Below are 122,726 nucleotides of genomic sequence, written 5' to 3'. Positions count from 1 at the left end.
ACTGAAATTATGCTTATGTTTCTCCACATACCTGAAGTTTTGGAAAGGCCATTTGTTTTTGTATTTAAAATATCCATTAACTCTACCCATTTCTTTTTTCTATGCTCTATACTAAATGTGCTATCCAGATTACTGCTTAACAGTAGTAGATGTTTTCGAAACATTTCACGATTTACTCGAACTGGTTGGTTTTTCTTTTGGCTACCGCCATCCTTAGCTATAAGCACGTGCGAAACACTACTTTTGAAAACAAACTACCCCCTTTCCCAGAGTCTCCAGCCTTCATTTTGCGAGGACGGAATTTGAAGGAGTCAGACTCGCTCTCCTGTCTGATGTCGAGTAAAAAGAGAATCTCTACTGGTTTTCCGATATCTATCTCGACCGGTGTCCAGACTAGACCCTTTAATAAATAATAGAATCTCCACTGGTATTATTACGATGTTCCTTACAACTCAAGACTGGAATAATGAAAATTCATAACATTAGTACAGTAAGAAAATATGTCCCAAAATATTAGCAGGATTTAGTAGTTTCTAGCAAATTCTATAATTGATTCCTAAAATCTCTGTAATTTGACCAACCAGTTGTTGAAACTGAGTTATTTATTTAGGCTCTAATGAATCTCTTTATAGTAGCTAATGTTATTTAATTATGCATCGAACTAATTCTAAAATTTTTATATCTCACAGCTTATGCAATTATTGCACTGCAACTCAGCATCGCAGTTTTCAGAAATAAATTTAAAAAAAAAGGATTTTTGAGGGGCTATAGGAGGATTTGCAGTGTATCCAAAATACGGGGCCTAGGTTCATGCCTTATGGGTCTAAGTGATAAATTAAGTTGGTATTTCAGTTAACTTCCTATGTATACATATACAGAGAGATTTAGAATTTGACGACGTATCAACAAACAAGGTTTATGAATTGCTTCTTGCATAACAGATGTTTATAATCGCGCCGAGTACTCGGTTTTTGTTAGGCTTTACTTTACTTTCCAGACTTGACATTATTATTATTAGCTGAAGCATTATATAAGTATCCGTATTATGCAAAATTCATACGATATGGATTACTTTTGAAATGCTATAGTTTTGAGATTTATTATACGCAGTTACCATTTTTAGGGTGGAAAACAGATATAAATTAAAAAAGCAAATAAAAATAGAATATTTATTTACATTTTTTCCCTCGCACAAATACACTTATATCTATGCACGTGCGTCCGACAAAAAGCACAGTAACGTTACACGGGAAATAAGAAGCAAAATGGCGTTAGTATGGTTTCGATGTACCACTTCCTTCAAGAAAGATGTGATTTAAAAATTTCATAATGTCACTTTCAATAAGCTGAATGAAACACAGTCATGATGTAAAATGGCCCTATATTGTGCCAGCCTGACTAAGACTTTTAGAGGTACTAAGTTTTAGAGGTCTAAGACAGTACAGGTCCTAAGTATTTAAGTTATTGGTGCCCTCATTTAAGTTTACTTCACTTCTTGGACGCAAAGAAGTTTGTGAGGGCCTTTTCGAGGTCTGGCCGATTGTTGAAAGATTTCCTACGAAGATTGTTTTCCATGGAATGGAAAAGGTGGTAGTCTACTGGAGGTCAAGAGAGTATGGTGGATGGGGTAGTATCTTCCAGCCCAGGTGTCCCTGGCTGTCCTGGATGGTTTCTCTGGCTTCCCGAACCACATGCGGCCTCGCATTGTCAAGGAGGAGGAGTACACCATTAGCACAGACCAATGCTGGCTCTTTATGCATTAGTGCCTGATGTACACATTCCAACTGCTGCGAGTACAGGTCTGCCGTAATGGTTTGGCCCACTGGCAGGAGCTCATAGTGCATCACTTGGCAACTAGTCCACCAGAGCATGATCTTGAGTGGGTAGAGAGAAGGTCTCACAGTGTGAAGCACAGGGTCCCATGGTGATGGTGTGTGGTGTATTTAATTATGGCAAAGCACACTAGGGCTACCTGCCTAAGGGGAGGGATGCCTTTCGTGGAGGACTTTCTAAGGGAAACTGGCTCATATACACGTTACACATGGGGAAAACCACGAAAACGCCCATGCAGCCAGCCCGTTCGCGGGATTCGAACCTCGGACCGAACTACCAGTGTTCAGCGACTTTACCGCTCGGCCGCTGGTGGGCTTGTCCCGTGGTGACAACTAATGTCTGGAACACTTGGGTGTGTCATACTGGACCCACTTTTGATCGCTGGTGAGTATTCGATCAAATATGGTTGCATTGTGGTGCTGAGTAAACCATGACAAACAGGTAGCGACATGCTGTTCCTTGTTTGCATCGGACAGTCAGTGGATGGGGGGTACCCACTTGCTCAGCTTGTATGCCTTTTGATGTAATTGGTCTAATCATCAGATATCTGGAAACGTGGCAGCAAACTCACAACATGTTTAGCTACTGTCTTTCTGTATAGCTGCTCTCAGAGTTCATCGTCCAGCGCTTGAGTCTAACCGTTGTGTGTTGCATCACTTAGAGGCATATCCCACGACCTGAACTTCTGAAACCGTTGTCTAGCGGTTCGTTCGTTAACGACATCATCCTCAAAGGCCTGGCAAATTCGCCGACTTGATTCCGCTGCTGACAAGCCCACTTTAAAATCATAAAGCAAACAACCCTGAACGAGCACCTTTGATGCATCCATTTCAATCAGTTGCTGTGCGAGTTATGTTTGAAGCATGGTATGAATTACAGTGATGACAAGTATTCGACCTGACATGTTTAAAGTACTGATGCAACGCGCTTTTATGCTCTTGGTCAAAGTCTAGACTCCCATCCTAACCACTTCATCGCCAGGTTTGGCGAGTATTTTTATATTGGGGTTCACTCTTCCAATGTCATATCAGAAACGGCAAGAACGTTTTGGTTACCTTGTACTTTTTTGTGGTGTCCTCTTTGCTTGATGAATTAAGCACACAATTTTCCTTAACCCCTTAACTGCCACGGGCGTATATATACGCCTTGCTCAGCCGATGCGTTAACTGCCCCAGGCGTATATATACGTCCTTCCAAACTGCTATCATTTGCTTTGCGCTGCTACACCTAAAATTATTCGCAAAGTTAACGCATCGGCTGCGCATCTGGGGCAGTTAACGCATCGGCTGAGCAAGGCGTATATATACGCCCGCGGCAGTTAAGGGGTTAACGGTCAATACAGCTCTGATGCTTGGTAATGTCAACATTATCAGATATGCGAGAGAAACTGCACACATACGAGGAGCGAACAGTTGAAAGAATGCGACTCATGTGAAATGCATTTGTGTCGATTATGCACATAGCACAAAATCTTCAAGTTATCCTGAAAATTTTCCTCACAGATTTATCACACATCCTCAGGTCATCCTGAAATATCTCTAACTTCAATAACTAATTCTCGTGTTAGGTCCCCTCTACAGTACACAGGATGTTGTGACGATTGGATTCAAGTCCATATTCTGATATGCGAATCTTTCGACTTTTTAAAATATGCCCAGATTTATGGGATACATTGTGTATCTAAATGATAAAATTCATCAATATTTGAAACAGGGTTGCCACTCAAACAGGAGAATGAAATTCCTTGACTTTTCGAGGTATGTTTTGAGAGAATTCCAGTCTATCCGTGTAATGTACGTTGGCTGTGCTAAGAGGTAAATTAATTATGGTATTACTTGTACTGTGTAGCAAATTCACTTAATTATTCAATAAATCCCAGAGAACATTTATTCTTAATTATTCTTGGTACACTTTGTTTGATAATTTTGTTTACTTTTCCGCTTAAAAAACTTAATAAAATTTAAGATATATACATTGGATAACAACTGTACGTTTTATTTAATTATTACTAATGATCATCCCCACTTCAACACGAGGCTAATCCGGTCCTTATAAATCACAACGCAATGCTAAAAGTTAGGTTAGATTTTAGGTAAATTTAATTTGTGTGAGGTGTATTCTTAAAAGGCACCTTAACACTTGAAAACACAAATATAATAGGAGTTGTTTTCTCCACTGAAGATTGAGATTAGAATCTGCCCAATCTGGAATAAAATAAGGCTTTTTTGGCAGACATTCTGCAGCTAAACGAAAGAAAGAAATTTATTTAATGATTTTTTTTTTTTTACTAAATTGAGGTATTTTATATTTATTTTGCAGCATACCTAAGGAAAAAATATGTGCATTAAATTTTGTGATATCATCATACTGCTAGAATTAATTTCAGGATTATGCCAGAGAAAATTTCCTGAAATTTGAAAATATTATTTACTAATGACAAATAAATTTAGAGGGAAGAAGCAACATTAAATGATATGAATAACATAATTACTTAAAAATTGAATTAGAATAATCAACGATATTTTAGCGAATATAGTTATATTACATGGTTATCCTAGATGATTGGTTGCTATTTTTTTATTTTACTGCAAAATGACAAGGTATTTATTAAAAAGAAAAGAAAAAAAAAAAGATTTTGCGGTAAAATCCTAGTATACAATACGGCCTTCGCATGATTTTGAAAATTGTCGCCAAGTACAAAATGACCCGTTTACTGCTCATCATCATATCGCCAAATCCCGCTGTACCATACATGGAGATTATTCTAACCAAAGAACGTCTATATGTAAAAAGCGGAGGGAAAATTTGCCAAGGGATTTGGCGACGGAACCTGGTGGCCAGAATTTCCCTCTCCGCCATGTGTACAGGAAATTGAGAAACAGGTGTTAAGAAGAAACGTTTTGACAAAAAAGAAAACTACGAAAATCCGTTTTTAAATTATTGCGAAAAATCCAAGAAGAAACATTTTATCAAAGAACGTTTCTTCTTGGATTTTTCGCAATAATTTTAAAAACAGATTTTCGTAGATTCCCCCCCCTCAAAATAACTAATCCATGAATTAATTTACTTGCGACAAAAAATATTTTCTTTTCCTTTAGAGTTTAAAGAAATTTTAAACGATATTCATTTGATGAACTCTTGATAACGTGACCTTCGAACTTCCAACACCGGTTTCGAGCTTTGGCGACAGATATATCGCGCATGCACAGCTGTTTCCTGCTATGATGGAACGGAGCCACGTCTGTTGCAGAGAGGTTTTTCTTCTTTACAATACATATTTTTTTTTATTCTAATCTTCATGGTACCGTATACTAGGATTAAACCCATTTTGTTTTATATGAGAACAGGTACTTTCTTTAGTTCATGCACTGCACATGCGATTCTCGAGGTTACTGGAAACCAAAAGTTGCGGGAAAACTTGCTTTGCCTTTCTAAGAAGACAATCAAATTGGAGCTGCGAAAATTGGTTCTATGCCAGCTGCCTGAATGACACTCACGTGATACACAATTCGCCAAAAAAGTGATCTCTTCCGATGTCGGCGCAAAACTCGCCTTTTTTGGCGGGATCATTGTATGAAATTCCGACTTTTCCAGATTTTGACTGAAACACTTAAACTCCCTGACTTCTCCCTGAATTTTTTGGTCAATTTACGAATTCCCCGACTTTTTCCGGTTTTCCAGGTAGCGTGGCAACCCTGTTGAAACATTTCTTTAAATGCTCCCCCCCAAATCAATATGTGATACAGCAGAATCGTATTTTTCAAATTTAAGATTAATATTGTTACAAATTTTGTGCATAGATAGACGATTTTAGTGAAATTGTATTTTGCTGCATTCTTTTGTATAATGCAACATGGAAATCTAAGAGACATGCCTGAAAAGTAAGAATACAAGGGCAAGTCCATTTAACATTCAGTAAATGGGTATTTCGGCAATTTGGCGAGATATCGTCAATCTGACAACGGTTTTGGCTACTTATTTTGTCACCAAACTTGCCAGTATTTTTGTCCGGTCCCTATACCACCGGAATAGGTATTGTAATTGGAGATATGTAATTGATCACTGTATTAGTTGCAACCGTAATTCGACCCTCATATTGCATTCCAGTAATTTCAAAAAGCAGAAAGTACTAGAAAAATATCGGCAGCCTGTTGAAAATTGTACATGGCCAGAGAGAGCATCTGCTCTCAGTTACTATTGTTAATTCAGCGTGAACTGAGAAATCTTGTTAGCTTTCTCTTTAGATGCAATTTACAATGCGCTGCTTAACGTTCTTAGTAGTTTAAAGTGTAACTGCTGTGATACTGTGAACACCTGTATGAGTATTTCTGCGGAAAATTTCAGAACTTTGAAGTGTTTCATTTGATAAAAATAAATTTTACTAACCTACTATCCGACCTGTGTGCATTCATTCTATTATGAACCCATTTGCATGCAACAACATGAAGGGTTAATGTTAATCCAATTACCATATTATTTTGACTGCTTTCTTCAACTCCGACCAGAATGATTCTTAAGTACAAAGAAGTTCACAGTTCTTGAGTTTGATGAACAGCTTTTGCTGATATGTATTCTGTTATGCTTCTCTATTATATTATATTGTTTTACTGTTTTTAGGTTTAATAAGCCAGTCTGCTTAGCAAATACTTATGCTCTGAACCAGTGCATATATAAGCATGTTTTAATTTGTATTTTATATTAATTTGACTTCAACATTAAATCTGCACTTTCTGTAAGCTGAGAAGATAGTTTGTTATATTTCTTAGGCTTTTAAACCTTCACTCCGATTTTTTATCCCTGTAGTTAAAAAGCAGGCAAGATAATCATGCTAGATGACTGTCTTTATGGCTCCGGTAGCTTTGGACTTTAACACGTTGACGCTGGCTCGGATATTCGCAGTCCGTTCCGTGCAGCAGTGCTTCGACTAGTGTTCCGCCCCCAAAGCACCAAATTATACTGTTTAATGCTTGCGCCCTAATATCCACTAGCCGATTCGAATAGACCGAGTTTCCAAAATTCTCACGTGGTCTGGCCTGCCGATAGAACCCACGGTGGCCAGTCGCATGAATTGAGAAAAACCCTAATTCTTTTTTTATGGCCACAAGCCCGGTCGACGGGCAAACGATGCATGTGGTCAACGTCATACTAGGAAAAAGAAATAGTCATGCGTTTGTCGTAAATTATGTTGAGTGTGAGCGGCAATTTCGTTGAACCTACGACTGCCGATTTCCAGACGGCCAGGCACTCGAGTCCCCAATAGTATTTGGTTTCCTGGGCCGCTGACAAAAGACATATATTGCCAAGCTAAGTGGTTTTTCTGTCGCGTGGTTTTCCAGAGATTGGTTTGTTTTTCCTTTGGAAAATCGCGGACCTCGGAGGGGGCTTTAGTTGGCCGAATATTGACCTGCCTCTGAATCTTCAGTGGCCCGATTAGAAGTACAAAACCGCCCACAACGCGTAGTGGAGAAAATTTTTGACTTTTTTGGAAATGAATACGCCCCAATTTACCGGGTAGATATAGGTGAAATATCGCGCAGGCGCGATGCGTCCAGCTCATGAAGCAATGCCCAATGGGCACACGACGTTAAATTTTCTTGACAATTTGGCAAAGTCAAAAGGGTGGTAAGAAGGGGGTGACCGTGCAATCACTTAGAAAAGCCAGAATACAAGACGAGCTGATCAAGGAGCTGTGAGGATTACTGTGGTGCATATCTGTGTTGTTGCAATAAATAACAGAGCTAAATCAGACAATTGATAAAAGAACATAAATATAAGTATAATGAAAAGTAAAATATAAAATACAAGGCTAAATTCAGAAATTGATACTATGTACATAAAAATATACAATAAATTATATACAAATACAATAAAGATGGGGTACAATATGAGATGCAGAAAACAATACTACAGTCAAAAGTCGTTAATTCGGACACCCATAATCCGGACCTCAAAGCTAAACTCTTTCTGCGCATGCGCCGCCTTGACGCATGCGCGCAAGACCTTTACGACTGCGCAAGCGCAGAATATGTTTTCGCGTGCGCGTTTAACGTATAACGGACGGTATAAGCTAAAATTATCTAATTATCTATTTCACTTAATGTTGATGATTGCCTTGTTCCATAATCTTCGAATAGGAACCGGTTTATTATTTTTTGAAGACTGTAAGAGCAATTCTATAAAAGTAAGCTTGAACTTTCGATTATGTCAAATAGAATTCTCCGATGCTGGAGCTCCCAAAGGATCTACAAAACGAAAGTATGTTTCGATGTCCATCAAACAAAAAGTGGAATTGCTACAAAAAATGGATAAAGACATATCCTTTGTTTATCTAACCATTTCGAAATCTGTTTATCAATTTCACGCTGCTCCGCGTGGGGGGGGGGGATGTCGCGGTGCGCAATGAACTGGAAGTTGATCTGTCAGCACTAGCCTTATCTTCAGGGCAGATGTTTTTATTTTATTCGGCTTATAATTTCTTACTAAATGTAGTATTTTATCTCAATGTACTCCGTCTTTGATACGATTTAAATCAAATTAATCGTTATTATAAATATCACGAATACAAATCAAATAGTTTTCTGGTTGCAATTTTTTAATTTCGGCTATGCGTAATGTATCCTTTACGCATGCACGCGTTGAAAGAAATGTTTAATAAAGTAAACAAATAAATATTAAGCTTTTTTTTTTTTTTGTAAATTTTGATACCCTTTAGATCGTAATTGCTCATTATTTTATAAATTACGGTTTCATATTTTTAATTTTATAATTTCTGCATGCCATCTTACCAGATTTAAACTGATGATCTATAATTTGGGAAAATCGATAATCCGGAATTGCCGAAGTCCCGACGAGTCCGGATTAGACTTTTGACTGTATAAGGTGCATATCAGAGAAAAAGTTACGTAGGGAAATTCAAGTCCCGAGTGAGGTGGGCCGCAAGTGGTCTGAAGATAATGTCCTCCTCGAGTACAACATAATTTAATACCTTTAGTGCATTCATATGACTACAGTCCTGTGCATTTTTAAAGAATTTCATGTTGGCTTTATGAAGATATTCTTCAACTGTGTCGAGCTGTAGATCGTGATGGAGGGTCTGGTTAGAGGCAAAATAATGTGCTCTGGTCATCATTCCGAGTAGCTTGTTTTGCATGGCCTGTAACTTGTTCAGCTCTCTCTTATGGACCGAAGTGTAGGCAAATATAGGCCTGATAATCGAGACACAGATGTGTCTTTTGCGTCGTAAGTCTAGTTTTGAGCCTAGAGAAAGCAGTGCAGTGAGGCACTGAATTACCCCTGCCATTTTACTTCTGATGTAATTTATATGTTCTTTCCATTGAAAATTCAAGCTGTACTTGACGCCTAGGTACGTGGCCTTCTTTACAATAGGCATGACAGTCCTGAACAGTCTCAGTTTCGTGTTCAAAGGGATGCTCATTCTCTTTTTCCTGATGATAAGGAGGGTGGACTTGTCAGCATTTATGGCTATTCTCCACTTCGAGCACCAAAGCTCAAGCTGTGGCATGAGATTTTGAAGTCTATAAATTGCAAAGTTGGGTTATGCAGACTTTACAGCAAGAGCTGTGTTGTCTGCATAACATCCCAGGAAATACTTTTCGTCTATGTTGTCAGTAGGTAGGTCTGCCACATAAAACAGATAGAAAACGGGCCCTAAGATTGATCCTCGAGGGACGCCGGCCCTCACTCTTCTATTATCAGATGAGTCTTTTCCTATGTGGACGTAAACTTTGAAATGTTGTTGATAAAATTCTTCATACATTCAAAGATGCAGTAAAACTATAGTAATTGATGAAAGCATGGTTCCGTGGAAAGGACGCCTCAGTTTTCGTCAATATATATCAGGTAAGCGGCTTAAGTATGGAATAAAACTGGACAATAGTGTTACATTTTGCTGCTGATATGACAGATTTGGAGTAAGAATAATAAATTTTTCTGCTGCAGAACATGCAATTAGAAAAGCAACTGCAAAGTGAGTGTTAAGAACAATGTGATGAATAAAGAAAAATCAGTGGTCAGAAAAAATATACTACTGGATGCAGTATAGTTAGAGAAAAAGGAATTACCCCAGATGGACATAGAATTGTATTGAGGACAAAATTGATAACATCTGTGGATAAACTACTTTTTGTTATGAAAATGGAAGAATTTCAAAGGAAAGATATTCAGGAATTAGATAAGAAGTAACTTGCATAAAACCTGCACCAAGCAAAATCTATACTATGATAAAAGGAATAAGGAGAATTTTCAGGTCAAAGATTAAAGTGTTGAAATTTAAGCATAATTTCTTTCTGCACTCTTATCCATGGCAAATTTTAAGACTTGTATATCATAGAGCAAGGAACAACTGCAGTAATTTATATGAAAGGGAAGAATGGTGCCAAATACATGACAAATATTGACCCAGATGGTTTTATGGAATGTGCAGATACGTCTTGAACACGGGAAGCTTAATTACAGCCCCTCTAAGAAGTCAACAAGGCCAACACAGGCTCTACTTCTGATCTAAATTCATTAAAAAAAATTTGATGTCCTGATGAGTAGTGATTTATTTTCTTAACATATATAATGTTTAATAAACTTTTAAAACTAGAACTTACAGACTTGGAGAGAGGAGTATTTCAGAAGTGAAAATAAACACCCACCAATCTTGAAGACTTATGGCTTAGGATTAAAATAACAATATATAACACTGGAGGTGTATTTTGGGTACACAGCTTGAGGGAAGAATAGAGTCTGTTTTGATGAAGGTTGTACGTTCGCAAATAAACAAATCCTTGTCAAATACAAAAGAACATTGCAACATGGTACTAGAAGAATGGCAGAGGAATACTGTGAGGCACAGAAAAATGATAAGAAGATTCTTAAGGAGCTAAGAAAACAGTTTTTGAGGAAAGTAGATTTAAGGATGTTGAACTCCTGAAGAATATCAACGAGTGTCGAGCATTCTGCCAAAATTGATTCTGGCCTTAAAGTTTCTTCAACAGTAGGTCAGCTACTGTTAAAGAAACTTTAAGGCCAGAATCAATTTTTGTAGAAATAAAACAGGCAATATTCTTAGTGAAAACTCTCAAATTTTGGAATGATGAGTTGAGCATTTTGAGGACATATTAAAGGACAGTGAAAATTACAATTCTTTTGACATTACACAGGAAGAAATCTAGACCGATTCCAGAGAAGTGGCACCACCAAGTATGCAGCAAACAGCACCTGCTGTCAAGGAGCTTAAAACCTACAAAGCCCCTGGAATCAATGTCATACAGGCAGAGCTTCTAAAGTATGGTAAATCAAGAGCTATGGAGTTTTTCCACAGAATGTTTGGTGGAGTGAGAAAATGCAAGATGATTAGATCATAAGTGTTGTATGCCCAATCTACAAAAAAGGAGATTCTTTGGTTTGTGAAAACTATAGAGGGATAAGTTTACTGCTCACTTGCTATGAAGCTTTCTCCAAATTACTGTAGGAGAGATTTGCTCCTTATGTAAATAGAATTGTTGGTGATTATCAATGTGGATCTTCGGCCTTAGACAAATTAAGAAAAAATCCCATTAATTTAATACTGACCTGCATCTCTTGTTCATTATCTACAAATCAACGACTGCAATGAATTTAAGAAAAATGCATGATTTTGGTGTTAATTTAAAACTGTAAAATTGGTAAAAATAACTCTTAGTATGACTTTTTGCAAGGTCCTGCAAGATACCCCCTTCCAAATATTCAAAATTTGTACACACTGAATTAGTTCCATTGGATTTCAATATTAAACTGAAATTTTACTGTAACATTCTCGAACATCTAGGGATACACTCAGTACAAATGTCCTGAAATGTGATGACATGTATGATTCATAACAACATATCCATTCACACAGCATTAAACATGAAAACTTTAGGCATTACAATACAATCATTTCTCTTTTCTTTCTATTTATAAGATTAGCTTTGTGCATTTTTCCCCCTCTTCCCCCTCTCTTCTTCAAATTGAAGTTCAACTTGAAAGCTCAGTATTTTAATAAACAGATCCAATTTCTGATGCTATTTGATATACTAGAGAAAAAGAAATTCTAGAAAGCATTCAAATAATGGTACAAGTGCTAGAAACACTGTTTTGTAACACAAAACTGATTTAAGAAAGCTTATATCAAATTTAAATCAAGTAATTTTTTTTTTCGATATGCCCAATTTTCGAATTATTTTGTAATACCCGTATTTAAATTTCATACTGCACCTAATTTTAGTAATTACAAAAAGGTTAATACTATTCCTGAATATGAAACCAAGTTCCAAAATCAAAGAATTATATATATTATGTAAAGCAGTCATTTAATTAAAAATTTAAAGTTCTTAGTGTATTACATACTTAAAATGAAACTGCATTATTTATAAATATTAGATGCAGATAAAAAGCATAAGAAAATTTATTTACACAAACATCAACAAGTTTCACTGCTATTCAATTAAAAAAAAAATAAAATTTAAGGTGATGCAAAAAAATATGATTAAATACTCAACAGATCTTTTTCGTAAAATGCACTGGAATAAAAAATACAAGTATCAAGTATTCTCAGAATAAGAACTTGCTATTAATGGAATTTTCTATCAGCACTGTTTCAAACTGTATTACTTTAAAAGCTAGCCACTCATAACCATGCGAACAAAATCTGAAAGGAAACAAAGAAAAATACTGAATAAAGAACAATATAAAAATACATAAAATGAAAATTTAAATAAATAGGAATGGCAAAAATTCTGTGGCATTACATCATGAGAAAGTGGTGATTTATCTTTAGCCTGATACAAGCCAAACAACCTAATAATTTTAGTTGCCATCATAGACATTGAAACCATTTCTCACTATTCTCCATGTGGATTTCTAACACTAATGTTTGATTATTTTATCAGCATTTCAGTACATTCAATTACAAAATGAGAATTTGGAACTTACCTAAAACAGATGAACAAGACTATTTTTCTTTTTTTTTTAAAAAAAAAAGTGGCTTTTGCCTACCAATGCAATTTGTGCAAAAAAAATTCGAAAATGAAGGTGTATTTTAAGATGGTACTAACTTTTCTATTTACTGCAAGAAAAACAGTATTTATACAGGGATATGGTCCGAATAATCAAGACTGAATTTTATGTTATCCGATTCCTTTATATTTGAAATGAATATTAAATGATATTTAAAGTTTTTGGCCCCCTAACTAAAGAAAGAAAAACTGCAGCCTTTTTTATTTCTGCTTGCACTGCTTTATGTTTAAATTAAATGCTCTCAGCTTTAACTAGGAAACGTCTTCTATATATAGCATAATTTTTCATTAAAACAGTTTCTACTTTTTTTGTGTATATGTTTCAAACATAATAAATTTTTGAATTGGTTATTTCTGATACTGATATAAGTATTTCAGTACTTAAACTAACGATGGCATAGTATACCATCTCCAAAATGAAAAAAAAATCTGCTGTTGACAATATTTGCACCCAGCTCAGAGATATATATACATATATATCTCCAAAGTCAATTAAATTTTACTAGAAATTTACAAATTAAAACTTTACATGATTTGTTTAAGACAACACAGGTTTACCTAAATGTACAGTTACAAATTAGGTGCATGAGAAAACTAGTCACATACACACACAATATACATATATATTTATTTGAAGTCAAAAATTATCAGACCATTTCAAAACTGAATGCATGCAATATAAACAATAGTAAACAAATCTCATGTATTATAAAAACATGAAATATAAAAATCATTTGCATCCCTTTTTTAAGGCTTATTGTCATCTGAATTTAAAGCACTTGCAATCAAAGCTTTAATAATTAAAAAAAGATATAATTACTATCACAGTTTTAAAAATTTACATATTCTTGCATATTCGCTTATAAAATAAACTTCCTGTTAAATATTACCTTCATAATTAACATTTCCTTGGGAATCTTCTTGTCCAGCTAATAATTGTTCTACTTCATCATCATTTAATTTTTCACCTATAAAAAGTAAATAGCTGTCACAGAAAAATTCTATCAGTTTTAAAGTTTTCATGCATTTTTTCAAATAATTTCGAAGATATAAAATACTTTCAAGATGAAAATAAACAAACCTGTTAATCGGTACTTTGATTATCTGCACCTCCACCCCCATTGAAAAGTCAAGAGAAAAGTATTTATGAGGCAAAATATTTATGTGGTAAAATTTATGATGTCTCAAAAAGCTTTTATACAGCATTATGTAGCAAATGTCTGTTTTCACTGATACACAGTGCCAAAGTTGTGGAACACCAAGTTTGTGCAATTCTCTGATAATTTTTTGCAGCAAAAATAAATTGCTATGCACATGGGGAGAATAGTGGGGGGGAAAAAATTTCTCAAAAAGAGGAAAGAGTTACTACTGATGTTTCTTTCTTTATACATTTTATTTAATGACTCCTCTTGTATAAAATTCTTAGTGCAATGTCATTTGAAAATTACTGTTAAGTTGGTGAAAAATTAGTCATTAATGAGTTTGAAATTTTTTGGTTCAGGAGAGTATAATCATAAAATTCCAACAGATTTCTACACAGTTTAGGAGTAAATTATACTCCCAGGCTCCAAAAGACTGAGGTCAGAAAGCAAAAACTAAAAGAAAATTATGATTCTAACTTAAAATTTGTACATGCAAAAATAGGCACGAAATTCATTTCCTTAATTTAAATATTAAACAATTTTAAAATGTGTGTACAATATTATATTTCCATTTGAAATTTCCTGCGCTGGATTATTTTAATTGCAGCAAAGCTAGCAAGGAGTATTTACATATGAAATTTCATTGAAATTAATCATAAAATTTCTCAAGCTATGCTAAGTTTTCATAAAACATAATTTATATTGAATATATGAATCTATCTAGCTATATCTGTATACATATATATAATTACAAAACAATTTTTCAAATCTTAAACTCTATATTCTTTTAAATTATACATCATATATGGATTTAAGACGAATCAAACAAACATTTAAAAGTTCATGACCCGGAATCACTGGAACTTCAATTCTGGATTTTAAATCATCAGTTTAAATCTAGTAAGATGACATTAAAAAAAAAAAAGGAGGGGGGCTCAACATTTGCTTATTAAACATTTCCTTCAATATAATTTACTCATACTGCTTCATTTTTTGCACAAATATATTCTCTTTAATTTTATCGGCAGACAATTTCTCAGTTACAAATTTCTGTTGTTCAAATCCTGTAACTGCCATGGTGAGCATTCTCTCTAAAATGCCAATCTAACTCTTTTCATTTTCAACAACCTCTTTACCACTTTTTTCATGATCAGTAGTAATATTTTTTGGAATTAAAGCCATACAACAGATTTTACTGTATATTAGTTGATTGATGAATGAAGCATTAGGGTGTTTTTCCCGTTTGCACTTTGCAGTCATTCACAAACTGTAATATGAATATTGTTACTTTTGCCATGTTCTATCAAAGTTGTGAAGGTGAATTCTGCTACTTCATTACATATACACAGACAGATGCTTCCTTTTTTACAAACTTTCACCGATATGAACAAACTTGTTCTCAAAAAGTAAAATTTGTCCTTCCTTTTTTAGAGAATCAAGGTCCAAATTCTGAGAATTTTGTTAAAATGAAGTCTGCTGAGCACAATGCCATACAGTGCTATTGTCTTATTTATGACAAAAGAAACCTGTTGAGACACTTCAGAAATTGCCATTGGTGGCCCACTCAACATGATAACTCCTTCTACATCTCATACAGCATCTTCATCACAAACATTTCCTTGACTTGTCAATGAGTTTTTAAATGATGAGTCATATGCTGTTCACCCCCATCCATGTGAAGAACTGCAAGCTTGATTTCGGTATGCCTCCAACATAAAAATCCAAGATTTAGCAGAGTTATTCTTTATTAATTTACAATATTGCATTTATAACATCCGGCATTTAAAATGTATCAGTTATTTGTTTTTAATTGTTTGTATGGCAGTATTTGTATCTCTAATCTTATAAACATCATTAAAAGATATGCAAGGCAAACCTAGAAACATTTGATGAACAAAGTCAGGATATAAACGGTCATTCAGAATGTAACTCATTCATACGAGCTTTGACAGATATGAACAAACTCATTCTTAAACAGTAAAATTTGTTCTCAAGACCAAAGTTTAATGGAAATGCATCTCTCTGTGTGTATATATATATTTAAAAAATCTATATTGATTTTTTCAAGGAAAAATGATGAATTCTTTAAAATTAAATAGGATATAAGATGACTGCTTTTGAAAAATGAATAAAATCAATATTCCTAATTAAATGATTCCATTTCACTTTTACATAAATAAACGGAAAAAAAATTACCAAGAGTAGTCAGAAGATGGCGCAGTTCAGCAGAACTGATAAATCCATTTCCATCCTTATCAAAATGACGGAGACCTTCAATGAAATCTTCGGCTGTATCAGTGCTGCGTTTTGTACTTATAGTTTGTAAAATTGGCAGAAAAACCTCAAAACTAATCCTTTCATCTGCAAGAAAGTACATATATTAACTATGAAAATTTTCAATAAATACAGAAATCTTATTTTTGATATCCATATTTTTTACCCAATAAACACAAAGGTTATTAAAATGACTTAAGCATAAAATATCAACAGTTAATTGATATTATAAAGTCGTTCACATATTATTCAATTTTGAAAGGTATTTTTTTAATCTTAGCATACACCAAAGATCATGAAATGGGGGAAAATGCCAAAATGTTTCTCGTCAAGAATCAGAAATTTCATACACAATTTTAATTATTTGCAAATATTTCATACTTATAAAAATGTACTTAGATTAACTGGAACATTTCTATTGCTGGAATTTTGCTATGATTTTTTATTATAAAAAAATGTTACATAAATGAAATAAACTAAACACTGACTTTTGATCGCTTCAATTTCCAGTGAAGTTCTTCACATAGAAAGATTTTATGGAGCTAAATTTGATAACTGTAATCGTGCAAAAAAAGCTGCCAGTGAAGGCTCTGTGTATATCTTAATATATAAAGAAGAATTTAATTTTCATCTTCAAAGAAGAAAGAAACTTTTATTGCTCTCATTTTCAACAATTTTTTTTTATTGTTACGATTACAGAAATTGGTACTGTTCTGTTATTGGGATTGGAGTTGCTGCGAAATATTTTACCAAACTCGCCATTAGATTGCTTCATATGAAGTCACCAATGTTCACTTCTAAAGTAATTAGAATGTTAACTTTTTTCAAAACTGTCAACGAGAATGTAAATTCCAAAGATGTAATGGTCATTTGTGTTATTACCATTGTATTTACCAGGGATCTGAAAATTTAGACTTGCCTAATGATGAAATATCTTCCATACAATTTCCTCAGGAATGAGGAATTATTCAGCCTGAAACAAGTGCATCAAAAACCATCATAAAATGATCCCTTCTGCTTTCTTTAACAAATTGTTTAATTTACATTAAAAATTTCTAATTTTACGAATATTTGTTATTTTTTGCCTTGAATTTTTCTTGAACTTAACCAGACTGTATTTTATTTATTGTAATTTAAATTATTTGTGGATTATTTCTTTGCTTCAAAATTTTCACAAGATCGTCAGCTTTTGGCAATATCTGAATCTGGTTCCAATAACAGAATAGTACTTAGACACTGAACCCCTTCATCATTACGTATACACATATGCAAGATAAAAAGCATGTAAAGCAACATTCTAGTCTTAATTAGTAGTAGTCCTTTAACTTTTCAGTTTTAACTTAGATATTTCCCCCTTCTGTTCTAAAAATACTAACTGCTCATAACAAACTTTTCTAAATTGAACATTTAACTGCATTATCACCCAGTAATAAAGACGTAGTGGCAAGATTTCAGTCGCATAGTTTAGATTGTGTGGAAAGTAAATTTAGTATTAAAAGGTACAATGTTGGAGTTGTTAACGAGTCTTTTGTTCACGGGTATGTTTTTGCAGATAGAAGTGCATTTTTGAATTTCTGTGGAAGTCAGGAATTTTAAAACTGAGTTTGGCATTCCAAAATGCAGAGCTGATATGAGAAGTCAGAGGAAGAATGGTGTTTCTGATAGACTTGTGTGGGTTTGCAGTCAAATGGTTGCTGCTAATATGTGGTTGTCAGCGGAGTTTAAGATTTGGATTGTGGTTTTCATGTAGTAAGTTAACTTTGGGGGAAGATTTTATCGTTTCTTTCGAAACTTTGAATCACAGAAAGACATGTGATATAGCAAAATCGTGGCACTTTTGTTGACAGATGTGCGACTGGCAAAATTTTATGCACGTATGTATTATGGTAAGTGCATTCTATTTTATTGTTTATATTTTGTATAATGTTATGCTCATTGTTTTTTTACTATGAATTTCTGTTGTTATTTGAATTGTTTGTAATTTATTTTAGTTGATTTTGTTGATTTGTGCGCAATGCCTAGATTGTGCAACTCGTAGATGTTTTTTAAAGTTTAAACAGAATGCTGTATACATGGTATTCTTTGAAATTTATTGTTTTTATGTTAATTTATTTAAGCGAGGTGTGCGTAGTTCATAAATTTGTTCACTGCCTAGATTGTGTTTTTTTTAAGTTAGAACACATCGCTATGTACATGGATTCTTGTCAAATATTTTTTATTAGAAACTTTACGTTTGTGTGTTCAAAATGAGTCAACATAAAAATCCACGTTTTTGGAGACATTTTAGGCTTAAAGTTTGAAATGAAAACAAAAAATTTAGATAGTAATATGGCACCATGGAGTTTCTCACCAAAAATGTTTGCCAAGAAATTTGGCAACCTGAGAGTGCATATAAGAGTAGTTCCAAACATTTCTTTCAAAGTTGGTTAAGTTGCTTCATTTTTTGTGCTAATAATTTCTCTTTAATTCTATAGACAAACATAATTTCTTATTCAGTTACAAAGTTCCATTGTTGAAGCTCTGTAATTGCTGTGTCTTGAATTTCGACTGACTTGTCAATCGAAATTTTTTCTCTTTCAGTAACCTCTTTGTCACTTTCTTCACTATCAGTAGCAGTATTTTCTGGATCTAGAACCATACTACAGATTTTGCAACCTGTTCATTGATTGATGATCATTGTCATCACAATGAAAAACTTCTTTTATATCATCTTCATTTATAACCGCTTCTCCACATTTCTTTACAAAATCCGTTAATTAGAAAATTTCACCTTTGGTTTGTGATATCCGAAAACCTTCAGAGTCATGGCTATCATCATAATATTTAGCCATCATTCACTATACATATTTGGCTATGTATCACGAGACTGGCGACTAAAGACAAGTTGTTTTGCTCAATTTTATCTTGCTTCCTATTGTGCCCACTGAGATAATTAAGCCTAAATTGTATTAATTTAGTTATTTATTATACTTAACGCTTATTCCTTGCACATGCTTAAGGCTTACCCAAGTCCTGAATAAATAAATTTCCACATATACTTAAAGCTTTCTGTGGGTCCTAAATTCTCGCTATCAAGCGCCTCCATTTGTCTTCCCTAAATTCTGTCGCTCGGAGCGGCCATATGTGCTTTGGCGCTGGTTCTGGGTTTATGTGAATAACGAGTCAGTTGTTCTTAATTTAAATTGCACTAAATGTAATCTTTTGGCTTATAAGTATCATTAACAAAATTTATTTTTAGCATATATAAAGAAATTGTTAAATTTTTCCTGTCAACATTTCTTAGCGCATTAAACTTAAATCGGTAATCATCGCCAAGTGCAATGTCAACATAAATGGTTACCATACTCTTTGTTATTCAATTATTAATACAAAAAAAAAAATTGTTTAGGCATTGCTACATGAGTTGTGAAGTGTTGATAAACATAAAGTGATGAAAGCAAAATATAATAAATAATGATTCACCAGGTTGGCGCCATGGATATAAAATATTAGTAGGTGTAAAATCAATGATGTCTACGTAGAATGTTTTGGTTCGAGATGTATGCTAAGGAGATACGCAGTTACGGAGCGAAATTATTCATCGTACAAATTTATGCTAAAATTATTATTTCTTTAATAACGAGATATTTTATTTAGTGCTGAAGTGAAATTAATAATCGGGACTCTCCACATACGCATGTGTAAAGCACACAAAAAAATTAAAAAGTTGATGGTGACTCTGATGTCCGGATTTTAGGTCATTCCGGATACTAGATATCTGGATATCTGACTTTGTACTGTATTATGTTCTCTTAAAATATTGTCATAACAGCATATATATGCAGCCTTCTATAAATGATCACATACAGCAGTTTATGAAATATTTAGACTATATGCCAGTTCTTGAACACTGTATAGAGGTTTTCATCAGTAACTTCTTTCAAATTTGGAGACAAAGGGCATCTAAATCAAACATCATCCCTAGTATGTTCTCCATTCAAATTGGGATGGATCTTTCCTTTTCTTATATGTTGTCTTCTAGGCAATGGTCTTGATGAGTGATACATGTGTATTGGCCATTTCTGACAAATGCATTAAGGTTAAAGTGTCCAGCCATTTGAAATAATAAAACATTAACTATAAAAATAATTAAATACATGAATTAAAAATTGGTTTCTCAATTCATTTATAAAATCTTAAATTTTAATGAACATTTTCTTATTGAGCCAACATGTTTGACAAAAAAAATTCAATGAAATATATCAGCAAATGAATAAGAATTCCATCACATTTTTCACTGAACTTTGGGCACACTATTTGATTAGCGACAATTTTTTTTTTTTTAAATTTTGATGATGAAACTCACTTTTGGTTACCATGATAGTTTTAATTGAGTTTTAGCTTCCTGATTTTATTTAAATGAAAATAGATTTATGTGTACATGGGCAAATTTAAGGCAGTGCGCAATGCCTAGTTTGTGCAATTCTAGGGTTTTTTTTTTTTTTTGTTTTTTTTTTGTTTTGTTTGTTTGTTTTTTAAGTGAAAACATATTGATGTGTACATGGACACAGAGTTTGTGGAATTCTTTGACTTCTTATTTTGGTTTTTGTGTAGCGGCCATCTTGAAATTGTGCCTTCCTGGCGCCGATCTTGACGTCGAAAAAGAATCGCCAAAAAACAAGGGGCATCCAATTGTAAACATTTACCTATTTATTTTTGTATAAATTAAATAGTTATTAGAAATTTACCACCTCTAAGAATTCATCATTGTTCATGTCTTCCAGTTTCTTCAAGAAAAAAAAAACCAACCCCGAGTACCTATTAATCGTAAAAATAAACATTTTTTTCCATATCACAAAGTTTGCAACAAATTGGCAATTTTTCATTGGAATGTGCATAATCATAAAGTACTGAAATTAAAAACTGCTGAATATTTGTATATAGAGTATAAAAGGAGTAGTTGAAAAAGCACTAAATGTTCTAGAAGAGGTGATTCCGCAGAAAATATCATTTAATATTTAATTTCACATAAAAAAATTTGCCATTAATAATACCTCCATTAGAAACCATAAAAAACCTTCATTTAAAGTATAAGAAATTATTTCAAAACATTGCAATATGACATAACTCATATTTTGCATTCAACCATAACAGCTTGGATGAAGTTTTTTAGGGCATAAATGATCACTAATTAAAAGTTTTACAGTTATTTGGATCTTTGAAGGAAATAAGTTTATTAAAACAGTAATTTCACAAGTATGTATACAGAGCAGAAGTATGATCTATAACTCAATTAAAAGCCATAGTAATATTAGATCAATACTCATCAAAGTGTTGATAGCTATTTGGTAGTGAAACATAAAATATGCATCGAAAGGACACAAACATATCTAAATAGCTAAGTTGAACATTTTTTTATCAACTACCGCTGATCCAAGATATAAAAATACTGCATTCTCATTAAAGAGAAATTGGGTTTTCATCCGCAGAGAACCCGTTGGCGCCGTTGCATTCTTACTCGCCAAGCTCGCGGTTCATCGACGATGAGCCAAGCCGTAAATGTGATATTTTGTAAACATGATTTTTAGTGCATGTAAATTCAAGTTAGCAGATGAAACAATATATTAAGCATATGGTAGTAAAAATTCACAGATAATATGCATGTAGATGTAAAACTAAAGGGTTAAACATGATATACGAAAATAAATTTGTATTAAATTCAAGTTAGCACAGAAAAGAATATATTATTAAGCATAAGACAATATATAAGCATTTATAACGAAAATAAAAATTCATTAAAAAAATATAAATTAGTATTAATATATTGAAATTAACCGGTTAAACGTAATATATGAAAATAATTTGTCTTAAATTCCAGTTAACACAGAAAACTGCCCAGAAAACAATATATTCCTTACAACAGCAATGGTTTGCTAATTTTAAGGCCATGGTGATGCATCAAACTATTCTGTTATCTTAGATAATCAATAATATTTTTTATTTCAATTTAATCATCTATTTATGTCACACCTACCATCCTTTGAAAGGTTATTGTTAGAAAAGCATTAACAATATATTATCTTGTTAAAATTTTACGCCATAAAAATTGATTTATTCTCATAATTTTATATGACAATAACCAATAATAAAAATAAAAGCATTACTTAATTATTTAAAATACACATGCACATTTTTGTGGCCTACGGAAACAAAGTATTTTAGAGGTTGGAAACCTCGTGGTTCTTAGAGCTGTTAATAATTAAGAGCACAACGTGAACAGCCGTGTTACAAATTGACATTCACCCCTCCCGCCGTATTTTCTTCCTTTCATCCCGAACCGAGAACCGGTATCTATCTACGAAAATATTTCTATCTATTCGATGTTAAAAAATTCAGAAAAAATAATAATAAATAAGAGAAGAAGAATATAAATCTGCAAATGCGAACAACGACAGTCTTAATTCAACAAAATAAACGCAAGAGGAATGGTTGCAAACTTCGAACAAGCGAATGGAATAAATCTGAAGGGTTACCAAGTTAGAACTATTATCGCCAAAGTTGGCGATGTTTACATTTACCGGGTTCTCTGCGGAAGTGCTTCCGAGAAATTTATAGTCAAAATTCCATCAAAGAAAATGCAGTTCAATAATGGAATTAAAAATCTTAAAACAATCAGAATTCTGCTAAAAAGATACAAAAAAAAAAATTTTTTTTTAAATTTTTCTTTATTTATTTTTACAAAACTAGCTCATAGTTTCAACACATAGGATATACAAGCAACCAATTTTTATTTACAAGTTAAAATCTTTATGAACCAGTTATGGATTAGAATTACTTTTTGAAAAATGAATGCAGCTAATTACTTAAAATTTATATAAAAAATGGGTACTTTTCCGTTTCGCCGGCGCAAATCTCGCCAAGCAGAATTTATTGGTGACAATGTACAGTATACACATAAAAAATATTTAAAAAATTTTAGTTCTAAGAATTCTTGGCTAATCTTTGGAATATGGTAACAGGTAGTTTGGCGACATTTTGGTAAGGCGATAAAGATTACTAGCTAGGACTTTAGCAGTGTACATGGATAAAGTCAAGAGTGTGCGCAATGCCATTTTTGTGCAATTCTGGGATGTTTTTTTAGGTGAAAAATAGGTCGACGTGTACATGGATGATACCGTGTATGTGCAATTCTTAAAAACGCGGCAAGCAGTGGACGGTTCTGCACTTTCTCCCGATTTCGCACCTAATCTTCGTCATGATTAAGCACTTTTGTTCCATAAAAGTTCTAGCATAAGCGTAATTCGGCTAGCAGATTGTTGGAAAAAAAATGTTGAGTAAAAAAAAAAAGTAAAAAAAAAAAAAAAATGCCTTTACTTCGTGAAAACAAAATGGCGTCCAAACAAAAACTAGCAGGTTGCTGTAGCAGGGTTGGTCGCCAAATTTTCGCCAAAAAATCGCCAAGTTACCATAATCCAAAGATTAACCGAATTCTTTTTTTGAAGGCATAAACATTTTAATATCGCTCAAAATTTTATAAAAAGCCAATAAATAAAGACAATAAATTTGTAAAAAGACATAAATTTAAGAAAGTTCTGAATGTGCCCTTTTGATTACTTAATTTTTTGCTTAAATTTATTTAATTAAATACAACAAGATAAAAGTTAAGCAACTATAACAAAGATACTATATATAATATTCATGAAACAAATTTACCTGGCTTCAGTTGATGGCAACATTTCTTCACTTCAGCTTCAGTTGGATTCTGACCCAAAGCCCGTAAAACATCACCCAACTGAGATATACTAATTTTACCATCTCCTCGACTATCAAATAATGAGAAAGCATCCTGAAATTCTGGAGATAAAATAATAACTTTCAATTTAATTTGCTTTTAATCTCTATTACCATATACTAAAATTCAATCAATCAAAAGTAAAGAAAGCAAGTTTGAATTAAAGTACTAAATAAAAATTCATGTTAATAACACTTATCTAATAAAATACAATAAAATATGCATATTTGCAAATCCTCATTTAAAGTTATTTTTTCCTTTTTTCAATCCTTAATGATTGCTGCAAGCTTTTATGCTCATTCCTGATGAGTGTGTAAACTAACTGATAGGTAAAAAGGTAACATAGTTTAAATAAGGAAAACTGACAACTGTAATTTACAAATACGAATTACGCCCTGTTAAAGACCATAAAAATTTAGTTAGCACTTGGATACTTTTATTTTCCCCCACTGTCGTAAGGCCTGACTGTTGGTATATCTAGTGTGTATGGGAGGGTATTATGGCAAAGCCTCGAGGGCTATCTGGCTAAGAGGAAAGATGCCTTCGTGGAGGACTTTCTAAGGGAAACTGGCTCGTATACACATTACACATGGGGATAACCATGAAAACTCCCATGCAGCCAGCCCGTTCGCGGCATTCGAACCTCGGACTGAACTACCAGTGTTCAGCGACTTTACCACTGGGCCGCTGGTGAGCCTGGTATATTTAGTGAGTGAAACCTTCAATTTATTTGTCGTAATTAGAATTAGTGCTTTCTTAATATACCAAAAAGATCTGTTGCTATTAAGAAGGCTTTACATCTAAATTCTTTCAAACAGCGAGAGTTTCATTTTATGAATGCATTTATAATATTAGTTGCTAAGTTATTTTAAACAATCATTTTCAGTTGAAAGAATATAGCCTCAGGTAACAGGCAACAGGATGAATGAAACTATGTGACATTTCAGTTAAAAGGATATACATTAAGTATGAGAAATATTTCAATGGATAATATCCAAGAACAATTAAAAGTCAAGAAATTCCAATTTTAAATTCTAAAAAAATGACATGCATAAAATCCCACAATTCTAATGGAGAACTAGTCAACATATATTCATTTTATTCTTTCAACAGCAGAAATACCAAATTTACTTGTGTATCCCCCTTTAACTAATTTTGCCTCTTGAAAATTAAGAGAGCAATATTATAAAATGTAAATTATTTCTAAAGGAAAGCTTTACTGAAAAACAAAAGCATACTGAAGAGACACTAGGGTATTATTGTATTCTGTTTTATGGAAATTATTCATTTTGATGTTTAACTTACACAACATATTATCCTATCTGTGTCGTCCATGTTTTATTATAAATAAGAAGTTTCTAAATTATACTCTGAAAAAACGGGAAGATATACAAATAAGGCAAATATGTCATTAAATAAAATATTATATAAAAATATTAATGTAAATAGTGCAACAAAAAATTAGTAAAAATATTCAAGTTTTTTTAATTGTTTCTTAAAAAAATATGTTAAAACATTTTAAATCAAATTAAAAATGTAGAATATCACACACTCAGTATTACTTGCTCTAAATTAAATACGAATTACAATGCCCTTTATCTTTTATAATGCTTTTAGAATACTTTTAACAGCCATAATACAGATGCTTACGGAGATGATTACGTACTCAAGAAAATTGCACGAGTGCAAGTTATTTCATATTTAAAGATTCTACAAAGGAAATAAGGTGTAGCCTCTATCATTCGGTGATCACATCTGACTATGGCTTAATGAATGCAATGAAAATGAACTTAGCCTCTTTTAAACACTGAATTACTGACATTTATTCTAAATTCTATTGCACTCTCTTCTGTATGCACCTAAATATATTCTACTGAAGCCAAACCAAAATTTAACAACCTTTTGAATAAATATTGATTGCTTTTATCTTCCAAAATATGCTGCTAGTTGCTAAATAGCCAGCATTTCCATATCTGAACAATATTCAGAAAGGAGAAGAAAAAAAGGAAGAAAGAAAAGCATAGTTAAACAATTTTAAATGATAGCAAGTAGGGGAAAGTACAGAATCGCCCACTGCTAGGCACGTTTTTAAGAATTGCAAAAACTCAATACCACGTACACATCAACCTATTTCCACTTAAAAAAAAATACCGGAATTGCTTTGCTTCTTGAAAATTAAGAGAGCAATATTATAAAATGTAAATCATTTCTAAAGGTACAAACCAAACAAATAAGTGGGGCAATTCTGCATTTCACCCGCAAATATTACTAAAATTTCCTTATCAAAATAATCTATAAAATATCACATAATTTTGGAAATAAACAAAAATTCTAACCAACGGTGACTTATTGAATATATAAACACGTTTTATAACATTTAATAAATTTTTTATGGATCAAAAGACTATCATTGTGAGGTAAAGTATGAATTCACAGAAAGGTATTTTAAAGATGTGGGTGGCAAGGAGTCTATATAAAAACCAATGAAAATTAAAAACTGTCAATATTAAATTTTATTTTTAACTTCTCAAAATACAAAAAAATATATATATAGCAATTACAAGCTGTACACGAGCTTCATTTCTAATTCCCGTTTTGATATGGCAATTCTTTTATGCTGTAAGATTCGTCGGAGAAAATCGCACGACTATGAAAATAAATAGAAAACGAAAAACGAATATGAAGCCTATAAAATATTTTGCAAAAGTTATGATTTTATAATACCTACTAAGAAAAATTGACATTAACTTTGTTAAAACTATCGTTCTGTTTATGGCCGCAATGTAAGTGACCGCGAAGAAATGTTGCCTTGTAAGGTAATGAATGATAATTGGGTGTGCCCATTTACCACATAAGGACACAACACGTTTTCTGAAACAAATACATATATGTTAGAGAACTCTCAACTACATAACTATTTATAATATTATTATATTTTACTTAATCGTAATAAACATCCCTACGTACAATGAAGAGAATTTCAAGAAATACACTCACCCGTTAACTGATCATCACTGAATCCGGCCTGAAACAGTTAAAAACAAATAAGTTTCTGAAAATAACAAAATTAAAATGCTAACATTACTATTAACATAAAACAGTGTAAAATATACCATTTTTGATACAAAAATACTAGCAAAATAAGATTAAATAAACGCAAGATGTCGATAAAACAATCTGTCAAGCACTTAACAGACGACACAACTTTCCACCTAAAGCCTGCAAATCCAATGTGCAAGAATGCAACCGCGAACGAATCACTGAAAACCACTGAAAACTTCAGATCGGCTACGAAATAGGACAGAGGATTCTAGTAAACAATTGGACAGTTTTATCACGTGATAATTCCCGTCCACTTTCGGCAAAAAATTTCGAAGTTCACAATTCAGTTTTCAATGCTAAATACGTATGGTATTAAACTTCCAAAAATAGTAATGAAATTGGAAAAATGTAACTATTAAGGAGAAACACACCAGAATCAAGGAAGTATAAGTTGGGAAAAAAATAGATCTTTAAGTAAATTTTGATTCTACCATCTTCAAGGAAAGTAATATTTTTCTTAAGAAACACGCCGTAGTGCTTAAAATTTCAGAAGACTGTAGGGATATTTGTTTTCTGTTTCATAAGTAAAATGTTACCATTATATAATATAAAAGTATACATAATTTGGATAATTAAAAAAAGGATTAAAGTATTTTTTAATATATATAAATAAAAGGTGACTTAAAATTTTTCTGCAGCTATCAAGGAGATGGCATTGTAATTTTTTATTTTTTTCTCTGGTTTTCTGGATTTCTACAGCAGAAGACGCTGTAGAATTACTTCCAAGAAAAGCTACTGGAAGAAAGGATTATTCAATTGCAAGCCAAATCAATAATTAATACTTTTTTTCATATTGATCAGGATAAGATGAGTAAAACAGTTGTTTGGATCTTATCCTGATGATGAGTAAAACAGTTGTTCATGTATCGTGATTATACATATAGTTGCACAAACTCATGACTACTCGCATTGCTTTCTTGAGAGAAAGATAGTTTACGCAGTAATATATTTTGGCTATTTGTAGTTTGGCAGCATCGTGATGTTATTGATTGGGTTTCAGTTTCAATTACAAGTTTGTTCGATAAACGACTGTTGACTCAATTTTAAAATTTTCTACATATTTCGTATAACTTTAATATGATTTTACAGTTTACCGATTGAACCATTAATGAACATGAATAATTCCAGTGATTCGTAAGACATTTTTCTTTTCAATATTTTTATTCCTGCTCATTTATTATTAAAATTTATTTAAGTTGACGAGAACGCTTACAGTAATTTTATGATTTTTACAGTGATGTGTCTCTGGAACAAAATGAAATTAGTCAGACTGAGCTGAACGGAAATTTGCCGGAAAATTCTGCGTAAGTATATTAACGAAGTTCACCTTTCTATTTATTTATATTTTTTTTAAACAATAACTGATTTTCCATTTATAATATCTCTCTTCCAGTGAATATGCGTCATCGTTAGAATTATTATTCTGTTACCTGCGTTTTCGATGGTATTGTAGCATACAGCTTTGTAAATATTTACTGTATGGTAAATAATAAATATGAACCATGTGATGTACAGCATTTAAAATTATGATGTCCCATATACTTTATTCCCTAATTTATTTATTTTAATTAATTTATTTTTAAAAATTTATTTAATTTTATGACGCGTTTTTAAGAATTGCTCGTACTCGGTATCCATGTATACATCGACCTATTTTCGCTTAAAAAAAAATCCCAGAATTGCACAAAAATGGCACTGCGCACATCCTTGACTTTATCTATGTACACATCAACCTATTTTCACTTAAAAAGTAAAAGAAAATTGACAAAAATCCAATTGTTTTTACCCTTGTAAAAAGCAGCAAACAAATAAGTGGGATATTCTGCACTTTACTGAGAATTTTTTCAAAGAAAAGGCATCATTCATTATAGAAAATTATGTTTGAAAACAAGAAAACCAACAAGATGAAACTATGCTTTAGCGATAACTCGGTAGCAAAATAGCGATGCAGGCATCCGCATCCATTCAGTTATGTTTAGCAATTTTTATATAAATTATAATAATGATCTGAAATAGTTATTTACTCTTATGCTTCCATTCAGTCATGTTTAGCCTTTTTTATATAAATTATAATAATAAAAATGTATTATATGAAATTAAAGCATCAATCTTAGATAGTTATTTACTATTATACTTCCTTTCTTGTGTTAGGGTTGCCGCAATTATATTTCTCAGCACTGGCATCAACGATAGTTTGGTGATTTTTTTACGGCTTTCAAAACCGAATACTACCAGCCTCTTAAACAACCTTTTATTTTTCAGTTTCCTAGCAAAAAATATCCATTTTTTGGAACTACTCTTATATTTGCCCTCAAGTCGCCAAACATTTTTGGTGAGAAACTCCACGCTGCCATATTACTATCTAAATTTTTTGTCTACATTTCAAACTTTAAGCCTAAGCAAAAACCACGTTTTGAACACACAGTTTAAGTTAAAATCTGAAACAAAAACAAAAAAATTTAGATAGCAAAAACATGAAGTTTCTAACCAAAAATATTTGACAAGAATCCATGTACACAGCGATTTGTTTTAATGTAAAAATACATCTATGAATTGCACAATCTAGGCAACAAACGAATCTATGAACTATGCACACCTCGCTTTAATAAATTAACATAACAATACATTTCAAAGAATACTATGTACACAGCATCCTGTTTAAACTTAAAAAAACATCTACAAATTGCACAATCAAGGCAACGAATGAATCTACAAACACCTTGCTTTAATAAATTAACAACGATAAATTTCAAAGAATGCCATGTACACAGCGTTCTGTTTCTTAAAAGACATCTATGAATTGCACAATATAGGCACTATGCACTAATCATTAAATAAAATAAAATAAATTTCAAACAGTTCAAAAAACAACAATAATGACAGAAATTCCTATTAAAAAAACAATGAACATAACATTCTACAAAATAAGAACAAGAATAAAATAATCAGCATGAATGAATGTTTTTTCGAACAGCAGAAATACCAAGTTCATACCGCCTTTAACATGCCGCCAGGCAATCATTATCATATTTATACGACAGCCAGACACACTATCCAGAAAATTCATACTATGGTTCACAAATAAATTTTCAAAACCTTCTTTTTCTAAATCCGAGTAAGATTTTTCCATCCATCCGAAAAGATAGTTGTACCAGGCTCAATCCACTCTTTAATACACTGCATCAGCATTTTTCTACTTCTATCATGCACAGCCACTAAAAATAATCTCCCAAACCCTCTTTTCACACCTCCAAATATCCACTGCCCCTGAACAGGATACCCACGATGATACTGTTACAAAATGTACAGGCGAGGTGAGATGGCTCCCCTCAAAGCAGTTTTAGGGTTGCCGTAAAATGGCAAGGGAAGACAGGGTTGTCACATTTTGCAAGAAATCACCCATTTGGCGACAAAATTGGCGATATGCCATGGACAGATGGAGAACCTTCTGGAATGAATTCTTAACGATTTAGCCCAGAATGTGCTCGAACACAAGCCAAAGGCTATATAAACCTTGCTGGTACGCGGAGAGATAGTCTGTCTCATGTAGTTAGTCCATGTGGAGTCGATCGAGTTGGCAGCCAGGCGTCGAGTGGGTCATCGAGTGCATCGAAAGAGTCTGTTAGTGTATTGCGGTTAGTGCATCGTCGACAGAGGGTGTTGAGCTCTGGGAACGACTGAACCAAAGAGTCGGGAGCTGTGCTCTGTGTGTCGTCGAGTGCATCGCGAGTTGTAGCGTGGAGTTCCGAGAACGACCGATCAGAGTCAGGAGCTGTACTCCAGTGCTTTGCAGTGAAGCTGTCTCTACTGTTATTGCTTGATAATGTGAAGGCTGTGTTGCTAATTGTTCTAGCGTGTTTATAGTGGATCTTCGACGACTGTAAAAGTGTTTTGGAGCTGCCCAGATTAATATTGGTAAATAGTGTTTCGATATTCCATCAAGTGCTGTCATTGTTATTCACTCCAAATCCATATGAACCCCGTACAAAATGGTATCAGAAGAAAAAACAAAACAATATTTCCTTTTGCTGAACTTCGATTGATCAACTTCCACCACTTTATCTTTGCCCCCTATCTTCTCAGACACAGAGCAGATTCGTTAACAACTCCAACATTGTACCTTTTAATACTAGATTTCCTTTGCTTACAATCTAAAATATGCGACTGAAATCTTGCCACCACTGAAATCTGGCAACATAAGACCATTCCAAAACACTCACGACGCGAACCAACGAGCAATTAAACCCCTCCAGAAAAAGATTTTTCAATGTCAATAGGGTTGCCATACAACACACAATCGTGCCAAAAATCAGCGCAGAACACGTATCACCAAGGTGATATTAAGCCGCATATAAGAGTAGAGCCTGTTTTTTTTACTATGCATTTTTAATTAGTGCTATAAGATATGGTACTACTCTACTACTCTTATACCTTCAGGTCGCCAAATGTGGCAATATCTATTCTGCGCTGGTTTTTGACACGATTGCGTATTCTGCGATGGTTTTGGGGGTGATGTTTGTATGGCAACTTTTTTTATGCTGAAACTTGATTTTGCTGTAGTTTTTTTATTCGCTGCTTGGTTCGTTTGGTGGGGTTTCAAAATGGTTTATGTTGCAATGAAAAACATGGTGGCAAAATTTCAGTCGTGTGCCTGGTACAACTATTTTTTCAGACGGCTAGAAATTCTACACAGATTTAGGAAAAGAAAGTTTTGAACATTTATTTGTGAATCATAGTGTAAATTTTGTGGATAGTGAGTCTGGCTGTCATATAAATACAATAGAGAGTACGTGGCGGCATGTTAAAGCTACATTGCCTACTTATAATCGGAATTGCGATTTTGAGTTTTATTTAGTGCTTTATATGTTTTTCTATTACTGTTCTGAAACAGAAAAAGATCCTTTCAAGAAATTTGTAGAAATTGTAAGAACTGTTGAATGGTTTAAATTGAATATTTGTTTGTAGAATATTTGATGAAAATGTTTGTGTTTTTTGTTTTGCTGATGTTTGAAATTGATACTTCCGCTGTTTGAAGAAGCACTCACAATGGTAAGTGCATTTTATTTTATTGTTGTTCTTATTTTGTAGAATGTTATGTTCATTGCTTTTTTCTATGGATTTCTGTCGTTATTGTTGTGTTTTGAATTGTTTGTAATTTATTTTAGTTTATTTTGTTGATTTGTGTGCAATGCCTAGATTGTGCAATTCGCTGATTTTTTTTAAGTTAAAACAGAATTATATGGTATTGTTTGAAATTTATTGTTGTTATTGTTGTAAAACATTTTTATAGCCTCAGTTTCACAAAAAGTAGAGAGTAAAATATTTCTTCTTACCTTGTATCCATCGCAGTTTCGAGTGAGATCATGGCTAATTAACTTGTAATCCAAAAAAAGGTTGTAGACGGAAATTATAAGATTGCAAAACACATTTTTATTAACACATAAAAATATATTAAGATTTGTTAGTACAGTCAAAAGTCGTTAATCCGGACTCGTCGGGACTTCGGCGATTCCGGATTATAGATCATCAGTTTAAATCTCGTAAGATGGCATGCAGAAATTCTAAAATTAAAAATATGAAACCGTAATTTATGAAATAAAGAACAATTATGATCTAAAGGGTATCAAAATTTACAAAAAAAAAAAAAAAAAAGCTTAATATTTATTTGTTTACTTTATTAAACATTTCTCTCAATGTAAGTTGTTTAAGTTGCTTCGTTTTATCTGATAATACTTTCTCTTTAATTCTATAAACAGACATAATTTCTTGTTCAGTTACAAAGTTCCACTGTTCAAGTCCTGTTAATTGTTGTGTCGAGAATACCGACTAACTTGTCAATCGAAATTTTTTTGTCTTCACTAACCTCTCTGTCACATTCTTCATGTCTTTATCCATTTTTTGCAGCAATTCCACTTTTTGTTTGATGGACATCGAAACATACTTTCGTTTTGTACGATCCTTTGGGAGCTCCAAAATCGGAAATTGTATTTGACATAATCGAAAGTTCAAGTTTACTTTTATAATATTGCTCTTACAGTCTTCAAAAAATAATAAGCCAGATCCAATTAGAAGATTAAGGAAGAACGCTATCATCAACATTAACTGAAATAGATAATTAGCTAATTTTAGCTTATACCGTCCGTTATACATAAAACGTGCACGCGAAAACGTATTCTGCGCTTGCGCACTCACATATGCGCAGTCGTAAAAGGTCTTATGCGCACGCATAAACGCCTATGCGCATGTGTAGAAAGTTTTTAGCTTTGAGGTCCGGACTATAGATCATTCCGGATTATGGGTTTCCGAATTAACGACTTTTGACTGTATCACAAATACATATCGAAAGGGAGTTATGTAATAGAGAGTGTCATATCACTGTCCTTTCCTGAAGGAGCGAGAAGCGTTTAAAAGCAAGCGAGTTACACAATTAACTCCTTTGCAGGGTTTCCAGTTCATACAGTTTATTGCGCTGTTGGCGACAGACCATCACTATTTTCATATTAACAGTTATGTTAGTTTATTTTAGCTAGGTGCGAGTAATTCCTAGATTCCTTTGCTGCATAGATTGTGCAATTCTCCGATTTGTTTGGAAGTTAAAACAAATTGCTGTGTACATGGATTCTTATTTTTGGTTAGAAACTTTATGTTTTTGCTATCTAAACTTTTTGTTTTCATTTCGGATTTTTGGTGTAAATTGTTCGTATGTGCGAAAACCATGTTTTTGCAGACATCTTACGCTTAAAGTTAGAAAAAATGTAGGCAAAAAATTTAGATGGTAATATGGTGCCGTGGAGTTTCTCACCAAAAATGTTTGGCTAGAAATTTGTCGCCAACCAAGGGCATATACAAGAGTAGTTCCCAAGATATAAGAGGTTCAAATATTTCTCCAAAATTTTTGTATTTTTTAATATTTTTATAATGCAAAGTAAATGGTAAATCATTATCCTGAGTTAACTTATTAGTGTATTTTTGTTAAAAATGAGCACAAAAAATAATTTTGAATTGGAATAATCATGAATTTAATCTATATAGAGAAAATGTGAAAGAAAGATTAAAATACATATATATATGAAAAATATGCAATTATTTTAGTTCAAATTAGAAACAATGTGGTATTCCTTAAGGCATGGCACTTGGGTTAAAAAAAAATGGAATATTAAAGAAATAGCAGTTTTTTACATGGAGGAATGGAGTAAATGCATAAGATTTTTATACAAAATGCTAAAAGAACGAATTTATAAACTATAATATGCATATTTCCCACCTTATTGCAAAATAGGTTGAGTTACTTTCCCTCCCCTCCAGTGGCGGATACAAGTCATCATAGACGTTGGTCGCTAGTAAGGCCAGAGGCAGCGGTCAACTGCCTTTGCCTTCGATGAAGGGATGGACAATTGCAGCCATGCCTTCTCTGGGATTTGAACTTGTGCCCTTTGTATCGTAGTCAGCTCCCTGAACCACTATGCCATCTGGGCAGTTAGGCTGAGTTATGATTGTAATGCATTTGAAAGAGGTAAATATAGCCTCACGTAAAGGCTTATAGATGCTTGGATGCTGATTTGAAAGAGGTATGTTATAAAACTCGCATATTCTTATAACAAAACTATCATGAACCTTTTTGACAAATTTTTGGTGACTGAGTTAATTTGGAATAACGAAGTAACTAAAGATGATGATAACAAGTGTGAAATTTGTAGTTTTTGTGATCGATAATGCAGCAAATATGGCAAAAATTAGAAAAAAATTTCAGCTTACACATTTAGTTGTTCAGCACATATATATCATTTATTAGTCAAATATTTAAAGGTACATTTCTGTTTTCAAAACCAGATTCAGAAATGTCTACATCCACTCAAAAAAATGGAATTTTTTTTTTTTTGACGATTTGTGTTTTTCGTGTCTGAAAAGCTCAACTTAGGATTATATTAAATTTATATGTAGCATTGTTCTAACGTAGGCATTTTGACATAAAATCTTAACTTTCTGAAATAACATACTGATTTTTTCAATATTTCGATCCTGTGTCTCAAATTATACTAGAGTGCCAAGTTTTGTAAAGTTTACACAAGTAGCTTTTAAAAAATAAGCTCTCAAAATTTTAGTGCCTAGTTGAATATTTATTAATCTCCCTCTCTCTCTCTCTTTTTTTAATTCAACCAACTAGATTATGTCTTGCTTCTTCCTTTCACAATTCAAAATTTAGGTTCAATCTAAAAAAAATTCACACATTTTTCTGATTTATTTTTTTAATTTGAATTTTTTAGTAATTTTTTATAAATTTTCCCAAAACAAAATTTGTGGGGAATTATAAGCAATAAAATTTTTAGCATCATTTTAAGGTATAAATATTTCTAGGCATTTCCTGAAAAAATTCAAAATTTAACTCAAAATTTTCTAAGATTTATAGGAATTTATAGATTGGCATGTTTTGAAGTTTGCATTCTTGTTTTAAGCAATTATAATGCCAAATGTGCTTTACAGATTCTGTTACATCTTCAATGAATTGTCAAATTTATTTTAAACCTTAAATGTCCTTACAGTTTTTCAGAGAATAAATCATATAGAATTTCTCTTCTCAATTTTATTGATAATGCAAAATAAATAGCAGTAATATATGGAAAGCAATTTTTTAAAAAAATTTATAAGGAATATTAATCAAATTTTAACTTTTTTCCTTTTCTTTCTTTCTTTTTTTTTTTATATTTCTTAAAGAAAATTTTTACCATTGCTATTTTATCATCTGATATTTTTAATTTAATTTAATTTAATTTAAATTTTCTAAAATTGAGAAAATTGTGATGATAGAATTTTAAAAATTAAATGACTAATAATAAATATGATTCAGTTTTTTTTTTAAATATAAAATTTGCTGTACCAAAAGTATACTAACTCAAAATTTTATTATTTTATGTACTAAAATTCTATTCATTAATGATAAGTGAATTAAACTTGTTTAGTTATGTAATTAATTTAAAAGCTTTATTATGTAATTAAAATACAATTTAAAAATAAGTAGGGTTGGTCTATATTTTAGGGTACTCCTTGAATTGTCATCAAGTTTTTTCATTTATCGTAACCTGAGTAGTTGCATGTTATGGAAACCCTATTATGACGTGATTGGTTGTACAGTCAAAAGTCGTTAATCCAGACTCGTCGGGACTTCGGCGATTCCGGATTATAGATCATCAGTTTAAATCTGGTAAGATGGCATGCAGAAATTGTAAAATTAAAAATATGAAACCGTAATTTATGAAATAAAGAACAATTATGATCTAAAGGGTATCAAAATTTACAAAAAAAAAAAAAAAAAGCTTAATATTTATTTGTTTACTTTATTAAACATTTCTTTCAAAGTAAGTTGTTTAAGTTGCTTCGTTTTTTATGTGATAATACATTCTCTTTAATTCTATAAACAGACATAATTTCTTGTTCAGTTACAAAGTTCTGATGTTCAAGTCCTATAATTGCTGTGTCGAGAATGCCGACTAATTTGTCAATCGAAATTTTTTCGTTTTCAATAACCTCTGTCACTTTCTTCGCTGTCGGAAGCGAATTATAATGACGAGGAATTTGATTTAAATCATATCAAAGACAGAGTACATCGAGATGAAATACTACATTTAGTGAGGAATTATAAGCCAAATAAAATAAAAACATCTGCCCTGAAGATAAGGATCATGCTGACAGATCAACTTCCAATTCATTGCGCGGCGCGCACTTAAAGATAAACAAAGGATATGAATTATCCATTTTTTGCAGCAATTCCAGTTTTTGTTTAATGGACTTCGAAACATACTTTTGCTTTGCGGATCCTTTACACATTAGTAAATATGTATTAGAAATTCTATTTGACGTAATCGAAAGTTCAAGCTTACTTTTATAAAATTGCTCTAACAGTCTGCAAAAAATAATAAGCCGAATCCAATTCGAAGATTAAGGAACAACGCAATCTGCAACATTAACTGATATGCATTAATAAATATATATTAGAAATTCTATTTGACATAATCGAAAGTTCAAGCTTACTTTTATAAAATTGCTCTAACAGTCTGCAAAAAATAATAAGCCGAATCCAATTCGAAGATTAAGGAACAACACAATCTGCAACATTAACTGAATTAGATAATTTTAGCTTAGCTTATACCGTCCGTTATACATTAAATGTGCATTTGTAAACGTATTTGGCACACGCGTATTCACAGCCGTAAAGGTCTTACGCACCGCAGAAAGTTCGTAGCTTTGAGGTCCGGATTATAGATCATTCCGGATTATAGGTGTCCGAATTAATGACTTTTGACTGTAATATGTGATTGCTGTGATTTTGACTGTTGGGAAAATATTTGTAAATATTTGAAAAAATTTTTTATTTACAAATATTCCAGTAAAAAGGTTCTATATTAACAAAAATTCATAATAAATAACATCCTGGGTAAATCCAAAAGGCAAATGTTTTTCACTGAAGTGCTGTTTAAATATAACTTACGTCATAGAATGTTATATCATATCCAAAAACATCTTAGGAATTTGTTAAAGATTTAAGAATTTATCCAAAAAAGTATGTGGATATAAGCTAAAAATGTTTTCAGTGTTAATGATTTCATCAACGTCTTTCATCTCATGCCGTCAAAATGCATCACCTATAAATACATTCAATGTGATAGTAAAAGTACCTTCTCTATTTTATATGACCAAATTCTAATGAAATAGATGGGAATACTTTACTGAGATGAATGTTGAAAATGCTAAGATGTTTTAAAAATGTTTGTGGTATACAGTGAAAAAGAAAAGATGGATGATTTGTAATATAATTTCAGAATGCCTGAAGAAAAACAATATAAAGGAAATAATTTTTTTGCATGAAAAATTTTATGCAGTCTGATTCTTGCAGTTTTAAAAATAAAATATTTGACTAAAATATGAATAATATTTTAAGCAACTAAAAGTAGGATGATAAAATTGTGTAAATCAATGGCATGATGATAAAATTGTGTAAAGTAATGTATGCAACTGATTCTAAATTAAAAAGTCAGTTATCCATCTTTCTCATTTATGTGTTTTTTTGGTACTTTTCCGTTTCGCCGGCGCAAATCTCGCCAAGCAGACTTTATTGGCGACAACAAACAATATACACATAAAAAATATTTAAAAAATTTTAGTTCTAAGAATTCTCTTTTTGAAGGCATAAACATTTTAATATCGTTTAAAACTTTATAAAAAGCCAATAAATTTGTAAAAAGACATTAATTTAAGAATTTACTATGCTTTTATGGTTCAACATACTAATTCGCAGGTTCATATCACGTGACACCAAGCGATCTCATCACACGTAAACTACTCAAGAAAAATCTAATGCTCTCAGTAATTATCTACATTAATTTCAAGTTAAATCTTAATTTGGAACACAAGTTTAAATGCAAGAAATATTTCAATGCGTACGAATAGCTTACTCAGAAATTATGTTAAACTGCAGTGCTTAACTTCACTAATGCATTCTCATTAGAATTGATGAACCCTTGACTTTCCTTTTCTATATATTCGGCTTCGGGTAAGCGTTGTGATTGCATCCCAATTGACTTAATTACCAAAAATGGCCTTAGACATAAAACTGAACTATCTGATAAAAATTCTATGTAATAATATGCCAGCATTGAAAGAAACAATCAATCTGATAAGAAAAAGCTGCGACTTGTTTTGAAAATGAGGCGTAAAAGGTTACCAGCGAGAATATTCAGTTTGGCATCGGTTGAACCATTATTGGCGACTTTATCGCTTGCGCCGGCAAAACGGAAAAGTACCGGTTTTTTTTTTAATGGCACATTGACCAGGTGTGTTAACTGTACTTTACTGTATTTTCTTTCAATATATATAGTTTTCAAGTTCATTGTATTTTAGTCATAAATTATTCTTTTGAAAAAAATTCAATTCAATTAAATAAAATCAAATTCTTGAAAATTTATATTCATAGATATACTTAAAATATACAATATTATGAATACTATATAAAATTCATAGAAATACTTAAAGTATACAAAAGAATAAATAGAAAATTTCAAAATAAGTAATTGAAGAAATTTAATTTAACCATGCCACTTAAACAATTAAAATGAAATTCTAAAAAAGAAAAATTATCTAAAAAGGACAACTATGATTAAAAAATATTTGGAAGAATAAACGATGCACTTTTTCCCCGGTCATGCACAATGAAAGGGAAAGGGAAAGTGAAATAACTTACCATAAAGTAAGTATTTCATCAAGTGAATTATTCTTGGCACAAATTGAAAAAACTGTACTAAGATAAATTATCGAATTTCTCCATATAAGTTTCTCATCAAATTTTACAAAATTTGGTATTTAGGTATAGTTTGAGTTGCAGAATTGAAATAAGAAAAAAAAATTCACATTTCATTTCAGAAAAAGGCTTATTTTGTGTCAAAATACGTAAGTTAGAACAATGCTATGTATAAATCTAATATATATCCAAAGTAGCTCTTTCGAGACATGAAAAACACAAGCTGAATTTCATCATTGGAGTGGGTATGCATGCATACATGCATACATTTCCAAATCCGATCCTGATAACAGAAAAGTATATTGATCTAAATATATCAAATGTTTCTGAGCAACACATTGTTGCGTGCCTATGGGTTCATAATACAGTCAAAAGTCGTTAATCCGGACACCCATAATTCGGAATGATCTATAATCCGGACCTCGAAGCTACAAACTTTCTGCACATGCGTCAACATATTAATGCGTTGACTGCATGCACGTAATACCTTTATACATGCGCATAATATGTTTGCGTATGCACATTTAATGTATAAAGGATGGTATAAGCTAAGCTAAAATTATCTAATTCAGTTAATGTTGCAGATAGCATTGTTCCTTAATCTTCAAATTGGATCCGGCTTATTATTTTTTGAAGACTGTTAGAGCAATTTTATAAAAGTAAGTTGGAACTTTCGATTATGACAAATAGAATTTCTGATGCTGGATCTACAAAGAGAAAGCATGTTTCGATGTCCATCAAACAAAAAGTGGAATTGCTGCAAAAAATGGATAAAGGCTTCTTTGTTTCTCTAACAATTCCGAAATCTGTTTATCAATTTCATACTGCTCTGCGTGGGGGGGGGGTGATTTAAATGTTCTATGGCTTTAATTATGGCGAGGAACTCTTTCCTTGTGACACAGTCATTCTTCTCTGGTTTAAATAGGCACTTGCTCCAGTAGCCCATGACATGCTGGGTGCTGTTTATTTCTTGGGATTTGTCCTTTGGATTAGAAATGCAGCACCGATACTTTCATTGCTCGCATCTGTGTCGAGAATAAATGGTTTGCCGAATTGAGGATATGTCAGGACTGGAGCAGATGTGAAACTTCCTTCAGGTTGTTACATGTATGCTTGCATTCTTTTGTTCACAAAAACCTTATCTTGCTGTCTATCAGCTTGTGAAGATGTCTTGCGACGGAAGAAAAGTCACTCACTATAGGAGATTCTATAGTAAGTGTAAAGCCCTAGGAAGCTTCTCAGCTGATGGGCATTTTGTTGGGGGGGGTGTCTCCAATCGTTTACTGCCGACACTTTTTCAGGATCTGTACCCACACCTCTCATGCTTCTCAGTTCTTAGGTGTGCTGTATTTCTCTGAACTCCACTCACACCAGTATAACTAGTACTGTAACTTTAAAAATATTCCATTGCTTGCTGTTCTGCAAAAAGTAGGTTGCAGTTTTTAATATTTTTTCTCAAAATGCTAGAGGAAAACAGAGAAATACAGTTAAACCTTTTTTACAAAAACTAACAGGCTGATTGAAGATCAGAGTTACATAAAAACCAAAACAAAGATATTAGAAATGTATTGTGATGTCACACTTGTCCATTATTGGCACTAAATTGTAGTCTTTGGCAACAGTTTTCATTTGTCAGAAATGGTCAACAGCAAACTATATAAGAACTGATTATATTTTGGAATCTTATGTTTCACAATAAATTATTGAATTAAAAATGAAAATTTTAAAACTTGCTGCATATTTTAAACATACATTTTACTGCATGTTTTATACACTATTTCTGTATATATATTTGTGTTTTTATTATAATCTTTCTCACTCCTTAAGGTTACTTATATAACTAAATACCTCTGCTACACTCTTTTGAAAACTGTTATGAGAAGTTACCTTCTTTTTCCTTCCCCCTTTTTTATTATACTCCTGTTGCTTCATAAAAGTATTATTAAGTGGGTTTGCTAGTAGCATTTTGTTGATTTTTCTTTTTTATCAAATAGTTTGTTCAAGACTAGTGAACTGAGCTCCACATTATCCAAGTATAATTTAAATGAAGATGCATATTCTGATGATGAATCTTATAGTGCTCCTGTTGAAATTTTAGCTGAGGTAAAGTTATTGAAATACAGTTGTATGCAATTATTTTTTTTTTTTTTTTTTTTTTTTTTTTTTTGTTTGTTTGTGTTAAGATAAGTTATCTTCACTGTGTAAAACTATATATATATCTAGACTTATATAAAATTTACTATTTGAAAGCAATGAAAATGAAATGTCCAATAAGAATGAAGTGATGATAATGTATATGAAGTGTCTGATATTTTTTTTTTCCAATTTTATTTTAAAATATTTATTGTATGCTGTTATTTTAGTTTTTGTCAACGCTTATGTCTCGTGACTATAAAAGTGCCTTATATTATTGCAAGCTAAGTAAGTGTCACATTTTATATGAAATTTTCATTTTCTAGTTTATTACTTTAATATGTATGATGTTTAATTTTTATATGTACTGGACATACTAATGGCAACATATATAAAAAATCAGTACTTTTCCGTTTTGCCAGCGCAAATCTCGCCAAGCAGACTTTATTGGCGACAACATACAGTATACACATAAAAAATGTTAACAAATGTTTTAGTTCTAAGAATTTTTAATTTTGAAGGCATAAACATTTCAATATTGTTTAAAATTTTGTAAAAAGCCAATAAATAAAGATAATAAATTTGTAAAATAACATTAGTTTAAGAATTTACTATGCCTAGTTCAACATCCTGATTTGCCGTTTCGTATCTCGTGCCCCAAGCGATCTCATCTCATGTAAACTACGCTACAAAAATCTAATTCTCTCAGTAGTTATCTACATCAGTTTCAAGTTAAATCTCAATTTGGAATACAAGTTTAAATGCAAGAATTACTTCAATTCATACGAATAACTTATGTAAAACCGCAGTGCTTTATTTCACTAGTGCATTCTCATTAGAATTGAGGAATTTAACCCTTGACTTTGCCTTTTCTATATTTTCGCTTCCAGGTGAGCGGTGTGATGACATCTTAATTGACTTAATTACCGCAAGTGGGCTTAGGGCATAAAATTGAACTATCTGGTAAAAATTCTATGTAATTGTATGCCGGTATTGAAAGAAACAATCAATCTGATAAAAAATGGCTGCAATTTGTTTTAAAAATGAGGTGCAAAAGGTTACCAGCAAGAATATTCCGTTTAGCATCAGTTGTACTATTATTGGTGACTTTATTGCCTGCGCCGGCAAAACGGAAAAGTATCAAATAATCTGATGTGTACACCACACGACTTCCTTGCATAGAATATTAAATTATATGCATTTTTTCTTGCATTTCATTTAAAATTGGATTGAATTAAATCTACATCATCGATAGCGCATAAACCACAATAGAATAAATGCACTTTTTAAAATTCACTATATGTGTTTGCCATAGCGACACTGGCGCTAGGTTCACTTAACAGCATTACATTTCGTCCATATTATAACTCAATGCATATAAATTTATATCATTTTAAGAATTATCTAATCGTTGCCACATGTTCTATTCAAATACTATAATAAATCTAAAACAATGTATAAAAGAAATTAAGCAAATAAAATAAAAAAGAAACAGTTTTTCACAGACGATTCAGTATTTCTCATTCAATTAATTCAGTTCTCACTTCTTGACAAGGCAAAAATACATAAAAACTCAATATATCTATATTAAAAATCATGAAGTAAATCTGAAACACTTATTTCCTCGAATAAATTCCAGAATGAATTAAGGATGATTTAATTCGCAATAATAAAAGAAGGCATTATCTTTGTTTTTGCGAAGCTTAGTTTCTCTAGATTGGCAACAAATCTGCTATTTTGCCAAGTTTGAAATGTAAACAAACATGTCCGCCATCGCAAAATTCATTAGACTTAGCTGCACTTAAACAACTTTTAAATTGTGGATAACTCCACAAATATTGTATGCAAATTTACTATAGGTATAAAAACCTTAATTGGAAAATAAGAACAACATAATTCAATCATTTTTAAAGCAAAAAATGCACAATTTACACACATAAGAATAAAGAAACTGAGCTCAGCCGAGTAACAGAGTGGATATATATATATATACATATATTTATATACTTTTGGTGTGACCGATTGCAACCAAAATACGAGGTGCGCATCTACACGTTATAGCAGTCTTACATACAAAATTTCAACATTCTGAGCCTATTCGTTTTTGTGTTATGCGAGGTACGTACGTACATACGTACGCACAGACACCACGAAAAATTCTCTTCAGAATTCATTTTAAATGAGTTTTATAATTTTTGGGGGGTAAAAGAGTCCTTTATTCTGTCCATACTTGCGAATGTCACACAAAAACATCATTAAATTGCATTGGATAGCGGTCAAGTCAATATTTTCGTTGAAATATGATACCCGAAATTTTTCGCAGTGACATTACTTTCTTTTTGCTTCGTACAGGGAAGTAAAAAAGGACAATAATTTTAATTAACCAAATCAATTAATGAGGTCCTGGTGCTTTGCATGTCACATAGTCAACTTAGCAATATTTCTGAATGTACGGAAGAGTACCAAGTGGCACAGCAAAATTAGCTTTTATGGATTCCTTAACACTCCCCTCCTAAAAATTTTATAAAAATGACCACAATTTCACCATACAAAATGAATTCGAATCCAAGGATGCTAACTTGAACTGTCATAAACCAAATCAAAGAAAGAATGCCATTTTTGATTGCCTTTAGAGCACAAAGTACAAATAGGAATGCAGAAAGTGCTTATTACATCTTTTACTTTAACTAGAAAATAGAGTATCATGAATAAAAAACTAGAAAAATCGAGAATAAGGTATTTATCTTTTTAATTCATTAAGTAAGGGGCAGGTAAAATCTTTTAACTGCAGGCCCGAAGTGTCTTTTTTAGTGCATCATGCAGGGAAGGACATGGCAATATTTCATGGTGCTCATATTGTTTCTAAGACATGCTGGGGGGGGGGGGAGGAAAGCAGAAAAATGACAAATGGGCAAAAAATGGGATTTGTTCTTATTTGATCATCATGTAACTGACAGGTATACTGTTTCATTTTTAAGTAAAAGTTTAGGGGTGAAATGTTAATGTTCTTGGCCCAAGCTCCTTTTTATCTCAACAATATTCATATTTCATCATTTTTTGTTTTCTAAATTAAAGCTGCTAAAAAGGACAGGATTATATTCTTTGGCAGTTGCACATGCTTTCTAACGTTCTCTATTAGGTTGAGTGCTGGTATAGTCATGCATATATGCACTGTAATATATTATACACATGATTCTAATTTCAATGTTTGCACACAGAATTGGTAGAAGAGATGAAAATGTCATTGCTCGGGCTTTTATAATGTACCAGATAAAGCAATTCAGTCTCATTTGGCTAGTGAGCTGACTTTTGTCCCCTCTTTTGCTATAAAAATTAATATATTACAAATAAAGATCTTATTTGGAAACATTAATGCACAAAAGGAGGAATTTGTAGTATTTACAATGCTTTATCTTCCATCATCCATGTCGGCAAATAAAGCCAATTCAAATGTGTAAGCTAAAAATTAGGCATATAAAGGCAAAAATATGAAGGTGGGTAGTGAAATTGTTTAAAATAATTACTTTTTGAACCATTAAGGAAAACTTTTAAGATTTTAAGACAACGGCTTGAACTAAAATATCTTAAAAATGTATATTGTTCCTTGTGTTTTAATATTTTTTCATAATAGTATATTTATTTATATTCACTATATATATATATCTAATATTAATTTTTCTTCCTTTATCAGTTTTGCAGTATGAACCAGATAATAAAACCGTACAAGATTTCTATCCACTGATACTGAAAAGAATCAATTTTGGTAAATTTTGTTAGCATTATTTTTTAGTTATATTTTGCTATAAAAGCTTCTTATTATTACTTAAGTCTGCACTGATTAATATTGTACATTTTTCTTTATCAGTATGTTTCTTCATATCTAATGATCTTTTATTTGTGAATAAAAGATGTTTCTAGAAGTATTTGAAAAAATGCTCTTATAATTACAGTGTTTCATAATTTTAAAGGATAAGAAAAAAAAAAAAAAAAACTACTGTAAATTTTTTTTAAATTTTCAAATATAGTCAAAAGTCGTTAATTCGGACACCCATAATCCGGACCTCAAAGCTACAAGCTTTCTGCGCATGCGTCGCGTTCACGCATGCGCACAGGCGTTTACGAGAGCGCGTAAGACCCTTACAGCTGCGAATATGTTTGTGCGCATGCGCGTTTAATGTGTAACGAAGTTATACGCTAAGCTAAAGTTATCTAATTCGGTTAATGTTGCAGATTGCGTTGTTCCTTAATCTTCGAATTGGATCCGGCTTATTATTTTTTGCAGACTGTTAGAGCAATTTTATAAAAGTAAGCTTGAACTTTCGATTATGTCAAATAGAATTTCCGATATATATTTACTACAAAGCGAAAGTATGTTTTGAAATCCGAAATCTGTTCGTCAATTTCACGCTGCTCTGCGGCAGAGGGGGGGGGCAGAAATGTCATTATTAGATTATGATAGATTAGAAAGATTATGTCAAATAGAATTTCCGATATATATTTACTAATATGTAATTTGTATCTACAAAGCGAAAGTATGTTTTAAAATCCGAAATCTGTTTATCAATTTCACACCGCGAATTGAAAGTTAATCTGTCAGCACTATCCTTATCTTCAGAGCAGATGTTTTTATTTTATTTGGTTTATAATTCCGTACTAAGTGTAGTATTTCATCTCGATGTACTCCGTCTTTGATATGATTTGTCTTTGATATGATTTAAATCAAGTTCCTCGTCATTATAATTCGCTTCCAATAGTGAAGAAAGTGACCCAGAGGTTATTGAAAACGAAAACATTTCGATTGACAAATTAGTCGGTATTCTCAACACAGCAATTATAGGACCTTGAGCAGCGAAACTTTGTAACTAAACAAGAAATTATGTCTGTTTAATAGAATTAAAGAGAAAGTATTATCACATGAAACGAAGCAACTTACATTGAAGGAAATGTTTAATAAAGTAAACAAATAAATATTAAGCTTTTTCTTTTTGTAAATTTTGATACCCTTTAGATCATAATTGTTCTTTATTTCATAAATTACGGTTTCATATTTTTAATTTTGTAATTTCTGCATGCCATCTTTCCAGATTTAAACTGATGATCTATAATCCGGAATCGCCGAAGTCCCGAGGAGTCCGGATTAACGACTTTTGACTGTAACAACATTTTATGTGTAGGATGTGTTACATTACAATGGAATGATCATGGAATGTGATATTGAATAGAGATATATGTGATATTGAATAGAGATATGAACATTATGTACACTTCAAAATAAGGGGGGGACAGTTTTATATCTCCCGTTCTACTGAATTCTATTCAAATAAAATTCACAAAATAGGACATTTTCTGAAATAAAATACCAGTTTTTTTTCCATATTTCGATTATATGACTTAAATTATGCCTAAATATAAAATTTTGTAAAACTTGGTGTGACATTTACGGAGAAATTAAAAAAATTATCTTGGCATACTTTTTTCAGTTTGTGCCATGAATAATTCACTTGAAGAACTTCTTAATTTATGGGAACCTATTTTCCTTCCCCTTTTTATATTGTGTATGAGAAGAAATAAAGTCACACCATTCGTACTTTCAAATAATTTTTAACAAAGTGTGTAAAACACATTAGGTGTTATTATTGCTTTCAACGAATATGCCAAATTTCAAAACGCACCAATATATAAATTCATGTATATATTCGAAAATTTTAAATAAAAAGCTCTAATTTTTTTGCAGGTATTATAAGAAATACATCTATTTTAAGATGATGGTAAAAATTGTATAGATTATAATTCAAGATTTTTTTGAAAAATTTATAAAAATTATTTAAAAATAAATCATAAAAAAGGGGTGAATTTTATTTGGAATGAACCTGAATTTCTGAATGGGAAAGGAAGAATCAAATAAGTTAAAAAAATACAAATTTTAAAAATAAATCATAAAAAATGGGTGAATTTTATTTGGAATGAGCCTGAATTTATAGATGGGAAAGGAAGAATCAAATACGCATAATAAAAAAAGAGATATTAATAAATACTTACCAAATTAACACCGAGGATCTAAAATGTTGAGATCTAATTTTTTAAAAACTACCTTGTGCGATTTTTATAAAACTTGGTAGTTTGTTTAATTTGAGTCGTAGAATCGAAATATGGAAATAAATTGGTATGTCATTTCAGAAAAAGTCCGATTTTGTGTCAAAATACTTATATTAGAACAATGCTACATATAAATCTAAAAGATATCGTAAGTCGCGCTTTCGAGTCTTGAAAAACGCAATTTAAATTTCGTCAATTGGCCCATTAGAACAGGAGATATAGCACTTTTTAGTCCAAAGGGGCTTTCTCCTTGAAGGACTATCGTTTTCGTTTTGTGGTTTTGTGTTGGTTCACTATAAATGTCCGTTTCACTTTTCAAATTGTTGCCACCAAATGTTAGAGTCCTGCATTATGTTTGAAAAAATTAAATAATGAAAAATCTGCATAAATGTATGCATATTTCTCGCATTGTGATAAAACAACAGTATATAGAGCCATCGAATTTTGAACGACGTAATCGTACTGTAAATATGGGCATGTGGGAGCCCAAATTTGAAATTTGGAATTTGTTTTATTATCAATTTCATATTTTGTAAAATGTTAATGAATTTTTGATTAGCAAACTCAAGGATTTCCAAGCAATGGCAACGTTGTACAGGAAAAACATTTTTATCTCCAGCGCGTGAGACTGCGTATCGGAAGATATGCTCAATTTAAAACTATTTTGCAAAATTGCTCTTGAACTGAATTTTATGCTTTAAGTGTGAAGAATGGGATATTAAATAAATAAAGGTAACAGACAAAATGTTAAAGAAACACTCCTTTAGATGTAATTTAAAATCTGAACCCTTTCAAAAAAATTTTTGACGCAGCGTACATTTTTTTTTTTTTTTTTTTTTTTTTTTTTTTTTTTTAAGAGTTAGAAGGGAGGTTGTGTAAAATTTGATGCTGTATTATGGTAGACAAAATAAAGTTAATAGAAAAGGGATTCAAATATCTTCTTATTTATGCAATACTGATTATGGTGGAAGATACCTTTATTGGTCATGTGTTTGTTCTGATTTGTATGTTCTAAATATAAGGGTCAACAATGGTAGCTTGGATTTTGCTATCTGAGAGAGAATTCCTAACTGGTGTTAGTTTAAGAGATTTTAATTCACTATAATGAAAATTAGTACAATATTAATAAAAAGGTAATTGGAGTAGTTTTTTATGAATGAAAAATTAAATTTATCAGGAGATTACTGATATAATAAATACCAGCAAGGTAATAAAAGTTAATGAATGAAGTAATCTATTTGAGGTATTTTGTCACCAGTTTCGAAATCAGGGAGTTGAAAATATATCTCTATATATTGTATGCATATAAAATATGAACATGAATACTTTATTCACAAGACTTTTTAATTACAGATAATATGCTTAATAACTTACTCGGTTAATTTCTTAAATATATATAATCTCAAATACTCATGCTCTTTAGTGGTGTAATTAACATTTTGCTCTCATTATTAACTCAAATCATTAATCTGAATAAGAATTACTTATCTGCTTTTTAAAATTCACTAAGAACAACAATAACAGAACTCTAATGTTGCCAAATACAAGCTACAAAATTTAATTTTTAAAATAGTTTACAAAAAGGAGAAAGTGTAGAAATTCTTAATATACTTCCACCTAAGTTAACATATGTCTTGACAAGTTAACTTATATATACTCTGTCGATTCACTTGAAGAACTTCTTAATTTCTAATTAATAATAATTAATAATATAATCAATATATATATATATATATATATATATATATATATATATATTGTGTGTGCATATATATATATATGAAGAAATTGAATCACATTCACAAGACTCACCAGGAATGCAAACTGGTAAAAAATATTTAAATTTCGAGGCCAATGAGACAAGGGTAAGTGTGTCTTGTGCATATGACATGCAGAGCTGGAAGAGTTTAAAAGCATGATTGCTCATGCCGTATGGCTATTTAAATGAATCTATCGACTTGGATGGTCAGTATTGTTACTAGAGCTGCCTCTGAGATGTAACCGATGGCAATATGAATAGTTGCTGGACTTTGAGAAGGGGCATATAGTAGGCATCAGAGAAGCAGGTTGGTACCTTAGTTGGAGCAATATGGTAGTTGCCTGAAGCTGGCAACAGTGGGTCACAAAAAGGGATAATCTACCATCGAGGAGGGTCAGAGAGTTCCAGGAACACAAATGAGCGTAATGAACATAAATGATTTTGTAATCATTTGTATATTTCCTCTTGCACTACTTACTTGTTAAGTTGCGTGATAGTAGTTTGTTTCTTTTCGAGTGTATATATATTTTTTGTGACGGAGTGTAATTACCTACAATAATTCTAAAAAAAAAATTTTTTTTAAATGAATATACAATACATTAAATGTAAAAAAATATTCATACTAAATTAAACAATATGTATCACATAGAATATATAATTTCCTATAAAATAATATTATATTTGCAAGTTAAAAAAATCACAAATCAAGTTTCTAAGGACACTTTAACTGTGCATCTTGCTCATGTCTCTTTAACTTGTGGTTGGAAATTCGTAGGAAACTTATCATTTTAAATAATTCCTGAAGTCATACATCCCACCTTTTTTTTTAGGAACTTTTCTACACCAGTATCGCTGATAGATATTTCTAGTTGATAAAGATGTTGCACTTCTCTCAATATTTGTCCATTAATAGGTTTCATAAGTCATATGATTCCTTCTTTTCCAGGAAGAATTTCACTTTACACAATAGTCAATTAAACTATTTGGTGTTATCACTTCCTATTAAAATGATATCTGCAATAGCTACTTTCATGGAATTTTTACTTCCTCTTCTTTGAATAAGAGCTCCAAGATATTCTGATGGAATCTCTGTCTTAAATCCTTTCGTCAGGATTTTATATCCTGTAACATTCAGACCAGAAATGCCAGATGTTTGGAGGTCCTGAAGAAATAAAGCAGGACTTAGAGATATTAAAAAAAAACATCATACTCATCTACATTAAGTTAGTGGATGAGAGTTGACTATTAATTTACAGTTACATCACACAATTTACAGTCACATTGTCATCTTTTTATATGTCAATGAAGTATGTCATAATACTTGTCTTAGCAATTTCTTGAGAACTCCTATTAACCTCTCCCACCAACTTCCTTACCAGGAAGCAGTGGGTAGATTAAACTTGCACTGAATGTAAGTTACACCAGTAATGATTCTTACCAAACTTCAGAGTAAATTTGAAGATCCAACAAAAATAGTTCCATTATCACAATCTAGAGGCGATAGCTGCAAGCAGTTCTTGTAATGGTAATTCCTGGATTTCCTGTTGGAGACACTCCTGGTTTGCATAAGATGAATTTAAATGGCATCAGAAGTGTCTGTTCTGATGAGTGCAGTCACTGCATAAACCTGCTTGCTGGTGAAAAAAAATGGATCGAAATATTTTCATTAGTATTTACAAGACCAAAATATCCGAGGGAGTAGATTTCTTCAAGTTAAATAATATATAATCCATTTCAAAAATTTATTTACTTCTTCATCCCAAGTTATCTTCATCATCTAAATTTCTTGAAGTAATAATTTTGGTATATGGATAACTGAACAAATTACTCCAAGAGGATCGAACAATCTGCGAGTGGTGGTAAAAAGGGTTCTTTTGGTAATCTTTTCAAATCGTAAATCTTTTTAAGATTCTGTATGTATGCACAGATTGTCAGAGTTCCTATTCCATACGAAACCCAACACTTTTGTTTTAGTATGAGTTTCAGCCTGAGGATTGGTATATTCCATCCGAGATCAAATTTTCCTTCTGCTGTTATCTTGGATGACACTTTAATGAAGGCATGAAGCTTTTGTTTGCTGTTAATGCCATTGACACAAATGTGAACATAAAAAAACTGTTCATGAGCTTCTGAATGATATTTTTAGAATATGATATATGTCTCACACATATGAATTTTCTCTAAAACAGATCTGAAGTGATACTGAATGGTCTAATTTAACGCAAGTGGACCAAAAACTACTGGACTGTGCCTGTATTCTTTTAATCATTCATCATTATCAGTCCATAAAAACTTCAGATAATTCCTGTTTGAACATGAAGGACATAAAAATGCTTTCCTTATTTCAGCAATGACGGCTATATTTTCTTTTTGAAATCTTGTCAAACAATCTTGAATATATTGGAGTAGATTTGGTCACTTTTCTAAACAACCATTAAGATTAGGATGTCATTTTACTTTACTAGCAGATATGTCAAACACTGATCTTATCATTGTAGTGCTATTCTCTTTTACAACTGCTCTATGCCAAAGGTAAAGGCCTTCTGGTGGATTTTTGTTTTTTTCAACCTCCTCAATTATTCCATCTTTAAGCCATTTCAGGAAAACATTTTCATAATCTTCATAAAGGGACTCTGACCTAAAGCATTTAAATGTTAGTACAGTACACTCCCGATTATCCACGGAATCGGGTGGCGCGGCCGCCCCAGATAACAAAAATCGTGGATAATCCGAAAAAAAGCTAAAAACAGGTATAGCAAAAGAAAAAACAGTCACTCCAACTTTGAAAATCCATTTTATATACAATAAAACGTAAAATAAACAACAGAAAATGTTTAACTAACGCTTAATATTTTAGTATATCACTCAAAACTAACCTAAAATGCATTTTGTTATTGAAAACAGAAAAGTGCTTTGTATACTTACTAGAGGCATCAAGGATACACAGAAAAATTAATACATATGTACTGTTTTAATACTGTAATGTACTATGTAATTACAAAAGCATAACTGTAAAACTACACCTTTTTGAAGAAATCAGTCATTTGTGTTTGCTTCTTGCTTTGGAAGCATTTTCTCTTGATCCAAGATTGCATTTTTTGTAGCATAAGTTTCTCGGCCAACTTTGCGTCATCTTGTTCTTCCAAATAGCTCAGCAATCCGTCGACTTGTTGCAAAGCCGCTTCGTGAGTCTTTCGCATCTGCACAATGGGCTCTTCTTCACCTTCACTTCGCTGTCCTTCATTCTCGGTCTCTCACCTTGCTTTCTTCACAATTTCGTCATCTGTCAAGCATTCGAAGCCAGGTTCGTTCACGTCACACTCCAATTACTCGTTAATGTTTTCAGCATCAACGTTCTCGCCACCCGGAACTGTTTTCACCATATCGGCAAGAGTTGCCGTGGGCGTGTCTACATCTTTATTCTCTTCTTCACAACTCATAGGGGTTAGGTTGCTGTTGGCTTCAACATTAGGCATGAGTTTTCTCCATGATTTTATGAGGGTTGACAGTTTCACTGAGTTCCATGCAGATGCAATATCATAGATGCTGTCTAAGATTGTGTAGTGTTTCCAAAACTCTTTCAGATCATAACCTTCTTCAATTTTGGTCATTAGCAGCTTGATTCCATATGTTCTTTTCATTGTTGCAACGAATCTTTGTTCCATGGGTTGGATTAGCGCAGTAACGTTTGGGGGCAGAAACTTTGCAAAAATTTGTCCATCAGAAGACTTTATCACGCTTGTTGCTGGGTGAAAAGGTGCGTTGTCGATCAGTAGCACAGCTTTTTCAGGCAGGTTTTTTTATTTAAGATGTTTATGCACTTGAAGAACAAAGATGTTTTCGAACCATTCTTGGAAAATGTTTCAATTCATCCATCCTTTTTTTCTTGGTTAAAATAATCAACGGGCAAATTTTCTATCCTTTTGCCTTTGAAAGATCTCGGTTTGACTTTCCAATGATAACAAGTCTAAGTTTATGTCCACCGGTAGCGTTGCTGCAAGACATGATAGTGATCCTTTCCTTGCTGCTTTTATGACCCGCCGCTTTACTTTCATTTTCAAATGCTAAAGTGCGAGTGGGAAGACATTTCCACAAAAGTCCCGATTCCTCGGCATTGTAAATTTGTTCGAAAGATAGCTATTCTTTTAAAAAAAATTCTTCAAATTCATAGTGGAAATCGTCGGCTGCTTGTTGGTCACCACTAAGTTTCTTTCCATGAATTCCAATTTCTCGAATTCCATGTCGCTGCTTAAAACGAGTCAACCAGCCAGAAGATGCATCAAAATATCCTTTCAGGCCTAACAACTCAAAAAAGGTTTTTGCCTTAGCCGCAATGATATTACTATTTACAGGAGTACTCTTTTCTCGAACTTGAGCTAACCACTCTGTCAATGCCGTGCCTAGCTCATCAAAGGTAGTGCGGAAGCACTGTCCGACATTAATGCAAAGTTCACCAGTTTGTCTTTTTGCTTTAGAATGTCACACACTGTTGTTTCCGCGATTCCGTAATCCAATTCCATCTGCTGCCTTGTAGCGCTGTTTGCTGCTTTGGAAATTAATTCTAGTTTTTGCGCAATCGTCAACACAACCTTCTTTCATTTTCCTGACATTTTAAATCAGTAACGAAAAACACAAAACCAAAAAGCACAAGCACTGAACACAATAAAAGATAAGAAATTAAGTCAGACCGGTTTGCAAAACACTATTAGGCTTAAACTAATATTAACAGTGATGAATGGGAGGAAGTGGACGTGTCAGTAAGATTAAGGTGAGAAAGGGTGGTGAAGTAGGCACTGCAAGGGTGAGTAAGAAATCACTTACTCATCAGAGGGACCAAGGGGAAGGTTCCGAGAAGGACTGGGATATTTTTGCCATAAATAAGCATGATATTAGCAAATTTAACGTTTCACTCAGTTTTGTGAACATTTTTATTTTCTTTGCTTTACGCTTGTAAAAAAAAAAACTTGTGCGGCAGGTGCGGATAATCCACTCCGCGGATAATCGAGAGTCTACTGTATTTTGTCTCTTCAGTGGTAAGAATGGCTTAATCTATGACTCATAATAATCTGGAAGCTGGGAATGATTTTCCAGCCATGGCAAATTTACTATAAAATGTTCATTATCAACATGCAGTGTACTTATAATACGAGGGCCATCCAGGAAGTAGATTACGTTTCCGTCTGTGTCCGCTAGGGGCGGGGCTAGCGCGGCCATCTTGGGGTCAGAGCGTTGCGCAGCTCAGTCTGCATCTAGCCGTGCTAGTGAGAGGTTCGTGCTGTGCTCCGTTCAGATACTGTGACGGTTTGAAATGTCTGCGTTAATTGAAAATCCCGCGAGCTGCGAGGTGCGCTCAGTAATAAGGTTTCTGACTGCAAAAAACTGTAAACCGATAGAAATCTATCGGCAGCTTCGTGAAGTGTATGGGGACAACATTATCACTGAAGGTGGAGTGCGTCAGTGGGTCATAAGATTTCAAAATGGCCGAACCAATGTTCACGACGAAGATCGAAGTGGGAGACCCAGCATAGTGACCGCCGAACTTCTCGAAAAAGTCGATGCTAAAGTCCGTGAAAATCGAAATTTCACAATAACGGAACTTGAGTTTTCCACAAATTTTGCGAAGTTTGTTGCACGAAATCATCAGCGAAAAGCTTGGTTACCACAAGTTTTGTGCAAGATGGATTCCAAAAATCTTGACAGAGGACCACAAAAATCAGCGAATGGCTGCAGCGTTGAACTTTTTGGACGCTTACCATAAGGATGGTGACTCTTTACTCGATCGCATCGTTATTGGTGACGAAACATGGGTGAAACATGTGAACTGTGAAACGAAATTGCAATCAATGCAGTGGGGGCACACAAGTTCTCCCCAAAAACCCAAGAAATGCATGCAAACAATGTCGGCAAGGAAGATGATGGCGACTGTTTTTTGGGACAGAAAAGGTGTAATTTTGGTGGACTTCCTGGAAAGAGGCACTACAATAAACTCTCAAAGGTATTGCCAAACTCTCCAAAAACTCAGAAGAGCAATTCAAAACAAGCGCAGAGGAATGTTGAGCTCTAAGATCTTGTTGATTCACGACAACGCCCGGCCCCACACGGCAAATGTCACTCGTAAAGTTCTTGAATCTTTTAAGTGGGAGTTGTTTCCTCATCCGCCGTACAGTCCCGACCTGGCACCGAGCGACTTCCACCTATTCCCAGCAATGAAGAAGTGGCTGGCTATGCAGCGTTTTGATGACGACGCACAGCTGCAAGAAGAGGTAACGAAGTGGTTGAAGGCGCAGGCGGCCGAATTTTTCGACGAAGGAATTTCCAAGCTCGTACATCGCTACGATAAATGCCTTAATTTGTATGGTGACTATGTAGAAAAGTAGTATTTGAGTGTGGCTTTCATCTGTATATAATAAAATTTGTTTCCTATACTTTGTTTATTTTTTTATTCCAAAACGTAATCTACTTTCTGGATAGCCCTCGTATGTTGTAAAGCAGCTTCTTGCAACCCAGTTTGATTTTTTTTTTAACTGATGAGTCAATAATATCAAGTGTGTCTTAAGTTTACAAATCTGTTATTGAGTTCATCGTGGATAACATGGTTATCGTTAATAAGGATGAACTGTTTTCTCCTAAGATATCATTCGTTCATCTCATAATAGACCATTCAAGCATCATTTCAGTGGCCACAAGATCACAAGACGGTTGTTGAAGCCCACCTGTCATAAGTTTTCCTGCGACATCTGCTTCAGTTAAGATTTCAACTGGGCCTTTATTGCTATCTATAACATTTATGTTAAACACTGCTAATTCTTTCAAATAAAGCTTGTTAGAAACTGATAGTATAGATTCACAAATAACTTGCAGGCGAAGAACTTTTAAATTGCAATTATAATTTCCTCAGATACTAGACAAATATAAAGTAAATACTTCTTGTTTACATACACTTGTATTTTATTCTCCGAACAAGGAATGTTGAAGATATTCCTAGCCCTGAGGTTTATAACTCATTTCTGTAGCTGTCTCTCTCAGTAAATATGATCTCTGCGGAGCGGTAAAAATAATAGCTCTAGGAGCACGTTTTTTGCCATTGCCTCTTATCACTTTCAATCACTTTGAACTGAGCTTATTCTCTAATTGATCAAATAATTTTCTTAAACGATGTTTAAGAGTTTTGCCTATGAAGAACTAAAACTAATCTCTAACATATATACTTGAATTGGTATTTTTCTGTTATCAGGACCAGATTCAGAAATGTATGTATGTATGTATGAATCGATGGATGTGTTCATATAAGCATGTATTTATGTAGATATGTATGTATACACACTATATATACGTACATGAATCTGTCCCGATAACAGAAGAGTACTATTGAATTAATAATTCTCTACCAGAATGCATTTTTACTTGTTATAGAGCTTTTTCATAACTATTACTACTAGGTGGAAAGCTTTTAATTAACATCTCGGCAGGACTACCTTTTCCCAAAGCTTGAGGGATAGGTATGAAAATTTATCATGTGAATCAAGATTAGTTTCCTCATGTATTTTTTGAATTGCCCTCCAAAATCTAGCCAGTTCCTAATATTACCATCATTTGTCATCAACTTTATTTTAGGGTAATTCGATGGCAATGATCAATCCTTCAATAAGCGTTCTAGTTCCTGTTCAAAAGATAGCCAATGATCAATGTACATCTCAGATTCATGAACTTCTTTTTCAGTCTCTGTATCAGAAACTTCCTCAGTATAAATTAATTGCTAATTTTTTCACATTCAGTCATCAATAAAGCTTTCTTTTCAAGAACTTTAAGCTTTGAAATTTTCTCAGTAATACTGAGCTGACTTTCTTCAAATTCGTTACATGCTCAAGTAAATAGCCATAGAAGTTGTTTTCTATCTCTTTTTAAAAGCTGCATCATTTTTAAATATTTAAATATATTTTCAAAGTAAATTTCAACTTACTCAAAGCAGCTGTGTCCTATCACAGATGCTAGATGATGATTTTTGGCTCTTCTGGTACTAGTTTTGAAATCAGAAGGTTTAAAATATGTCTCTGAAAATTTTATGAAAATAAAATATGAACTTGGGTACCTTATTCACAAAACTATATACATTACAGCTTTACTTTGAAGAATTGACGTACTTTGAAAAATGTGTTAAATATATAATCTCAAACACTCATGTCCTTAAGTCCTTAAGTGTATTTAACATTTTTCTCCAGTTATTAACTCAAATTATTAATCTCAATAATATAAAAATTAATTGAAGAATAACAACAACAAAACTGTAATGTTGATAAGATACAAATCCCGCGTTTTAAAACATTTTACAAAGAGTAGAGAAAGAGGAGAAATTCTTAGCACTACTAGTTTTTTTCTTTGCTACAGAGATTTTGTAGTTACTGTAATATGTGTATAATAATTTGGTTATGTTGCAGATAGATGATGGATTGTAGTTGTATAGTAGAAGAAAAAAATTTCAGTCATGCCGGTTTAAGTATTCTATTTATTCTCATTTGTGGCCCAGATAACTTGGCACATTAATTCTGCCTGACCCAGAACTTTTATAATTTTTAAGAGAGCAGTTGTTAATGGGTCTAGCTAGTAAGAGAAACAGAAAGCAAGTGTGATGTATTTCAGATTGAATTAGTTTCGATTTCAGTATCATTTGATTGACTAATTAATAACTCTCTAAATTTATTACTAGCTGTTTGAGTTGCGGTTCACAAAACCGTCCATGTCATGGATGTTATGTTCAAGTCATGTGTTAGCTATTAATTTTCAAATTATGCAACTTAGGGAGGTTTATTACAAGCAATGACGGTTTTTAGTACAGAAAGGGGAAATACTCAGATTAAAAATGAATTGTTAAAGACTATTGCAAATTAAAGTTAGTGTTTTGATTTACATATTTTTTGTGTTACATGCTGCATATCATAATCAAAAGATGAATTGCTTTTTTCAGTTGTCTGTCTATGTTAATTTTTAGTTTCACCAAATGATTTTTGCCTTTACCATTTTCACTGTACACAGACTAAATGTTACGTGACATATAAATGTGCTCATATTTGTATCAAAATTGGTTCTTTAATCATCAGCCTTCCTGTGCTAGTGATTGCTTTTAAATGCTAAATATGATACACGTAAAAGCTATCAAAGAAGAATAATTGTAAATATTTCCACTGCTTGTCTAGCATGTAAAATAAAAATTAAAAATATTGAGGTGTACTCGGTAATATAGAACAATTTTTCTGCATGTGTGATACTCTATGAGAATTTTCTGCATTCTTCATTAGATTTTAACATTGAGAAACATAATTTTTCTTTGTTCTGATAGCTTGTTTTGTACTGTGTAGTGTAATTATGAATATAATGTACAGATATTCTCATAGGTAGAAATTGCTGCTTATATGGTCAGGTTAAGGATGTGGTAAAAGTTTCCAGTTCAAATTATCTGGAACTTCATCAGTTCTGTGAGCAGTATCTTAATCTTGAATTTTTTTGTAAAGCAAGCATATAGCTTTATATGTTATACTCAGACACGTTCTTGCTGTAAAACACAACAAAATTAATTGAAATAATCTGTGCTATATTCCTATTAGGAGATAATCCATTTAATTTTGTTCCAAAACAAGCTGAAAGTCTATCATTATCGATACCATATAAAGAAAATAGAGTATATAAACTGTAAATGGAAGCCTTTCTTCTATTTTCCATTTTCTAATTATCTTAATCCAATCATGCTTTTCAATTCACCTTGTCCTATATTTAAACTGACTGCTAAGCTTTAAGTATGAAATCCATGGCTATCTGATATTACCAATAACAACAACATAATGCTGTAGCTTATGTAATTAATAGTATATTTTAACTGTTCAGCGTATACTTTGTTTCAAACAAGCTGAATTCCTGTTCACTTCTAAATAATCACACTAAATTTCATTAACTTGTGTCAGTCATTATATGTGTGCTGTAGCAATATGTGTATAGTTCAAGAGCAGTATTTCATCCGTCTTTTGCTAAATACTTTCCTGTAGTCTTCTGTAGTATCTGTGGCAGTCTTCTGTGTTTGTAATGTTTTAGGACTGTTGGCCAGATTAAAATTGACAACTAAGCCATCGATACTGAAATTTTAATTCTGCTAATTCATTAAATACTTCTCTTGGTGCTTACATTTAGTTGGAACCTACCTTAGTGTTGCTGTGATTTTTTTTACAGTTTTTGAAAATCACTGTAATTCTAGAGTGTGCTGGATTTTGTTCAGTCATTATTGATGACATGTGAACTCTAGAATGAATATGAGTATTTTTTGCTCAGCAGAATTTTGTGTTACATGATGTTTAAAGGTTTACTTGAAAAAAATTAACAAAATTCATAATGCTTTGAGAATATACCTTGTGTGCGTTGCAATTCATCTAAATAAATAACTTGTACATTTGTAAAAATTCACTTTCATCATATCATTTTTTAAAAGAATTCCTTGAAATATTTAAATCCAGAAAGCACCAGATTTTGTTGAAATTCACAGATTTTATTCAGGCAGATTCACCAGATTTTTTTCAGATGTGAATAGGTAGAATAAATAGTTTATATTTAGCAAGAATTTTAAAGAATTCCTTGAAATGCTTCTAGTTGAAATCCAAATTTAAACAGTGTTTTTTGAATAAACTCGCAGCTTAAGATCTAGTAAAGTAATAAGTAGATTAAATCTAGTAAACATTTGTACATTTAGATCTAACAAATTTAATAATTTTTTGTATCTGTGGGGTGAAATGTTTTGCAGTAAAAATTTTTATTTGTAAGTATGACAAAAGCAGATTTTTTTTATGAAGTATTTCAATAATAAATGGCTTTAATAAACTGAAATTCTAAATAAATTATTTATTAAATTTGATATATATTTTCTGTAATTTTATTTAATTTATCATCATTATATTTTTTACATTTTATTTAATTATACATTATTTATTAAAAAATTTTTTATTTATTCCTGAATCCAGTGTAATTTTTCCTTTCACAGGACTCACATTTTTTAGAAAATAGAATAAGCTGTTTTTTTTCCTTGTAATTATTGAATGTTATTATGACTTTATGTCCAATAGTATAAATGTTGTCTCTTGATGATCTTAAGCATCTTTCATCAGTACAGTATTAGTCTATAGTAAAGAAATCTTTCACCTAAACACATAGGTATACTGGATAATTGTTGTTAGGTTTCATTTTGAACTGATCTGTATTGAAAATATAATTAGTGTTAATCAGATAAATGTCAGTAGTTTATTTAGTCAGTGTTTGATAGCAGTACTTTATTTGCATATGTTATTTCATAATGCACTTCTTAGAAATTTTAAGATACCTCAGGGATTACACCTTCTTTGGATAACTGATCTATTATGATTATTCATTCATGTTCAGTGTCCAGTTAGTTCATAATATTGTATCAAATTATGAACTAACTGCTACATCGGGATGTATGCAACTTTTTTTGCTTTGATATTTAAAAGTCTTTTTTTTCTTTTATGTTTAGTTGATAATTCTGAATCTGAGGAAGGAAGCTGTTACACATCCAAATCAGAAAACTCAACAGAATATTTTTCTAGTACTTCTTTTGGTACTGAGAATATGTCTGCATGTTCTTCTTTTAGTAGGTAAATAAATATATAGGTCATCTTGTAGAATAAATGCTATTGAATTTTGCTAGTATAAGTAATTATAATTTCATTTGTGTTTTTGTGAAAGTTTCATGAAAATCAAAATATTTATTTTTATTGTAAGGACTGTGTAGCTGTGATGTATTGCATAATATTATGGTAATGATGTGGTATGCAATCTACCATTTTTAGTTAGTTATTTCTTAGATGGTACCACTAAAATGTTATTTTTAAATTTGAACATCTAATAAAATGGCAGAAAAAGAAATGATTAAGATAACAGTTTTAGTCTCACCATCTAAAAAATAAATAATTAGCTAAAAATGGTAGATCACATATTACATCACTACCAGCAATTTTACTGATGTGTCATAATTCTGTAGCTGTATTATTGTTAGGAAGTCATTTTACTGTTGTTATATTTATTATTTTTTAATACAATTTTTACTAGGTTATGTAAATTGCAGTAGGAAGTTGCATTTATTGCCCCCCCTTTTTTTTTTTTTTTTTTTTTTTTTTTTGGCCTACACATCTCAGTGTGATATTTGTTAAATTATGTGTGCCAGGTAACAAAATTCGAATTCATTTCAAAGATGTTCATTCAAAATAAGGTCAGGGTTTTGGGTAAGGTAAATTTTTCAACTTGTCTTGAAATTATGAAGCTAGAAACCTTTATGACTTTTACAAACTGCATGATGTGGAAAATGTGTTAATATCTAAATGTCCAAAGCAATAAAAATGCATGATACTTAAATACTATCTGTATTGAAAAATGAATCATAGAAATTGAAAAATGAGTATGAAATCATGATCATTATTGTAATTATAGAACGTAATTGAAATAATTATATTGTAATTGTAATGACATTATGCAATTACTAAGTAATTACAATTACAAGTTAATTACAATTACAATTTATGCAATTTCATTTAAATTACAATTATGCTGTATTTTGGAAAAATCTAACTTCATATTCAAATGCAACTGCAATTACACTGTAATTTCATAATTGATTTCTTTATAGATTTTATTTTACAATGAATTACAAAAAATCTGCCAAAATGACCGATGCTAAAAATGTGTTCATTATTTTGATAATGTATTAATTCTCACTTACATGTAACTTTCAATAGGAATTAGGTATTTTGAAACTCTTATAAATTTCGAGTTAGTGTAAAACCTTGATAGCTTGAATCAAAAGCAGATAATTAGTTAAACTACACTGTTTAACTAGTTTGTAAAATTTTATTACTGTGATGTGCATATCTATACGAATTAAATTGAAACCTTTTTTAGTATTCCACTTATATTTGCACTGCATTAATATTCATTTTTGAAGAACTTAGTTATTATGTATTTTCAACAAATTAGCATTCTCTAAACATACATTAAAGTACCAAAACGCAATAAAAATCAATAACATTTTTACTTGATAAGCAATTAAAATCAGAAATAAGCACAAAATTAGTAGCAAGGTAATCGGTACCACATTTTTCTGTGTTTGGATTTCCAGAAAAAATACCTTTTTCGTTTATCCAAAGCATGGAGATAGAACTTGTTCCTTTCTCCGTACCCATCTGTTTTATTGCCTCTATCATGGTTCGTATGGTCCTTAAGAGTCCTTAAAAGTCCTTTAATTTTTTGGAATTGATTTTTGGTCCTTAAAAGTCCTTAATTTTGGCCAAAATCAGTAGAAGGTCCTTAATTTTAATCATGTGAAATTTCTGCCTGTTTTTATGACTGCCATTTAGAGTGTGAATTAGCATTTTGGAGGAATATTTTTGGTGATTCACTGACGTATATGGTTATTTTTTGAATGGGTTCATGGGTTATAATTTGTTTCTATTTTTAATATAAATGACGGGATACTCTAGTTTCTAAGCAAGAAGTGAAACATAAGCATTTCGAAATTCATTTTTTGTAATAAAGAACTCTTAAACAATTTTCGCTTTTAGGAATGTGAATTCTTTTATTAAACGGTTCTAAATTTGGCGACTTGTCAACATTTTGGCGATTTTAAGACCAGTTTCTATAGAAAATTTTTAATTTTGAAATCAGAATTTTTCAGTGATTTTTTTTTAAAAAACATCATAACTTTGATAAATTTCATTAAAATAATAGTAATATATTGGAATTATATTTAAAAAATAACATTAAAATAAAACATTTTTATTTTCCGCTGTCATATTATAAAGTTTTATTTTGGCAACTTATTATACAATATTTTGAATCTGAAAAATAAACAAGGTATAATGCTATAAAGCAGAATTTTCCCTCTCCTAGCGAAAAATCTCTTTAGGGTAGTAATTAATGCTTCCGAAGATAAGTCTGAGACAATTTCTAAGTGAATTGCTTTTGTAGCAAGGCACCCAAATACTGCAACATACATTTTTTGAAAAACTCCTTTGATTTTTTTGCCTTTATAAGAAACGGACCACAAAAATCGAGTCCACATTTGTTAAAGGTTGGTTCAACTGGCACTCGTTCAGCAGGCAGATCACCCATTATCTGATCTATTGGTACAGGTCTGTGCAGAGTCGTAGCTAGGGTTTTCAGCGCCCAGGGACAACTGAAGATTTCGCGCCCCCTACTGCTTGCCAAGGAAGGAAAACATTTAATTCTAAAATGTCGTAACATCAGTTTGGCGCCCCTTGGATTCTGCGCCCGGGGACAGATGCCCCCCTTGCCCCCCCCTAGCTACGCCAATGGGTCTGTGTTTGAAACACTGTATGCATTCATGTACTATTTTTCTAGCAAGATTCCTGCTGCTGATGTTCCAAAACTTAAGAGTCCATGGAGCACTATGTGATCTTCCTGGAATGCAAATCTAGGAATCTTAAGATTAGTTCAGAGAGCGTGGATACGAAATTAATCCACTCCTTGGCCATAGAATCTGGCAATGTGTCATTCCAATCGAGTTTAGCAAGCCAGAGCTTTTGCATGATTATTTTGGCCTTTGTGACCACTGGCCCAATTAAACCAAGTGGATCGAACATTTTCGAAATTAGTGACAGAACATCTCATTTACTGTAACTGTTAGAGTGAGAAATGGTCATTGTAAACAAAAAACAGTCAATCTGAGGATTCCATACGACACCAAGAGTTTTTACAGACGAAGATTCTTGTTGCTCTTCAAAAGTGTATTCTGAATGAGCAGTAACCGTATTTTCAGACACAAGCCTATCTGGATAATTTTCACGCCATTCATGCAATTCCATTTTTCCTAATTTTAACAAATCTATTAATTGGGAATGTAGAAGTCTAGCCTTTTCGAGTGATGATTCTCCGGAAAGTATGTCGTCGACATAGAAGTCAGTAAGAGTGATGGACGATGCTAGAGGTAAGTTTTGGCTTTCATCTATAGCTAACTGTTTAAGAGCTCGAGTTACTAGATAGGGAGTGTTTGACGTCCCATATGTTACTGTGTTGAGTTTATCAGTGCTCAAAACAGTGCTCAAAAGAGCTTCTGGTCCAAGATGCAAATATTTCAGATGATAATAGTACATGATCAAATAAGTCAACCTATGTCTAGCTGGCAAAATTATTGGATATTTACAATCATAACTTACCTGAGATTGCGCAAGTCTGCTACCCACGTGTAAGATTCCATCATTATCGATGAATGGATTTAATGATTTAAGCTTGCTCCTACGAGGTACTTAGCTATCCCTCTTAAGTGAATATCAGAATAAAACTCACCTTTCTGTACTTCCCGAATAAATGTTAACTCGGCCCCTTTCTGTTCCTCTAAGGATATAGGCCCTGAAACCCTTTCCTTATTCTTAATGATTCTGAAGATCCTAAAAATAAAAGTACAAATTTTGATTAATTTCATATAATTATTTGTTCGATTTAAGAGAGAAGTTAAACTAGAATTATTTTCTAATATTGCAAAATTAGAGTCTGATAAACATTTTAGTTCCTTGACATAGTCATTATCAGTGGTAGGCTCAAGAGATTGTTCTGGATAATGCATGTCCTCACGGAGAAGGTCTGGTCCATTCCACCAGATATCACACGTAAGAATGTCACTGGCATCCAGTCCACGCGATATGACATCAGCTGGGTTACAATCAGATGGCACATATTTCCATTGGTATGACCCCGTAAGCTCTTGTATTAAAGCAACTCTGTTGCTCACGAAAGTTTTTAGTAAGTGTGGTGATTTTCTAATCCAAGCAAGAGAAATCGTAGAATCAGACCAAAGAATTACTTTTTCTACTTTAACATTTAACGAAGATATCACTTTATCCATCAATCTGGATAATAGAAGGCAACCTTACAGTTCCAATCTAGGAATTGATAAGGTTTTATAGGTGCAACTCATGACTTGCTACACAAAAGTCGAGCAGTTGGCCATCTTGAAACTGGTAACGCTTGAACACAGATTGCAGCTCCGTATGCTGAAGATGATGCATCTGCAAATCCATGGAGCACTATGTGATCTTCCTGGAATACAAATCTAGGAATCTTAAGATTACTTAGTTCAGAGAGCGTGGATACGAAATTAATCCACTCCTTGGCCATAGAATCTGGCAATGTGTCATTCCAATCGAGTTTAGCAAGCCAGAGCTTTTGCATGATTATTTTGGCCTTTGTGACCACTGGCCCAATTAAACCAAGTGGATCGAACATTTTCGAAATTAGTGACAGAACATCTCATTTACTATAACTGTTAGAGTGAGAAATGGTCATTGTAAACAAAAAACAGTCAATCTGAGGATTCCATACGACACCAAGAGTTTTTACAGACGAAGATTCTTGTTGCTCTTCAAAAGTGTATTCTGAATGAGCAGTAACCGTATTTTCAGACACAAGCCTATCTGGATAATTTTCACGCCATTCATGCAATTCCATTTTTCCTAATTTTAACAAATCTATTAATTGGGAATGTAGAAGTCTAGCCTTTTCGAGTGATGATTCTCCGGAAAGTATGTCGTCGACATAGAAGTCAGTAAGAGTGATGGATGATGCTAGAGGTAAGTTTTGGCTTTCATCTATAGCTAACTGTTTAAGAGCTCGAGTTACTAGATAGGGAGCGTTTGACGTCCCATATGTTACTGTGTTGAGTTTATAAGTTTTGCACTGGTGCATCAACACTGTCCTTCCATAGAATTCTGAGCAAGTCTCTTTGTGGAGGATGGACTAGAATCTATTGATACATTTTTTGTACATCTGCTGTGAAGACGTAGCGGTGTTTTCTAAATCTAACCATTATAGAAAATAATTCCTGCTGTGGAATTCTTCCTTTCAACAAAATATCGTTTAATGACAATCCCGATGTCGTGGCAGTTGAGACGTTAAAAACCATTCTTAAACGTGTACTACTTTTGTCTGGTCTGTAAACCCCATGGTGAGGCAGGTAGTACGAATCATTTATGGATTCAGATCCCTCAGCTAGTTCCATATCTTTTAAATCCTTGTATTCTTGCATGAATTCTGAGTACAATCGTTGTAAATTCGAGTCTCGACCCAATCGCTGCCAAACCTGATTAAGTCTTTTCTCTGCTAAATATATAGACTCGCCCAACAATTCAGTCCTTCATGGGCATGCATACGACCTACTGACCTTCAGAAGTTCGATAATGAGTTTCATTAAAATGTTTTTCACAATATTTCTCTTCTGGACTAAGTGCTGAATCCGGAAAATTAATATTTTCTACCTCCCAGAATTTTTGCAATGTTTCTTTAATTTTTTCATTTTGCGTAAGCAGACCACAGTATTTTGATTCAAGTGATGAATTATGCACAATACCACTAACTACAAATCCAAAAACCGTTTCCTGGAACAATAAGTCTTTTGTCGCACTGCGAACTTGACCCAATTTTAATAGGTCAAAGAAACATTCTGCACCCAGTAATAAATAAGTTTCCTCAGGTGTGTTAAATCTGTAATCAGCTAAGGAAATATTCCTGGAGATGTCAATATTTTCAATAGGTATGGTGGTAAGGGGAGTCATTTCTGTAATTTTGGGAACAATAAAAAAATCAAGTTCTCTAGAGAATGTTTTTTCTTTATTGGCAATTGAAGTCCTCAATTTATAATTTAAAGTAATATCATTTCCATTGAATCCTGAAATCGGAGTGAAAACCTTTGTTTTTTTAATCCCTAATTGTTTTGCAAAATGAGCAGACACACAGTTAATCTTTAAGCAGCTGTCAAGAAGGGCCTTTCCTTTGATGAATGCGCCTTTCAAAGATTTCATCATAGCAATCGCAGATGGCAAGATAACACTTTTATTCGTGGCTAATAAACAATTTGAAAGACTCGTCCCCTATTAGGTGCCAGAGGAATATCCTTCCCACCAGCTGTCTTCTGCTCTCTGTGGATGTTTATTTGAAACAGAATCCGAATTCGATGACTCATCCTTATGAAGCAATGTATGATGTTTTGAATGGCAAATATTGCAAAAATGATTCGATCGGCATTGCGACGCAATGTGCTTTTTTCTCAAACAGTTGAGACATAAGTTATTTCGTTTTACTAGCGTAATATTTCACCAAAATTCATATAAAGGAATTTACTACATTTAAAAAGAGAATGTGGCGAATTACATATAACGCAGTTTCTTTCCGAATTATTTGAATGAACAAGAAGGTTTTTTGGTTTTGTTTCATTCGTTTGTTTTGATTTTATTGTGTTTTTTGGATATTTTCCAAAGTTTGACTTCTTTTTTCTAAGAATGTATTAAGTTATCGAAATTAGGAACATCTGAAGCGTTCAAGTTTCCTTGTCTATTCTGTCTAAAATGACAGTAGTAATTAAAATATCAGAGAATTTGTTTCGTTCGAAACCCAAATTATTTAAAGCTCTAATGTTTTTATTCACAGCATCTACTAGACACTTTAATTCTTTCAATGATTCATGAATAATTTTTTCAAATTCTAAGATGGCTTTAATGTTTAAATTCTAAGATGGCAAATTAACAAGAATTCTCTTGTTTTCAAAGCGTTTTTCTAAAGCCCCAAATAATTATTCAAAAGTATCTTCCTGAGTTTGCAACAATTTTGCTTCTCCCTTAAGAGCAGCATGCAGATAATGTAGCTTTTGGGCATCTGTTAATTGAGTATTCGAGGTAACAATATTATTAAATTCAATTTTAAACATGCTCCATTCTTCCTACTTTCCGCTAAATTGCGGAAGTGGAATTTCAGGTAACTTTATTTTGCAGCTACTCTTTGCGATATCAACTTTATTAATACTAGCAACAATATCAATTAACATTTGATTTAAACTTAGCTCGTCGATTCTTACTTCTAGATCTAAACTTGCAATTTAAAAGATCCATCTAATATGTTTTAATGCATCATACACAGAGCTATGCATCATACACATTTTCCCATTTGTTGCTATCTCTGTGGATCCTAAATTCGACTGCATAGTGCCTTTCTACAGGGTTGCCACGCTACCTGGAAAACCGGAAAAAGTCAGGAAATTCGGAAATTGACCAAAAAATTCAGGGAAAAGTCAGTTAATTTAAGTGTTTTAGTCAAAATATGGAAAAGTCAGGGAATTTCATACAACGATCCCGCCAAAAAAGGCGAGTTTTGCGCCGACGTCGGAAGAGATCACTTTTTTGGCGAATTGTGTATCACGTGAGTATCATTCGGGCAGCTGGCATAGAGCCAATTTTCGCAGCTCCAATTTGATTGTCTTTTAGAAAGGCAAAGCAAGTTTCCCACAACTTTTGTTTTGCAGTAACCTCGAGAATCGCATGTGCAGTGCATGAACTAAAGAAAGTACGTGTTCTCGTATAAAACAAAATGTGCAGTTCATGAACTAAAGAAAGTACCTGTTCTCGTATGAAATAAAATAGGTTTAATCCTAGTATACGGTATCATGAAGGTTCGAATCAAAGAATATGTATTGTAAAGAAGGAAAACCTCTCTGCAACAGAGGTGGTTCCGTTGCATCATGGAGGGAAACAGCTGTGCATGCACGATATATCTGTCTCCAAAGCTCGAAACCGATGTCGAAGTTTGAAGGTCACGCTATGAAGAGTTCATAAAATGAATATCGTTTAAAATTTCTTTAAACTCTAAAGGAAAATAAAATATTTTTTGGCGCAAGTAAATTAATTCATGGATTAGTTATTTTGAGGAAAAAAAAACTAAGAAAAAACGTTCTTTGATAAAACGTTTCTTTTTGGATTTTTCGCAATAATTTAAAAACGGATTTTCGTAGCTTTCTTTTTTGTCAAAGAACGTTTTTTCTTAATACGTGTTTCTCAATTTCCTCTACACATCGCGGAGAGGGAAATTCTGGCCGCCAGGTTCCGTCGCCAAATCCCTTGGCAAATTTTCCCTCCGCTTTCTAGCGGCGTAATAGCATTTACTTGTATGGAACCTTTTCTTCTTTACATAGACATTCTTTGGTTATAATAATCTCCATGTATGGTACAGTGAGATTTGGCGACATGATGATGAGCTGTAAATGGGTCATTTTGTACTTGGCGACAATTTTCAAAATCGTGCGAAGGCCGTACCGTATACTAGGATTTTATCACAAAATCTTTTTAAACCTTTTTTTCTTTTCTTTTTAATAAATAACTTGTCATTTTGCAGTAAAATAAAAAAATAGTAATCGGTCATCTAGGCTAACCATGTAATATAACTATATCGTTGAAAATCGTATCGCTAAAATATCGTTGATTCTTCTAATTCAATTTTTAAGTAATTATTTTATGTTTATGTTATTCATATCATTTAATGTTGCTTTTTCCCTCTAAATTTATTTATCATTAGTAAATAATATTTCCAAATTTCCGGAAATTTCTCTGGCATAATCCTGAAATTAATTCTAGCAGTATGATGACATACCATCACAAAATTTAATGCACATATTTTTTTCTTATGTATGCTGCAAAATAAATATAAAATACCTCAATTTAAAAAAATATCATTAAATAGATTTCTTTCTTTCGTTTAGCTGCAGAATGTCTGCAAAAAAAGCCTTATTTTATTCCAGATTTGGCAGATTCTAATCTCAATCTTCAGTGGAGAAAACAACTCCTATTATAATTATATTTGTGTTTTCAAGTGTTAAGGTGCCTTTTAAGAATACACCTCACACAAATTAAATTTACCTAAAATCTAACATAACTATTTAGCATTGCGTTGTGATTTATAAGAACCGGATTAGCCTCGTGTTGAACTGGTGATGATCATAAGTAATAATTAAATAAAACGTACAATTGTTATCCAATGTATATATCTTAAATTTTATTAAGTTTCTTAAGTGGAAAAGTAAACAAAGTGTACCAGGAATAATTAAGAATAAATGTCCTCTGAGATTTATTGAATAATTAAGTGAATTTGCTACACAATACACATAATACCATAATTAAGATACCTCTTAGCACAGCCAACGTACATTACGCGGATAGACTGGAATTTTCTCGAAACATACCTGGGAAACCTGGAAAAGTCGGAATTCCATTCTCCTGTTTGAGTGGCAACCCTGTTTCTAAATTCTGCTTCCGATGCCTGTCTAAATTCTAAAAGTTTTGCCATTTCTAGATTTTGTTGTTTGGTGTGTCACTAAATTCTAAAAATTCTGCCACATCAGCTCTGTAATCGGTCTTTACCATATATATATTGTTGCGTTTTTCTCTTCCTGACACCAGTTGTTACGTTATTTTCTTCCTTCACGTTCGTACGGGGTTTGTAGATTTGGAGTGAATAATGATGACACTTGATGAAGTATTGAAACACACTTTACTTACCAGTATTGTCAGGACAGCTGCAAAACATGTTTTACAGTTATCGATGAACTACTATAAACACGTTGACACGGTCAGCGATACAGCCTTCGGGTTATCAGGCTATCACAATGGAGACAGCTTCACGGCGAAGCACTAGAGTACAGCTCTCGACTGTGCTTGGTTGTTCTCGGAACTCCACGTATTCTCGAGACTCTCCACGCTACAACTCACGATGCACTCGACGATACACAAGAGTATAGCTCTCGACTCAGCAAAGTCTAAGATAAAACTTGGCGATGCACTAATTCATGATGCACTAAAAGACGCACTCGATGTCCAACTTGCAGCGAGACATCGAGACACTCGCTCAATGACTGACTATCAGCTCGCTAGACGAGGCACACACTAACTGACTTCAGACCAGCAGGATTTATATAGCTTTCTGCTTGTGTTCGAGAACATTCTGGTCTAAACTGGTAAGAATTCGATCCAGAAGGTTCTCCATCCGTCCATGGTATGTCGCCATATGGCGATTTCTCGCCAAATGTGGCGACCCTGCCTTCCCTTGCCATTTTATGGGCACCCTAAAACTGCTTTGCAGGGAAGCCATCTTACCGCACCTGTACTGTGTCACAATATTTCATATTTCTTCTGAATTCCATATTACTGAATTATTCACTTTTTCTATACACTCTAAATGCATTTAGTGATTTTAGAAAAACAGAAATCCTTAATTAAATCCAAAAATTTTAAAATGAAAAAGAAACATGCTGAAGAAAGAAACTGAATACATAAAGAAAATTATTCTTCAAAGATATGTGCAGTTATTATTATGTAAATTATGCAATTTTGATTTAATTTAATGATTTAATGATTTCAGCCTTTACTATAATTTTCCATCCAGATTAAATTTTAATTAAATTGTATAATTTTTTACCACTAGTCCACCTTTTTAGTTTGAATTTGACTGTTCTTGTTTAATTACATCACCGTGAGATATAATTGACTTTGTTAGCATCAGAACATGACTTTATGTTTGTTCTAAGTTCTTTTCAAATAAGAGGCTTATTTAAACCTTTGTCCAATGTTGTAGTTACTTTCAGACATAGTGATAATTTGCTTCATGTCTATCGGGGGTTTTGGACTATTTAACTTTTACCAGGTCAAGTAAACCCTCATAGGTACATTGTGGAGACGTTGACAAATTAGGAGATAAAGCACGCAGAAACTAGCGAGAGCATTGGTTTGCATAATTAAGACACAATAACACGCCGAACAAATACTAATTCAGAAGTAAAACAACAAAAATCAGCGTTATATTCACAAAATTTTCACAGGACTAGTTTCGATGGTTTTACCGAACCATCATCTTCAGCTGCAAAACCGCAAATGAACAAGATAGGAAATAATGATTAGATAAGATAAGGAAGCCTGGACAAGAATAAGCAAGTGGCGCCATCTGTTGGCGAAACCAGAACTAAAACATAATTTCTCTAAAAGCCGAAGGCAAATTTGGATTGGAATTAGGATCGTTAACTAGGACAGAAAGATTTTTATGAATGTGAAATGCCTCTAGAAAATCCAGTTCTCCAATGGAAGATGTTTTTTGAATAATTTTGGCAGCAGAAAAATTGAAAGTGTGATTTTCAGACCAACAATGTTGAGCAACAGACTTCTGTGTTTCCTTTTTTCTAACATATGCCTCATGTTCTTTGACGCGAAATTTTAAGGCTGTCTTAGTTTGGCCAATGTAAATTAAACCACACTGGCAAGGAATCCTATAAATACCCCAGGAATTCATATCCGGAATGGGGTCCTTGAGTATAGAAGTTGGAATTTTATTGATGGGAGAATAAACAACTCGAAAGTTAAATTTCTGCAAAATATGTGCAACTTTATAGCTAATTGATGGAAAGAAGGGAATGACAACAGAATTTTTATAATCTCCTAAAATAAGAGTGTGGCTTTTAGTGTGTTGAGATGAGAATTTTTTAACTGCTTGATTAATAATGTTGGGTGAAAAGCCCCTGTCAATAGCTATTGCTTTTAAATAATTTAGTTCTTCATCAAGGGCTAGTTTGGAGGAGCAAACTTGAAGAGTACGGAAAACATAGGAATAAAATGAAGCTAACTTTTGTTTAGTCGGATGACATGATTTAAAGTGTGGTGGAAGGCAAACCGATGAATGTTTACGGTAAACTGTAGTACTGAAGTTGAATGTGTTACGTGTGACCAGAATGTCGAGAAACGGAAGAGAATTGCAAGTCTCAAGTTCAAAAGTGAACTGAATAGCAGGATCAATAGAATTCATTGTTGAAAGAACTTTATTTAAATCATCTTTATTACCTTCAAACAGGGTAAAAGTATCGTCTACGTAGCGGAACCATGCCGGGAAGTTTAAAGTTTCAAACAATTTTGATTCATAATAATGCATGTAGATATCAGCCAGGATGGGACTGAGGGGGCTTCCCATGGCTAATCCCTCAGTTTGCTTGTAATATTTATTTTGGAAAACAAAATGTGTTTGTTTCAAACAGAGTTGAGTGAGAGAAATTAGCTCATCAATTTCGATGCAAGAGAAATGAAATTCGCGAAGTCTGGTTTCTAGACATCTTAATGCACCCTCCACTGGGACATTGGTGAATAATGATTTTACATCAAAAGAAACCATGAGTAAATTACTAGGAGAAATGTTTTTAACCTTTTTTACAAACTCTATTGAATTTTTTATGGTGTAAATGTTATTGTCTAATAGAGTGGAAAATCTAGAAACTAAATATTTAGCTAATGGATACGAGGCAGTACCTAAATTTGATACAATAGGGTGGAAAGGAATACCACTTTTATGAATTTTGGGAAGAGCATATAATCTGGCACAATTCGCAACAGATGGGATGAGCGAATGTTTTAAGTTGCTTGAAATGATTTGCGAAGATTTGATCGCAGTTTTTATTTTGGATAAGTTCGAAGGTGAAGGATCTTTAGGGATCGGATTATATGGTCCTTCGTTTAAGAGTTTAGTGACACCATCGATGTAAGTGTTCTTATCCATGACGACTATCTGGCCACCTTTGTCGGCCTTTGAAATGATAATATCCGGGTTAGAATGAATTTCGCGCATTGTAGCTCTTTCTCTCGCAGTTAGATTTGGTTTCAAAGGTTTATTATTGAATTTCACATTATGAGCAATAAGATGCCTAATCATTTCTTTCTGTGAATCTGAAACTTTACTGAACTTGAAAGCTTTTTCTATAGGAGCCAAAATCTTTGGAATCGAGGGTTTACAGGTTTGTGAGAAGTTAAAATTATATTTTAGAATTCTCTTTTGTTCTTCTGAAAGACTAACATTAGAAATATTAACTATTGGCTTGATGTTTACAGTGGGAAGATTTTTTGAGCTACTTGAACTGGAAAACTGTAAAAGAAGTTTTTCGAATTTAACTGCAAGGGTGTTTTTATGACGGATAACTGCATTCTCCGTTCTAGACCAAGACTTTTGTTCAAGGGCAGTAAATTTTGGATATGATTTAGCGAGTTCCAGATGAAGCTTATAGAGTTCATGTTCAATTTTGGACAATTGTTGACGTGTATTCCTTATCACGGACCGAAGTAAGGCAAGCTTGCAATTTAACAGAATTCTTGAAACGCGACTCGAAGGTTTTTGATTAGATTTGATTTGAATAAAATTGGGGATCAATTTTTTACATTTACATTTAAGTAAAAAGTCAAGATGATTCAGGAACTTTTGCCGTTTCAGGCGTAATTTAGTGAAACGATTAACGGATGAAGGCATGATATACAATGCAGAAAATCAAACTAAATTAACTGAGCAAAATAAAGTACACACAATACAGCAGAAAAATCCCTCACTGAAATGAATAGAAAACAATAACGTTTGTAAGCAAAATGCATGAAATCAGACAAGCAAAGCACAATATCCAAATGTACAAAACATAAACATAACTTGCAAGTTGCAAAAATGTACTCACCGAAACTCCTACAATCACAAAATGGCGGCCACACCACGTGCAAAAAAGAAAGCAAAATGTAAGCCTGTTTGGGGCTTCTATAATTAAGACACAATAACACGCCGAATAAATACTAATTCAGAAGTCAAACAACAAAAATCAGCGTTATATTCACAAAATTTTCAAGGACTAGTTTCGATGGTTTTACCGAACCATCATCTTCAGCTGCAAAACCGCAAATGAACAAGATAGGAAATAATGATTAGATAAGATAAGGAAGCCTGGACAAGAATAAGCAAGTGGCGCCATCTGTTGGCGAAACCAGAACTAAAACATAATTTCTCTAAAAGCCGAAGGCAAATTTGGATTGGAATTAGGATCGTTAACTACAACAGAAAGATTTTTATGAATGTGAAATGCCTCTAGAAAATCCAGTTCTCCAATGGAAGATGTTTTTTGAATAATTTTGGCAGCAGAAAAATTGAAAGTGTGATTTTCGGACCAACAATGTTGAGCAACAGAAGAGTTCTGTGTTTCCTTTTTTCTAACATATGCCTCATGTTCTTTGACGCTTTTCACCCAACATTATTAATCAAGCAGTTAAAAAATTCTCATCTCAACACACTAAAAGCCACACTCTTATTTTAGGAGATTATAAAAATTCTGTTGTCATTCCCTTCTTTCCATCAATTAGCTATAAAGTTGCACATATTTTGCAGAAATTTAACTTTCGAGTTGTTTATTCTCCCATCAATAAAATTCCAACTTCTATACTCAAGGACCCCATTCCGGATATGAATTCCTGGGGTATTTATAGGATTCGTTGCCAGTGTGGTTTAATTTACATTGGCCAAACTAAGAGAGCCTTAAAATTTCGCGTCAAAGAACATGAGGCATATGTTAGAAAAAAGGAAACACAGAAGTCTTCTGTTGCTCAACATTGTTGGTCCGAAAATCACACTTTCAATTTTTCTGCTGCCAAAATTATTCAAAAAACATCTTCCATTGGAGAACTGGATTTTCTAGAGGCATTTCACGTTCATAAAAATCTTTCTGTTGTAGTTAACGATCCTAATTCCAATCCAAATTTGTCTTCGGCTTTTAGAGAAATTATGTTTTAGTTCTGGTTTCGCCAACAGATGGCGCCACTTGCTTATTCTTGTCCAGGCTTCCTTATCTTATCTAATCATTATTTCCTATCTTGTTCATTTGCGGTTTTGCAGCTGAAGATGATGGTTCGGTAAAACCATCGAAACTAGTCCTGTGAAAATTTTGTGAATATAACGCTGATTTTTGTTGTTTGACTTCTGAATTAGTATTTATTCGGCGTGTTATTGTGTCTTAATTATAGAACCCTCAAACAGGCTTACATTTTGCTTTCTTTTTTGCACGTGGTGTGGCCGCCATTTTGTGATTGTAGGAGTTTCGGTGAGTACATTTTTGCAACTTTCAAGTTATGTTTATGCTTTGTACATTTGGATATTGTGCTTTGTTTGTCTGATTTCATGCATTTTGCTTACAAACGTATTGTTTTCTATTCATTTCAGTGAGGGATTTTTCTACTGTATTGTGTGTACTTTATTATTGCTCAGTTAATTTAGTTTGATTTTCTGCATTGTATATCATGTCTTCATCCGTTAATCGTTTCACTAAATTACGCCTGAAACGGCAAAAATTCCTGAATCATCTTGACTTTTTACTTAAATGTAAATGTAAAAAATTGATCCCCAATTTTATTCAAATCAAATCTAATCAAAAACCTTCGAGTCGCGTTTCAAGAATTCTGTTAAATTGCAAGCTTGCCTTACTTCGGTCCGTGATAAGGAATACACGTCAACAATTGTCCAAAATTGAACATGAACTCTATAAGCTTCATCTGGAACTCGCTAAATCATATCCAAAATTTACTGCCCTTGAACAAAAGTCTTGGTCTAGAACGGAGAATGCAGTTATCCGTCATAAAAACACCCTTGCAGTTAAATTTGAAAAACTTCTTTTACAGTTTTCCAGTTCAAGTAGCTCAAAAAATCTTCCCATTGTAAACATCAAGCCAATAGTTAATATTTCTAATGTTAGTCTTTCAGAAGAACAAGAGAGAATTCTAAAATATAATTTTAACTTCTCACAAACCTGTAAACCCTCGATTCCAAAGATTTTGGCTCCTATAGAAAAAGCTTTCAAGTTCAGTAAAGTTTCAGATTCACAGAAAGAAATGATTAGGCATCTTATCGCTCATAATGTGAAATTCAATAATAAACCTTTGAAACCAAATCTAACTGCGAGAGAAAGAGCTACAATGCGCGAAATTCATTCTAACCCGGATATTATCATTTCAAAGGCCGACAAAGGCGGCCAGATAGTCGTCATGGGTAAGAACACTTACATCGATGGTGTCACTAAACTCTTAAACGAAGGACCATATAATCCGATCCCTAAAGATCCTTCACCTTCGGACTTATCCAAAATAAAAACTGCGATCAAATCTTCGCAAATCATTTCAAGCAACTTAAAACATTCGCTGATCCCATCTGTTGCGAATTGTGCCAGATTATATGCTCTTCCCAAAATTCATAAAAGTGGTATTCCTTTCCGCCCTATTGTATCAAATTTAGGTACTGCCTCGTATCCATTAGCTAAATATTTAGTTTCTAGATTTTCCACTCTATTAGACAATAACATTTACACCATAAAAAATTCAATAGAGTTTGTAAAAAAGGTTAAAAACATTTCTCCTAGTAATTTACTCATGGTTTCTTTTGATGTAAAATCATTATTCACCAATGCCCCAGTGGAGGGTGCATTAAGATGTCTAGAAACCAGACTTCGCGAATTTCATTTCATCGAAATTGATCGAAATTGATGAGCTAATTTCTCTCACTCAACTCTGTTTGAAACAAACACATTTTGTTTTCCAAAATAAATATTACAAGCAAACTGAGGGATTAGCCATGGGAAGCCCCCTCAGTCCCATCCTGGCTGATATCTACATGCATTATTATGAATCAAAATTGTTTGAAACTTTAAACTTCCCGGCATGGTTCCGCTACGTAGACGATACTTTTACCCTGTTTGAAGGTAATAAAGATGATTTAAATAAAGTTCTTTCAACAATGAATTCTATTGATCCTGCTATTCAGTTCACTTTTGAACTTGAGACTTGCAATTCTCTTCCGTTTCTCGACATTCTGGTCACACGTAACACATCCAACTTCAGTACTACAGTTTACCGTAAACCTTCATCGGTTTGCCTTCCACCACACTTTAAATCATGTCATCCGACTAAACAAAAGTTAGCTTCATTTTATTCCTATGTTTTCCGTGCTCTTCAAGTTTGCTCCTCCAAACTAGCCCTTGATGAAGAACTAAATTATTTAAAAGCAATAGCTATTGACAGGGTCTTTTCACCCAACATTATTAATCAAGCAGTTAAAAAATTCTCATCTCAACACACTAAAAGCCACACTCTTATTTTAGGAGATTATAAAAATTCTGTTGTCATTCCCTTCTTTCCATCAATTAGCTATAAAGTTGCACATATTTTGCAGAAATTTAACTTTCGAGTTGTTTATTCTCCCATCAATAAAATTCCAACTTCTATACTCAAGGACCCCATTCCGGATATGAATTCCTGGGGTATTTATAGGATTCCTTGCCAGTGTGGTTTAATTTACATTGGCCAAACTAAGACAGCCTTAAAATTTCGCGTCAAAGAACATGAGGCATATGTTAGAAAAAAGGAAACACAGAAGTCTTCTGTTGCTCAACATTGTTGGTCCGAAAATCACACTTTCAATTTTTCTGCTGCCAAAATTATTCAAAAAACATCTTCCATTGGAGAACTGGATTTTCTAGAGGCATTTCACATTCATAAAAATCTTTCTGTTCTAGTTAACGATCCTAATTCTAATCCAAATTTGCCTTCGGCTGTTAGAGAAATTTTGTTTTAGTTCTGGTTTCGCCAACAGATGGCGCCACTTGCTTATTCTTGTCCAGGCTTCCTTATCTTATCTAATCATTATTTCCTATCTTGTTCATTTGCGGTTTTGCAGCTGAAGATGATGGTTCGGTAAAACCATCGAAACTAGTCCTGTGAAAATTTTGTGAATATAACGCTGATTTTTGTTGTTTGACTTCTGAATTGGTTTGCATATTGATACAAATCTCTAATTATTGTTAGAAAAGATGCTTAGAGAGAAGGAAATCGATATAAACTAGCCAAAATGTTTGAGAAGGCTTCAAATTAAAATGACAGATAAATATTTTGTTGAGTGTTGTTGCTTCTAATGTAGCATAAATGTTGTTGCTTTTAATGTTGCATAAATGTTTTGTAGCTTTTAATGTGTAATTATTCTAATATCGTTTAAGAATCTGTGTCATAAATAACATGTATTTTCAACTGTGAAATTTTATTAGATTTTGATTTTAATAGGGCTTTTTTAACAAATTGTTAAAAAATAAAATTTAATAGTGGCCATGTAAATGCATATTGACTAAGGTTTCCTATTTACCTAATTTAATTATTTATAACTAACTGCTAACCCTTAAAAATTATCTCTACATATTAAAGTGAATTATTGCCTATCATTAATACTCACTGTGATCAGAAGATAAAACACAAAAATGTAGAAATTCAAGTAAAGCTTATTCTTTGCATCTAGTGAGACTTAATACAAAACTACTTATCACCTCTGGTGCTTTAATGGCTTATTGGAACCTGAAAGTATATTAACTGGGTTACAACCCCCTGGAACTCTGCACAAAGCTTTGACACTAACTGCATCAGAGCCTGACTAACTTTCAACACTTGCCAACTGTGCCTACATCATGCCTTTCAGATTTGTTCTAATCAGCAGGTCTCTCTCTAGACAAGCAGCAGCGGTGATAACATTCAGTCTTTTGGTTATGAATGATACTGATTATGATACTTCTCATTTTAACCTATGCCGTTTGAAATAAAATCTACCTGCTATTTACTAAACCTCTAGACAAGCAGTTCTCAACCTTTTGACTAACTTGTACCATCTGAATAAAAATTGAAAACCACCAAAGTACTACTAATACCGCCACTCTTGAACAAAGCTATTCAGATTGCATAGATTTACAAATGTTAGAGAAAAAACTCAATCAGGATGTTGGAGTTTTAATTTTTGAAATAAATAGTTAAAAATACTTTGCTTCTTTGTGTACCACCTATTTTTTCTTGCATAGCACCAGTTGAGAACCTCTGCTCTAGACTGACCAAATATGTGACAAAATGAGACACAAAAAAATCAACATAAAGCTAACTATTAGTAAAATGTAAATGTCATTTATTTTCTTTCAAATATGTCCAAACTATTATAAATGTAAAATATTTAATGCTACTTGATAAACTGCATGAAGTTTTATTTCATTCTCAAACTTATTAATAATTATGTTAATTAATTTATGTTTGGCTATAATGCATACTACTTATGGATCTATTTTATTTTTAGGATGGTATTAGAAAAGTGAAATTCAGGCATAGAATAATATTTTTAATTGAATTTAATCAATTCCCATACGCTAATAGGTCCTTAATTTTTTTTCATTAATGGTCCTTAAAAGCCCTTAAAAGTACTTAATGTCCGTGGGCAGAAATCTGTACGAACCCTGCTCTAGGCAGTAATCAGTGGGCAAAACAGTAGGAAACCATAAGTGAAATGTCATTTATTTTCTTTCAAATATGTCCAAACTATTATAAGTGTAAAATATTTAATGCCACTTGATAAACTGCATGAAGTTTATTTCATTTTCAAACTTATTAATAATTATGTTAATTAATTTATGTTTGGCTATAATGCATACTACTTATGGATCTATTTTATTTTTAGGATGGTATTAGAAAAGTGAAATTCAGGCATAGAATAATATTTTAATTGAATTTAATCAATTCCCATACGCTCATAGGTCCTTAATTTTTTTTTCATTAATGGTCCTTAAAAGCCCATTAAAGTACTTAATTTCCGTGGGCAGAACTCTGTATGAACCCTGCTCTAGGCAGTAATCAGTGGGCAAAACAGTAGGAAACCATAAGTGAAACAACTTGTTGATTGCCGTATAAGAAGGGGGGAGGAAATCTAACAATGGTCATTTCTAGAACTGTTTTAGTTGAAGCTAAGGGTAAAAATTTTGAAAACATGCTTCTTTTTTACTGCAGTTTTCGAAATGTAAATAGAATCAAATGCAAGCCATTAAGTGGGTTAAATATATTCTTATAATCCAACTCGTTAGTTTCTAAGACCTTATTCTATTGATCTTGATGATAGCATTATCTGGAGCATCCAAATGATGGGCATTTATAAGAAATTGTTAATGGCTTCAGTACTTTTTGGGTAATAATACATAGTCAGAAGGGTGCCAGAATGTTGTACCAAATTATATATTTTTTAATCATTATTTATGCATCTTTTGCTAATTGATGATAGGACTTCATAGTTGTCTATATTAAAATAAAACAAATGTAGAATAATATATTTCTTTTTATCATATTTTGTGTGTTTTAGCTATACTAATCATACAAACCTTATATCTCAATATTTGTTTAATTTATTAAATTTATCAACAATTGCATTATTTACAATTCAAAATGTGTATATGTGATCATTAAAATGCATTAAATAAGTCTTCATAATACTTAACACATTTTAAGGTTTGGGAGTATTTTGATATGGAATTCTAATTCTTTATGTGGTTCTCATCAAGTTAAAAATTCTAATTAGTGAAATATTCAGCATAATTTTATGAGTTAAAAAGTGTTTTGCCCCTGCCTTCAGAATTAATAGAGATATGCTTCTAAATGTTTTCACCAAAAATGATGTCTAACTACAAATTTAAAAATGAATACTATTATCCAATTATTTAAAAGATCAGCTTTTATTTTGTATTTTCTTGCTGTCAATTTCAAGCATTGAAAAATGATCTCAATCTGTATATTCATTCTTGAATATAGCTGTGAATTTTGCACATAATAATTATAAGGCTGCATTATGTTAATTAGCCAGTTATTATAATTTGGATCTTTATTGTCACTACTTTCCATTTCCTTACCAGAATGAGAATCAGGTTAAGAATATTTAAAGCAAGGTTTTGTGATTATAAGACGAAGCATGTTTCTGCCTCTCGAAGTCTTATTACTAGGTTTAACCAGCTCAGTCAAGTTGTATTCTTTGCTTACACTATAGTTGCAGACATTTAAATTGTTATTCTGGTGAGAAGTTTGAACCAACTTTGCATTAAATTATTTGTAGTTTATAAATTTGAATTTGCTGTTACTTTTAAGTTTCGTCATCGCAAGGGATTGGCAGATTTCTATCAAGCATGAGTCATACATTTATGTTCCAGTTCTGATTTAATAAAAAGGTTTGTTAAACCATTTTAAGACTCTGAAGTTCTTTTCAGACACATCAATAATTTGCTGTAGGTCTGCACAGAGTTTGGACTTAGTTTATGCTGCCAAAGAACACCAAACTCTATATAGTGTAACATGTTTTTACTAATTAAAACTAATGAATATTTTATTGGTTATATATTTTAATTGGGATCATGTAAAAAGTTAGATTTTATTCTTACCAAATCCTTCCCTACAACACCAAGATTTTTCGTAAAATAGTGTACCTTATTTTATGAGCATAACTATCATCATCTAGCATTTCATTCCCAAAACAAAAATTTTAAAACTTACATAGTACTTTTGTGTCATAAAAAGTTTCAGAATTAGCTTCTCCTACCCACATAAATTAAAATGCATTAAAAAAGTGTAATACAGCATTTCTGTAATATTGATAGAAGTGCATAATAATTTAAATAAAATAAGTGTAATCCAGCACATATTTGTTTATTATAGAATCACAACGCATTTACTAATTTTGACTGAAAAAATTAACTAAGAACACTGTTGATTTCAGTATTTAAAACATTTATTCTTAGAGGATTTTCTTTGCCTACTTTATGACCTATCTGGCTGTAATGGAAGTTTTCTGCCAAAAAACGTTCTGAATGAAGTTAGAAAAAAACATGAAAACAGTACTTTTAAAGTGAGTAGTAATCACCACTTAAATCTTCGATTTTCTGCCAGGGTTTTGGTAGTTTTTCAAAGTCTTTGGCCCATAAACTTGGTGGCAAAGAGTCCAAAAACAGATTAACCTCATTTTGGATGCCTGTGCAGAATGGAAGATTGTACAAGCAATGTAGAAGCAAGGTAGCAAAAAAGGTAGAAGTCTGCAGTGGCAGTGTCTGGGGTATATAGTGGGTGTGGCAAAAGATCTCATTCAAGTCCAGCCAGTGAATGCAGGCACATTTGGTCTTGCATTATCTTGATGGAACATTACCTTTTCACGATGGAACTCGGTTGACTTTTTACTTGACAGCAACGTCAACTCTGACTAGCATCTTGCTATACACCTTACTGTTGGAGGTTTTACATTGTATAGTTATTAGGTTATTTTGATGCTGGAGACGTGAAAAATTAGCAATGCCCTCCTCGGGGCTCGAACCACGGAGCTCTCGAATATACGCCGACCGTGCTGACCACTACACTACTAAGGCATGCTAAGAAGGCAGGAAAAGTACTTTATATACTCTCCATTTTAAAGGAGACTGGGGATTAGGTGACCCAATCACCAAACCCTAGTGGTGGAGAATCATCCTCACCACCTTTTTTAGTTTGGGCGCCGCTGTGAAGACATTAGGTTATTTCGAAAGCAGGAGAGATGAAAAATAAGCAATGCCCTCACCGGGACTTGAAACATGGACCTCTTGAATACGCGCTGAGTGCACTGACCACTGAACCATGGAGGCATGCTAAGAAGGTGGCAGAAATACCTTATAACATTTTCCAGATATTTTTTCTGTATAAAACCATAGCAATCCCACCAGATACAAAGCATAATCTTTTTGCTAATCAAATTGTGCTTTGCGACACTGCTGACAGGCTTACAGGGTGCAGACCAACTCCCTTTTCAGCTTGAATTGTTGAAATAAATCCAGTTTTCATCACAAATGACTATTCGGTCCAGAATTTTGTACTTGCATTGATATTCGAGAAAATTAGTGCGGGCCAGAGCACGTCTGTCCTTATCTACTTGAATCAGCTCATGCAGCACCTAGCAGTTGAACTTGTATGTCAAATTTATGCGATGCATAGTGCAACTAATTGGATATGGCACTAACATCTACTCCTTAGCAAGCTGTCTAGTGGTTACATACTGATCTTCTTCCACAAGTTCTCACAGATGATCCTCATCAACATCAGTAGGCTGGCCAGAGCTCTTGCTTTTTGAATGTCATTGTCCTTGTTTTTAAACTTTGGTATGAAACCTTCATAGTGCCATATGATACAACATTAAAACCTAAAGCTGTATATAAGATTTGGTAACATTCTGTAGCTGACGTTTTGCAACAGAAGTGGAAGTAAATGACAATTCAAATCTGGTAATGTGATAGTTCCATTTCAGACACCTTGTACTCAATGATAATATATTATACAAATTTCACAACACGGTGTTCTAAAGCAAATCGCTCTCTTTCAAATGCCAAAAAATGATTTGACAAATTATGACTAAACACGCCATCATGAATTGTTTGTGCAGATGATATTTGCGGTGGCAGGAAACTTTTGTTAAAAACCTGTTATTATGTATTACTAAGTTGGGTTTGTCTAAAAAGAAAAGAGCCTTTATGCTGCCTTTACTATTCTTCTTTCATGCATCTATCATCTGTAAATTTACTAATACTGGGTATTCCAAATAAAAGTATACACTTAGCATCTGTTAATGCATGTGTAACGTAGATTTGCGTATGCTGCAATGTAGCATATGTAAGGTGTCTCTGCAGGATGTGTGGAACTGTTTTTCAGGCTTTTCTAAGCATTAAATCATTTCTTCTTAGCATAGGCTACTGCACTTTTTTAAACAAGGTATGTGTGCAGCAGCTGTGGTTGATGGTGTAACATGAAGTTTAGCTTAAAATTCATTTTGACAAATTTTAAAATGGACATCCTTCCATCAAACTTGAAGACAAAAATTCTTTGCTTCAGCGTTAGCATTATCCTGCTGTATATAATTCTTTACTGGCCTGCAAAAAGTATAACAACAAGATTCTATATGACATTTCTATCTCAGAATTAACCAAAGTACAAGTACAGAATATAGTTTCCTTAATAATATCAATACAAATCAAATTATTGTGCTTTTTGATTTAAATATAGTTTTATCTTAAGATATTGTACTCCTCCTAAACATGTACAACTTCTAGCATTTCATTAATAAATTTCACTTTAGTATCTAACTATATATATTCCTGTTGAGTTGTTTTATTAAATTTATTGCAGTAAATGTTGTACCAGATCATGAAAACTTAAATGCAGTTATTTTAATTGACTAGATGTCAGAATCAAGAAAGATGGATTTCTCTTTAAAATTTGCTCTTGACATGTATTACATGTCATTATTATAAGATGTGTATTATGTTCATACATACCTAACAGCTTTAGCAGTTAGATTGTCTTCCTTCTGGTTTCTTAAAATAGTTACATCAAATATACATGACTAGTAAGAATTTGTCAGTGTTTCACAGATGCAGAAAATAAACAGTCTTAGTGCTACGCCAAATAAAGTTGGTGCAATTAATGAAGTTTTTAACTCTGTCATTAATAACGAAATTTAATGTTCAGAATAAGAGATGTAATAAATTCTTAAGTTTTCCCTGCATTCAAGTTCTAGCATCAGTGTTATGTTATGTATCAAAGCAATGAAGTTCTTTCATGTTATGTATCAAAGCTGAACAGCATCAATGAAGGATGAACCTGGAGATACTTCATTCATGTCATTTCATGTAAAATGAAATAGGGTGATGGAGTTGTGATGGCCAAACTTGATATTCTGAATGAGACAGTATGCCTTCCTGCATTATCAACTTGCAGCAATGAACTATATCAGCAGTCAAAATCAGATACAATATGCATGCTCCTTTTTCAATATTTTATCATATATTAATTAATCCATATCATTTCTTGGATTATGATTTCAGTACATAAAAGATGATTAAAGTTTAAAATAAATCAATATTAAATTCATCATGTTTTGACTAATACTTATGCATGATGAAGTCAACTTTCAATTTTGGGGGCCTATGATGACCATTTTGGATCCAAAATGAACTAAATTTAGGTCTAGGATTAGTATTTCATACTTGCCAACCTATGACACTCAAAAATCAGGAGATTTTTCACAATGTTAAAAAGACTTTTTAAATGATAAAAATATAGTTTTTAATAATAAATTAACTTTAAATAGTTACTAATTCTTAAATGCAAGCAACACAAAACTACCTTACACATAAAAAACATTTTTATTACTTGCATCGTTTAAGAAAACAAAACAAAAACAAACGAAAAAAAAAAAGTCACTTTAATAAGTTTTCATACAAATGTTATGAACAGTGGCAGATTTTGCTTTCATTAAGAAACTTCATAATTTTGTTCATAGCAATTGCCATGTAGGCCTGCTTTCACTAATAAAAGTTTTTTTAATGTGTCATCATTAATATTAGATTTAAATTTAGTCCTTGTTTTCGCAACAACTCTGAAAATCTTCTCACACATTGCATTACTATGGGGAACTGTCAAGATGGCCAACATAATTCTAGACAGTTCACTATATTTTAAAATTCCATCAGCACCTTTCAGTTTTCCAATTAAACTACACTGGGTGTCAATCCTAGCTGATTTTATAACTTCATCGAAGTTTTCTAATTGTAAACTGCAAAATTGCGACTCAGTATATTAGTGGAAACATCAATATCATCACCTTTCATGACTAAATGAAGTAACACAGGAAATCTGTTCAAAAAGTATCTTATATCAGAAAAAGATGCATTTGCTGAAGCAGAAACATCAGCAACTTTAGCATGCTAAATACTTTATCGTTGACTGGAAATTTATGTAGTATGTAATAACATACTCGACAGAAGTAACTTTTAACATGAAGATAAAACTTATTTTTGTCTTCTTCTGAAAGTTCTTCCACTACTTTTGTAATTGCAGCTCCTATTACCAAATCTTCATCTTTCTTCTGATTTTCTATTTCACCATAAATCACATCATATGTAAAATTACAAGACATAATACAGACTAGTTTTACAAACTTTGATAAAATGTCTTTAAACAGATCATAAATCATTGATTTCAAAACATGAATTAATGGAATTCTTTGTCGAATTGTGTTAAGAACATCGAATGATGGCAAAATGAATTTAAAAAAAAAGCAAAAAGCTTTGTTAAGGTCCGAAGGGAAAAAAAATAAATATTCGTTCTTCACAAGATAAACTTACAGTAATCTGAAAATGTTTTGTGTGTTGAGAAATTTTTTTTTATTTTGAGAGAAATTGGTATCAGTTTTACGATTATATTTTGCAGAATTATTTTGAGAACTGCCAGTTGAATTGCTGAATGGTGCAAAAATTACTTTATTTTCCTCAAACCTATTTTTAACAATGGAAGAAGTAACTACATCTCTATTTACTTTAGGTATTTTATAACTTTCAAAAGAGCCTTTTATCTTAACTCTCGAAGCATTGACTTCTTTAAAAAATGCAAGAAGTGGGTTCCATTGATCGAGGATTCTAGATAAGCATTTCTTTAAAGACAACCAGCGTGTATACACTTGTTTCAAAATTTTTCTAATTTCAATATTATGCAGCTGTTAGAACTGTTTCAATTTTCCCTTCCTTTTAAGAACTCCTTTCAAGATAATAATAAATATCAACAATGTGTTCATTCACATTTATTGGTAAAGAAGCTGCCCCCTTTTCAGCTGCTAAATTTAAGGGGTGACAGGTGCACCTCATAATCTGCAAATCTGAATTTTCTTTTCTCAAGATGCCTGCAACACCAGTCTTCAAGCCTACCATTACTGGTGCATTATCGGCACCAAGTACTGAATAATTATCCAGAGGGACTGCATTTTCTTTTAAAGTTTTAATAACTTGCTGTGCCATATTAAAGCCTGTTGAATGTCCTTCTAAAGTGGGGACAGAAAGTAAACTGCACTCACTTTCCAAAGACTCTGGATTAAAAAAAGAAACAACAATTGGATACAGTTTTGAATCGGTATTATTGCTTCCATCCGTAGAGAGGCAGAACAGAGCTGTTTTAATGCAATCAATAACTGAATATTTATTTTTCAAACCCATTTCTTTAACAGTTGCACCTGTTTTAGTCCTTGCACTTGAGTATTTCTTAACGATTTCACTATCGGGAAATATTTTTCTAAATAAAGCTGCAGCATGATCCGATGCATTTAGTGGCAAGTTGTGCTCCACTAAAAAAAAGGCAGAGAACAGACATTCTTAATCACTTTTTGGTCTTTTGTTTCCGAAGAAAAATTTAATTCTTCTTTTTTTTTTTTTTTTTTTTTTCAAAACATCTCATGTTGTTCTTGTGTTTTTGTGTACGCATATGTTTGAGAACATCCGCCCTTCCACCATGCGAAATCAAAAAATCACAACGACAGACGGTACACATCGCAAATTTATTACATTTCCTTGAGGAAATAATGGAAGGAAAGTCAACTGTGTACGATTTTTGAAACGTACACGAGTATTTCACCTTTCTCGCAGACATAACAAAAGGTGATAATTTCTAAAACTATTTCTCAAAGGCACGTGTGCTCACACAACTCAGAACAAAATGAACGAAATAACTAAAGAACATCCAAATAACAGCTTTGAGCTTGCTTTGTGCTCATTGTCTAATATATGCCAGATGACACGCAGTGGAGCTCGATGCCCATTTAAGAACGACGTTTCTGGATACGTATGCTCTCACTCACAAAGCAAAAATTCTCATCTGATTTGCAAGGTTTTGTTTCAGATATAATCTAGAGAAAATACAATTGCTTTCAGATGTTCAGAAGTCCAAAATCACTTTTTTTTTTTTTTTTTTTTTTTTTTTTTTTTGTTGTTGTTGTTGTTGTTGTTCATATAACGAAGTATTAAGCCAAGTTCCATAAAAATCGTGAGAAATTTTAAGAATAAGAAAAAGTCAGGAGAAATATATTGTAAATCGGATTGGCGGGAGAGCGGTCGAAAATCGGGAGTCTCCCGCCTAAATCGGGAGAGTTGGCAACTCTGGTATTTAAGGAATAAATAGTTGAGCCTTCTTTCAAAGCACTCTAGATATAATTGTATTAACTAGACATATTTTGAATTAATTCAAATCTTCAGTGATACATATTTTGAAATTTGTGTTAATTTGTACGAGTATTTTATTTTTTAATGAAATCTGAATAAAGCAGTACAATAAGTTGTGTTTGCAATTATTATTATTTTCTTTTCCAGTGAGGAAGAGGAACTGTCTCTTGACCATTCACAATAAAACAAACTGTGTCATTTACCTTCAGCTGTTCTAAGCTTGTTAAAGTAGCACTTTGTGATATAGCAGTACAAAATTACTTTCTCTTGCTTTTTATATAGGTTATTTGAATGCCTGTGATATTTTTTAGAAAATGTGCAGATTTATTGTTTATTTTTAAAATAAAATATTCCTTATTTCTGATGAACTATTTTTATAGCATTGTTATATGTAATATTTTATACCTGTTTATTTAAAATGAAGTTGTCAGTTTGTTTTATTGTGTTCAAAATATTTGTTATAACTTTTATCTTGACCCTATTTTTCAATTTTATTTTCCTTGTAACAAAAGTAGTTTTTTTGCCACGTTATATAAAGTTAATGTGTAATGAGTTAAAGAGTAAAGCAAGTTATTTAAAAACTAGTTTTCCTTTTTGTGGAAGTTTTAAGTGTAAAATAATTTCCTTCAGATCTTGAACACAAAGGCAACTGTTCATTTTTATGTAAGTATTAATTATTTGCTGAATCAAAAATTAAACATTTCTATAAATAAAGAGTTATATATTTTTGTTATTATCTGAACATATAATTTCATGTTAAATTTTTAAATTGTTATTTCTTCACTTATGGATGCAAGTTAGAGTAACTTTCTATGTGTGCTAAAATGTTTCAACTCTCACCTTAGTTATGACTCTAAACTGTATTTATATACTAATGTGTTCTTTAAAATTATAAATAGTAAATAAATAGATTTAAACTACTTCCTTGAGCTTCTCTTTAAAAGCATCATGAAATTTCCGTAAAAAATTAAATGACGTTGTATACAATAAAATCCCATTTTATCAAACTTCAGTTAATTGACATCTGATTTAAACTGAATGCTGTAGTAAACTAGGCACAACTTGTAAAGCTGAAAAGAAAACTAGGCACAACTTGTAAAGCTTTTTTTCCCCCTTTCTTTTTCCCCATTTTATTTTATTCAAAAGTAAATGCAATATCCACTGCTTGTTGAAATCTCTTCCATTTTAAACATATTTGAGTTAAGCAGCTGAGTAATAGACAGTGATTTGTATATTGAAAATTCTGATATTTACCAAATAAGATAGCATCTAATGATAAATCTAGTAATTAATACCTATAATAATGAAAAATTAATGCTACAATTCAACTATTAATGAAGTTTTTAAATTTATTTTTAATTATTTTTTATAATTAAATACTTGATGAAATTTTAAACTTTTATAAAGAACTGATCTGTCCATATATATATTTTTCATATTGTTCATCAACAGTTCTTCAGATGTGCACTCTCAAGTTCATAAAATTGCTGATAGGTTCTCTGATCACCATCTTTCAAATCAAGAGTTTGTACATTTTTTTAAATTTCTTGAGGTTGGCCTGTCATCACTTTCTGAAGCTCATTTAGCACTTTCTAAAATAATGTAGTCAACTTTTCATGTACTATGTCAGTATTAGCACCTGTTGCAACATATTCTAAAAATGTTATCTTCATACTTTCTCCACTGATTTTTGAACCATAAGCTATAGCTCTCTGAGTAAATACCATCATTGTTTCTTCTGAATGTTTATTTTTTTGAAAGCAACCACATTTGAAACCACATTTTTGAAAGCAACTTTTAACTGCATTTTAAGACTTTTCCCTATGCACTGACTGTAATATATATAGCCTCTATATATCCTTCTCTGCTTCATTAGTCACTAAGTTATGCTGTAATTACTTTCATTTAACATAACACACAAGTTTATTTAGAGAATTTATAAATGAGTGTGACATGCTTTTATAATTTTAAACTGAGTGATAAATATTTTTTGTTATTTTGATATAAATGTATGAAATACCAAGTTTCCTCTTTATTTCCTGAAGTAATTACTTCTATGGAAATTGTTTAAGCAGTTGATATTTGTACTTTTGATATAACATAATATCATTCAAAATGCTGATAATAAATCTGTAAATAAAGAAATTAAATCTGTTGTGATTTACATTTTATATAAATTGGCAGTTCTGCATTTTCGTTTTTACCTCAGAAATTGCTTTTAGCCTTATACATTTTTTTAAAATCTTTAGATGGATATTTCGTATATGTATTCTTATCATTTGCTTCCCAATAATGAATCATACAAGTTTTTTAGACTTCTTAATTATTTCATTGCAGGTAGAATACTTTATGCTTGGCTAGGGAAATTATTCTGTTTAATCAGAAAAAATCAGGAAAATTTATGAATTTTACCATCCCTTGAGTATAGTGAAACCCCTTACTTGAATATTCTGGCTGGAGTAGTTTTATGCCATTGCACATGCATACAGTTTCATTACTTCCTTTTAAAGAATTAGTTCAGCACAACAGAATTTTGGTATTCAGTACATTTAAAATCTGTAAACAATCAGTAATTGATATTTAAAATGAGATACAGTAAAAGCTAAGAAAAACAGAGCAGCACCGATACCTCTCAGTTTATATATTGCCTTGTATATTTATTTTAATGACAGCTTCCAGACCCAGGCCTAATGTCATCTAAAAATTGAAGTATGTTTTGGAGCAGTTGTATATAATATACGTATGTGAATCAATTACTCATTGAGTTGTGGATATTAAGTTCTAACTATTGTTTTGTCATTGTCTGATATCAATAATATCTGTTTAGTCAGATAAGTCATTTGCCTAAAAGATGTAACATTCATGTATTATTCTCATTTAGTATAAAATTTATGATTTTGCTGTTTTCAATATTTGTCTTGCAACAAATGTTTTTAGAAACCATTCATTGAGCCTTGGATAACTTCCCTGCTTCATTCTGTGTGTAACACAAATCATCTTAGGCACTAGAGTTATTTTTCATATTATATGCTGTTCAGTTTTTTCCTTTCCAGAAAAAGTTCTGTTCTACAGTCAAAATAAAACTGGTTAAAATTTATAAATTTTATGCAATATAGTTTTTGGTTTTAGATTTTATGTGACTAGAATGAATGTTATATACCTTATATTTTCAATTTGTAATTTAATCACTTTGTCACTTCAAGCTCAATTTATGTCAAATTATTTATCAAGTGCCAATAAATAAATGTATGAAGTGATTTTTGTGTGTGAATGATTTAACTCTGAATTAATTATTCTCAGCCCTTTTTACCCTAACTAGCACTTCTGATGTTAGAAGCATTTATAGCATGGTTTCTTAACTGGAATGGAGAAAAGCAGTCAGTCTTTTCTTTACCCGTTAAGCATTTAGTTTATGAATATAAAGACTGCTTAAGTTTTGCTATTTATCAACATTTCATATATTTTTTGTTTAATTTATAAAAAACATTAAAAAGTAATCTAAATAAATGCATGTGTATGTTTTTTTTTTTTTTAACTCTTGGAAAGGGGGTGCAATGATGAAAGAGATGAATGGGCCAAAAAAGGTTGAGAACCCTTATTTTATAGCTCAGGTCTTTCCATTTTTTAGTCTTGTGCTAGATTACATGCCATCCGTGCTGTGTCGCATATTGCTTATTCTCAGAAGTGTTGACATTTAGTTTCTTAAACTTTCAAATGAAAATTTATAATCATGCAACTAATAATGATTTGAAAGCAGTACACCTGGAGTTTAAATGTTGTTTATCTTTTTTAATTTGCAAAGTAACTGATAATTTTATAAATTTTTGCCATTATTCCAGTTAATGAAACATGTCGTTTATTACATAATAAAAAATACTATACTTGCATTCCTCCTATTTTTGCTAATTTCACTAACAAAAAAGGGGAGGGTTTGCAATTTCAAATGTTCTAAATTATAATGCTCCTTCTATAAACTTGAACATTATGATCACTATTCTCTTTTATTCACAAGTTGGGAGAGCATCAATTTAATCGAGAATATACAAGTATATTAAGAGTCGATGTATCCATTATCACGTAAAGATTCGACTCGTAAATAAGAACTTCCAGTTGAAGCATAAAAATATTTAACGAATAGCTTATGTACGTTATTTAAACGCAAAATTTACATAAAATATAAATTTTCCCATCATAGGGCCAAGATTAGTTTTATCAAAAACAATTATTATAATTGTTGATTACCACTATGCAGCCAAGAATAGATCATTTCAAGTGTCGCACGCAAAACCAAACTAAAAGAGTTATTAAAATTTTTCTGTGCAGCTGGTCACGTGACCTAGTTGGCAGCAAACAATAAATAATAAAAGAAAAATTGACTCCATCGATGAGGGAAAGAAATAATTTCAACACTCCCTAGTAGTCAGTTACTTCTTTTATAGTCATTTCTGGTTTTCAAAGTTTCTAGGCCATATGATGGGTGCAGGTTGTGGATATATCTAAAAAAATCTGATTTTAAATGCCTTACATTTCATACAAGTTAAATTCAGTGCCAGATTTTGCCAGAAATTTAATATCTGGTTTTGAATATACATTATACTTACCTTTTAAATAAAATTTACAAAAGCTACTTCGAAAATCATTTTCACAGGTAAAAATTTCTATTTTAAATGGCTTCATTTCCCAAGCCTTAAAACTTTTTTAAAATCAAATTTAAAGATAAAATTACACAAGTCATGAAAACATTTTATTTACAAAAACTATGTACAATTTTAAGTTTTATTTAGCAAAACATGCTTTTATAAAATAAGACTGAAAAATTTCACCAGAACAGTCCTTTTGAGTTTTCAGTTCACAATTACATGTCAATCTAGCAACTGTAATTTTACTGCCCTTATTTAATCCCAGAACCAGCCAGGATTTTTGTGTTTTTCCCCCTTCCATGAAAAGCTAAAATAAAATACTAATTCTTGTTAATCTCTGAAGAATCTTGCATGACACAGCTGCCAAAACAAATGAATAAAAAGAAATCACATTTTTAAAATAACTTAATTTTAAACATCTAAAAGCAGTTTTTACAGCATTTAGGAAGCTATTTGTTACTTTTAATTGTGCAATGATTTTTAACTTAAAATCAATAGTCTATTCTCATCAAAACTGAATTATCTGCAGACAGCAATTTGATGCTTCAGTTCAGAATCAAAACATTATCTTTTTTGCAAAATAGCAAATAGACGTAGTTTATGGGCTTTTATCATTTCTTCAAGTACCTGTATTTCAACATTTAGTCCTTCTTTTTCTTTTTCTAATTCTGCAACTCTAATCTCCATTTCCTTCTGTTTTTCTTTTCGTGTTTTACGGCAGTTTTTGGAAGCTATGTTGTTCTTCCTTCTAATTTCATGGTAACGACCTCCATCAGGTGTCTCACAAAGCCGCTTGGTAGTGTTCAAGTTAAAAATGTCATCTTCGCTAGGGTTTTCAATTGATCTTTTTGTACTACCCAAGCTAGAAATGCTATCTTGACTGCAACTTCCTTGTAGGGAGAAGCCACTGTTAAAATTATGAAGTTCGTATTTGCTGTCATGGCCTGGAGATGGGATTGAAGAAAGTGTGTCAGAAACTGCAATGTCTGGTACCTGAAAATTTAAATTTCATATTTGTAATTCACTTGCAGTAGTTTGTTATTATGACAAGAATTAAGTTCAGAAGAGGTTTATTAAATCATGCTTAAGAGATTCAGGAGTTAAAAGAAGCAATATAATGCAGAAATATATATTAAAATAAATGTTTTTCAATGCACGACTAAGCCCTTAACTGTTTCCAACAAAATTAGCTGTAAAGCCTAGCCATAAATAAAAAATTCATTAATACTTATTCCATATTGAGTCAATTAATTATGTGAAAATCCTCATTATAAGAAACTTCATTTATTAAAAAGTAAGCAACATGATATTTTATTTCAATTGTCAATTAGTTGCTGTTCAGACAACACTGCAATTAAAATATTGCCAAAAATGTTTAACCGTTTGACTGCTATGCGGCACAAAAGCGGCGCATTCATTTGCCTCGAAAACTGCGCTGCGAGTTTCAGTGTGTCTTTGTTGCTCCCGATGGGTGTGAACGTAGTCTGACTACTTGCATACTTTGTAACACAAGTGCATTCTAAAATAACTAACTGCATCGCGGTTTTCGAGACAAATGAACGCAGCGCTTTTGCGCCGCATAGCAGTCAAATGGTTAAGCTAAAATTTTAAGGAAAATATAACTAGTATTACTTTACAGTTTAAAACTAAATATGCGAATGGAGACGGTAACCATACTATCAAAATAATGCATTTTCAAATATGACCAATTGAAAATATACATCTCTTTACTGTATCTAATAAAAAATTAAGTTACAATGTTAGCTTTCTGTTTAGGAATTAATAGTTATACCAATTATTTGGTATTCTGTATTAAAATGTATAATAGTAGTTTAGTATGTATATTTTTAACAAATGCAAATTTATTCTTTGTCACTTCAAGAAGGCATTTTTTAAAAATAAAATTGAGATCTTACTTGTTGTAAAAATACATCCAAGTTCTGATATGTTTCCTCAGCATCTAAGCCTTTGAAATATGATGGTGGGCTCACATAAGAATGATCAGAAGAAATGCAAGTTGATCCAGAATCAATGCAAACTGTATTTATCGTTTTTACTCCATAGCTACTGAACACGGAATGTTTGTCATCCATAGTTGAGGACACGGAAGAAAATGATTCACACCTTTGTCTGTGATCCCCTTCTTCTGGAACTAGTCTATCATCAGCTGATTCAACATCAAAATCATGAGTTATCAAATTATCACCAAAGTTAAGGTAGGAGTCGTAGTTGCTTATATTCCAGTTTTCAACTCCATTTGGCAAACTTATTTCTCTCTTGAATTTTTTTTCAACAAAAATATTCTCAAATCCTGTAAAATGAAGATAAAAAAAGAAATGAGTTTATAAGGCTATCTTTCTCGGTTTTAACTAACTATAGTTTCAACTTTTATACACCTGATTTACACAATATATGTAATTACTTCAGTTTTTATGCATTACAGTATGAATACAAATGCAATTTTCAGTGCTTATGCATTTTTATATGAATATACTCTTATTTTTGAAAATTTGTAATGTTTCACTGTTAAAAGTTATTATCACGACTTATTAAGACTACAATAACCTTAATTTTCAAATTAAAATTCAAGCTTAAAATTGTGCAGTAGTTTAAAATATATATTAAAATGCATTACTGTTATTTATGTCAGTATGCTTAAAAACATAAGGTAGGAGGGAGTATGTTAAAAGGCATCAAAACTGTTTACTATTAGTCACTTGTTAAAACATATAAATATTAAAAAAAGCAATTTTTTAATATAAAAATTCTCAAGGTAATTTTACAGCAGTTTTAGTAACTGTGCATCAAGTATTTTTTACCTTGATTAGAGGCTTTAACGTACATATTGGTAGGTCGATGATCCACTGAATTTTGAAGCAAGTTTAACTCTTCTACTGTAGATGGCAGCACTAAAGCCATTTTTCAGGAGCGGAACTTCGATTCTATAAAAGAAAAGTCAGTATAAGTTTTCACCATAAATGTCCCTCTTAAAAAAAAAAAAAAAAAAAAAAAAGACGAAAATAAAATAAATCCAGCCAATTAAAATATTAAATTATAATAATAATAATAATAATGTTTGTTTTTTAAACCGTATTATTCCTAAACATATGTATGTAACTGTTACGAAATTTTCTTAATATTTAAAACAATGTATAATTTACACTGCACAATTTACATTAAATATTTGCTTTTAATCAACAAATATAGTGAATATTAAAAATTATGAGAAACATTTCAGTATAACACATTTTAAATTACAGTACTGAAAAGTAATTGGCCACTAATTAAATAATAATTCATAAAGATTTAATTGAACTTAAAAGTATAATCCTGGAACACTGAAAGAATTAAAATACTCTGTCTCGGAAGAACTACGCGTCTTTAACATGAAAGTAAAATTTTATACTTAATTATTTTTCGACTATGCAGTAATGTTTTTCTAAATAAGAAATAAACACACAAAAATTAATATTGATGATAATAATTTTTATCTTTTATAAGACTACCAAATTTTTCGACTGTGTTTTACTTAACAATGCATATTATCAATAAAACTGCTAAAAATATTCAGATATTATCACACCAGAATATACATATCACAGGATTAAATATCAATTACTACATCAAGTGCCTAAACTGCATAATTTATAATTAAAATATTAAGGACAAAATAAGCGTTTATAATAATATTCAAATAAACGAACTTTCTATGTAAATACGGGAAAATTTTATATATATAAAAAAAAAAAAAAAAAAAAAAAAAGCAAAAACTGAAGTATTTGTTTACACCTTCGTTAAAAAACAATTTCAAATTCTCTATGTATATTCGCTTAACAGCAGTATAATTAACTAAATATTTAATCACTATGGGTTTTGCGCGAAACATTAAAATTAATAATAATTAAAATAAAATTTCATGTCTTAAAAATATAGTGAACTTACTTTAAAATTCAGCAGTGAAAAATTCGCTTTAACATACGTAAGTGTTTGTCATATAAACCGAAGTTTAATTCAAACAAGACACCTCACTTCCACAATATTCATGAACAATCTAAAGACAGCTAACCGCACCAAAGTTTTCGCCTCAACAAAACCTAATCACCACTGAGTGGTGTATTATATCGCCAAATTCGTTATTTTTAGACCTTACCTCATCCTAACAGTCCAATGGGAAGCAAGCTTGATAGTGATGTCATTTCCAACCAATGGTAGAAGTCCGAATGAGAAAATTGCTTGGTGACATCACTGTATTCATGAGTTCGCTCGAGATACTCGTTTTTCCGAGGAAATGGTGCGGGAAGTCAAAGATGGGATGAAAAAAAAAAAGTGTTGGCTACAAAGGCTTTGAAGCCAGTAAAAAATAGGTTGGTGGGAAGATTGTTTTTTTGATAGCTGCATTTTATAGTACTTACTTTTTTATTTTCATTTAAATCTTAAACTAACATCTTGGAATATAGTAAAAACAGGAAGGAAATTAATATATGGCAGCACTTTACGATATGATTTTTTTCCACGTACATCAAATGTTAAATCTTTGTTTAGTGCAGATTCGCTTATAACCCTCAAAGTGACCTTCAACTTTTCGTTTTGTATCGGATCTAAAATGTACTTTATGTTTACTTCTTTTAAGTAATTTATGAGATAACGAACGGGCGCAAAGCTTTACAGGAAAGAAAAGGCTTCGGTTAATCGATTAATGTTTATATTATGAATCTAATTCAAAGGAACTGAATTGCTATAAAATCTTTCTTTAATTATATTCATAATATAAACATCAATACCATATTCCTTCGAATTTAAGTTGCATGTTCAATCCAAATTTTTAAGGCTTAAATTCAAAGGGAATATTTTTAACATCTTATTTTTTGCCGATTTTCTACTCCACAACCATCCCTTTTAAATCTTTTTTTTAAATATAATTTTATTGATAGTTGACATTGCGGTGAAGATGACTCGCTGTTACGTTACAGTAAAGATGAGAATTCAGATTCTAAAAGTGTAGAAGTCAAGTGATGGTATATCCAATAGTCGAATGATTATGCTTATGCGGCCAAGAAATATTGGCTTTAATAAACTAATTCAGCTAAATACCTCATAGGTGCATCACGTGAATTACAATTAGTTGAAGTTCCTTAAAAGGCAAGTAGTGACAATATCGTTACCGTTAGTTTGTTGGCAAGACAGGCATACAACCAAAAAATTATTTTTTGCATACAGCCATGGTAGTTCTGACATGTAGATAGATCGAGATCCTTGGCAGGTTTTAAGGATAAGCGCAAAGCGCTACCATGAATACTGTGCTGAAACTATAGAGAAATACTGTTCAAACTGGTAAAGTCTCGTCAGGCAAAACTATGATATTTAAATCGTAGTACTAAATTTTGTGTCTTTCTCACCCTAGAGATAGTATCCTATTTTGCCAAAGTACAATTTGCATTTACTTATTTATTTTGGAAAAGCAACTTTTTTTTTTTTTTTTTTTTTAGCTATAAAAGTTAAGTAAAGTACATGAACGCCGACAGATTCTAACCTTCAGTCCCGAAGCCTGAACATTTCTTCCCCCCCCCTCCCAATGTATAACATAACTATCATCTGGTTTCCATTTCCCATAAAAAATCTTTCTCTGAAGGCATCCTGTTTGCAGCAAATAGAGGTTCAGCGCTTTGCCTGACAAATAATCTTTAACCTTCCTTCAGCAGTCTAAATCATTTCAGTCACTGATGTCACTTAAAATGTGTAGTTTAGATTTTATTTAATCTGAATGAAACCATAAAGGCACAAAACACAAAAGTGCCTTTTTTTTGTATGTTTTGCTGTTGTTTTAGCAATTTTAAAAAATGAAATAAAACTTTGGATTAGTATGTTACTCCACGAATTACTTTGCATAACTGGCATATGATTTGAAGCACAAATTAAATGGCTTGCGGTACACTGAAAATTTCTAATTTATGCGTGCTGTGAGTCTTGCATTGCGATACCTGCGAAATGTACATATTTTCGTTACAAAGTATTTCGTGCGTAAATAAATATTCATTCATCTTTTCAAGTGTGCAAACTATGACTAACTGTTATTTGGTGTTAGTTGGTTTGGTTTGGTTTATTTAATTATGCCAAAGCACACTAGGGCTATCTGCCTAAGGGGAGGGATCCCTTCGTGGAGGACTTTCTAAGGAAAACTGACTCGTATACACGTTACACATGGGGAAACCCACGAAAACGCCCATGCAGCCAGTCCGTTCGCGGGATTCGAACCTCGGACCGAACTACCAGTGTTCAGCGACTTTACCGCTCGGCCGCTGGTGGGCCTTGTTCGGTGTCAGAAGGTCGACTAATGGCCGGTCACCAAATATTAGAGTATATGTTTAGTAGTATTACAATAATTCGAGCCGAGGTTAAATCTCGAGAAGGGACTCACTACACTGGTGTTTTGCCCCTTGTATAGCTTAAATAAAAGCTAGTTTTTCTTAGAAAGTCCTCCACAAAGACATTTTCCTTCTTAGACAGGTAGCTTTTGAATACTTTGCTATATTCAAAACAACGCCGATATTAAGGTTTGGTTTTTGGTTTATTTAATTATGGCAAAGCACACTAGGGCTATCTGCCTAAGGGGACGGATGCCTTCGTGGAGGACTTTCTAAGCCGATATTAAGGAAATAACGATATATTACTCATTTTCAAAGTAAAAAGAGAATAATAAGTTTCCTTTGTGTCCCACCAATGGCCGAGAGGTTAAGATCGCTAAATACAGCTTGGGTTCGATCCCAGGCGAACGGGCTGTCTGCATGGTTAGTTTTCGTGGCTTTTCCCATGTATAGCGTGAATACGAGCCAGTTTCTCTTATAAAGTCTCCTCCAGGAAGGCATCCCTCCTTTTTATGCAGATAAGCCCTCGTGGCTTTGTGATATTCAAGTAACCTAATCGAACAGTTTCCTTTGCCAAAATACCAACAACTGTTCGAAGAATAACTTTGGCCAGAACCTTCTTATTAATTCCCAATTAGAGAACTGAAGACACAAAATTCTTTTGTAGAATAACTAATGCATTAAAAACGCGTAGTTCAAATTTTAAGCACTTCGAGGCCTGTGCCTGAAAGAAGGAATGTTTTCATTAGAGGACTTCCTTTGTGAAACTGTCTCGTATTTATATTATACATAGCGAAAATCGTGAAAACACCCATGATGTCAATTTGTTCACTTATTTTTTTTTTTTTTTTTTTTAATGAAAGAGTTTTTAATTGAAGTCCATGATAAAAGAAAATCTGCTTCTGGAATAAAATTAAAGAAGTCGCCTTTGTTAAAACTCATAATTCTATATTTCGCAATTCAGTGCAGTTCTTAGTTTAATCCACGAGTATTGGCACTAAAAACAGTAAATTTAACTTCACCACAGAGATACAAACATTTCACAGCGCAAGAAGGCAACAACAAACAAGCACAGATAGAGAAAAACAAACAATTTCCTTCCAAAACGTTCAATTCAGTAAATCTTACTTTACTTTCCTTCTCACTTTTTAGTAACAGCGATTCACGTTTGTATTGTAACGTATCGTTTGTAATATTGCGATGTTTTATGTATTTATTGTTTAAACTAGTAGTAAGGTTCGTTATAGGAACAAATACAACGGGCTCTGAATTGATTTAGTTACCTTTTTTAATTTTTTTTTATTTGATATATTATCATCATGCACACGTTTCAAAACATTCAATTCGTTTATGTGTAAAGTAGTTGCTGGAATGATAGATTTAGTACATCTTAGGGAATAGCAATTAACCCCTACCCCTAATTCTGTTTGCTGTTTGCCACTGATGCGCAGGGTCGGCGCTAAGCATTTTTGCTGCCTAATGCAACTCTTTTGCGTCCTAAATTCTGCTCTCCTGCACTTCCCTCAATTTTAAAAATTTTAGCGTCCCTATATTTTTCTGTCTAGTGTTCTTAAATTCTCAGAATTCTTCTATCCCTAAATTTTGCGGCTTGGTACTTCTCCGAGTTCTAAATTTTTTGCCGCCCCTAAATTCTGCCGTCCGCACCGGCTCTGGCACCGGCCCTTCGGAAGTATTTGGATTATTCAATTATGGTAAAGCACACGAGGGCTATCTGCCTTCGTGCCTTCGTGGGATGCCTTCGTGGGGGATTTTCTAAGGGTAACTGGCTCGTATACACGCTACACATGGGAAAAACCACGAAAAACGGCCATACAACCAGCCCACATGGCCCACGAGCAATATATCGTTGTTTATAAAACAATATATCGTTGTTTCCTTAATATCGGCTTAGAAAGTCCTCCACGAAGGCATTCGTTCCCTTAGGCAGATAGCCTAGTGTGCTTTGCCATAATTAAATAAACCAAACCTTAATATCGGCGTTGTTTTGAATATAGCAAAGTATTCAAGAGCTACCTGTCTAAGAAGGAAAATGTCTTTGTGGAGGACTTTCTAAGAAAAACTAGCTTTTATTTAAGCTATACAAGGGGCAAAACACCAGTGTAGTGAGCCCTTTCTCGAGATTTAACCTCGGCTCGAATTATTGTAATACTACTAAACATATACTCTAATATTTGGTGACCGGCCATTAGTCGACCTTCTAACACCGAACAAGGCCCACCAGCGGCCGAGCGGTAAAGTCGCTGAACACTGGTAGTTCGGTCCCAGGTTCGAATCCCGCGAACGGGATGGCTGCATGGGCGTTTTTGTGGGTTTCCCCATGTGTAACGTGTATACGAGTCAGTTTTCCTTAGAAAGTCCTCCACGAAAGCATCCCTTCCCTTAGGCAGATAGCCCTAGTGTGCTTTGCCATAATTATAAAGGTGCTGGCATCAACATCATGCAGAGTCAGTTTAACCTAAAATCCTATTGTCTACTCACCTTGCAAGCACATTTTAGTTTCTACTCTGATTTTGGGGCAAATGAAAACTTTTCATGCGCAGAAGTGTTCAAGATCTGATTACTGTAGTGTTTAAGGATATTTCAAAAATAATTCTATGGATTTCCATAATCCTTTTTTTACTTCCTTGTACGAAGTAAAAAGGAAGTATTGTAATCGCGAAAAGCTTCAGGCAGCATATTTCAACGAAAATATCTACTTTGACCGCTTTCGAATGCAATTTAACGATGTTTTTGTAAGGACAGAATAAAAGACTCTTTTCCTCCAAAAAAACTAAGAAACTGTTTTAAAATGAATTCTGAAGAGAATTTTTCGTGGCGTCTGTACGAACGTATGTACGTACGTGTGTACGTATCTTGCATAACTCAAAAACGAGTAGCCTCAGAACGTTGAAATTTTGTATATAGAACTACTATAACATGTAGATGTGCACCTCGTATTTTGGTTGCAATCGGCCGCGCCAAACGTATATAAATATATTTATATATATATCCACTCTGTTACCCGGCTCAGTGATCTCAGTTTCTTTACTCTTATATGTTTGTAAATTGTACATTTTTTGCTTTAAAAATGATTGAATTATGGTGTTTTTATCTTCCGGTTAAGGTTTTTATGCCTTTAGTAAATTTGTATGCAATATTTTCCGATACAGAGTCTAGCGCGCTGGAGATATTTTTTTTTTTTTTTTTTTTTTCTTTTCTTTTTCGTTCAGTTTTGACATTGCTCACTTTGAAATCCTTGAGTTTGTTAATCAGAAATTCGTTAAAATTTTACAAAATATGAAATCGATCATAAAACAAATTCCAAATTTCAAATTTGGGCTTCCACATGTCCCTATTCGTAAGAGGATTACCTCATTCAAAATTCGATGGCTCCTATGTACCGATGTTTTATCACAGTGCGAGAAATATACATACATTTATGCAGATTTTTCATTATTTAATTTCTTCAAATATAATGTAGGACTCTAATATTCGGTATTATTTGAAAAGTCAAACGGTCATTTATAGTGAACCAAATCAAAATCGCAAAACGAAAACAATATTCTTTCAGGGACAAAGCCTCTCTGGACTAATAATAATAATAAAGCAGTGTTTTATAAATTTTGCTTCAGGTAATGCCTCCATAATCAATGCTGTGCTAAATTGATTGCCTAGAAATTTTCAACAACAAGGATAAATTTTTTTAGTATAATTATTAGATAACGTTGATTAAAAATATATATATACAATTATTATATTATTAATTTAAATATAATAACTATATTTATATTTCTAATAAACTTCCCACCAGTAACAGAGTAGTTAAAACTGCTAAATACTCGTCGTTCGAACGGTTTCGAATCCAGGTGATCGAGCTGGTTGCATCAGTGTTTTTTAGCGTTTTTCTTATGTGTAACATAAACATAAGCTAGCTATCTTTAGAGGGTCCCCCATAAAGTACTCTTTAGGCAGATAGCCCTAACGTACTGGCTGTTCAGTATAGTATCCCTCAGGTACTATACTGAACGTGTTTGCGTGTTGTCCTCGTGACTTCAATGATCGGCGAAAGCCAAGCCCCAACGTACTTTGTTATTATCCGTATTCAAATAATAGCTTAGCCTAACCTATATTTATAATCATTAGCCTTAAAATAATAATAATAAAATTTAAAAGATTCATCTGAAATGTTCTGATATTTTATCGAAATCATTTCAGAATGCGGTGAAAACTCACACATGCAATATTCTGCTTTTCATTATTTTAGGAAATTACTCATAAAGAATTATCCACCTGATTTTGTATTGAAGTTCGTTACATATGGAATTAGAAACATCTTTTGTTAATTACAATAATGCCTGCAAACATGCGTAAAAATTATTAGTTTACTACTTAACGAATTAAATGTAGTTAAAATTATATTAATTATGTATATCTTTAATGATAAAATAAAACTATAAATCAATAATAAATTTAAAATCGCACACTATTTCACAGTTATAATTTGAAACATAGATTAAATAGCCTTAAAATTAAAGAGAAGAATTTGGAAATATTGAATATTCTTACTTTATGAGCCCTTTTAATCTTGCAATAGGATATGTGCGATACGCTCACATTTTCTTTGACATGTCCTCCCCTGCTTGTACTTTTTAATTATAAGGAGAAATCAATAATTATACTATATATGTATATAACTGACTGGCAACAAGATTAGACTATCCAGCCAAAGTCTCATACGAATTTAGAAAAACTGCTATAAAATTTTCCACGAAAAGCTAACATTGCTCTTCGCGGGATTCGAACCATGACTCTCTCATTGATTAAGTGGACGTGCTAAACACTTGCACCATTAGAGCATGCACGAGGGAATGGGATAATTCCCTAGATTTTTCACCACTTAAAAATAACTAGAGAAAGCCCCAAAATCTAATTGATCAGATCGCAGTGGGGAAAAATTGTCATCCATCATATTTTGATTCGGCCACTACAGCAGAGACCATTATGATTGCGGCGCAGGAAATGTGAGAAAGCTTGAATTCTCACTGGGATTTCAACCATGAATCTTGGAAAACCTAGTTGGATATACAAATCATTTCCACATAACAACAGAACACATAACAACAGAAAGCGGAAATGCAATAATTCCTTACAGCTTTATCTAATGATGGATTTCTCTTAGTTTTGCTAATATTTGGATGATAATCAGAAACCTGGAATATGGTAGAAATATTTAATGATGTGCAAGTAAACTTTTTGAAACAGAAAATTTGATAAAAGAGAAAAGTACGATTACAAACTAAAGAACTTTCTTCCGGGGACGACGCCCATGGCTAACTCAAGATGACGATTAGGGCTATGAAAAAACACAGAAAAAAGAAATAATTTACGTTATAACTAATTTTAAAAAGTGCTCATTACTATATTACTTGTTTTTCAAACAGTTTAATCTGCAAAATAAGTATTCGAAACTAACAGAGCACACTATAAGTAACACAAAAAAAAAAAAAAAAAAAAAATTAATATTTTTAGAAGTGAAGAAACTAAGGTAAGAGAACTTGAAGAATGTCATTGGGTAGTTTGTAATAATAAATTTTCCCATTCATTCCGCAATAAAACAAACTTAACAGTTTTTTTTAACGTTTTTTCTAAATTCTTTTCTTTGGTTTTTATTTTTAAAAGTATTCTTCGTAAAAGATATTTTTAAGCTGAAATTAGGTAATAAGTACTCCAGTCCCATGCCTTGATTTAGTTTACTTTCTAACTGTTACATTTACATAATCATGAATTTAGGTTTTTTTAGCGAGTTAGTTCCAAAATATTTTCTGTTTAAAAACATGAAAAATTTATTGCTTTCTTTTGGCATCGTTTGCATACTTTTACGTTCCGAAATGAATTAACAGTAGGGCTGTCTGTCTTCTGGCTCAAAGCCAGAATCGTTATGGCAACAAAATGCATATGCTTTTGTTTATTTTGTCATTTACGAAATTAAAAGAATCTGAGTCAGTACATGATTTGCTCCACATTCGCCTACGAAAATCAATAATTACGTCAGACGTATCACTGAAAGGTAGGCAGGCAAAATAAGAATGCCGACATAAGACGTTCCATAAGCAAAACAAGCGTCAATAAATTATTTAATTAGCTTCAATGCTTAAGGTTGAGAATTTGAGTTTACACATTTTTCTCGAAAGTTAGTCAAATACTTAGATTTAAAAAATAGTATTATAATTTAATTAAATTTGTTCTTGATTTATTCAAATGTTTCATTATTAATTATAGTTTATTTCACAAAACGAGCGTTAAATTAAATGAGGCATATACTACAAAATTTCTCTGTTCAATTGATTTTATTGTTCAATGCATTTCTCTTTGAAAAATATTGTTAACTATTCAGCTGTTGTTAAAAAGAGTGAATTCGTTATGTAATGTAGTTGCAACTAAATTCAAATTTCTAGAGTGAATATTTTAAGAAACTAATAAAACGAGAAATACTTTTGAATTTCTATTTAATCATTTGAGAAATAGGTTAAAGACCAAAATTCTACGCACAGCAAAAATCGCCATTGTTCTTTCAAAGAGTTACACTGATGATTTTAGTTTCCCATTACACATAAAAGCCATGTTTTCACTGTACAAATTACAACCTATAAAGCAGTAAGTCTCTTTCGCTATATTTTGTCTTTCGTGTTTTGGTCTTGAATAGCACATTTTAAATATTTTTTCTAATCTTCCCGGTTTAGCAGTGGTATGTCGAAGACGTATTTGATTTTTGCAAAGAGAGCTTGGACTTGAAATTCAAACTTTATCACAAACTGTCGTTAGACAGGTACAGTGCGAGGAAAAAAAAAAAAAAAAGGACAGTTCTACTGTGCTCTATCTCCCATTTCTACTGGGCCGATTCCCGAAATTCAACTTGTGCTTTTCATGTCTGGAAAACGCGACTTAGTATATGTATATTATTGTTTTAATATAGGTATTTTGAAACAAAATCGATAGATAGCCCTAACGTACTGGCTATTTTTTCTAAAATGAATGCCAGTTGTTTTTCATATTTCGATTCTACAGCTCAAATTATGCCAAACTCTCAAGTTTGTAAAAATCGCGCAAGTAGTTTTTAAAAATTAGTTCTCAAAATTTTCGCTCCTCAATGTTAATTGAATTTGATATACTATATTTATTAATATCTCTTTTTTTATTAAACTTACTTGATTCCTTCTTCCAGAATTCGAAATTCAGGTTCATCCAAAATAAAATTCACCTACTTTTTATGATTTTTTTAAAATATGTACTTTTAAATAATTTTTATAAATTTTTTTAATTATAACCTATAAAATTTTTACCATCATCTTAAAGTAGATGTATTTTTAAGCATACCTGCAAAACATTAAGAGTTATTTATTCAAAATTTCTGAAGATATACGTGAATTTGTAAATTTCTGCGTTTTGAAATTTAGCATATTTGTTGAAAGTGATAATAACATCAAATGCGGTTTAGGTACTTTGTTAAAATTATCTGAAAGGAACAACGTGATTTTTTTTCGCTCATGCACAATGTAAAAATGAAAAGGAAAATGGGTTTTCAAATATTAAGAAGTTCGCCAATCAAAATTCTTGACGCAAACTAAAAAAAAACTGAAAAATATGCGCCAAGATAAATTTTTTGAATTTCTCCGTAAATTTCGCACCAAATTTTACAAAATTTAATATTTAGGTAGGGTTTGAGTCGTAGAATAGAAATATAGAAAATAATTGTTACATCACTTCTCATTTTGTGACGAAATACCTATATTAGAACAATGCTATATATAAATCTAACACATATCCTTAATCGTGCTTTTGAGATATGAAAAACGCAATTTGAATTTCGTCAATTGACCCAGTATAACGGGAGATATAGAACTGTCCCATTTTTGTTTTCTGCGCAGTGTACATTCATTTAAATTTATTTATTGCAAATAAAATATAAGTATGTGGAATTCGTGTTACCTTGGAGTCTGAGAACACGCTTCATAAAATGGCTGAAACTTTCTTAATTCTGGTGGTAAATATGTACGCTAGTCTAGTTGGCATTTTAACATGAACATTTAATGAAGATTATCAACAATTTTTACACACTATGAAAATGGATGACAGGAGCATGAATATGAACAGGACATTTGTCAAAATAAAGAAAATATATATATATATATATATATATATATTCCCCCTTTATAACGTTGTACAGCTTCGGACGTCTTACCCGTCTTTTATTTTCATGGTGGCTTCGCTTCGTTTTTCTTCACAAAACAGTTCCTTCGACACAAAAAGTGCCATCTGTCGGTCGTGAAAGGTGACATCCCAGAAATATGTATATATTTTAATCTGAATTTTTTAAAAGTGAGGATATATCTTCGGACTCACTGATTTCACCATGGTTCAACTTCCGCAGAACGAGCTACTTCGTGGGGTTTTTCGTGGTGTTCCTCCATGCGCAATTCAAATATAAACCGATGTATGAATTCAAAGCACGAAATCCTTTCAGAAAGGCATCTTTCTGTTAAACAGATAATCCTCTCAAGTTTTCCATGAAACAGCAGCTTTTCTTCTGTATCCACACCATTTAGTTGTCAGCCTATGCAATGTTCAGTATGTTTCCCAAAGTTTAATTATTACCAAATTTTGAATTTATGTAGAAAGGTATGGCACCATTGTCTTTAATTATAAACAATTGTATGGTTTTTAATTATCTGCATAAATATTAGTGAAAAGTTTAACATATTGCACGGATTATCCTTTAATATACAGAACAAATAATTATGAGATGAATAATTTTACGTTTTAAATAGGGAAATAGCAATTAAATCTTTATGAGCCTAAAGTTATCATTAGCTTTATTACGATATAATAAACAGAAAATTGTGTAATACCACAGAAATAGTTTGAAAATGGCGTATACAGACATGAAGCAAGTTGCTAGACGCAGTCGCCGGAATCAAACAATGGAATTGCTTGACTTAGAATCGCGAACCGCAATTCGTGCAAAAGCTTATCTTCAGATTTAGGAGGACCTCTATAACGGGGTGCCAGAATTTAATGTATAAGTTGCCCACACTTCGCAAAAACAGGAACCTTCATAAAAATGCCCACACCCATATGAAGATTCGTTTCTAAGTTGTAGAAAGAAACTTCATAAAAGTATCGCCATCTTCATGTTGGGCACCACTATGTTTTAGTTTATTAGGGAACAAACTTCTTCAAACTGGAGACTGAGTTGATTTTCCATAAAATGAGCAGGATAGCTCTCTTAAGTAAGTGTATATGGTTTTAAAATGTTTTGGTAGCTGGATTATCAATGAAATTTTGCAATAGGATCCTCGTACAATGCGAAAAAGCATACGGCGTGTGCGGTACGTCGTTCGCATAAATATTGGACAAACTGCTAACTTAACATACCAACTAAACTAAGCTTGAACTAAAACCAAATTTATAGTAATCAGAAAATAATGTTAATAATACAGTTAGCCATTCACCAGGGGCTGATTAACCGGACTCGGCGGGGAGAATTCTTTTTTTTTCGGGGGGGGGGGCAGACGATGGAACAAAATACTCTCACAGGCTATCAGCGTAAACGGCAGTGATAGCAGATCATGTCTGCTAGATGAACTCACAAAAAGAAAAAATTTCCAACTCATTCTTACACTCGACTTTTAACTCAACGAAGGGCATTGTTAAAGTTCTCTTTTAATTACTGCTCTTTAATGCCATTTATAACTCAGATTTTTCGTTTAGAAGAATGTTTTATTATTTTATTGTCTAATGTTTTCTTTTTGTTTTGAATACTAGTTTAATTTACGTAACAAAATGAACTTATTCTCCGGGCTCAAGTGCTTGAAAAGACAAATAAAATGTTAATAGTATTTTTCTGTAAATTCTGTTATGATTTATTTCTCTTTATGTGTTTTTAACTGTCCACGGATTACCGCGATTTCGAGTTAACCGTGAACGTCGTTTTCGTATCAGCCCGATTAATCCGGAGTGTACTGTATACAGGGCCAGCGCCAAAGCATGTACAATATGTGCAGCTGCACCAGGCGGCCGAATTTAGGGGCGGCAAAATTTGTAAAATTTAGGGAGGCAGATTCTAGTAATCGAAGTAATTGCACAGGGCAGCCAAAAGCCTACCGCCAGCATTGATGATACACACCTTCCTCCGGAAAAAATAAAAAATACTTTACGATATCGTTTTCCAAACATTTTTAATCTGGCAACTCGCATATATACATATATATATATATATATATATATATATATATATATATATATATATATATATATATATATATATATATATATAGATACATATATATATATATACAGCTGCGATTTATTACATAACACATACATAAAGTTTCTCTGAAGAAAATTATGTAATGATAAAGTAATAGTAAATAAACATATATAATTATTAACATATAATTGGTAACCAAAAATAAATTAGTAATTACAAGTAAATATATATATAGTTGCATAATAAGTAAAAGATTGCTTCAAAATATTTTGCGAACCTATCAAAATTTGCCTCACACACAGTGAGAACTACTGCCTTGCGATTAATTTGTGAATCATGCATTTCCATCAAAACCTAAATAGTATATACGTTCGTGTATTCTCATTCATATTCAGTTCTTGGACTAAAAAAATGAAGACTGAGAAATTAATTTGATTGATAATAGTATTAATTTTTATGAGTACTAACTTCGTACTAACTTTCCAGAATAGTTTTTTTTTTTTTTTTTCCCGTATGATTAATAGCAGCATTATAGAAAGAATATATATCAAGAGGCTGAAAAGATAAAACGAGTGGTAATTTTGCGGTTTACGTAGCGTTTCGTCACTTTAGTTTCACGTGACTTATCTGAGCGCGGTATTCTGCTGTTATCACCAAAACGTAAAACAATGTGTAAATGGGGTAGTAAAAATAAATAAAATTCAATTATCTACCACAGAAAATCACCTGCTTAAAAAATAATTACATATTTTGACTAACGTTTTGGGATATTTCAGTAGATGATTGTGAAGTTATTAAAAAGGGGTAAAGATGTCTTTAAATTACCTAATAACGCTAGCCCACAAATTTCATATTCGCTATAACGAGGAGATGATGTTATTTTAACTAAAATTAATTAATTCCTTTTTCCCCAAATACAAAATTGAGAATAAAAAGCTCGTTATAAGTATTTTTTTTTTTTTTCTTTTTTTTTTCTTTTTTTTTTTTTGCGTGCGTGCGTGCCTGTGTGTGTGACAGGAGTGAGGACGATTCCGGCTAAAAAATACAATTTCTTAAAAAAAAAATATTAATATATAATTTCACTTTCTTCGCTAATATACTTACAGAATTATGAAATTTGATAAGATTTTTTTTTTTTTTTTTTTTTTTTTTTTTTTTCTTTTGCACGGAAAGATCACTCGACTACTTCATTTCTGTGAGGCAAAGCACACTAGGGCGTTCTGCCTGAGAGGAAGATTTTCCAAGAGAAATGGCTTGTATTTCCGTTACTCGTAGAGAAAATCTACTTCTGAAACTAAACTGTTTAGCAGGATTGGAACTCAATTACCAATATTCAACAGTCACTAAGCCACTGTTGGGCCTTTACATAGAAGCTAACAGAATACAATAAACAAATGTTATTTATTGTTCAGAACTTGCTTTTAAACCCCAGTGCTACGTTTAAAGAACGTTAAATTATAATACTTACGTATTAATGGAACCACCTTAGTAGAAGTCGCCATATTTTCAGAACGTGCCAAACTCTGGCAACCATGCGCATGACCATTCTTCTGGCAGCCATGTTCATAACAAACCATTATGCAACGCCACCATTTTCGTATGTGTACTTTTGTGTCGTATTCTAAATTTCAACGGTTTTCATAAACAAATCATGACATTTTTTGCCTTAAATTTAACTTTAAAATATGAGTTTGTGAAATTTGCCAGCAATGGAAAAAGCTGCAATAATTTTTGCAGGAATACAGAATTTTGCTGAAATTTTTCTAAAGAGAACAACAAGGAAATGTGTTTCCTAGATAGCTGCTGTTGCCGAGGATTGCACGAAGTCGAGTGCCCGCAATTCTCCGATTTTTTTTTTAAGCGAAAACAGATCGCTGTGTACTTCGGGGAAATAACAGCTCAAAAAATTATAAAAAGATTTTAAGAAGAATGTAAGTGGGTAAAATCCTAGTATACGGTGCAGCGATGGCGCGATTTTGAAAATTATCGCTAACACCAAAAATGATCCAAAAAACGTCTATGTATATACTATACTATAACCATATAGTATATATACGATGAGTAGATCTATGTATAGGACGATATATATTCTTTGAATGACCCGTTTACTACTCATCGTATATGTCCAGTTTTTACTGCTCATTATAAAGTCACCAAAAGTAGCTAAATCCCGTGTGCACCGGATACTAGGATTAAACCTGTAAGTGTTTTATTTTTTTAACGCATCACGTAATCTTTACTTAATAATTCAAATTTTCATTTTTAATTAAGAAAGTATGCATTCTTTTCATATGTTGATAATGTTTACAGACTAAACATCGATAGTTTGGGAATCTTTCTCAATAAGAGGGGCGCGAAAACTATCAGCTTACACTAAGTAACTTTTATCTTTTCATCTGTAACAAATCGCCAGATTGGGCGAAGGTAGTTGCGTTAATACGTAAGTACCGAAATTATCGCGTATTTAAATTTTGTTTATATATTAAATAGCAAATATGTATATACATAAAAAAGCAAATTTAAAGTTAAAATTTAAAAAAATGTGCAAACATCTAAAAGATTGAATTTTCGAACTAAACTACAATATCATTTAAATTCAGATAGCATAAGTAAATCAAGTGCAAAACCAAACCATGAAAATAAATTCACCAATTTAGCAAATTAAAATTAATCTAAAAATATTTGTTTAAAAATGCATAAGTGAATGACTGTTGAGCAGGCAGGAGACAGACTTATCAAGGGGAAGTTGCCTCCAAACCTAACTCTCCAATCATTCAATTCGTATTTCGTCATTCATGGAGGCAAGGGTAAAAGTCAAAACCAAAAGTAAAGAGTGAAGAATGTCCAAAAAAAGAAATACCAATAAAGTGGTACCTTTAGAAATTAGCAATTAAAAATTAAAGCTCTAAAAGGAAAATACCAATGAAGCCTTTTGAGAAATAAGCAAAGTAAAGTCAAGTATTAAATTAAACTTTTTAAAAAATTAGAAAATATAAAATACCTAAAAAACATCCTTAGTCAAAGATCGTATGCTATCTTTGACTAAGAATGTTTTTTTATGTTACCTATGTTTTGAAATTGTATACTGCCTTTGTTGACAGTCTGAGAATCTAGACGTAAAGACCTTTGTGGGATACTTGATGTTTACTTTCCTTATTTTCAGTAGAGTAAGCCACAGCTACGGAGAGTTATAAAATGAAATAAAAGGCCATTTTAGATCTGTTCCTAGGCTCTGCGGGTAAATGGTACATGCAGATGTAATGCACGTACATCGATAGTACTGCTGAAGAGCCAGCAGTAATCTGCAATAATACTGACATTTGAAAGAGCTTAGTTTTTGTTCTCACCAGTAGCTAAATGGTTCTCAGTTCGCTGAAGAATCTGAGTTAGACTAGTGTTCGAATTTCAGAGAACAGGCTACATATGCATGGCGTTGTCGTGGCTTTACTACATGTAACATATTTTTTTCCCTCCCAGTGGCAGGCCCTCAGCCGATTTCAACTTCGCCACTACCAAGGGTAGAAGTGGTGGTCATGTTATTGCGGAGGCACCTAATAGATGCATCGCCTTTGCCTCTTATGAAGGGACATACAGTTACAACCATGCCTTCTCCGGGATTCGAACCAGGGCTCTTTGGTATTACAGTCGGCTTCCCTAACCACTATACCGTCTGATTGGGCTCGTTTCCCTTAGAAAAAATGAACCCACCAGCCGCCAAGCGGTAAAAATCGCTGAACCCTGGTAGTTCGGTCCGAGGTTCAAATCCCGCGAACGGGCTGGCTGCATGGACGCATTCGTGGTTTTCCCCATGTGTAACGTGCATACGAGCCAGTTTTCCATAGAAAGTCCTCCATTAATGCATCTATCCCATTAGGCAGATAGTCCTCGATGTTTTGCCGTAATCACATAAGCCAAACAAAACCTTAGAAAAATGTATGCACCCTTTCGGCAAATAGCTCTTCCTTTATCCATAATAACCTCTCTTCTTTTGTAACCATTGACTATGCTCCGGTGAAAGCGCTTTACTTGCTCCTAGCTTGATTACAGTTAGTTGTTTGCGAACAGTTTTTCTCATAATTTTATTCCATGTATACGAAAATAGCTTATGGAGCAGGCTTAAATGTAAATTTATAAATAAAAAAATAATTTCTAAAATAGGTAAACATATTAAATAATTCTGCGTACAATAGTGTAAAAATAATTAAACTCATCTTAGCAGTGTGTCAACGCTTCTCGATCTTCCCCCCCCCCAAAAAAAGGTACATTTCACTTATTTTGTTGATTACGGAGATATTAATCTTCCGTATTTAATTTCTTTTGCTACTTATCACTTGTTATCACTATTAATTGTTCGATTGATTTCATTCTATACTGGAAGATAATCATACAAGTAGAATAAAGCATACACATGTGCATCATCATTTATGTTTTTAAAAAATGACGTCAGAAAAAGCGTTTTTCCATTCTTCCTCTTACGTTATGTTACGCTTCTATTACATTAATTATCCGTTCCACCTGACTCTTATTTCTATGAGCTTTTACCAATTTTTTTGGCACAACATCTTTAATTTCCTTTCCAAATTATAATAGTATATTGTGATAAAAAATGTTATAACATTTTCTAGTAGTTTTTAATTTAATATTTGTTTTTTGGCCTAATTATTTTAATTTATACCATACCTAACTATTTAATTTTACAAACTACAGCATTAGTGTAATCAATGAAGAATGTTTTGAAAAACTAGAGTGAGATAATTCGTAGAATATGACAAGAGATCACGTTGATTAAGGAAGACCGATTCAAGTTTGAAGAAGGATAGTATTAAATTCATTATTAATTAACCTTTCGAAGAGTATAAAAATCTGCAGGATCGTCAAAAGGCACCTACGACAGATATCGTGATTGAATTCGTATAAGTTATTTTAGCGATAAGCTTGAGTATACAATAATGAGTTATTTTCGTTTATGGAAGGCCAGTGGTTCGGCTTGGGTTTAAATCCCGGCAAACAGTCTAACTGCATGGGATTTTTCGTGTTTTCTTTTGTATGTAACATGAATTCAAGAAAGTTCCCTCCCAAAATTCCCTAACACAGGTACCTCTTTCTTGATCTGAATTGTAGCTTAGCCACAATTATCTTAATTATTTTCACAAACTCTTCAGTCCTAGACCTTCCTGAAATTTTTAAATTTTTTTTAAGCATGCGAATATTCGAGATTATTCCGAACCTCACATTTTACAATATGTTAAGTTTAAATATTGTAGTTTTACAAAAGCAGGAAAAGAACAGACTTCAATGAGTACAGAATACATATAGACACATATGGAAGATAGCAGAAACATAACAGGTTGACAGCCATTGGACTAGAGATAAAACTAGAGATAACTTTCCAATAATTCAGTAAATACATTTGAAAACTAGAAATTTCTTGAAATTAAACGCTATTTATTGGGTGAAAGTAAGCATAGTATTTAAAATAGTACCCAGATAACGTTAATACTTTATTCTTTATTGTACATTTCAAAATTAGAAAATCTGAACTTGCTTTCTTTGATAAAAGTCAGCATTCTGTGTGCCTATTGTTTAACGGCTTTCTTCTCAGGTTTTAGTGCTTTTCTATTTAAAGTGAATGGACTTTACTTACTGGAGTAGGTTCGCCGTTGTTTAGCAGTTGTGAAATACCTTTCGTACGAGTTAGGATATATCAATAACAACAAGCGTATTGGGTGGCAATTTTCAAAATCTCATGTCCTTGTGTTCAGTATGTGTTTCTAACGTGAACAATAAAACTTTTAACGGTCAAACAGGAGGAACCTCGATGCCCATTTATAAGGGCAGTGAGTTAGTGAATCAGCATCCAGTCAGGTTATGAATTCATGACAGCCGGTATACAGTTTACTATCTGCAAGCTACACACGACAATAGTGGGAAAAGGAAAGGAAAGGAATCAGCATTCAGTCAGGTGTTAAACCTAGGTCACATCATGTTAAACTTGCGGCCGTCGTATACTTGTAGTCGCTGTTAGCGTCATTTTAACCTGTACTCTGAATTTACCATTTGCAGTTTAAATTTCGATGTGCAATTCACTCTCACAAGACAGATAGATAACGTGCCCTGAGAAGGCCTTCAACAATAAGCCCTATCCGGTACTTACGTATTAACGCAACCAGGCCAAAATTCGCATAAATTGCCAAATTTGGCGACCCTACTTACGGCAACCCTACGTGTTATACGTAGTTTTGTAAAAAGAGCATGTGGAAATCATGTACACGTCGACTTATTTTTACTCTTAAAAAAACATCCCAGAATTGCACAAAAATGGCATTGCGCACACTCTTGACTTTATCCATGTACACTGCTATTTTCTCATAAATTGCAAAAATTTGCACGAAAATGCAGGAAAATTATGTGAATCTTTTATTTATGAGAAAATAGCAGTGTACATGGATAAAGTCAAGAGTGTGCGCAATGCCATTTTTGTGCAATTCTGGGATGTTTTTTTAAGTAAAAATAAGTCGACGTGTACATGGTTATGGCGAATACGGTTTTCAATCAGTGCTAAAAGCAATAGCCAAAAGATTTCCGCCGAAAAGTAATTCTGCAACTTATTTAAATTCGAAACCGGAAGGGTTTAATTGCTATTTTATATTTTAAAACAAAATAATATAAAAAACTGTATTAAAAATTATCTGTAATTAATAAATGTACATTTTCTTTCTATTCATACTTTTTTACTCAAACTTACAAATCGCGCCAACCTGGTTGCGATAATACGTAATACCCACTATCCTAACAGCGATTGAGCAATAAAAGCCGCTGAACACTGGCAGTTCTGTCCGGGGCTCGAATCCTTATTAAAGTATAGTTGTATAGGTGTTTTCGTGGTTTTCCACATATGTAACTTGAATACGAACCAGTTTCTCTTAGAAAATCCTCCAGGAAGGTATTCCTTCCCTTAGGCAGATAACTCATGTTCTTTGATTCATGTTCATGTTAGGTTCATGTTCTTTGATGTAACTGGAGGGCTTTGCCCTAATATATAAAATAAACCAAACCAATTAGACATCTGACATCTGTTTGCAGAAAAAACATGCGAGGTGTAGGGGAAGAAGCAATAGGTTTCGATTTACTACCCGAATCTCCTATGTTCCTTATATTTTCTAAAGAACGATATTGTTAATAAAAGGTTTATGCATTTAACTCCTTTTTTAAATGCATCATAAGTATAAAAATGGCTGTTTTATTTCTTGCGACCCGCTGGTGACTATCAAACAGTCACCCGCTGGTACACCGATGACTATTTGACCCACATGGAAGTACCGAGTTTGACATGCCTGGTCTACGAGAATGAGCTTATTTCGGAACTTCTTCAGATGGAACTTCCATGGCTTTGTACCACAAAAAGAACTTAAGGTTTAAGTTTGAACCGTTCATGTTCTTTGATGTAACTGGTGCGTAGTTGCTAATCGTTTTCTGAATCGAGCTGCCAGGAAACCAGGAAAAAATACATATGTATTGACAGATTCCAGTCAGATGTTGAAAATTTTGAGATCTAAATAAATTATAATTGTTGTAAATAAGACAGTCAGTGTATCTCAGCGTGCCAAGATAGTCAGTGTAGAGTATAATTTTAAAATAAAAGGAAAAATTCAGCCTTACTTGGTTTACAGAATCAATTCCAGTTCAAGATTCAGTTTCTGAATTTAAGTTGGGATTCTTCTCTTACATATATAAGGTGTATTGAGTATTTGTAAAGAAAAAAAAATAACTGAATGATGTGATACATTAAATTAGTAGTATTTATGCAATTATTTGTTAACATCATCGACAATAAACCTGAAGGAACAATTTATATGTCCAAACGTTTCAATGATACTATATTACCGTGTTAGTCATCATATCAATTTAAAGCAGCGACATTTTAACTTATAAGTGAACCTGATGTAAACCCAGGTCTTGAAACAGCATTAACAATATTAATAATCATTATGATTGTGACGACGATGATTATAATAATGATGATGTCGATACATAAATTAATTTTGAAATTAAATATTAAATTCTCTCTTTAACTGCTGACCTTCCTCCCCCTCTCTTGTCAAATTTCATTACACTCGTTTTATTTACAAATTTTGAGCTCAATAATAAATCCACGGGTACATGATGTTATGAACGTTAGGTTTTGGAGTGGTATGGAATCAAACCTAGACTTAAAATGGAAATTTGAGAATGAAGAAGGAATAAGCATATGGTATACGAATGAAAATGTTATTTTGATTGGGTTTTCAGCGGCTGATTGAGAGATTGAAGTTCTTTTCACAACTGCTTATGAACATTTTAAGAATATTCAAATTATAAAAATATAAGACAGACTTAGAAAAAGTACAAAAACTTAGAAAACAACAATAATAAGTGCGGCGTTTGTGAAAATAAATGAATAAAAAAAAAAAAAAATACAGTCTATACCTTTCAAATTGCAAGCTTACTAATAAATTTTCATTTTAAGTTAAAAAATCCTTTTAAGTTGAAAAATACTAAAAATTATGAAAATCTTAACATTATAGAAAAACTGAAATCTGATCTTGGAATGCAATTCCAATTTTTTTTTTAATACCTAAAAACATTTTAAACTAAGCAGTTACTGTTAAACTAAGCAATTATTAAGACACAATAACACGCCGAACAAATACTAATTCAGAAGTCAAACAACAAAAATCAGCGTTATATTTTCAAATTTTCAATGAATTTTCAAATGAATCATTTGCGCTTTTGCTGCCGAGGATGGTGGTTCGGTAATACTATCGAAACTAGTCCTGTGAAAATTTGAAAATATAACGTTGATTTTTGTTGTTTGACTTCTGAATAATCAATTATTGTTAGTTTAAAAATAAATTTTTTAATATAATTAAAGATTCATAACATATAAATATATAATTTCATATTTAAAAGGTATAACAAGTATTAATTAATTTATTTACTATTATGTTATATTCGAAAGGGCAAAGGCAGATTATGAAAGAAAACTGATATGATATTATTTCATTGTAAAGCAACATCACATGAAGACTTGTGCACTTATTTAACAAAGAAAAGACTGAATTGTTACAGACGTAGCTGTGGATTTATTTCATCGGATCATTTACGCATGAGAACTTACTGCAGGCGTTTTCTTCACATGGCAATAATTTTTTTATTTTGCGAAATCCGTTTGCTGATTTAGTTTGATTAATTTAAATTTATTTGGTATTAAATTTCACATAATACCAGAGAATACTGATTATCCGACCTTCGAATAGCCAGTATAATGTTCTATTCGTGGGTAACATAGATACGAGCCAGTTCTCCCTAGAAAATCTTCCATGAAAATACCTTTCCCTTAGGAAGATAGCCTTTATATGTTTTGCTTTATTAATCAAATAACCAAATAATTATAGTTTAATACGAAAGCCTAACACATACTTGAAATGATGATTTCTGTTATTCGTCAACTACTTTTTAGTTCTGTAAGGTCATATTAAGACACTGTCACGCAGTGTATGCTTGCTATCCGTTTCAATCCGACAACTGATTTAGTAGCCTCTTTGGGAGTTGTGTGTTATGCGCTCGGAAGTAAGAAGTAAACTTCTTATCTAAGGGCCGTCTGTAATTATTTGTGTCTTTTATGGCGCTAAGTCTAAACAAAAACTTAGAAAACAACAATAATAAGTGCGGTACAAAAACTTAGAAAAAATAATAATATTTTTTAAGGTGGATTGGCCTATTTTAGCAACTTAAAGTAACTAAGTGTAATATAAAGGGGAATTTTTTTTTTCCTAATTAAAATTCATAGCTTAAAGTAAATCTTTTTAATTGAAAGCTATTTTTTCAGCTTGTAGTTTTATCCACTTTTACTATTCCAGAGCAAATATTTCTCCATAAATAATTAAAACCGAGCGTTAAAACTTTCATCGTTATGAAACAAATACAAGCTATATTTAGGGCATTATTATTATCTAATTATTGCCTTAGGAGCTAGTTGATAGTTTTTAATCTGTCTGCCTTAGGGGTCAGATGAGAATAGCTTATAAAAGCCTTCCTAGGCTAATTAACATAAGCACATTGCATTAAAGCATCATGACTGAGGCAGTGCTTCCAAGCTTTGGTCACGGAGTGGTTTTTTTTTTTTTTTTTTTTTTTTTTGTTTGTTTGTTTATATTCAAAGCATTCTTGACAGCGCTTTGATAGTATTTCCACGCACGACAGTTCCACACAAATCGAAAAGCGGGGACACTTCCTCATAAAAGAAACATTCATTGTTGGATGGATAATAGTAATTTGTATCGTTTAGTGGCATTTACGCAGAATCACATCTTGGTTATTTTATGATAACTTGCAGCAGTGATTTTGATTATGAATTTGTTTTATAAAAGTATAGACTACTGGACTATAAAAATATAAATTTTAGCAAAATGTGTAAGTTATGCGTAAAGAATGAAAAATACCTCAAGGTACCTTTAAAATGTCAAAATATCGCAAAAATACAACACACTTTAAACTTCTACTTTCTTATAACTAAGTGGTATAAGTGTGAAAATTTGTATAATTCATATATTTTTAATTATCTGTATGATGTATATATTCGTGAATTTAGATCAATTAGTGGTTTTAGAGTTTTAAAAAATAAGCAATATTATGCAGAGTAAGGCAATCAAGATTACGATCTGATGACAAAAATAAGGTTAATGTTTAAAAGTGAAATGGATAGTTATTATTTATTATATTATCCGAGAACTATTAAACTGGGTAAAATCGCTAAGAGAGGTATTTAATGATCTGCCAAAATAAATTTACAAGAAAATTTGAATTTGATAATGAATGTATCCAAACGTGTTTTAAGTGAAAAAGTTGAAACTTAATAGCTAAGTGTAAATATCAAATTATGCATGTTAAAATGGTTGTAATTAGGCACATAGATCAGGTTAAGTTTTTTAAATAGGGAATGGCATGCAAGGGCTATCTTCCTATGATTTTAATAGTATTTAGACATATAATAGATTTTAATAGTCTAATAAATAATAATATTTTGTTCTAATAAAATAATTAAGTAGCGAATGATCATACGGAACAACAAACGGTTGATCTTTGGATTATGGTAACTTGGCGATTTTTTGGCGACCAACTCTGCTACAGCAACTCTCGATTTTTTTTTTTTTTTTTTTTTCGCCGCCATTTTGTCTTCACGAAGTAAAGACATGTCTCTTTTCTTTTTATTTACTGAACACTTTTTCCAACAATCTACTAGCCGAATTACACTTATGCTAGAAATTTTATGTAACAAAACTGCTTAATCATGACAAATATTAACTGCAAAATTGGGAAAAAGTGCACAATCGCAAACTCCTTGCGCGTTTTTCAGAATAGCACATACACATAAACCATTTACACGTCAACTTATTTTTACTTAAAAAAACATCCCAGAATTGCACAAAAATGGCATTGCACACACTCTTAACTTTATCCATCTACACTGCTATTTTCTCATAAATTACAAAAATTTGCATGAAAATGCAAAAAATTCTGTGAATCTTTAAACTCGGTAAAAAGCACATATATGAAATTACCTGATCGCGAAAAAGTATATACCCTTTCCAAGGATGAACATTTCCACGTATAAAATATCCAAAACCTTTTACCTCTAAATTATCTGTTATATTATAAACGTCACCAACGAATTCATACCGCAACATTACAAATGGTTACAAATACTTAGTGCCAAATATTTAAATTATTTCCATACACGTTTACTTCAACTGAAACGTATACCAAATTCCTACAAACATAAAATTCACAAAATAACTATCATTTAATTAAAATATCACTAAACCATGTACACGTCGACTTATTTTTACTTAAAAGAAACATCCCAGAATTGCACAAAAATGGCATTGCGCACACTCTTCACTATATCCATGTACACTGCTTTTTTCTCATAAATTAGAAAAATTTCACGAAAATGCATGAAAATTTTGTGAAGCTTTAAATCCCGTAAAAAGAACATATATGAAATTACCTGATCGCAAAAAGTATATACCCTTTCCAAAGATGAACATTTCCACGTATAAAATAAATAAAATATCCAAAAACTTTTACCTCTAAATTATCTATTATATTATAAACGTCACCAACGAATTCATACCGCAAACATTACAAATGGTTACAAATACTTAGTGTCAAATATTTAAATTACTTCCATGCACGTTTACTTCAACTGAAACGTATACCAAATTCCTACAAACATAAAATTCACAAAATAACTACCATTTAATTAAAATATCACTAAACCATGTACACGTCGACTTATTTTTACTTAAAAAAACATCCCAGAATTGCACAAAAATGGCATTGCGCACACTCTTCATTATATCCATGTACACTGCTTTTTTCTCATAAATTAGAAAAATTTCACGAAAATGCATGAAAATACTCAACGTATTCTACTCAAACGTAT

At 32.3% G+C, this 122,726-nt stretch overlaps 3 protein-coding genes across 5 annotated transcripts; 1 reads left to right on the top strand and 2 right to left on the bottom strand.

The window, feature by feature from the left end:
• Positions 1-12,249: 12,249 nt before the first annotated feature.
• On the bottom strand, positions 12,250-27,319 carry Mlc-c (Myosin light chain cytoplasmic). The gene is made up of 6 exons (XM_035365241.2): positions 27,176-27,319; positions 27,060-27,087; positions 23,984-24,124; positions 16,214-16,378; positions 13,766-13,843; positions 12,250-12,508 (listed from the first exon to the last, which is right to left on the bottom strand). The coding sequence occupies exons 1-6, from the start codon at positions 27,176-27,178 to the stop codon at positions 12,480-12,482; spliced, it is 444 nt and encodes a 147-aa protein (XP_035221132.1). The 5' UTR covers positions 27,179-27,319; the 3' UTR covers positions 12,250-12,479.
• A 520-nt stretch (positions 27,320-27,839) lies between these two features.
• Positions 27,840-92,227, top strand: LOC118194061 (uncharacterized). Of its 3 annotated transcripts, none has more exons than XM_085812871.1 (7): positions 27,840-28,298; positions 28,400-28,468; positions 41,448-41,556; positions 41,817-41,874; positions 45,278-45,349; positions 60,966-61,082; positions 89,118-89,890. In XM_085812871.1, exons 1-7 carry the CDS (start codon positions 28,273-28,275, stop codon positions 89,186-89,188), a joined length of 522 nt encoding a protein of 173 aa, XP_085668997.1. In that variant the 5' UTR covers positions 27,840-28,272; the 3' UTR covers positions 89,189-89,890. The 3 variants fall into 3 exon arrangements, with proteins under 3 accessions (XP_085668997.1, XP_085668996.1, XP_085668998.1); XM_085812870.1 differs by lacking the exon at positions 89,118-89,890 and adding an exon at positions 90,423-92,227 and having other exon boundaries at positions 27,841-28,298; positions 60,966-61,086; XM_085812872.1 differs by having other exon boundaries at positions 27,857-28,298; positions 60,966-61,086.
• A 1,465-nt stretch (positions 92,228-93,692) lies between these two features.
• On the bottom strand, positions 93,693-97,711 carry LOC118194044 (uncharacterized). The gene is made up of 4 exons (XM_035365232.2): positions 97,553-97,711; positions 96,430-96,552; positions 95,527-95,921; positions 93,693-94,603 (listed from the first exon to the last, which is right to left on the bottom strand). The coding sequence occupies exons 2-4, from the start codon at positions 96,527-96,529 to the stop codon at positions 94,175-94,177; spliced, it is 924 nt and encodes a 307-aa protein (XP_035221123.1). The 5' UTR covers positions 96,530-96,552; positions 97,553-97,711; the 3' UTR covers positions 93,693-94,174.
• Positions 97,712-122,726: the final 25,015 nt, after the last annotated feature.

This window comes from Stegodyphus dumicola, chromosome 3 (genome assembly GCF_044657685.1).
Source record: "Stegodyphus dumicola isolate Sdum_Otavi_A_Nest chromosome 3, ASM4465768v1".
In the NCBI taxonomy this organism is placed as follows: domain Eukaryota; kingdom Metazoa; phylum Arthropoda; class Arachnida; order Araneae; family Eresidae; genus Stegodyphus; species Stegodyphus dumicola.
The sequence above is the reverse complement of the archived record's forward strand: the minus strand, read 5'-3'. Positions and strand labels throughout refer to the sequence as shown.

Excerpts from the sequence above, each read along its gene's own strand:
- LOC118194044 (XM_035365232.2), bottom strand. The coding sequence starts at position 96,529 with ATGGCTTTAGTGCTGCCATCTACAGTAGAAGAGTTAAACTTGCTTCAA. Across the intron at positions 95,922-96,429 it reads CGTTAAAGCCTCTAATCAAG|GATTTGAGAATATTTTTGTT; the intron begins GTAAAAAATACT and ends TTCATTTTACAG. Across the intron at positions 94,604-95,526 it reads TGGATGTATTTTTACAACAA|GTACCAGACATTGCAGTTTC; the intron begins GTAAGATCTCAA and ends TTAAATTTTCAG.
- Mlc-c (XM_035365241.2), bottom strand. Across the intron at positions 13,844-16,213 it reads CCATCTTCTGACTACTCTTG|GTGAAAAATTAAATGATGAT; the intron begins GTAATTTTTTTT and ends TACTTTTTATAG. Across the intron at positions 12,509-13,765 it reads AGGAAATGTTAATTATGAAG|ATTTTGTTCGCATGGTTATG; the intron begins GTAATATTTAAC and ends GTTTCCTTTCAG.
- LOC118194061 (XM_085812870.1), top strand. The coding sequence starts at position 28,273 with ATGAACATGAATAATTCCAGTGATTC. Across the intron at positions 41,875-45,277 it reads CTTATATTATTGCAAGCTAA|TTTTGCAGTATGAACCAGAT; the intron begins GTAAGTGTCACA and ends TTCCTTTATCAG. Across the intron at positions 45,350-60,965 it reads ACTGAAAAGAATCAATTTTG|TTGATAATTCTGAATCTGAG; the intron begins GTAAATTTTGTT and ends TTTTATGTTTAG.